At 43.2% G+C, this 137,899-nt stretch overlaps 5 protein-coding genes across 8 annotated transcripts; 2 read left to right on the top strand and 3 right to left on the bottom strand.

The window, feature by feature from the left end:
* Positions 1–6,586: 6,586 nt before the first annotated feature.
* Positions 6,587–66,017, bottom strand: LOC124028075 (serine/threonine-protein kinase WNK2-like). 2 transcript variants are annotated; one of them, XM_046340237.1, is made up of 27 exons: positions 64,420–66,017; positions 46,809–46,981; positions 46,291–46,511; positions 45,451–45,608; positions 44,465–44,553; positions 43,830–44,049; positions 41,716–41,850; positions 41,497–41,605; positions 40,140–40,333; positions 37,580–37,753; positions 36,452–36,604; positions 32,666–32,983; positions 26,588–26,640; positions 23,403–23,565; positions 23,087–23,203; positions 19,345–19,515; positions 19,023–19,065; positions 18,033–18,302; positions 16,852–17,762; positions 16,498–16,555; positions 15,215–15,288; positions 14,410–15,005; positions 14,061–14,287; positions 13,487–13,705; positions 9,818–9,862; positions 9,225–9,553; positions 6,587–7,256 (listed from the first exon to the last, which is right to left on the bottom strand). In XM_046340237.1, exons 1-27 carry the CDS (start codon positions 65,095–65,097, stop codon positions 6,924–6,926), a joined length of 6,231 nt encoding a protein of 2,076 aa, XP_046196193.1. In that variant the 5' UTR covers positions 65,098–66,017; the 3' UTR covers positions 6,587–6,923. The 2 variants fall into 2 exon arrangements, with proteins under 2 accessions (XP_046196193.1, XP_046196196.1); XM_046340240.1 differs by having other exon boundaries at positions 7,057–7,256; positions 9,205–9,553.
* A 3,613-nt stretch (positions 66,018–69,630) lies between these two features.
* Positions 69,631–80,867, top strand: LOC124018901 (ninjurin-1-like). The gene is made up of 4 exons (XM_046334226.1): positions 69,631–69,844; positions 75,458–75,701; positions 78,767–78,950; positions 80,383–80,867. Exons 1-3 carry the CDS (start codon positions 69,788–69,790, stop codon positions 78,907–78,909), a joined length of 444 nt encoding a protein of 147 aa, XP_046190182.1. The 5' UTR covers positions 69,631–69,787; the 3' UTR covers positions 78,910–78,950; positions 80,383–80,867.
* Positions 80,868–84,042: 3,175 nt separating this feature from the next.
* Positions 84,043–89,241, bottom strand: LOC124028113 (caspase recruitment domain-containing protein 19-like). Its single transcript, XM_046340263.1, has 6 exons — positions 88,128–89,241; positions 87,122–87,261; positions 86,758–86,914; positions 86,424–86,489; positions 86,230–86,295; positions 84,043–85,771 (listed from the first exon to the last, which is right to left on the bottom strand). The coding sequence occupies exons 1-6, from the start codon at positions 88,132–88,134 to the stop codon at positions 85,662–85,664; spliced, it is 546 nt and encodes a 181-aa protein (XP_046196219.1). The 5' UTR covers positions 88,135–89,241; the 3' UTR covers positions 84,043–85,661.
* Positions 89,242–90,271: 1,030 nt separating this feature from the next.
* On the bottom strand, positions 90,272–116,438 carry LOC124028096 (protein bicaudal D homolog 2-like). Of its 2 annotated transcripts, none has more exons than XM_046340254.1 (9): positions 115,920–116,438; positions 102,400–102,612; positions 101,030–101,182; positions 100,243–100,701; positions 98,562–99,584; positions 98,162–98,313; positions 96,388–96,634; positions 91,470–92,309; positions 90,272–91,361 (listed from the first exon to the last, which is right to left on the bottom strand). In XM_046340254.1, exons 1-8 carry the CDS (start codon positions 116,157–116,159, stop codon positions 92,307–92,309), a joined length of 2,490 nt encoding a protein of 829 aa, XP_046196210.1. In that variant the 5' UTR covers positions 116,160–116,438; the 3' UTR covers positions 90,272–91,361; positions 91,470–92,306. The 2 variants fall into 2 exon arrangements, with proteins under 2 accessions (XP_046196210.1, XP_046196204.1); XM_046340248.1 differs by having other exon boundaries at positions 91,434–92,309.
* A 15,221-nt stretch (positions 116,439–131,659) lies between these two features.
* On the top strand, positions 131,660–134,075 carry LOC124028138 (oocyte zinc finger protein XlCOF7.1-like). Of its 2 annotated transcripts, none has more exons than XM_046340291.1 (2): positions 131,660–131,997; positions 132,628–134,075. In XM_046340291.1, exons 1-2 carry the CDS (start codon positions 131,805–131,807, stop codon positions 133,527–133,529), a joined length of 1,095 nt encoding a protein of 364 aa, XP_046196247.1. In that variant the 5' UTR covers positions 131,660–131,804; the 3' UTR covers positions 133,530–134,075. The 2 variants fall into 2 exon arrangements, with proteins under 2 accessions (XP_046196247.1, XP_046196252.1); XM_046340296.1 differs by lacking the exon at positions 131,660–131,997 and adding an exon at positions 132,220–132,410.
* The last annotated feature ends 3,824 nt before the right edge of the window (positions 134,076–137,899 follow it).

Genomic DNA, 137,899 nt, shown 5'->3' on the forward strand with positions numbered 1-137,899 from the left:
AAGTCTCTGAATGTCGTTGTTTGGCCCAACCAGAGCCCAGACTTCAACCCAATCGAACATCTCTGGAGAGACCTGAAAATACCGTCCAACCAGTCAGAGATTCAGAGGATCTGCATAGAAGAATGGGCGAAATTCCTCAATTACAGGTGTGCCAAGCTTGTGGCGTCATACCCAAGAAGACTTGAGGCTATAATCACTGCCAAAGGTGCTTCAACAAAGTACTTAGTCTTAATACATTTGCAAAAAAATCGTAAAACATATTTTTGCTTCATCATTATAGGGTATTGTGTATAGATTGATACGGGGGGGGATTATTTGATCCATTTTAGAACATGGTTGTAACATCACAAAATGTGGAAAAAGTCAAGGAGTCTGAATGCACTGTATATATATATATATATATATATATTTTACAAACGTATGTGGACACCCTTCAAATGGAAGCGTAGCATGTAAAAAATAATCTGTCCTCTGCAATACTCACTATCGAGTTCCAAACTGCCCCTGGAAGCAACGTCAGCACAATAACTGTTAATCGAGAGCTTCATGAAATGGGTTTCCATGACCGAGCAGCCGCACACAAGTCCAAGACCACCATACGCAATGCCAAGCGTTTGCTGGAGATGTGTAAAGCTCGCCGCCTTTGGATTTTGGAGTGATAAATTACTCTTCACCATCTGGCAGTCCAACGGACAAATCTGAGTTTGTTGGATGCCAGGAGAATGCTACCTGCCCCAAAGCATAGTGCCAACTGTAAAGTTTGGTGGAAGAGGAATAATGGTCTGAGGCTGTTTTTCATGGTTCGGGCTAGGCCCCTTAGTTCCAGTGAAGCGAAACCTTAATGCTACAGCATACAATGACATTCTAGATGATTCTTTGCTTCTAACTTTGTGGCAACAGTTTGAGGAAGGCCCTTTCCTATTTCAGCATCCCAAATTCCACCATGCATAAAGCGAGGTCCATACAGAAATGGTTTGTCAAGATTGGTGTGGAAGAACTTGACTGTCCTGCACAGAGCCCTGACCTCAACCCCATCGACCACTTTTGGGATAAACTGGATCGCTGACTGTGAGCTGACCTAATCGCTGACCTAATCGCCCTAATCGCCCAACATCAGTGCCCGACCTCAATAATGCTCTTGCGTCTGAATAGTATGTCCCCACAGCAATGTTCCAACATCTCTTCCCAGAAGAGTGGAGGCTGTTATAGCAGCAAAGGGGGGACCAACTCCATATTAATGCCCATGATTTTGGAATGAGATGTTCGACGAGCAGATATCCACATACTTTTGTTAATGTAGTGTGTATATCTAAATATGGATCTGTTCTGCAGTATTCGACTAAAAAGTTATATTCAAACTGAATTGACTGAATGACTGTACAGTTACGAAAGAGTTTCAAACCATAACAAGCAAATCAGTAATATCCAAGGATTGCCAACTGGTTGGCAAAGAAAGCTTTGAGGTATCGAAAGACACTGTTTATCTCATACACAACCACAGGCTTGACAGCCTTTGCTTGGATTGTTTAGGTAATGTGATTTCTGAACTATTTTGATAGATATGACTGTATTATTGTACAAGATGATGTATGTTGTATTGGATTTAAATTATTGTGTCATGCAACACAAAACCAAACTGAAAGAAGCATTGACTTCTACACACTAGGCTGGTCTTGTTATGAATCTCAGGACTACAGAAGAACAATAGAAAAACTGCATTTAAAAGATGACTTCTCTGTCATCAACCCAGAGCACTACAGGAGTTATTGTGTCCTTACGATCCTTATGATACAGATTATCACTGATTTTACAACAATGAAGAAACTCATAACTCACTAATAATTTAACAGTATTACTTTTTCTAACCATACACAAACCCAAAAGATACAGTATGACATGTGTATCCCAATAGGTATTGTATTGTCTTTATAGTAGTCTACTTGCTTAGGTCCTGCAATAAATCACATATCATACCTGCCTCTAACATCCACATATGTCATACGTTACTGTGTACATCTAATACATTAACCCACCAAAACCATACAGAGCTCTTTAAGGTAAATGACTCAAACCTACAGTGAGGCATACTGTAGGAGAAATCACCTATAGCCTGCTTCAGTGCAGTATGAAACATCCACTGTTTATTGCACGGTGTTAATCAAATCAAATTGTATTTGTCACATGCTTTGTAAACAACAGGCGTGGACTAACAATGAAATTATTACTCAGTTAATGACAGCCAAGTAACACTAGTTATCACCCAGAGAATGCTACGGTCTGACTCTCTCTCTGACCTTTTATGCTGTGCAAGCTTCAGTGTGTATGTTCATGCAGGTTGTGGTAAGTGTTGACAAAATAAATGGTGTAGCTATTGCTTTGTACAAGCTTCAGGACAAAGGGACCAAAATAGCTTCAGGACAAAGGGACCAAAATAGCTTCAGGACAAAGGGACCAACATAGCTTCAGGACAAAGGGACCAACATAGCTTCTGGACAAAGGGACAAACATAGCTTCAGGACAAAGGGACCAACATAGCTTCAGGACAAAGGGACCAACATAGCTTCAGGACAAAGGGACCAACATAGCTTCTGGACTAAGGGACCAACATAGCTTCTGGACTAAGGGACCAACATAGCTTCAGGACAAAGGGACCAACATAGCTTCAGGACAAATGGACCAACATAGCTTCAGGACAAAGGGACCTAAATAGTTTCAGGACAAAGGGACCAACATAGCTTCTGGACAAAGGGACCAACATAGCTTCAGGACAAAGGGACAAACATAGATTCTGGACAAAGGGACCAACATAGCTTCAGGACAAAGGGACAAACATAGCTTCTGGACAAAGGGACCAACATAGCTTCAGGACAAACATAGCTTCAGGACAAAGGGACCAACATAGCTTCAGGACAAAGGGACCAACATAGCTTCAGGACAAAGGGACCAACATAGCTTCAGGACAAAGGGACCAACATAGCTTCAGGACAAAGGGACCAACATAGCTTCAGGACAAAGGGACCAACATAGCTTCAGGACAAAGGGACCAACATAGCTTCTGGACAAAGGGACCAACATAGCTTCTGGACAAAGGGACCAACATAGCTTCTGGACAAAGGGACCAACATAGCTTCTGGACAAAGGGACCAACATAGCTTCTGGACAAAGGGACCAACATAGCTTCTGGACAAAGGGACCAACATAGCTTCTGGACAAAGGGACCAACATAGCTTCTGGACAAAGGGACCAACATAGCTTCTGGACAAAGGGACCAACATAGCTTCTGGACAAAGGGACCAACATAGCTTCAGGACAAAGGGACCAACATAGCTTCAGGACAAAGGGACCAACATAGCTTCAGGACAAAGGGACCTAAATAGTTTCAGGACAAAGGGACCAACATAGCTTCTGGACAAAGGGACCAACATAGCTTCAGGACAAAGGGACCAACATAGCTTCAGGACAAAGGGACAAACATAGATTCTGGACAAAGGGACCAACATAGCTTCAGGACAAAGGGACAAACATAGCTTCTGGACAAAGGGACCAACATAGCTTCAGGACAAACATAGCTTCAGGACAAAGGGACCAACATAGCTTCAGGACTAAGGGACCAACATAGCTTCAGGACAAAGGGACCAACATAGCTTCAGGACAAAGGGACCAACATAGCTTCAGGACAAAGGGACCAACATAGCTTCAGGACAAAGGGACCAACATAGCTTCAGGACAAAGGGACCAACATAGCTTCAGGACAAAGGGACCAACATAGCTTCTGGACAAAGGGACCAACATAGCTTCTGGACAAAGGGACCAACATAGCTTCTGGACAAAGGGACCAACATAGCTTCTGGACAAAGGGACCAACATAGCTTCTGGACAAAGGGACCAACATAGCTTCTGGACAAAGGGACCAACATAGCTTCTGGACAAAGGGACCAACATAGCTTCTGGACAAAGGGACCAACATAGCTTCTGGACAAAGGACAACAAAGGGACCAACATAGCTTCAGGACAAAGGGACCAACATAGCTTCAGGACAAAGGGACCAACATAGCTTCAGGACAAAGGGACCAACATAGCTTCAGGACAAAGGGACCAACATAGCTTCAGGACAAAGGGACCAACATAGCTTCTGGACTAAGGGACCAACATAGCTTCAGGACAAAGGGACCAACATAGCTTCAGGACAAAGGGACCAACATAGCTTCAGGACAAAGGGACCAACATAGCTTCAGGACAAAGGGACCAACATAGCTTCTGGACAAAGGGACCAACATAGCTTCTGGACAAAGGGACCAACATAGCTTCTGGACAAAGGGACCAACATAGCTTCTGGACAAAGGGACCAACATAGCTTCTGGACTAAGGGACCAACATAGCTTCTGGACAAAGGGACCAACATAGCTTCTGGACAAAGGGACCAACATAGCTTCAGGACAAAGGGACCAACATAGCTTCAGGACAAAGGGACCAACATAGCTTCAGGACAAAGGGACCAACATAGCTTCAGGACAAAGGGACCAACATAGCTTCAGGACAAAGGGACCAACATAGCTTCAGGACAAAGGGACCAACATAGCTTCAGGACAAAGGGACCAACATAGCTTCTGGACAAAGGGACCAACATAGCTTCAGGACAAAGGGACAAACATAGCTTCTGGACAAAGGGACCAACATAGCTTCAGGACAAAGGGACCAACATAGCTTCAGGACAAAGGGACCAACATAGCTTCAGGACAAAGGGACCAACATAGCTTCTGGACAAAGGGACCAACATAGCTTCTGGACTAAGGGACCAACATATCTTCTGGACTAAGGGACCAACATATCTTCTGGACAAAGGCACCAACATAGCTTCTGGACTAAGGGACCAACATAGCTTCTGGACAAAGGGACCAACATAGCTTCTGGACTAAGGGACCAACATAGCTTCTGGACTAAGGGACCAACATAGCTTCTGGACTAAGGGACCAACATAGCTTCTGGACTAAGGGACCAACATAGCTTCAGTGCCCTGTGTGAATCTTACAGTGCTAAAGGAGATACTTTACCATCTGTTATTATAATATTCACAAAACAACCAATAACATGGTCGTGCTCCCAACATTCTGAATTGGCAACCTAAAACTAACGAACCAGTTTCTTTCCCTAAATACAACATTCATAAGTGAACCACAAAAATATATCTGGTACCTCTAAAGGCTAAACCATACACATAACATGACCACATTATCCTATCTTATCTCAAATGACCTCATGCTCGTCTCCAGAATTAATTGAAACTAATGTTCAAGGCACTTTAAGTTCAAGTTATTCCGCATTTCTTCAGACTATTTCAAGCACTTGTGTTGTACACATTTCAATGAAGTTTGAGGAAGTTTAAATATATTACAACATAAATAGCAGAGTAATAAAGCAGAGGGTCATGGTAACCAGATAATCCAGGCTTGTAACCAGGGGTACAAGGCTTTTAACTAGGGGCTCAGGCAGGTAACCAGGGGGACACAGCTGGTATAACCAGAGTGACCAGGCTGGTAACCAGGATGACACGGCTGATTAACAGGTTGACAAGGCTGGTAACCAGGCTGACCAGGGTGACACAGCTGGTAACCAGGGTGACACAGTTGGTAACCAGAGTGACACAGCTGGTAACCAGAGTGACAAGGCTGTTAACCAGGATGACACGGCTGGTTAACAGGGTGACAAGGCTGATAACCAGGGTGACCAGGCTGGTAACCAGGGTGACACAGATGGTAACCAGGGTGACAAGGCTGGTTAACAGGGTGACAAGGCTGGTTAACAGGGTGACAAGGCTGGTAACCAGGGTGACCAGGCTGGTAACCAGGGTGACAAGGCTTCACAGTGATGGCAAGATGGTGAATGGCTCTCTGCTGAGTTAGGACAGAGCCCTGCAGCACCTAATGTACACACGCTCACACAAAAACACACAGGGGTTACTGTATATACATACACATACTGTACACACATATGGGTGATTTACACACAAACGTGAACAATTTATGTACAAAGACATACAGTATGAATGAATAATATACAAATAGATCATGTAAATACACAAAAGCTTTATACACAAACAAACAAATGGATTATGCACAAACACCTTATTTATATACACTACAGCACATTCACACAGGTGATAAGATAGACATATGTCCCTTATGTACATAAATTTGAGGTATGTCAATTGAGGTTGATAATGTCACACACATTGATAACAGCATACGCTGAGTGTACAATACATTAAGAACGTTCCATGCTCTTTCCATTACATAGATAGATTGACCAGGGGAATCCAGGTGAAAGTTATGATCCCTTATTGATGTCACTTGTTAAATCCACTTCAATCAGTGTAGATGAAGAGGTTAAAAAATATTGTTAAGCCTTGACACAATTGAGACATGAATTGTGTATGTGTGCCATTCAGAGGGTGAATGGGCAAGACAAAATATTTAAGTGCCTTTGAATGGGATATGGTAGTATATGCCAGGTGCACCGGTCTATGTCAAGAACTGCAACGCTACTGGGTCACGCTCAACAGTTTTCCGTGTTTATCAAGAATGGTCCACCACCCAAAGGACATCCAGCCAACTTGACACAACTGTGTCAACATGGGCCAGCATCCGTGTCAACATGGGTCAGCATCCCTGTGGAACGCTTTTGACACTTTGTAGAGTCCATGCCCCAACGATTTGAGGCTGTTCTAAGGACAAAAGGTGGGGGGCAACTCAATAGTAGGAAGGTGTTCTTAATGTTTTGTACACTCAGTGTGTATTCAAATACTTATTATATACATATATGCTGGTTAAATAGAAATAGTTTACATTGTGGTAAGGGAAGACTAGAGCTCTAACTACATATAACTCATTTTGGAAACATAGTTGGAAGACATGGTGCTACAGGGGTTAGAGGTTCCTGGGTTTGGGGTCGGGTGGTTCGTAGGGTGGACCAGGGGTGGTGGTGCCAAAGGTTGGGGGCACGGCAGGTAAAGCAAACACCCCTGAACCCAAGGGGGACAGCAGCTCAGGCCAAAGGCTTACACAGAGGGGCGAGAGGGGCGAGAGCAGCAGCCCCCCAAACAGGTCTGGGCCTGAATGGGCCAGCATGTAGCCAGGATGGAACTCTGCCTGTCTCGGGGAGCTGGTCTTCATCACTGAGCACAGGGCCTGATTGTCAATCATCGGCCATGACAGGGGGAGCTGGGGGCCTTCAGAGCCAGGGGCTGTCCTGGCAGGTGCCTGAAGAGAAAGATATGGAGGTGAGCTTTCAGTCACCACAGACTTTCACCTTGACTGTACCAGACCTGACTTCAAATAGTATTTGTTTTCTTTTAAATACATTAAACATTTGATTAAGTCTGCCTGCAGTGCCAGCTGGCAGGATCTGCACTTTTAGGACTATTCCATCAGTTCTATTGTGCCAAACATGCTCGATCAAATGCAGTTAACTTCTTGGTGACAGGGGGGCAGTATTGAGTAGCTTCGATGAATAAGGTGCCCAGAGTAAATTGCCTGCTACTCTGTCCCGATGCTAATATATGCATATTAGTAGTGGTATTGGATAGAAAACACTCTGAAGTTTCTAAAACTGTTTGAATGATGTCTGTGAGTATAACAGAACTCATATGGCAGGTCCTTCTGTAGCTCAGTTGGTAGAGCATGGCGCTTGTAACGCCAGGGTGGTGGGTTCGATCCCTGGGACCACCCATACGTAGAATGTATGCACACATGACTGTAAGTCGCTTTGGATAAAAGTGTCTGCTAAATGGCATATATAGGCGAAAACCTGAGAAAAATCCAACCCGGAAGTGTGAAATCTGAGGCTTGTAGTTTTTTAACTCAGCCCCTATTGTAGATACAGTGGGATATTGGTTATGTTGCACTTCCTAAGGCTTCCACTATATGTCAACACTCTTTAGAACTTTGTTTGAGGATTCTAATGTGAAGTGGGACCGAATGAGAGAGGGATGAGCCAGGTGTCTGGCTGATTGCCACAGGCTCTGAGGCACGGTCACGAGAGAGTTAGCTCTCGTTCCATTGCTTTTCTACAGACATAGGAATTCTCTGGTTGGAACATTATTGAAGATTTATGAAAAAAACATCCTAAAGATTGATTCTATACTTAGTTTGACAAGTTTCTACCAGCTGTAATGGAACTTTTTGATTTTTTTGTCCACGTTCGCCTGGACCTGAACGCGCATTTGGATTTGTTTTTCCAAATGCCCTAACAAAAGAAGCTATTTGGACATAAATAATGGACATTATCGAAACAAAACAAACATTTATTGTGGAACTGTAATTCCTGGGAGTGCCTTTTGATGAAAATCATCAAAGGTAAGTGAATATTTATAATGCTATTTCTGACTAATGTCGACCACCCAATATGGCGGATATCTTTTTGGCTGCTTTGAGTCTGAATGCTGTACTCAGATTATTGCATGGTTTGTTTTTTACCTAAAGTTTTTTAAAACTCTGACACAGCGGTTGCATTAAGGAGAAGTATCTCTTTAATTCCATGTATAACACTTGTATTTTCATCAACATTTATAATGAGTATTTCTGTAAATAGATGTGGCTCTCTGCACAATCACTGCATGTTTTAGAACTACTGAACGTAACGTGCCAATGTAAAATTAGATGTTTTTATATAAATATGCACTTTATCGAACAAAACATCCATGCATTGTGTAACATGAAGTCCTATGAGTGTCATCCGATGAAGATCATCAAAGGTTAGTGATTAATTTTACCTCTATTTGTGCTTTTTGTGACTCCTCTATTTGGCTGGAAAAATGGCTGTGTTTTTCTGTGAGTTGGTGATGACCTAACAATCGTTTGTGGTGCTTTCGCTATAAAGAATTTTTTTAATCAGACACTGTGGCTGGATTAATGAGAATTTTATCTTTAAAATTGTGTAAAATACTTGTATGCTTGAGGAATTTTAATGAAGACATGTTTGCTGTTTTGAATTTGGCGCCCTGCACTTTCACTGGCTGTTGGAGAGGTGGGACGCTACCGTCCCAAATATCCCAGAGAGGTTAAATCATTTCATAATTTGATAGAAAACAAACACAATTTGAACCCAGGCCTAAACTATACACATGCTACCCCCACAAACACAAAACATACATTACATTTAGCTACACCACCACTAAATAATGGATAATACATAAACTCACATACATACCGTATCGAACAACTACTCACATCTGGAGCGCTGAACAGTCTGTCTCTTGTTCTGGGCCCCCCGGGGTCCTCGTTCCAAAGTGGTTGCCCTCTGAGGTTGAGGGAGCTGGTCCGCGGGCGCCGGGCGACACCCAGGGCCTCCATGGTCCAATCATCCACTATCCTGTGAAGGGAGTCTGTGAAGGACTCTGTGTAGGAGCCCATGTAGGTGCCGGTGTAGGTGCCTGTCTTGTTGTTGCTGTTGTTGGCCTGGGCTTGGGCCAGCCCTGCTACTGTCTGGTGGGGAGGAGTAGAGCTGGCTGTCTGTTGTTGGGGTGGCTGGGGGGATGCACCTGGGCCTGCTCCAGTCCCTGGGAGATGGACGTACTGTTCACATCCTGCCTCAAGTTCAAACTAGCTCTGTTGCTAAAGCATGTTACTTTAACTAAATGTAGCTACCATGAACACTAGATGGCCAATCCTGTTTATAAAATGCATTCTATCTAATAAAATGTGCTTATGAGAGCAACTTTGGGGAAGGAAAACAGGGTATAGGAGTAGCTACAATAAATACATAATACACATAGATTGCGGTTTTCTAAATGGCTAATGTCTTTGCTGCAAGTTACACTTACCCCTTCCACGATCTTTTCCAAGGCAGAGGCGTTTCAGAGTTGACCCTAGGGGACAAACAGAGTTAGGAATCCATGCAGCATGAAGACAAAAACACGCAGTGTAAGTCTACAAACATACAGACACGCTGCTGCACAGAGCTGCTCAATGGCCATACGCAACATTATCACATATACAGTACATAACACTGTGGGAAAGCATGGTTCAGTCAACTATCTGAATACTGATGGAGAAGGCCAATCATGCTGTCACTCCAGAAGTCAGCTACAGAACTGTAAGAGGTCTGAGAGAGAAAACGAGAGCGAAAGAGAGAGAGATTCTAAGCAATGGGGCACAACATAACAGTGGCTGTGTGTAGCCATGCAGACGGGGTCCACTACGTAGGACTGCAGGGGCAGAGACTGGGATACATTGAGAGGATCTGTGCTGAGCAGACAGGCAGGAGAGGAGGGTAAGAGTAAGCTGAGCACACAGTGCTGCTGCAGTGCATCACTATACTGTACATGCACTACTCATCAGCCAAGCACAACAGACAGAGAGAAACATTTAACTAGACTAAATAACTTTTTTGCCCGCTTTGAGGACAATCCATTGCCACTGACACGGCCCGCAACCAAAACCTGAGGACTCTCCTTCACTGCAGCCGACGTGAGTAAAACATTTAAACGTGTTAACCCTCGCAAGGCTGCAGGCCCAGACAGCATCCCCAGCCGCGTCCTCAGAGCATGCGCAGACCAGCTGGCTGGTGTGTTTACGGACATTTTCAATCAATCCTTATCCCAGTCTGCTGTTCCCACATGCTTAAAGAGGGCCACCATTGTCCCTGTTCCCAAGAAAGCTAAGGTAACTGAGCTAAATGACTATCGTCCCGTAGCAATTACTTCCGTCATCAAGAAGTGCTTTGAGAGACTAGTCAAGGACCACATCACCTCCACCCTACCTGACACTCCAATTTGCTTACCGCTAAAATAGGTCCACAGACGATGCAATCTCAACCACACTGCACACTGCCCTAACCCATCTGGACAAGAGGAATACCTATGTGAGAATGCTGTTCATCAACTACAGCTCAGCATTTAACACCATAGTGCCCTCCAAGCTCGTCATCAAGCCCTGGGTCTCGACCCCGCCCTGTGCAACTGGGTACCGCTGATCCTCAACACTGGGGTCCCACAAGGGTGCGTTCTGAGCACTCTCCTGTACTCCCTGTTCACCCACGACTGCGTGGCCATGCACGCCTCCAACTCAATCATCAAGTTTGCGGACGACACTACAGTGGTAGGCTTGATTACCAACAATGACGAGACGGCCTACAGGGTGGAGGTGATGGCCCTCGGAGTGTGGTGTCAGGAAAATAACCTCACACTCAACGTCAACAAAACAAAGAAGATGATTGTGGACTTCAGGAAACAACAGAGGGAGCACCCCCATATCCACATCGATGGAACAGTAGTGGAGAGGGTAGTAAGTTTTAAGTTCCTTGGCGTACACATCACAGACAAACCGAATTGGTCCACCCACACAGACAGCGTCGTGAAGAAGGCGCAGCAGCGCCTCTTCAACCTCAGGAGGCTGAAGAAATTTGGCTTGTCACCAAAAGCACTCACAAACTTCTACAGATGCACAATCGAGAGCATTCTGTCGGGCTGTATCACCTCCTGGTACGGCAACTGCTCCGCCCACAAACGTAAGGCTCTCCAGAGGGTAGTGAGGTCTGCACAATGCATCACCGGGGGCAAACTACCTGCACTCCAGGACACCTACACCACCCGATGTCACAGGAAGGCCATAAAGATCATCAAGGACAACAACCACCTGAGCCACTGCCTGTTCACCCTGCTATCATCCAGAAGGCGAGGTCAGTACAGGTGCATCAAAAGCAGAGAATGAAAAACAGCTTCTATCTCAAGGCCATCAGACTGTTAAACAGCCACCACTAACATTGAGTGGCTGTGGCCAACACACTGACTCAACTCCAGCCACTTTAATAATGGGAATTGATGGAAATTTATGTCAAATATATCACTAGCCACCTTAAACAATGCTACTTAATATAATATTTACATAGCCGAAATTAGTCATCAAATATGTATATGTATATACTGTACTCTATATCATCTACTGCATCTTTATGTAATATATGTATCACTAGCCACTTTAAACTATGCCACTTTGTTTACATACTCATCTCATATGTACATACTGTACTCGATACCATCTACTGCATCTTGCCTATGCCGTTCTGTACCATCACTCATTCATATATCTTTATGTACATATTCTTTATCCCTTTACACTTGTGTGTATAAGGTAGTAGTTTAGGAATTGTTAGGTTAGATTACTCGTTGGTTATTACTGTATTGTCAGAACTAGAAGCACAAGCTGCTAACCATGTGTATGTGACAAATAAAATGTATTTGATTTGAACTAGCTCAGAGAGACACCGAGGAGAAGGTAGGATGGGGAGAAGAGAAAAGCTAGAGGAAAAGAGATAAAATAGAGGATGAGGAGATGAAGAGATGAGGGATAGGAGTGAGACAGTGAAGAGGAGGAGATGAAGAGATGAGGGATAGGAGTGAGACAGTGAAGAGGAGGAGATGAAGAGATGAGGGATAGGAGTGAGACAGTGAAGAGGAGATGAACAGATGAGGGATAGGAGTGAGACAGTGAAGAGGAGGAGATGAAGAGATGAGGGATAGGAGTGAGACAGTGAAGCGGAGGAGATGAACAGATGAGGGATAGGAGTGAGACAGTGAAGAGGAGGAGATGAAGAGATGAGGGATAGAAGTGAGACAGTAAAGAGAAGGAGATGAAGAGATGGGGGATAGGAGTGAGACAGTAAAGAGAAGGAGAACCAATGAAGATAAAAGAAGAGGACATGAGAAGAGGAGAAAAGAGGAGGAGAGGAAGGAGAGCAGTGCAAGAGGAAAAGGAGCAGAGTGAGTGGTGGAGCCAGGGAGGAGAGGAGGAGGAGAGGAAGGAGAGAAGTGCAGGAAGACGAGGAGCAGAGTGAATGGTGGAGCGAGCGAGGAGAGGAGGAGGAGAGAAGTGCAGGAAGACGAGGAGCAGAGTGAGTGGTGGAGTGCTTGGAGGAGAGGAGGAGATACAAACAGATAGACAGAGACACAGGCCCACTGAGGAATCTAGCGCGTGGTTTGCTATTGGATTTATAGGTCACTCTCTCTGGCTGTGGAGGGTAAGACGGCCAGCCTGTGGAGAGGAGGAGAAGAGGAGGAGAGGAGGAAGAGGAGAGGAGGAGGAGAGGAAACACAAGACACTAGGGTAAGAAGAGCACACAGCTCTGGACAGAACACACATTAGAGATGAGTTCGAACAATAACCCATGTCAGAACCATAAAGGTTAAAGGCTGCAGATGCCTGATTAAGGTCGATATGACCGAAACGTTGCACCATCCTACTTCCGTTTTGATCCTCCTCTGTACCTGTGATGAGACTTTACATGTTCCATCATTTGCACCTTGCCCCAAAATTTCCAGGTTTTCTCAAAATCCTGGTTGGAATAGTTACTCAGGACGGAATAAGCAGGAAATCTGGATTCCTCCAACCAGGAGTTTTGGAAAACCTGGTAATTTTGAAAGTTACCTGAATTTTGTAGCCCTAGTGATAATGTTCTCCATTTGCATAGCTGGGATGTGTAGATTGTAGGTCACCTTGGCCTGGTGAAGCTTGTGGACATGTCCTCTCTCCGTGTAGTCCAGCTCCAGCGTAGATGTTGTCTGAAGAGAGGGAACCCTTGAGGGAGCAGGGCTGCTTGGTCTGGACAGGTTCAGAGGTGGAGGTATCCAAGTGACTGGTACCTGAACGGGCTCTTCTGTCCAACTGTACTGGAGCTTTGGCTGGAGACCCGTTCAGACTGACTGTAGTCTCACCTGCACAGACAGACCAACTTAAATATTACACACAGAAACCTGCACAGAGAGACATTATGTGCATCACAAATGGCATCCTATTCCCTATTAACTGGATTACTTTTGATCAGGGCTCATATGGGGCTCTGGTCAAAAGTAGTGCACAAAATAGGGAATATGTTGCCATTTGGACATAGACATAGAGAAATTATTACAACTTAGCCCTGCTACTTCATTCAAATCATGACAGTTACCTTGCCTGACACAAGAGGACCTGTCTGCCTTAAATCATGAAGACAAGCCTGTTTCAGTCCCTTCCAGAAGGATCTTTCAGATCATCTTTCATAAATTACTGGTTTTGGTGCCTTGTACTCACTGGTTTTGCCAGAGTCGCTGGTTTTGGTGTTGACATGCCTAAGCTGTTGTACCAGAGGACTGAGGAGTTTTTCAGCCTTCAGTTTGTGCTTGTGCTTGCTCCTCCGCTTGGGGGGAACTGAGTGAGAGAGACCCAGGGGGGGTGAGGTGGCTTTACCCAGCCTGCGGTACAGCAACTCTATCTCCCCTCTGTGGTGCGCCTGCAGCTCCGAGAGCTCCTTTAAATGTCTGGGTGGAGGAGATGGATGGAGGGGAGAGAAAGGTTTTAGATAAAGGGTAAGTTGACTTACTCAGATTATGCTCTTCTAGACTCAGACACACTCACACACACAAACACACAGCTGACTTACTTCTCCCTGAGTCTGGTCAGCTCTCTCTTCATATCCGAGTCCTCTAACTCAGAGTCATTATCACTGCTCACATAGGCCAAGCCATGCACGCCCCCCTGCCGGCTCAGCGAATCAGAGCTCTGCACACTACTACTACGGCCTGAACGGCGCAGGAAAGCCACCGCTCTCTTCATGAGGTCACTTCCTCTACGCTCCCCTGAGCGACCGTGGCGTGAGGGCGTGGCCGGGGCCAGCTTGGCCGGACTACTCTCCGCCCCCGAGTCAGAGGACAGGAAGCGCGCGTGAGCGTGGACTGTAACATCAACAGACACGGAGGTGGATGTGGAGGCGTGTGTCAACGACCCCCGTTTGGCCATGGCGGGGGGTGTATCAAGGTAGAAGTCTGGCGGGGCGGAGTAGCGGCTGTCATAGCTCCTCAGGGTGATGTCGTCCTCGGTTCTGACCACTGAGAAACGTCCGATAATGGTGGAGGCGGCCTGGGCACTGCTGCGGTAGTCTAAGAGATGGCCAGCAGGGTGCGCCGGGGAGGCAGCGCTGCTCCAACTCCTCTGCTTCCGCTCTCCTTGCGTCACCACATCAGGAAGGCCTGTGATCATCTATAGATAATAAAGTTATTATTTAAAGAGCTCTGACACGTTTATACCTACTTTGCAGAAAGGAAACAAACAGGGAATTATAATATCAATCCACAATATCACAAACTCAAATTATAAGACATTAGTCAGGCATTGTAGGTAGATGGAGTCACTAAGAGGTAGTAGTAAATAGTGGCCTTGGGGAACAAAAATGTAACACAGTAAAGTACCTTAAACTGGCCTCCGGATCCAGAGCCAGAGCAGGAGGTAGAGTGTGGTACGTTTTGTCTCCTAGACATGGGAGCTGCAGACAGAGAGAGAGAGACTGAATGCCCAGGTTCTCTAATGACTACAATAAGAGCTGTTCAATAGGTTAAAGGAAAATAACTGAAACCAATCTTGAAATTGATCACTGTCATAGACAGCTGTTTGAGGGATCACAATAATGTTGTATCCTTCATACCACACTATAGAATGTACATACCACACTATAGAATGTACATATCACACTATAGAATGTACATACCACACTATATAATGTACATACCACACTATATAATGTACATACCACACTATAAAATGTACATACCACACTATATAATGTACATACCACACTATAGAATGTACATACCACACTATAGAATGTACATACCACACTATAGAATGTACATACCACACTATAGAATGTACATACCACACTATAGAATGTACATACCACACTATAGAATGTACATACCACACTATAGAATGTACATACCACACTATAGAATGTACATACCACACTATAGAATGTACATACCACACTATAGAATGTACATACCACACTATAGAATGTACATACCACACTATATAATGTACATATCACACTATATAATGTACATACCACACTATAAAATGTACATACCACACTATAAAATGTACATACCACACTATATAATGTACATACCACACTATATAATGTACATACCACACTATATAATGTACATACCACACTATATAATGTACATACCACACTATATAATGTACATACCACACTATATAATGTACATACCACACTATAGAATGTACATACCACACTATAGAATGTACATACCACACTATAGAATGTACATACCACACTATAGAATGTACATACCACACTATATAATGTACATACCACACTATATAATGTACATACCACACTATAAAATGTACATACCACACTATAAAATGTACATACCACACTATAGAATGTACATACCACACTATATAATGTACATACCACACTATATAATGTACATACCACACTATAGAATGTACATACCACACTATAGAATGTACATACTACACTATATAATGTACATACCACACTATATAATGTACATACCACACTATAGAATGTACATACCACACTATAGAATGTACATACCACACTATAGAATGTACATACCACACTATAGAATGTACATACCACACTATAGAATGTACATACCACACTATAGAATATACATACCACACTATAGAATATACATACCACACACCGCAGAATCACTCAACGTGCTCAAACTGTCCATCCTCTCTGGAATCTGAGGCTGAAAGAAGGAGTGGGGAGGGAGGAAGGGATGAGAAAAGAGAGAAGTGAAACAGAGAAAGACAGTTGACAGGGCGAGAATAAAGAGCAGTGGGATAATGGTCAACATTTAAGGATGAATGGTGGACATAGATTACATGTACTTTACATGTAGTCTGGGGTGTGAATGAAGTTACTTTTAAGGACTAAACAAATCTCAGGACAGAAAGTATGGTTGCATCCCAAATGTATTGCACTATTTTGGGAATAATAGGGTGCCATTCTATGATTTATACGGAATAAAGGTTCTGTGTTTACCAGTTGTTCCCCTGTCCGGTAGCGCCCCTCCCCCACAGGTCGGGGAGTGTTGCTTCCTGAACCCAAGGTGGAGCTGTCTGGGCCAGGAGGGGATTGGACGTACTCCGTCCCCGAGCCTGGCGTCTCCGCAGCACTGCCTGATGGATACATGGGGGCGTACTCCTGGTACAGCAGGGTCCTCAGCTTCTCGTCCAGAGTCTTGATGGTGCTGTCCACAAAGCCTCCTCGGCCCCCCACCCCTCGCCCCTCCCCATCTGACTCACTGGGCCCCCCTGCCGTGTGCTGGTGGGGGGCAGGGCTCTGGGGCAGCGAGGGGGCCTTTGCTCCACCCATGGAGAAGGGCTGCAGGAGCACCACAGGTGGCTGGGAGCGTTCAGGGCGGGCAACGGAGGGGTAGGAAAGTTGGAGGGACTCTCTGGCTGAGGAGGTAGAGGGGTCCTGGGAGGGCAGAAGGGTGAGAGGAGCTGATTTCCCCTGGGCTCCACCACTCACATCCAGGAACATTGGCATGGCCAGTGGGCAGCAGGGCACCTCCTCCACCATGGAGGCAGCACATGCCATCTCCGCCATCTTCTGGACAGCGTGGATGGGGGAGATGGCACGAAGACGCCCTCCCCCCTGGTGCTCCTCTCCAGGCAGGGAGCTACGGAGACCTCCAGAGGGGGCTACTGGCAGAGCCAAGGCTGACTGGGTGTGATGCAGCCTGGGCAGGATAGAGCTGTGGGCCTGGCCCTCTGGAGGATGGCCTGGTTGGACAGATGGGGGGCCAGAGGGAGCTGAGACATGGGACATAGCCAGGAGGAGAGGGTCTGTGGAGGACAGGATGGGAGGGCTACAGAGGCCATAGCCCTCATAGTTGAAGCCTCCACTCCCCCCAGACACAGAGTTAGCTATGGAGGAGGACGCTGATACTGCAGGAAGAACCAAAAGAAAACACAATATAAGAGTAACATCATGTTTGTCTACAAATGTACAACAGGCCCACATCCAAAGACCTTAATTAAACAGATAATATTTCAAACTGAAGCACATATATTGAGGATGTGGTTCATTCGTTTAGCACTGGAGGACAACATGGTACCGTTACTCCACCAGGATGACATAGTACCCAAATGGTCACATGGAAACAAAGTCACCTCTGTCTGAAGCAGTCCCTGCAGTGCCACAATTGGCAGACCTACCTGGCACAGCACTTCCATCAGGCTGAGAAGTCCCATCATGTTGAGTAGCTGTAGTCCCATCGTGTTGAGTAGTTGTAGTCCCATCATGTTGAGTAGCTGTAGTCCCATCGTGTTGAGTAGCTGTAGTCCCATCGTGTTGAGTAGTTGTAGTCCCATCATGTTGAGTAGTTGTAGTCCCATCGTGTTGACTAGTTGCAGTCCCATCCTGGTTGGAGGTGGGAGTCTCCTCCACTGGGCAGATGATGAACCATCGCTTCCCTGTGTGGAGCACTGAGAGAGAAGAGAGAAGAGGAGAGAAGAGTGAGAGATAGAATGAAAGTAAGAGATAGAGAGAGAGAAAGCAATAGAGAGAAAAGGAAAGAGAGAGAGAGAGAGAGAGAAAGCAATAGAGAGAAAAGGAAAGAGAAAGAGAGAGAAAGCAATAGAGAGAAAAGGAAAGAGAGAGAGAGAGAAAGCAATAGAGAGAAAAGGAAAGAGAGAGAGAGAGAGAGAGAGAGAGAGAGAGAGAGAGAGAGAGAGAGAGAGAGAGAGAGAAAGCAATAGATAGAAAAGGAAAGAGAGAGAGAGAGAAAGCAATAGAGAGAAAAGGAAAGAGAGAGAGAGAGAGAGAGAGAGAAGAGAGAGAGAGAGAGAGAGAGAGAGAAAGCAATAGAGAGAAAAGGAAAGAGAGAGAGAGAGAGAGAGAGAGAGAGAGAGAGAGAGAAAAGAAAGAGAGAGAGAAAAGGAAACAGAGAGAGAGAGAAAAAGGAAAGAGAGAGAGAGAGAGAGAGAGAGAGAGAGAGAGAGAGAGAGAGAGAGAGAGAGAGAGAGAGAGAGAGAGAGGGGGGGGGAAGTCATCAGCTATGGCAGCCAAAACATCACTAAGTCCTCAGTACAAGCTCCTTTCAAAACCTTCCTCCACAGACATCCCAATCACAAACAGAATAGATAGAGGATAAAGGAGAGGGAGACAAAAGAAGAGAGAGAAAGACTGAGAGAATGGAGTATTACCATTCTGCTGATAAACAGGCTGGGGTACTCCAGGCTGCTGACTCTTTAGAGAGATAGACAGACAGAAAACAGACATTTGTGTGTGTGTGTGTGTGTGTGTGTGTGTGTGTGTGTGTGTGTGTGTGTGTGTGTGTGTGTGTGTGTGTGTGTGTGTGTGTGTGTGTGTGTGTGTGTGTGTGTGTGTGTGTGTGTGTGTGTGTGTGTGTGTGTGTGTGTGTGTGAGTGAGAGAGAACGTGTGTGTGTGGTTTCTTTTAATGAACGTTCATGTGAGTAGACTAGTCTCTGTGTGTTAGTGGGTTGTGTTTGGGATGTCCCCGTCACCTCTCCCCCCAGCCCCCAAGAGGTGTGTCCCAGTTGGGGACTGCCCCCCAAAGCGGAGTCCGTCTCTCCCTTCATGTCCTCGCTCAGCATGTCCTCAGCCTTGTCCACGATGTCCTTCAACTGGTCAATGAACATCGCCTTCTCTATGGGTAGGATGAAGAAATTCTCTGCCTACACACACACACACACACACACACACACACACACACACAAAACACACACAGAGACATGGACACCACACAGACACACAGAAGATGTAACCACATGTAAATAATTATGAAGATATAACACTTCAGGAACAAATAACACTTCAGGAACAATCGTAACATACAGTAATTATACAATATCAGCAATATACAATATCAGGAAAAGTCCAATGACAAAAGGAAATACTATAGATAGAGAATGACCCAACAGTACAGGCTACATTCATTTCCCACATCTTCTGCTGTAGTGCATTGAGCTTGGTGACAGAGGAGGAACCGAAGGTCCCTAGTCCTTTGAGTGTTTGCTCTAGCTTGGTGACAGAGGAGGAACCGAAGGTCCATAGTCCTTTGAGTGTTTGCTCTAGCTTGGTGACAGAGGAGGAACCAAAGGTCCATAGTCCTTTGAGCGTTTGCTCTAGCTTGGTGACAGAGGAGGAACCGAAGGTCCATAGTCCTTTGCTCTAGCTTGGTGACAGAGGGGGAACCGAAGGTCCATAGTCCTTTGAGCGTTTGCTCTAGCTTGGTGACAGAGGAACCGAAGGTCCATAGTCCTTTGCTCTAGCTTGGTGACAGAGGAGGAACCGAAGGTCCATAGTCCTTTGCTCTAGCTTGGTGACAGAGGAGGAACCGAAGGTCCATAGTCCTTTGCTCTAGCTTGGTGACAGAGGAGGAACCGAAGGTCCATAGTCCTTTGCTCTAGCTTGGTGACAGAGGAGGAACCGAAGGTCCATAGTCCTTTGCTCTAGCTTGGTGACAGAGGAGGAACCGAAGGTCCATAGTTATTTGAGCGTTTGCTCTAGCTTGCCTGGAGTGGCAGACAATCTGCTTTGCAGTTTTGAGTATATTCTAACTGGTCCATTAATCCTTAAGAGTGTATTTATGCACCATTGCATTAAATCCCAATCAAAATCCCAATCAAAATCCATCTGTTTTTACAAGTATGAATCTGTTATTCAATGTGTTTCATCAAATATGTTTTTCTATTTTTATACCTACAGGGGTAATAAAATTCCAAATCAAGTAGCAAAATGATCCATGGTACATATAGGGAAGAAACTTCAAAACCTTATTCCTTGTGATTTATATTTTGACTGTCTTTTTAATGAATGTGTTATTCAATGCAATACCAGTAAAGGCTAAATTCAATATATATATTTTTTAAATATATACATACAGTTGAAGTCAGAAGTTTACATACACTCAATTTGGAGTCATTAAAACTTGTTTTTCAACCACTCCACAAATGTCTTGCTAACAAACTACAGTTTTGGCAAGTCGGTAAGGACGGTAAGGATGACACAAGTCATTTTTCCAACAATTGTTTACAGACAAATTATTTCACTTATAATTGATTGCATCACAATTCCAATTCAGGTACACTAAGACGACTGTGCCCAAAAGCTTGGAAAATTCCAGAAAATGATGTCATGGCTTTAGAAGCTTCCGAGGAGGCTTGCAACCCGAAGAACACCATCTCAACCGTGAAGCATAGAGATGGCAGCACTGACCTAAAACAGGGATTTTTTACTAGGATTAAATGTCAGGAATTGTGAAAAACTGAGTTTAAATGTATGAGAGCATCAGCTGTTCCGGACAACTGTGTGATCACGCTTTCCGTAGCCGACGTGAGTAAGACCAGGTCAACATACACAAGGCTGATTACCAGGACATGTGCTCTGGCCATGTGCTGACCAACTGGCAGGTGTCTTCACTGACATTTTCAACATGTCACATAACACCATTATCCCAGAAACCCTAGACCCAACATAATTGCATACTGCCAAACAGATCCACAGATGATGGAATCTCAATTGCACTCCACACTGCCCTTTCCCACCTGGACAAAAGGAACACTCATGTAAGAATGCTATTCATTGACAACAGCTCAGGGTTCAACACCATAGTACCCTCAAAACTCATAACTAAGCAAAGGATCCTGGGACTAAACACCTCCCTCTGCAACTGGATCCTGGACTTCCTGACAGGCTGGCCCCAGGTGGTGAGGGTAGGTAGCAACACATCTGCCACATTGATCCTCAACACTGGAGCTCTACAGGGGTGCGTGCTCAGTCCCCTCCTGTACTCCGTGTTCACCCACGACTGCATGGCCAGGCATGACTCCAACACCATCATTAAGTTTGCTGACGACACAACAGCGTCAACGATGAGACAACGACGAGACAGCCTACAGGGAGGAGGTCAGAGACCTGGCCGTGTGGTGCCAGAATAACAACCTCTCCCTCAACGTAGTCAAGACTAAGGAGATGATTATGGACTTCAGGAAAAGGAGGACCGAGCACGACCCCATTCTCATCGACGGGGCTGTAGTGGAGCAGGTTGAGAGCTTCAAGTTCCTCGGTGTTCACATCAAAAACAAACTAGAAAGGTCCAAACACACCAAGACAGTCGTGAAGAGGGCACAACAAAGCCTATTCCCCCTTGGGAAACTAAAAAGATTTGGCATGGGTCCTGAGATCCTCAAAAGGTTCTACAGCTGCAACATCGAGAGCACTGGTTGCATAACTGCCTGGTACGGCAATTGCTTGGCCTCTGACCGCAAGGCACTACAGAGGGTAGTGCATACGGCCCAGTACATCACTGGGGTTATGCTGCCTGCCATCCAGGACCTCCACACCAGGCGGTGTCAGAGAAAGGCCCTACAAATTGTCAAAGACCCCAGCCATCCCAGTCATAGACTGTTCTCTCTACTACCGCATGACAAGCGGTACCGGAGTGCCAAGTCTAGGACCAAAAGGCTTCTCAACAGTTTTTACCCCCAAGCCATAAGACTCCTGAACAGGTAACCAAATGGCTACCTGGACTATTTGGATTGTGTGCCCCCGGCCCCAACCCCAACCCCCACAAACCCTCTTTTTACGCTGCTGCTACTCTCTCTTTATCATATGTGCATAGTCACTTTAAATATACATTCATGTACATACTACCTCAATTGGGCTGACCAACCAGTGTACCCGCACATTGGCTAAACGGGCTATCTGCATTGTGTCCTGCCACCCACCACCCGCCAACCCTTCTTTAACGCTACTGCTGCTGTCTTTTCATCATATATGCCTAGTCACTTTCACCATATCTACATATACATACTACCTCAAATCAGCCTGACTAACCGGTGTCTGTATGTAGCCTCGCTACTTTTATGGCCTCGCTACTGTATATAGCATGTCTTTTTATGGTTGTTTTATTTATTTACTTACCTATTGTTCACCTAACACCTTTTTTTGCACTGTTGGATAGAGCCTGGAAGTAAGCATTAGACTGTAAGGTCTACTACTCCTGTTGTATTTGGCGCACCTGACAAATAAACTTTGATTTGATTTGGCTAAGGTGTATGTAAACTTCTGACTTCAACTGTATATGTTTTTTGATACCTAAAGGTCTAAAGGGGTCCTACAATTCCAAATCAAATAGCTAAATGATTCATGATATGACCATCTTAAAACAATTCCATATGTTAGCGTAGTTGAACCCAACCCCCATTCGGGATGCAAACAGGTCTTCCAAGGTCATGACCTCACCATGTAAATAGCGATTTCTTCTGGAGCATCTCCGTCCAGGTCAAACTTGAAGGTTACCATTTTGTGGTTGTGGGTCTCCAGCTGGCACTCCACCATCTTATCGCCCGTGTTGCTCACCTGAGGGAGAAGGAGAAATCACTTTTAATGTGCAAGTACGAATATGCATATACTTTGAATATAGCAATATATGAATATATAATATAAATAGTCATTTCTGTTTTAAACTTTATCCTTTGGACTTACTGAATAGCTTATGAATGGCAAAAACCTTGACCACTGGTCAGTTCGGAGAGGTGGGTAGTCAGGACGGACTTACATTGAGCATGCTCAGTTTGGGCTTGTTGGTCTTCTCTTGGCGTGAGCGTGTGCGGGTCGACTTGCGGTGGTGTTTCCGGGACTTCCCGTCTCCCTTCCCGCTGCTGGCCGAGCCATCGTAACCATCACTCATCTCTTTACCCGACGCCACATCTGAGTTGAAGCTAAAGGTAGGGATATACTTATTTTCCACCATAATTTTCAAATAAATTCATAAAAAATCCTACAATGTGATTTTCTGGATTTTCTTTCTCATTTTGTCTGTCATAGTTGAAGTGTACCTATGATGAAAATTACAGGCCTCTCTCATCTTTTTAAGTGGGAGAACTTGCACAATTGGTTGCTGACTAAATACTTTTTTGCCCCACTGTACTTTTGCTAACTTCTCTGGATTAAAACCAAATTATGATTAGTGTACTATATTTCGTATTGGATCACTAAAAAATTCAACTTTTACATTACCATGTAGTTTACCAGTATAATGGTCTGACGGGGATGTGGACATACTTGGTATACAAATCCCAAAAGAAAGAAATGATCTCACTCCAATACATTTGTATAGAAAGATAGCAAAAATAGATAAGATCTTTCTAACATGGAAAGGAATATACCTGTGTATTTGTAGAAAAATCACCCTAATTAACTCTTTAGTCATATCACAGTTTACCTATTTGCTTATGGTTTTGCCTACACCTAGTGACCTGCTTTTTAAATTATATGAACCAAAAATATTAAATTTTATTTGGAATGGCGAGCCAGACAAATATATATAGCCTGTCTTTTATTATAACGAATATGAATTCGGAGGGCAGAAACGATTAAATATTAAAGCACTAGTTCTCTCACTAAAGGCATCAGTCGTACAAAATTATACTTAAATCCGAAATGGTTCTCTAGTAAATTAGTAAGAATGTCTCACCCCATGTTCAAGAATGGCCTTTTCCCTTTATTCAGATTACAACTGCTCACTTTCAGCTATTTTAAAATGAAATCATCTCCAAAAGAATATTCTTTTTTAAATATTCCTCAGAAAGTTGGTTGCAATTTCAGTTTAATCCACTTGAAAAGACAGAACAAATAATACAACAAATGCATAGTCACTTTAACCCTACATTCATGTATATACTACCTCACTTGGGTCGACCAACCAGTGCTTCCACACATTGGATAACCGGGCTATCTGCATTGTGTCCCGCCACCCGCCAGATTATTTAACTTATAGTTCACTGTATCACAATTCCAGTGGGTCAGAAGTTTACATACACTAAGTTGACTGTGCCTTTAAACAGCTTGGAAAATTCCATAAAATGATGATATGGCTTTAGAAGCTTCTGAAAGGCTAATTGACATAATTTGAGTCAATTGGAGGTGTACTTGTGGATGTATTTCAAGGCCTACCTTCAAACTCAGTGCCTCTTTGCTTGATATCATGGGAAAATCAAAAGATATCAGCCAAGACCTCAGAAAAATTAATTGTAGACCTCCACAAGTCTGGTTCATCCTTGGGAACAATTTCCAAATGACTGAAGGTACCAGGTTTATCTGTACAAACAACAGTATGCAAGTATAAACACCATGAGACCACGCAGCCGTCATACCGTTCAGGAAGGAGACGCATTCTGTCTCCTAGCGAAATAGGTACAAAAGTATACCAACTATATCCACAGTAAAACGAATCCTATATCGACATAACCTGAAAGGACGCTCAGCTAGGAAGAAACCACAGCTCCAAAACTGCCATAAAAAAAGCCAGACTACAGTTTCCAACTGCACATGGGGACAAAGATCATACTTTTTGTAGAAATGTCCTCTGGTCTGAAGAAACAAAAGTAGAATTGTTTGGCCATAACGACCATCGTTATGTTTGGAGGAAAAAGGGGGAGACTTGCAGGCCGAAGAACACCATCCCAACCGTGAAGCACGGGGGTGGCAGCATGATGTTGTGGGGGTGCTTTGCTGCAGGAGGGACTGGTGCACCTCACAAAATCCATGGCATCATGAGGTAGGAAAATTATGTGGATATAATGAAGCAACATCTCAAGACATCAGTCAGGAAGTTAAAGCTTGGTTGCAAATGGGTCTTCCAGAAGGACAATGACCCCAAGCATACTTCCAAAGGTGTGGCAAAATGGCTTAAGGACAACAAAGTCAAGGTATTGGAGTGGTCATTATTGCCACGTTCTGACCTTAGTTCCTTTGTTTTGTCTTTGTTTTAGTATGGTCAGGGCGTGAGTTGGGGTGGGCAGTCTATGTTCTTTTTTAATGATTGGGGATTTCTGTGTTTGGCCTGGTATGGTTCTCAATCAGAGGCAGCTGTCAATCGTTGTCCCTGATTGAGAACCATACTTAGGTAGCCTGGTTTCACCTTTGAGTTGTGGGTGATTATTTTCTGTTCTATGTTTTGTGTATTCACCGCATAGGACTGTTTCGTTTCGTTCGTTGCCGCTTTATTGTTTTGTTCTTTAGTGTTCTGAGTCATAATAAATATCATGAACATTTACCACACTGCGCATTGGTCCTCCAATCCTTCCTACTACTCCTCCTCCTCCTACATACACTCAAATACTAATTTAGTGTATGTAAGCTTCTGACCAACTGGGAATGTGATGAAATAAATAAAAGCTGAAATAAATAATTCTCTCTACTATTATTCTGACATTTCACATTCCATTCTTAAAATAAAGTGGTGATCCTAACTGACCTAAAACAGGGAATTTTTACTAGGATTAAATGTCAGGAATTGTGAAAAACGGAGCTTAAATGTATTTGTAAGGTGTATGTAAACTTCAACTGTATATATAGGTGTACATATATATATATATAGGTGTACATATATATATATATATAATATATATATACACATAGGTATGTATGTGTATAGATATATATATTTACCCAAACAATAGATGGGGGATTGGAAATGATGCTGACAATTACATTGATGGAAGCAACAATCTATACGCAATATTAATTCTGATCCACCCCTTAAAAAATATATTATAATAATAAAAATAAAACATTAAGGATTGACAGGGCAAGGTGTCCATTGTCACACAGTGTAGTGTTCTAGGTTTATTATTCACAGATAGTCAGGGTCACTCATTGTATCCACTAAAGCCCCTGTACTGTACATTGGGGAAAAACATCTTAACACTCTAGTCAAGTTCAGAAGGTATGGCCACACACCTGTCATAGCCTGCATAACTGTGAAACGCCATGGGTTTCTCTTGCACTGGCTCCTGGGGGAAAGACAATGGGGTTGTTGGATTCACAAAACATGTCATATGGGGTTGAGTATGCCTGTATCACAAATGGCACACTATTCCTTCCTATATAGTGCACTACATTTGACCATCGCCCATAGGGCACTATGTAGTGAATAGGTGGCCATTTGGGACATAGCTTACATTTACAATATGAGTAGTACATAGCCAACACACAAGATAAGTGTTCCCTGATACATGTAGAAGTAGTGTTCACAGTATGTGCTGTGCAGTGTGTGGGAGTTGAGTAAGAATTGTGTCTGTGATGTACTATAGGATACTGTAGGGAATTATAGGGAACTGTAGGGTAGGGAACTGTAGGGTACTGTAGGGAATTATAGGGAACTGTAGGGTAGGGAACTATAGGGTATTGTAGGGAACTGTAGGGTACTGTAGGGAACTGTAAGGAACTGTAGGGTATTGTAGGGTAGGGAACTGTCGGGTACTGTAGGTAACTGTAAGGAACTGTAGGGAACTGTAGAGTACTGTAGGGAACTATAAGGAACTGTAGAGAACTATCGGGAAGTGTAGGGTAGGGAACTGTAGGGAACTGTAGGGTACTGTAGGGAACTATATGTAACTGTAGGGTACTGTAGCGAACTGTAGGGTGCTGTAGGTAACTTTAGGGTACTGTAGAGTACTGTAGGGAACTGTAGGGTAGGGAACAGTAGGGTACTGTAGGGAACTGTAGGGTAGGGAACAGTAGGGTACTGTAGGGAACTGCAGGGTAGGGAACTGTAGGGTACTGGAGGGAACTGTAGGGAACTCTAGGGAACTGCAGGGTAGGGAACTGTAGGGAACTATAGGTAACTGTATGGTACTGTAGGGAACTGTATGGTGCTGTAGGTAACTTTTGGGTACTGTAAGGAACTGTAGGGAACTGTAGAGTACTGTAGGGAACTGTAGGGAACTATAAGGAACTGTAGAGAACTATCGGGAAGTGTAGGGTAGGGAACTGTAGGGAACTGTAGGGTACTGTAGGGAACTGTAGGGTAACTGTAGGGTACTGTAGGGTACTGTAGGGTACTGTAGGGAACTGCAGGGTAGGGAACTGTAGAGAACTGAAGGGAACTCTAGGGAACTGTAGGGTAGGACACTGTAAGGTACAGTAGGGAACTGTAGGGTACTGTAGGGAGCTTTAGGGTACAGTAGGGAACTGTAGAGTAGGGAACTGTAGTGTACTGTAGGGAACTCTAGGGAACTGTAGGGTAGGGACACTGTAGGGTACTGTAGGGAACTGTAGGATACTGTAGGGAGCTGTAGGGTACTGTAGGGAACTAGGGAACTGTAGGGTACAGTAGGGAACTGTAGGGTACTGCAGGTAACTTTAGGGTACTGTGGGGTACTGTAGGTAACTGTAGGGTACTGTAGGTAACTTTAGGATACTGTAGGTTACTGGGTAGGGAACTATATGGTAGGGAACAGTAGGGTACTGTAGGGAACTGCAGGGTAGGGAACTGTAGGGTACTGGAGGGAACTGTAGGCTACTGTAGGGAACTATAGGGTAGGGAACTGTAGGGTACTGTAGGGAACTGTAGGTAACTTAGGGTACTGTAGGTAACTTAGGGTACTGTAGGTAACTTTAGGGTACAGTAGGTTACTGTAGGGAACTGTAGTGTAGGGTACTGTAGGGTACTGTAGGGTACTGTAGGGAACTGTGGGGAACTGGGAACTGGGGAACTGTAGGGAACTGTAGGGAACTGCAGGGAACTCTAGGGAACTGTAGGGTAGGAACTGTAAGGTACAGTAGGGAACTCTAGGGAACTGTAGGGTTTAGGACACTGTAGAGGGGAACAGTGTAGGGAACTGTAGGGTAGGACACTGTAGGGTACAGCTTTAGGGTACTTTAGGGTACAGTAGGGAACTGTAGGGTACAGTAGGGAACTGTAGGGTACTGCAGGTAACTTTAGGGTACTGTGGGTAACTTTAGGGTACTGTGGGTACTGTAGGTAACTTAGGGTACTGTAGGTAACTTTAGGCTACTGTAGGTTACTGTAGGGAACTATACGGTAGGGAACAGTAGGGTACTGTAGGGAACTGCAGGGTAGGGAACTGTAGGGTACTGGAGGGAACTGGAGGAAACTCTAGGGAACTGTAGGGTAGGGAACTGTATGGTACTGTAGAGAACTGTAGTGTCCTGTAGGTGACTTTATAGTACTGTAGGGAACTCTAGGAAACTGCAGGGTAGGGAACAGTAGGGTACTGTAGGGAACTGTAGGGTGGGTAACTGTAGGGGAATGTAGGGACATGTAGGGTACTGTAGGGAACTGTAGGGTAGGGAACTGTAAGGGACTGTAGGGAACTGTAGGGTACGGTAGGTAACTTTAGGGTACTGCAGGGTAGGGAACTGGAGGGTAACTTTAGGGAACTGTAGGGTAGGGAAATGGAGGGTACTGGAGGGAACTCTAGGGAACTGCAGGGTAGGGAACTGGAGGGTACTGTAGGGAACTGTAGAGTACTGTAGGAACTGGAGGGAACTGTGGGGGAACTCTAGGGGGTACTGTAGGTAATTTTAGGGTACTGTAGGTAACTTTAGGGTACTGTAGGTAACTTTAGGGTACTGTGGGGTACTGTACTGTAGGGTAAACTGCAGGGTACTCTAGGGTACTGTGGGGTACTGTAGGGAACAGTAGGGAACTGTAGGGTACAGTAGGGAACTGTAGGGTAGGGAACTGTAGGGTACTGTAGGTAACTTAGGGTACTGTATGTAACTTTATGCTACTGTAGGTTACTGTAGGGAACTGTATTGTAGGGAACTGTGGGGTACTGTAGGGAACTGTAGGGTAGGGAACTGTAGGGTACTGGAGGGAACTGGAGGAAACTCTAGGGAACTGTAGGGTACTGGAGGGAACTGGAGGAAACTCTAGGGAACTGTAGGGTCGGGAACTGTATGGTACTGTAGAGAACTGTAGTGTCCTGTAGGTAACTCTACGAAACTGCAGGGTAGGGAACTGTAGGGTGGGTAACTGTAGGGGAATGTAGGGACATGTAGGGTACTGTAGGGGAATGTAGGGACATGTAGGGTACTGTAGGGAACTGTAGGGTAGGGAACTGTAAGGGACTGTAGGGAACTGTAGGTTACGGTAGGTAACTTTAGGGTACTGCAGTGTAGGGAACTGGAGGGTACTGTAGGGAACTGTAGGGTAGGGAACTGGAGGGTATTGGAGGGAACTCTAGGGAACTCTAGGGAACTGTAGGGAACTGTAGGGTACTGTAGGGTACTGTGGGTAACTTTAGAGTACTGTAGGGAACTGCAGGGTACTCTAGGGAACTGTGGGGTACTGTAGGGAACTGTAGGGTACTGTAGGTAACTTTAGGGTACTGTGGGGTACTGTAGGGAACTGTAGGGTACTGTAGGTAACTTTAGGGTACTGTGGGGTACTGTAGGGTACAGTAGGGAACTGTAGGGTAGGGAACTGTAGGGTATTGTAGGTAACTGTAGGGTACTGCAGGGTACTGTAGGGTACTCTAGGGAACTGCAGGGTAGGGAACTGTAGAGAAATGTAGGGAACTGTACAATGGAGGGGGAACTGTAGGGTCCTGGTACTGGAACTGTAGTGTCCTGTAGGTAACTTAGGGAAACTTTAGGCTACTGTAGGGTACTGGAGGGAACTGTAGGGTAGGGAACTGTAGGGTACTGGAGGGAACTGGAGGAAACTCTAGGGAACTGTAGGGTAGGGAACTGTATGGTACTGTAGAGAACTGTAGTGTCCTGTAGGTAACTTAGGGTACTGTAGGTAACTTTAGGCTACTGTAGGGTACTGTAGGGTACTGTAGGGAACTGCAGGGTAGGGAACAGTAGGGTACTGTAGGGAACTGCAGGGTAGGGAACTGTAGGGTACTGGAGGAAACTCTAGGGAACTGTAGGGTAGGGAACTGTATGGTACTGTAGAGAACTGTAGTGTCCTGTAGGTAACTTTATAGGGTACTGTAGGGAACTCTAGGGAACTGCAGGGTAGGGAACTGTAGGGTACTGTAAACTGTAGGGTAAACTGTACAGTAGGGAACTGTAGGGTAGGGAACTGTAGGGTACTGTAGGTAACTGTAGGGTACTGTAGGTAACTGTAGGGTACTGCAGGGTACTGTAGGGTACTGTAGGGTACTCTAGGGAACTGCAGGGTAGGGAACTGTGGAGTAGTAGGTAGGGTACTGTAGGTAACTGGGTAGGGAACTGGGTAGGGTACTGTAGGAACTGTAGGGTACTGGAGGAAACTCTAGGGAACTGTAGGGTAGGGAACTGTATGGTACTGTAGAGAACTGTAGTGTCCTGTAGGTAACTTTATAGTACTGTAGGGAACTCTAGGGAACTGCAGGGTAGGGAACTGTAGAGAAATGTAGGGAACTGTACAGTAGGGAACTGTAGGGTAGGGAACTGTAGGGTACTGTAGGGAACTGTAGGGTACTGTAGGTAACTGTAGGGTACTGTAGGTAACTTTATGCTACTGTAGGGAACTGTGGGTAGGGAACTGTGGGGTACTGTAGGGAACTGTAGGGTACTGTAGGGGGCTTTATGGTTCTGTAGGGAACTCTAGGGAGCTGCAGGGTAGGGAACTGGAGGGTACTGTAGGGAACTGTAGGGTAGGGAACTGGAGAGTATTGGAGGGAACTCTAGGGTAGGACACTGTAGGGTACAGTAGGGAACTGTAGGGTCAGGAACTGTAGGGTACTGTAGGTAACTTTAGGGTACTGTAGGTAACTTTAGGGTACTGCAGGGTAGGGAACTGGAGGGTACTGTAGGGAACTGTAGGGTAGGACACTGTAGGGTACTGTAGGGAACTGTAGGGTACTGTAGGTAACTGTAGAGTACTGCAGGGTACTGTAAGGTACTCTAGGGAACTGTAGGGTAGGGAACTGTAGAGAAATGTAGGGAACTGTACAGTAGGGAACTGTAGGGTAGGGAACTGTAGGGAACTGTAGGGTACTGTAGGTAACTGTAGGGTACTGTATGTAACTTTATGCTACTGTAGGTTACTGTAGGGAACTGTAGGGTAGGGAACTGTATGGTACTGTAGAGAACTGTAGTGTCCTGTAGGTAACTTTATAGTACTGTAGGGAACTCTAGGGAACTGCAGGGTAGGGAACAGTAGGGTACTGTAGGGAACTGCAGGGTAGGTAACTGTATGATACTGTAGGGAACTGTAGGGTGGGTAACTGTAGGGGAATGTAGGGACCTGTAGGGTACTGTAGGTAACTTTAGGGTCCTGTAGGGAACTGTAGGGAACTGTAGAGTAGGGAACTGGAGGGTATTGGAGGGACTTCTAGGGAACTCTAGGGAAGGACACTGTAGGGTACAGTAGGGAACTGGAGGGTCAGGAACTTGGGAACTGGGACCTCTAGGGAACTCTAGGGTAGGACACTGTAGGGTACAGTAGGGAACTGTAGGGTCAGGAACTGTAGGGAACTGTGGGGTACTGTAGGTAACTGTAGGGAACTGCCGGGTAGGGAACTGAGAACTGGGGAACTGGAGGGAACTCTAGGGAACTGTGGGGTACAGTAGGGAACTGTAGGGTAGGGAACTCTAGGGTACTGTAGGGAACTCTAGGGTACTGTGGGTAACTTTAGAGTACTGTAGGGAACTGCAGGGTAGGGAACTTTAGAGAACTGAAGGGAACTGCAGGGTACTCTAGGGAACTGTGGGGTACAGTAGGGAACTGTAGGGTACTGTAGGTAACTTTAGGGTACTGTGGGGTACTGTAGGGAACTGTAGGGTACAGTAGGGAACTGTAGATTAGGGAACTGTAGGGTACTGTAGGTAACTGTAGGGTACTGCAGGGTACTGTAAGGTACTCTAGTGAACTGCAGGCTAGGGAACTGTAGAGAAATGTAGGGAACTGTACAGTAGGGAACTGTAGGGGACTGTAGGGTCCTGTAGGGAACTGTAGGGAACTGTAGGGTAGGGAACTGTAGAAAACTGATGTGAACTGTAGGGAACTGTAGGGTAGGGTACTTTAGTGAACTGTAGGGAGCTGTAGGGTTGGGAACTGTCTGTGTAGCTACCTACCTCTTGGCTGGCCTCGGGTTGGGAAACGGTAGATATGGACTCAGTTTCCAGGTTCTGCTGAGTCGTGGGCAGGCTGGTACCTTTCTGGGTGCCAGCCTGCTGCAAGGCTGCAGCCAGAGCCGAGAACGGAGCCAGGGGTGGGTCCGGGGCTGGACTCTCAGGGAGTGTCTGATCAGACCTGGCTGCAGCAGCAGGGTCGGGGTCAACCATATGCCCCCTCCGGGGAGGGGACAGGACGGCAGGCTGGACGGGGTGGAGCGGGGCCAGTGGTGACACCGGAGCCTCTTCCTGGGGGTCCTGAGGGGTACTGATCCAGATCTGGAGGGAGGAATAACTTAGGTATTACAGTACCCTTTTTGCCACTACTGCTAACATTGTACAACCCATAGAAATAGACAGACAGGTCACCTGTCATATAAGTCTGTTTTCGGAACCGGTCACTAGAGGCAACAGTAAGCGCTAGGGTTTTACAAGGGTGTTGTGGAAAGGGATGGTGGATAGACGTATGCATCTCCCTCTGATTCCAAAGGTTGCACGTTCGAATCCAGCGATAGAAAGTAGTTTTAAGATTTTGGTTTTAAGCCTATCCCAAACCCTAAACCTTACCATAACCATTCACAGTTAATGCCTAACCTTAAGATTTCGGAGTTTATTCCTAAACTTCACCTTAAACACTTCAAAATTGGACCTTGCAACAAATTCTAAATTTGACATTTGAGCAATATTGATGAATGTTTAATTCAGACATGAGACTGTGAGTGCTAGTTGTAAATAGAAGGAATGGAACGGGCGTCCCCATTCAAGTCAATAATGGCATAATAGGTGGACTGGAGGCCACCGGGAGCATACCCATAGGAGGGAAGCAGGAATTAAAAGCAGAAAGTAAAAGCAGGAAGTCTACCCATAATTCTTTGAGATTTCCAGTCAAATTGCCAGGTTTAGATGTTCCAATTCTATTTCTATGGTACAACCTACTAGTTCATCCAAATGTGTGTTCTGAACTGTGCTACTGTCCATGTCTTACTGTCCACATTTCAACTTAAAGTAAAAATGCAAAGCAAACATATTTGGAAGGTTTTGTAAATCCAGTATACGTAATGTATTTGGGAGGTTTGCTGTGTTTCGGGCATCATAGTAAGCTACGGTTGTAAATTCCTGTACCTTTCCACAGATTACCAGAAACCCTGGTTAGAGGACTGTGAATGTCCTTACTCCTTCTCACCTAATTCCAGGAATCTTCCAAACGGGATTTCAGGAAAACTAGGTAATTTGGGGGAAATTTCTAGAATTTTACAACCCTACAGTGAGCATTAATTAGAATATTCACATGGAGAGGTTGCTCTGCCACGTGTTTCTCAGGGAGGTGGGCAAGGGGGGCGGTAGGGTGTACATCGGAGAGGGGCAGGTGGTAAGAGGGTTGGAGAGGGGGGAGGTCTTGCTGAGGGGTGGCAAGATGGACCGACTGGTGCCATGGCTGCTGTCAGGGCATCCTAGGGGGCAAGGTCATGGCAAGCAGGGGGATGGGTACTGCCATGCCTAACGTCTGCTGGGGTTGTTGGGCCAGGGACACTGGGATCTGGGGGGTGCCAACAGTGGTTAGGGAGGGCACAGTACAGTAACAGGGGCTGAGGGGACCAGGTACAGGGAGGGAAATCCTTGGGGGGTAGACAGGGCACAGAGCAGCCGGGGAGTAGGGGACAAACTCGCATCCGCCTGGTGTCCCCACCATGGCAGGGTAAGGCAAGGAGGGAAACTATGGAATAAAAAAAGTGAAATAAACATAATGAGAACGTAATAAACACAAAGCTTTAATCTCTCTGTTTTCCACAGGCATCAGTTTAGATTAGGAGTGAAACAACCCCTGATCTTAATTCATTAATTAAAGGCCCAATCCATAAATTCTGTGTCCCCAGTGACAACAATATAAAGTACAAACACAATCAACCTGAAACAAAAACAAACAAACAAAACAAGATGTATGATTTTCACTATGGAGAGAAGCCTGTTCCTTTTATTCATTGGTTTTGCAGTACGTGTGCACCCACAAAGACCTTCCCTCGCTGTCAGTCCTACAGGGCACTTTTTGACTAGAATTCTTACATGTTACTCTCAATACTTATTACTTATTACTTGCGATTATGCATTTACAGATCAACTCTATATGATATACAGTTGAAGTCGGAAGTTTACATACACCTTAAACTCAATTTTCACATTTAATCCTTGTAAAAACTCAGTAAGTCAGTTAGGATCACCACTTTATTTTAAGAATAAGAATGTGAAATGTCAGAATAATAGCAGAGAGAATGATTCATTTCAACTTTCATTTCTTTCATCACATTCCCAGTGGGTCAGAAGTTTACATACACTCAATTAGTATTTGGTAGCATTGGCTTTAAATTGTTGAACTTGGGTCAAATGTTTCTGGTAGCCTTCCACAAGCTTCCCACAATAAATTGGTTGAATTTTGTCCCATTCCTTCTGACAGAGCTGGTGTAACTGAGTAAGGTTTGTAGGCCTCCTTGCTCCCACACACTTTTTCAGTTTTGCCCACAAATTGTCTATAGGGTTGAGGTCAGGGCTTTGTGATGGCCACTCCAATACCAATACCTGTCCTTAAGCCATTTTGCCACACCTTTGGAAGTATGCTTGGGGTCATCGTCCATTTGTAAGACCCATTTGCAACCAAGCTTTAACTTCCTGACTGATGTCTTGAGATGTTGCTTCAAAATATCCACAAAATTTTCCTACCTCATAATGCCATGGATTTTGTGAGGTGCACCAGTCCCTCCTGCAACAAAGCACCCCCACAACATGATGCTGCCACCCCCGTGCTTCACGGTTGGGATGGTGTCTTCGGCTTGTAAGCCTCCCCCTTTTTCCTCCAAACATAACGATGGTCATTATGGCCAAACAGTTCTATATTTGTTTCATCAGTGCAGTTGCAGACAGTAGTGTGGCTTTTTTATGGCAGTTTTGGAGCAGTGGCTTCTTCCTTGCTGAGCGGCCTTTCAGGTTATGTCGATATAGGACTCGTTTTACTGTGAATATAGATACTTTTGTACCTGTTTCCTCCAGCATCTTCACAAGGTCCTTTGCTGTTGTTTTGGGATAGGTTTGCACTTTTCGCACCACAGTATGTTCATCTCTAGGAGACAGAACGCGTCTCCTTCCTGAGCGGTATGACGGCTACATAGTCCCATGGTGTTTATACTTGCGTACTATTGTTTGTACAGATGAACGTGGTACCTTCAGGCGTTTGGAAATTGCTTCCAAGGATGAACCAGACTTGTGGAGGTCTACAATTTGTTTATGAGGTCTTGACTGATTTCTTTAGATTTTCCCATGATGTCAAGCAAAGAGGCACTTTGAAGGTAGGCCTTGAAATACATCCACAAGTACACCTCCAATTGACTCAAATGATGTCAATTAGCCCATCAGAAGCTTCTAAAGCCATGATATCTTTTTAAGGAATTTTTCAAGCTGTTTAAAGGCACAGTCAACTTAGTGTATGTAAACTTCTGACCTACTGGAATTGTGACACAATTAATTATAAGTGACATAATCTGTCTGTAAACAATTGTTGGAAAAATGACTTGTGTCATGCACAAAGTAGATGTCCTAACCGACTTGCCAACACTATAGTTTGTTAACAAGAAATTTGTGGAGTGGCTGAAAAACAAGTTTTAATGACTCCAGCCTAAGTGTATGTAAATTTCCGATTTCAACTCCATCTGTGTTGCTTGAGCGTCATGAGTCTGTCAAGCGAGACTATCTACTTCCCACCTCTGTCTTGATCTGTAGTGGCTCAATAGGGGGTGTGGCCTGGGCAGGCTGCTGTAGAGGGGGAGGAGCACTGCTGGCCAGGAAGGCAGCTGATTGGACAAGACTGGTGGTGATGTCAGAGCACTGCTCAGGTAGAGGCTGACTGGTAGACAACTGTAGTAGGAGAGAGAGAGATAGAGAGAGAACAAGAGAGAGAGAGAGAGTGGGGGAGAGATGGGGAGAGAGGATAGAGGCGAGGGGAGAGAGACAGACAGGCAGGGTAAGTAAACGTCATGACAAAGTTAATTGAACATCTATATCTGTCCTGTTCCACAAACATAATCTATTGCCTCAAACACTCTGCCTGTCCTGTCACCAAGTCTGGTTGGCAAACAGCCATATCTGTCTGTTTTTTCTGTCTGACTGGTACACGTACCGCACATACACACATGTCACCGGGTCTGGTTGGCCACAAACACATATGCACACACCCACCCACACACAAACACACACCCACACACACACCCACACACAAACACACACCCACCCACACACAAAGACACACCCACCCACACACAAACACACACCCACCCACAAACACACAAACACCAAAGACACACCCACCCACACAAAGACACACCCACCCACACGCAAACACACAAACACACACCCACCCACCCACACCAAACACCCACCCAACACACAAACAAACACACATCCACACACGAACACACACCCACCCACACACAAACACACTAACAAACAAACACCCACCCACACACACACCCACAAACACACACCCACAAACAAACGCTCACCCACACACAAACACACACACACACACCCACATACAGACACCCACACAGAAACACAAGGATCCGGGCTCACACATACACACCACAGGGCTTGTCTATGTGTGAATATACTGTACTCACAGCTGAGAACAACAAACATCACAGCCACCTTCATCTCTGCTCATTGAACAGAAGCCTGGGGACAGACAGCATCTGACTGGACTGTCAATATTTTGATATTAAGAGTCCCACAAACTATCACTTCTCATAGCTACACACTCACAGGTACACACACACATGCACATACACAAACACACATTCACACCCAAGTGTTGGATTCAGAACAGACCCTTACCTCCTGGTTGGGCTGGACAGGAGCAGTAAGCTGTGCCTGTGCCTGTCCAGTGGGGACATGGGCAGCAGCTGGGAAGCTCTGTGTTGCAGCTGGTCTGCTCTTATGTACTGTAGGCCCTGGTGTGGCTGAAGCAGAGATATGCTGAGCCTGGGGCTGGGTCAATCCTGTACTGGGCTGGAACACACAGGGGAAAGGCTGGCTTTCAGCTCATGGCTAAGAGGATCTATAACACATCATATCGAACAATCATCTGGAGAAGAAAATGAACATTGAGACCAACACAAAAAAAATAATCAGCATCTTCAACTGAGAAATGTTCCTTCACAGGAGCAACACAGGAGTGAATCATTGTGAGCAGGGTTGATATTGCTGCTGGAAACTGCAGGATAAAGGAGCGAGGCTGTTGCAGTAGTAAGGGGATCTACACAGGTGATCCATCATATCATAGAATAATTAGTAATCCGAGACATTCTCTGTCTGCTGAGGAGGGAACAGAAACAGCTAGAACTGAGGCTGAGGGGGAAGTGTTGCAAAATTTCAGTAACTTTTCCAAATTACCCAGGTTTTTCAGAAATCACAAGAGGAACATTTCCAGAATCAGGTGGGAATAAACAGGAAATCTGCAATCCTCCGATTTCTGGAAGACCTGGGAAATTTGGGAAAGTTATCGGAACTTTGTAATCCTATTGGGGGTGGATTTTGGATTGGGAAGTATTGTTGCGCTTGGTCATCATGGAAGGGACAGAGGAAGCTGAGCAAAGCAGGAAGAAGAACCAGCCCCATGCCCCTGCTGCAGCTAGGTCGGGTGTCGCTATGGCATCTGATGGGCATGGACAAAGTTCAATCAAGCCTGTCGTATCCCTGACCTACCATTGTGCCACCTGGACCACCTGGTCTGCCTTCGCTGTCATGTGGCGATAGAAGCAGGGCCTTTTCCAAACTCAGGCCCAAGCCCAAGCCCTGGTCTTGATTAGAATGCTCAGGCACAGGAGATGTGGGCTGGCTTTGGCCAGGCCAGTAGGCCCTGGTGTCTGGTGGTATAGGGGAGCTGGTCCTGCGAAGCCCAGCCTTTCCATAGCTTTGGCCAGGCCAGCAGGCCCCGGTGTCTGGTGGTATAGGGGAGCTGGTCCTGCGAAGCCCAGCCTTTCCATAGCTTTGGCTGGGCCAGTACAGGGTGTCTATTGGTGTTGGGGAGCTGCTCCTGCGACTGACGATGTGTCTTAGACAGTGGTTGAGCAGGGACAGACCTCCACTAGAGGAGCGGACCAATAGGTAAGGAGGTGGGGCAAGATGTGAGGGTGTGGTCCAGAAGGGAGATGGAGGAGCAGACAGGGAGGAAGTGATTGGAGGGATATTGAGCAGTGAGAGGAGGTGGGGGAGATTGATGGGGGTGTGGACTGGTGAGCACTGGGGAGAGGGAGGGAGGGGGGCATTTGGGGGTAGCCTAGAGACTTCCCGGTCTCCATCCTGGTCCTCAGTAGAAGGTCAAAGCTCGCACAGGCTCTGCAGGAGTGGGAGTGGGAGGGAGTGGGAGTGGGGCAGGGGCAGGTCAGAGGGGCATTGTATGGGCTTTGTAACCAGGATGGCAGGATGTGGATGATTGACTGATTGACTGATTGAGTCATGGTAGGAACACTGATGATGCTGGGACAGTGGAGGGGACAGGACAGGATCCTGAGGGGAAGGGGGGAGGGAGGCTGCTGCGCACTCCTCTGAAATTTCGTCCCCTTCTCGGCTCCCACATAGGGTATTTTCTCGTTTGGGACAGAGGTGGCAGTGAGAACGACTCAGTGGCTTAGGGAGAGAGTGGGTCCTGCACATGTCAATCAAGGAGGTGCTTCCACGCCTAGTGCACTGATTGCTCCCACCACAACTCACTGTCCTCTCATTGGTCCCACAACCAGCAAACCAATATTCTGCCCTCTCAGGGGAGAGAAGAGGATTCTGAGATGCAGAGGGCTCACTGAAGTAGTGCTGCTCAGGTCGATCGGACAAAAGAAAACATATTTTAGTTCAGTTTGTCTTTACGAAGACAGAAACTACCCAAAACACAACATAAACAAGGAGCTAGAGAGACAAAGGGTATATCTGACACTTGCAGTGAGAATATGTTTTGAAATACAGTGAGGGAAAAAGTATTTGATCCCTTGCTGATTTTGTATGTTTGCCCACTGACAAAGAAATGATCAGTCTAGAATTTTAATGGTGGTTTATTTGAACAGTGAGAGACAGAATAACAACACAAAATCCAGAAAAACGCATGTCAAAAATGTTATGAATTGATTTGCATTTTAATGAGGGAAATAAGTATTTGACCCCTCTGCAAAACATGACTTAGTACTAGGTGGCAAAACCCTTGTTGGCAATTGACATGCGTTTTTCTGGATTTTTTTGTTTGTTATTCTGTCTCTCACTGTTCAAATAAACCTACCATTAAAATTGTAGACTGATCATTTCTTTGTCCGTGGGCAAACGTACAAAATCAGCAGGGGATCAAATACTTTTTTCCCCTCACTGTATGAGTTTGAGACAATGGGGTATTTTGTGTGAGAGAACTTACAGGTGGAGACTGGTTGGCCCCCTGATGAAACTGTGTGGTACTAGCATGGGAGTAGGCCACCTGCGGAGGCTGTGCAGTGGGCTGCTGGTAGGCCGCCTGGTGCAGCTGGGCCTGGGACTGCACAGGTGGGCTGTAGACCTGGGGTGTAGATATGGGCTCTGGGAGGGACTGGTAGGGGGCACTGTGCTGACTGTCTAGAATAATAGGGAACAGTGTGTGGAGAAAACATTACGCCAACCTCAGACAAGAGAGAGAGGGGGGTGGGGGTAGCCACAGAGATGCACTTTCTCCTTTACTGTGAGACATATTCCTCTACAAGTGATTCATTATTCACAGAAATGACTACATTTATTCCAAATTTTAACTTATTAAACCCAGAGAAAAAACTAAAAATACTCATGGGCGAAGTAGCAATGGCTCCTCTTGCAGCCAAATATGTATTTGCCTGCCATAGCCTGAGGGACACTGAATAATAACATCTGCATAGTGAATAGTAACTTACTAATTATTAGTATTATTGTTATTACTATTATTGTTATTTCTATTATTATTGTTGTTTATCATTCCAAATAGTAGTGGTATGGGTAGTAGGGTGATGAGAATGATAGCAGTTTAATGATGGTGGTGGTAGTAGGAGTAGTAGTAATAATGATTGTAGTTGTAGTACTGATGTAATGGTGAAGATGACAGTTATTTAGTTATAAGTTAGTTATAGTTTCATTTTCCATGTTTAGCTTGTAATATTTATTACATTTCTACTATATTGTTGTTATTTTTGTATTTACTTTTGTATTATTATTTACTACCATTTTATATTATTATTTGTTATTGTTACTTACTTTTATTACTTTTATTACAATATATATTGTATACATGGTTGCTTTGGCAATATTGACACAATGTTTTCCATGCCAATAAAGCAGCTTGAATTTGAAAGCTATAGCGTAAGAAAGAAACAGAGGGACAAAGAGATTAAGCGTCATTATAATTCAAAAGCTGGGACATGACTCTGAGCTGAGTCACTGGTGCTATTCACACCCTGCAGCAGTCTCTCTCTCTCGCTCTCGCTCTCTCTCGCTCGCTCACATACACACACTGACCTGCCTTCATGTCCCTCTATCTCTACCTGTCCTCTATAAGCCCTGTAGATATTCATCCGGATTACTTTGAACAGATCGGCCCTGCCTCAAGAGAAGGTGACACGTGTATGTATAGGTGTGTGTGTTTCAGGTACTTTAAGTGTTGGTCCGTTTTCTTGTATGCACATTCGTCTATGTGTTTGTTTCTTTATTTGTTTGTTGTTTTCCTGTGTCTCTGTCTTTGCTATTAGTTCAGAGGCTGCAGAGCAGGTTCTTACATGGGGCCGGCAGGCTGCAGAGCAGGGTAAGGGGCTGGTCACCCTCTTCCTCCTCAGACTCTGCTGGGGCCAGTGGCGCCCCCTGTGGTGGTAACCCCATGCTGGGCCACTGCAGCAGAGTTGTTCATTTGGTTAATAATAATATGATAACATTGATTCAGACAGACAAATAAAGGAACAAATTAAAAACCAACATCAACCATGACAAAAAGCACAAACCTGTAGCAGGTTCTGTGTCTGGGTGCCGACTGCAGGGACGGTCCGATCCCTCCTCCATTTGATGAGAGCCACTCGGTCCTTGATGGACTTTCCTACTATCTTCACATCGCTGTCCAGGAAGAAGCCCGACTCCACCTACAACAGAGAGGCACTAAAGGGAGTGCAATGTGACGCAGCATGGCAACGTAAATGTGATTGGTCAAGAATCCCCATGCTCCACATGTTACCCATTTCTCCATTCATCTTCTCTACTGTTTAGGGTCTTTCACTAAATTGTCTTTGCTTTCACTAAACCAGAAGAACCCAGAGTCCACCTACAGAGGACAGAACAGGACACAGAATAGTACAGGACTGGACAGTACACAGAATAGTACAGGACTGGACAGGGCAGGGGAGGATGTGGCAGGGCAATGCAGATAGGACAGGACATGACTTGGCAGGGCAATGCAGACAGGACAGGTAAGGAGGTGGCAGGGCAATGCAGACAGGATAGGACATGACTTGGCAGGGCAATGCAGACAGGACAGGGAAGGATGTGGCAGGGCAATGCAGACAGGACAGGGAAGGATGTGGCAGGGCAATGCAGACAGGACAGGGAAGGATGTGGCAGGGCAATGCAGACAGGACAGGGAAGGATGTGGCAGGGCAATGCAGACAGGACAGGGAAGGATGTGGCAGGGCAATGCAGACAGGACAGGGAAGGATGTGGCAGGGCAATGCAGACAGGACAGGACAGGGAAGGATGTGGCAGGGCAATGCAGCAGGGCAATGCAGACAGGACAGGGAAGGATGTGGCAGGGCAATGCAGACAGGACAGGGAAGGATGTGGCAGGGCAATGCAGACAGGACAGGGAAGGATGTGGCAGGGCAATGCAGACAGGACAGGGAAGGATGTGGCAGGGCAATGCAGACAGGAAATGGAAGGATGTGGCAGGGCAATGCAGACAGGAAAGGGAAGGATGTGGCAGGGCAATGCAGACAGGACATGGAAGGATGTGGCAGGGCAATGCAGACAGGACAGGGATGGATGTGGCAGGGCAATGCAGACAGGAAAGGGAAGGATGTGGCAGGGCAATGCAGACAGGACAGGGAAGGTTGTGCCAGGGCAATGCAGACAGGACAGGGAAGGATATGGCAGGGCAATGCAGACAGGACAGGACATGACTTGGCAGGGCAATGCAGACAGGACAGGACAGGAAATAGAAGGACAGGGCAGGACATATCAATGCAGAGTGGATAGGACAGGACATGGTAAGGCAATGCAGACAGGGCAGGGAAGGGCACAACAGGATAGGACAAAACAAGACAGGACAGATGTTATTACTAAGAACCCTGACTCCACCTACAACAGACAGGTTATCACTAAACAGGGTCGCATATGAACTACTGTGGGAATTAGAATTGATCCGACACCATTTTAGGGACATCAGTTGATGGTCTATCTTTGTATCACAGTCACCCAAAGATAGAAGGTTGCCCCTCCCCACCCCACCGCTCTCAGATGGGACACAGGGTCAGGCGGGGTCAACCGGAATAACTGGTTGTTGTGATCTAAATCAATACCTTCCTGGATCATACCGGCCCGTCCACGAGACCAATGACGATTTACTGATTGCATAATGGGTCATTATATCAGGAGAGTGTTGGGAGATGAGTCTGTTACTGTCTGTTACTGTCCGGGATCGGTTTGAGCAAGGCGATTTGTAGATCAGTGATTCTGTGCTGTCTGACTGGAATCTCAAAAACACTATTTCATGACTACCACCAATTGTACAACAGCCCCCAGAGGCATGTTGGCATGTTGGGAGATATAGTCTGCACAGAACAGACGAAACTAAGATCACCATAGCACAGAGAGTGACAGACACTACACTCTAGAGGACACCCCAAGTGGTTAGATCAACAAAAAAAAATAAACACTTCCCTTATCATAGAACAAAAACATATATTTTGACTCAACAAATAAAGTGTATCTATAGTTCTGTTTTTCAGTCTACATCATATATCCATATCATACTCTGCAACGGGCACTGCAAATACACCAACCGTTTCTGAACCATGATAACGTGAGCCCTAGCAGAGTTATAATCTCTACATATGGCTCGGCAACTCACCATCTCCTGGGCCACACCCTCTGGGGTCTCTTTCTCCAGGTCAAAGGTGAACTCGATGGCCCCGCTGTCCTTGTACTTCCCCTTCAGCTTCTTAGGGTCCTCCACCCACACCTTGAGGGCAATGGAATTCTTTTTCCCATCATCCTCCTCGGCCAGCTCCACCCTTACGCCTGTGTCCTCCGCAAAGAAGGCATGGTTCAAGAGGTCCTTTATGGTGTACCTGAGGACAACCCACATTCAGTACAGTATACACACGCACACGCACATTCACACACACACATAACACTGCTGCTGTGCAAAGGTTATAGTATCCGTCGGATCCAGAGATGTGAAATGTCAGTACACATAAAAACATCAACAGTAGCAGACCCAAATACGAGCACCAACTTCATACCTCAGGACAGAAACAGTGTGTGTGTGTGTGTGTGTGTGTGTGTGTGTGTGTGTGTGTGTGTGTGTGTGTGTGTGTGTGTGTGTGTGTGTGTGTGTGTGTGTGTGTGTGTGTGTGTGTGTGTGTGTGTGTGTGTGTGTGTGTGTGTGTGTGTGTGTGTGTGTGTGTGTGTGTTTTTACCATTTAATGCTTTCTATCTGCTCAGTTCTTTACTTTACAGATGGACTTGACTCTATCCACTTACCTCTCTTCCCTCCGATGGCAGATACACTCCCCGATGATCTCCTTAATCTCTGGGTCACTGATCTTATCATAACTGGCAGGCTTCACCCCCTGGAGATGCCAGACACAAATAACAACTATCTTCAGGATGACAAGTACGAAGAATATAATATGATATCTCAACCGTTCTCACACTGACACTCACACTCACATTCAGACACAAAAACAAGAACAATCTTCATGATCACAAACATGAAGAACATTTGTTTATTTTTTGGATCCCCAGTTGCGACAGTTACTCTTCCTGGAGTCCACAAATATCGGGTGATGTCTCCCTGAGTCCCAAAAACCACAACACACACAGCGTTCAACCTGCATTCTTTGTGACAAGATGGCTGACAAATGTCATACCCCATTAAGAACAGATTCCCCGCAGGGCAGTGACATGGTCAGGAAGCTCCCACTGGAAAAACATATGGGCACATGTTCCAAATATGGGTTCCAAATAGCACCCTATTCCCTATGTACTTCACTGCATAGGGAAAAGTCCATCAAAAGTAGTGCACTATGTAAGGAATAAAATACCATTTGAAACACAGACATGTTCTCCTTAAGTCTCCTTAAGTCATTTCCATGTGTTTGATACCTTTCCATTCACTACAATCCAGGCATTATTATGAGCCGTCCTCCCTCACCAGCCTCCTGTGCACTTCATTCATACTGGCATCTCTATAGTAACATTAGTGCTACTTTGATATTTCTGAGTGACTCTGTAGAAGCCTGTATCTGTGATCTTATGTATGTTTGTTTTGTTAGTACAAACAGCTTGCACCACCATGGTAAACTTTTTAACTATTCACTGTAGATCTGTATGGCTTTGCTGTTAGTGCTAGTAAGTAAACGTTGGCACTAGTAATGGTGTGGGTGGGTTGGTGCTAGTAAGAAAACATTGGTGCTAGCAATGGTGTGGGTGATAGATAAGATTGAAGATGGATTCGCTGGACTCACGCCGGTGACTTTGCGGTAGATCTGAGCAGCGTTCTGGCACTCGGAGTAGGGGTATTCTGAGGTGGCCATCTCCAACATACACATCCCGAAGGCATAGACGTCCACCGCCTCATCATAGTGCTCCTCATACATCTCAGGGGCCATGAACTCTGGGGTGCCTGGGACGACAGGGGTCAGAGAAGAGGGCAAACGTCAAAGGTCACAAGAGTTACAGGGCTCCTTCAGAAAGAAACAGAAGGTTTTTCCTTACACACTGGAACACACTTATGCTAAAATGATAAACATGCTAAGCTAATTCACATATACCTATCCAAAAGAGGCTAATTGAATTCACGAGCAGGTCTCAACAGAATTACTGTCATAATCCATGAAATGCATAGTTACAGTATAATCTATTGGTAAATAGCCCACCCATTTTCACCTACCTCATCCCCACAGTTTTTATTTATTTACTTTTCTGCTCTTTTGCACACCAATATCTCTACCTGTACATGATCATCTGATCATTTATCACTCCAGTGTTAATCTGCAATATTGTAATTATTCCCCTACCTCCTTATGCCTTTTGCACACATTGTATATAGACTCCCCTTTTTTTCTACTGCGTTATTGACTTGTTAATTGTTTACTCCATGTGTAACTCTGTGTTGTCTGTTCACACTGCTATGCTTTATCTTGGCCAGGTCGCAGTTGCAAATGAGAACTTGTTCTCAACTAGCCTACCTGGTTAAATAAAGGTGAAATAAAAAATAAATAAAATAGATTCCATACTCTTTTACAGGTGATGTATTTACTACCCTTCCAAGCAGAGCATGAAAGAGCATGATTCCTCATCCTCACCGATGACACTCTTGGCGAAGGAGGTCCTCTTCAGCGTAGCTAATCCCAGGTCTCCTATCTTGACGGAACCGGTGGGGCCGGTGATGAAGATGTTGTCACACTTCAGGTCCCTGTGGATGATGGGAGGGGTCCTGGTGTGGAGGAAGTGGAGGCCCTTCAGGATCTGTCGACACCAGCTCCTCAGAACCTTGGGCTTCATCACCTTGAAACGCTTGAGATACCTGGAAGATAAAGGGCAGACCATCATCATCAAGATTTTCATCATCAAGACCACTAACGTTACAATCCATCTGATAATGAACAACTATCACTCAACTATGAATCAAAATGTGGAGGAACTATTTCATTCCATGAAAATTGACACCAGTGGAATTTTCCCTTGTCTAAAGTTACTCTTTCTTCATTTCATAAGAACAGCTTAGGAAGGAGGTGATACCTTACCTTGTGTTTAATGTTAAGCTCAGCACTGTTGTGTGGGAGTGTGTGGGGGGGCATGCTGTTGGTTGTGTGTGTCTCACGTTTTTAGTGTCCCTGAGGTCATGAGCTCTGTCACAAGAACGATGCACTTTCTCCCTTTGACCGGTGACTCCCAGAAGTCATAGAAACGCACAATGTTGGGGTGCTGGAGACCCTTCAACATCTCTGCCTCCTCCTTAAACCTCTGACGCTCCGCTTTAGTCAGTTTACGGTCCTAAGAGAAGAAATAAGAGAGGGGAAGGTAAAGACAGAAAATAACAAGGGACACAGTTCCTTAAATTCTCTGGCATAACATCATCTCTATAATATATCCATGCTTGTGATTTTGAATATAAAGTATCAATAGAAATATTTACAAATATTGTCACTAATGATTTTATAGGGATTTGACCATGCTGCATTCAAGTTGAAAACATCCATTATTCACTATTCCATTGTCTCAGCAGTTATGTGATTGGACTACAAACCCATTAATGTAGGCTATGTTTGGAGTTAACTTCTTTGTGACAGGGGGGCAGTATTAATAAATATAATAAGATTCCCAGAGTAAACTGCTTGCTACTCTGTCCCAGATGCTAACATATGCATATTAGTATTGGATAGAAAGCACTCTGAAGGTTCTAAAATGGTTTGAATGATATCTGTGAGTATAACAGAACTCATATGGCACGCAAAAACCTGAAAAAAATCCAAACAGGAAGTGGGAAATCTGAGGCTTGTAGTTTTTTTTTTTATCTCAGCCCCTATTGGCGATACAGTGGGATGGATATTGGTTACGTAGCACAGAACAGTTTATATATATACACACACACACACACACATCAGACACAGCCTTAAAATAGATTTTGGGGGGATTTGTATCATTTGATTTACACAGCATGCCTACAATTTTGAAGATGCAAAATATTTTTTATTGTGAAACAAACAAGAAATAAGACAAAAGAAACAGAAAAATTGAATGTGCATAACTATAACTATTCACCCCCCCCCCCCCACCTTTTGCAGCAATTACAGCTGCACGTCTTTTGGGATATGTCTCCATAAGCTTGGCACATCTAGCCACTGGGATTTTTGACCATTCTTCAAGGCAAAACTGCTCCAGCTCCTTCAAGTTGGATGGGTTCCTGCTGGTGTACAGCAATCTTTAAGTCATACCACAAATTCTCAATTGGATTGAGGTCTGGGCTTTGACTAGGCCATTCCAAGACATTTAAATGTTTCCCCTTAAACCACTCGAGTGTTGCTTTAGCAGTATGCTTAGGGTCATTGTCCTGCTGGAAGGTGAACGTCCGTCCCAGTCTCAAATCTCTGTAAGACTGAAACAGGTTTCCCTCAAGAATTTACCTGTATTTAGCGCCATCCGTCATTCCTTCAATTGATGAGTTTCCCAGTCCCTGCTGATAAAAACATCCCGACAGCATGATGCTGCCACCACCATGCTTCACTGTGGGGGTGGTGTTCTCGGGGTGATGAGAGGTGTTGGGTTTGCGCCAGTCATAGCGTTTTCCTTGATGGCCAAAAAGCTCAATTTTAGTCTCATCTGACCAGAGTACCTTCTTCCATATGTTTGCGGAGTCTCCCAGATGCCTTTTGGCGAACACCAAACATGTTTGCTTATTTTTTCTTAAAGCAGTGGCTTTTTTTCTGGCCACTCTTCCGTAAAGCCCAGCTCTGTGGAGTGTGCGGCTTAAAGTGGTCCTACAGACAGATACTGCAATCTCCGCTGTGGAGCTTTGCAGCTCCTTCAGGGTTATGTTTGGTCTCTTTGTTGCCTCTCTGATTAATGCCTTCCTTGCCTGGGCTGTGAGTTTTGGTGGGCTGCTCTCTCTTGGCAGGTTTGTTGTGGTGCCAAATTCTTTCCATTTTTTAATAATGGATTTAATGGTGCTCTGTGGGATGTTCAAAGTTTCTGGTCTTTTTTTATAGCCCAACCCTGATCTGTACTTCTCTACAACTTTGACCCTGACCTGTTTGGAGAGCTCCTTGGTCTTCATAGTGCCGCTTGCTTTGTGGTGCCCCTTCCTCAGTGGTGTTGCAGACTCTGGGGCCTTTCAGAACTGGTGTATATATACTGAGATCACATGACAGATCATGTGACACTTAGATTTCACACAGGTGGACTTTATTTAATTAATTATGTAACTTCTGAAGGTAATTGGTTGCACCAGATCTAATTTAGGGGCTTCATAACAAAGGTTGTGAATACATATGCACGCACCACTTTTCAGTTTGTTTGTTTTTTTATAATTTTTGGAAACAAGTATTTTTTTTTCATTTCACTTTACCAATTTGGACTATTTTGTGTATGTCCATTACATGAAATCCAAATAAAAATATATTTAAATTACAGGTTGTAATGCAACAAAATAGGAAAAACGCCAAAGGGGGTGAATATTTTTGCAAGGCACTGTAAACAAGTTCAGGAGCAAAAATGTCACATACGTTGCATGGACTCAGTCTGTGTGCAGTAATATGATTTATGAATGACTTCCTCATCTCTGTACCCCACGCATACAGTAGAATCATCTGTAAGGTCCCTCAGTCGAGCAGTGAATTTCAAACACAGATTCAACCACAAAGAACAGGGAGGTTTTCCAATGCCTTGCAAAGAAGGGCATCTATTGGCAGATGGGTAAAAAAAAGAAAAAAAAAGAAGATATTGAATTTACCTTTTGAGCATGGTGAAGTTATTAATTACCCTATGGGTGGTGTATCAATACACCCAGACACTACAAAAATACAGGCATCGTCCCTAACTCAGTTGCCCGGAGAGGAAGAAAACCACTCAGGCATTTCACAATGAGGCCAATGGTGACTTTAAAATAGTTACAGAGTGTAATGTCTGTGATAGGAGAAAACTGAGGATGGATGAACAACATTGTAGTTACTCCACAATTCTAACCTAAATGACAAAGTGAAAAGAAGGAAGCCTGTACAGAATACAAATATTCTGAAACATAAATCCTGTTTGGAAAAGGTTCTAAAGTAATACTGCAAAAAATGTGGCAAAGCAGTTCACTTTTTGTCCTGACTACAAAGTGTTAAGTTTGGGGCAAATCCAATACAACACATTACTGAGTTCCACTCTCCATACTTTGAAGCATAGTGGTGGCTGCATCATGTTATGGGAAAGCTTGTAATCTTTAAGGATTGGGGAGTTTTTCAGGATAAAAAATTTACGGAATAGAGCTAAGCACAGACAAAATCCTAGAGTAAAACCTAGTTCAGTCTGCTTTCCACCAGACACTGGGAGATGAATTCACCTTTAGGCAGGACAATAACCTAAAGCACAAATCTACAATTGGAGTTCCTTGCCAAAAAGACAGTGAATGTTCCTGAGTGGCTGAGTTACAGTGTTGACTTAAATCTACTTGAAAATCTATGGCGTTACCTGAAAATGGTTGTCTAGCAATGATCAACAACCAATTTGACAGAGCTTAATGAATTTTGAAAATAATAATGGAAAATGTTGCACAATCCAGGTGTGGAAAGCTCTTAGAAACTTACCCAGAAAGACTCACAGCTGTAAGTAGTGCCAAAGGTGCTTCTAAAAAGTATTGACTCAGGGGTGTGAATACTTATGTAAATAAGATATTTCTGTAATTCATTTTCATTAAATATGACAGAATTTCTCAAAACATATTTTTACTTAGTTATTATGGGGCATTGTGTGTAGATGGGTGAGAAAAAAAATATTGAATCCAAGGGTGTAACACAACAAAATGTGGAATAAGTCAAGGGGTATGAATACTTTCTAAAGGCACTATAAACACACAGACACATACAAACAAACACACACACATTTTTTTTCAGGGAACCGTGTGCATAGAGTGTTACAGAGTTCCCGATTGCAGAATTAAATCATGTCCATTCACAAGCATGGATTATTGGAGGAAGGTGCCGAGTCGAATTTCACCTAAAGCCCATAACCATCTAAGCTGTCGTATATCCTAACAACTAACATATTAGTAAACAAATGCTAGCCTATTACAGATGTAGGATCTTCATTTGATCACTCCTTTGTTGCTGATAACTTTCTAGCACCATAGGAAATGCAGATGAGCTTCATGATTTACATAAATTCACTGAAAACACGCAATAACACACGGTTATATTAACAGCATTGCACATCTCATGTAGCCTAAACATTCAAATCCTGTTTCTGCAGGATTATTTTGCTGCAACAGTACTGGTCAAATTAAGATCGTACATCTGTAAACCTATCCTTAATTGCCAATACTGTATTTCCTATTTAGGATCCTATTCTGGAAGGAGGTGAATGATGGTAAGGGAGTTGCTCGGGGCTATATAAGGATCATGTGACTGTCTATGGATTTTCTCCAAGGCAGGGTGTGGCACTAACACCATCTGCTTGCCTTACTGAGCTTTGTCATCGTGATAGAAAACAGAGAAGCTAGCAGCACTAGAGTCCTGCTCTAACAGAATGGGTGAGACCCAGAATGAATGCAATTAGCTACGATTAAATACTTATGGGTTTATTGTCTCCGATACACAGCAGCCCGAGCCGATTGCTGTGTATCTTCAAATGACTTGCACAGGCGCACACTCCCCCTTTTTCCCTCTTCTCTCTCTCTGCAGTGGGGAGTGCTTGTGTGTGTGTGTGTGTGTGTGTGTGTGTGTGTGTGTGTGTGTGTGTGTGTGTGTGTGTGTGTGTGTGTGTGTGTGTGTGTGTGTGTGTGTGTGTGTGTGTGTGTGTGTGTGTGTGTGTGTGTGTGTGTGTGTGTGTGTGTGTGTGTGTGTGTGTGTGTGTGTGTGTGTGTGTGTGTGTGTGTGTGTGTGTATATATATATATAGTGGGGAGAACAAGTATTTTATTTGATACACTGCCGATTTTGCAGGTTTTCCTACTTACACATGCAAATTAATTACTTAAAAATCATACAATGTTATTTTCTGGATTTTGTTTTAGATTCCATCTCTCACAGTTGAAGTGTACCTATGATGAAAGGTACATGCTTTGTATGCATATATATATATAGATGTTCTCCCCACTGTTATCCTCAGCTGATCAGACACACTGGCAGCTGGCAGTATTTTATTCCCTGAATCATGTTGCATCATCCACTGATCCGAGACAATCAGGACCTGGTAAATCAGTCTGGCCCAGAGATAGGGACCGTGAGAGGGAAACACATCCATATGATCAGTTGATTTACTAAATAAGTATTAGTACATGTATCAAGTATTTCTGCAGAAGATGTCTTAGACAATCTCGGCTGTATCTCCTTTTTCTTTTCACTCAATTATCTCTCTCTTTTGCTATCTCTTTCATTTCCCTAATATTTCTTTATATATATTTCTTCTCTGTCTCTCTCTCACGCACACACACTTTTGATGTCCTGAGGCCCTGTATCACTGTAGCACAGGAGCACTGAAGGGCGAGGTGTTATCTCCATGGAGAGTATAATTGCTGAATTATCACTCTGCGCCCCCACACACACACACTCTTTCAGTTTATTAGAGGGAATATCTGCTCTCACAGCCTGCCTAGTTTCTGCCCTACTCCAATCACAGACGTATGCACCTTTAATCTTTCCTCTCTCATCTCATCTCTCCTCTCTATTTTCTCCTCTCTCATCTCTCCTTTCTCCTCATCTCTCCTCTCCCCTCTCTCATCTCCTCTCCCCTCTCCTTTCTCCTCCCCCCTCTCTCATCTCCTCTCCCCTCTCCTCTCCCATCTCTCCTTTCTCCTCTCCCCTCTCCTCTCCCATCTCTCCACACTCCACTCATCTCTCATCTCTCATCTCCCCTCTCATCTCCTCTCTCATATCATCTCTCCTCTCATATCATCCATCCTCTCTCATTAACCAGCAGCAGACCACCCTGCATCCCACTGCTGGCTTACTTCTGAAACTAAGCAGGGTTGGTCCTGGTCAGTCCGCTGTCTTCTGGCTGGGATGTTAAACCCATTGCACTTATCATAAGAGTAGGGGTGTTAACCCTGGTGTCCTGGTTAAATTCCCAACCCGACCCTCATACCATCATGGTCACCTAATCATCCCCAGCTTACAGTTAGCTCATTCCTCTCCCCTGTAACTATTACCCATGGTCATTTCTGTAAATGAGAATGTGTTCTCAGTCAACTTACCTGGTAAAATAAATAAAATCTCTCCTCTCCCAGCATAGAGGACCTGACAGGCTGCAGAGGAGACTAAGTCTGTGTCCCAAATGACACCCTATTCCCTTTATAGTTCACTACTTTTAGTGCACTGTATAGGGAATAGGGTGGCATTTGAGATGCACCTTGACTCCCCCTGGGGAACCTAAACAACAAGGGGGCTCCAGGCTAAAATTGTTCCTAAAAAATACCCTCTCCAATCCTGGGTCTAACACTGAAACTGCTGCATCAGCTCCATAGCAAAAACACACTTACTGACTGACTGACTGACTGACTGACTGACTGACTGACTGACTGACTGACTGACTGACTGACTGGACTGGCTTGCTTGCTTACTTGCTTCAACTGACTTTATTGTCCCCATGGGGAAATGTTGTTGCAGTGTCATGTACACATTTAAAGTTGCATTTAATACAAAACTAAATTGACAATAAAACTTTCATAACAGTTACACACCAATAAAAATAATAATAGTAAGAAATAAGAAGTAAAACATGAAATAAAAAAAGAAGAAAAGACTGGCCTGTTGGCCTTACGGAGTCAATGGGAACATTTGCCCGAGCTTTTTAGGAGGGATATGACACCTGGCACAAATGATTGTCTCGTTCTATTTTTCCTGCCGAGGGGTGCCCTATACCTGCGCCCAGAGGGGAGTAATTCAAAGTCCAGGTACAGGACCCCTCTGTGTCTGAAACTACTGAATATCACCCTCTCCCTTGGCTTAGTTCTGGAACCACAACACATATTCTGACTCACCTGCCTGTGCACTGAAACAGTGTATTTACAGGCATAGCCGAAGGGTGCATATGGTAGGCTGTGTATACTGCATGAATTGTTCAATTATGACGTCACATCCATACACAGATTTGTGAAATGTATCAGATGCTGTTCTAAACCAATGCCAGTGAACTAGTCTCTTCCTCTCTCAGCTGTCTCTGCTCTGACACTAAACTCCTCTCTCAGCTGTCTCTGCTCTGACACTAAACTCCTCTCTCAGCTGTCTCTGCTCTGACACTAAACTCCTCTCTCAGCTGTCTGCTCTGACACTAAACTCCTCTCTCAGCTGTCTGCTCTGACACTAAACTCCTCTCTCAGCTGTCTGCTCTGACACTAAACTCCTCTCTCAGCTGTCTCTGCTCTGACACTAAACTCCTCTCTCATGGGAACATTTGCTGTCTCTGCTCTGACACTGTCTCTGCTCTGACACTAAACTCCTCTCTCAGTTGTCTCTGCTCTGACACTAAACTCCTCTCTCAGTTGTCTCTGCTCTGACACTAAACTCCTCTCTCAGTTGTCTCTGCTCTGACACTAAACTCCTCTCTCAGTTGTCTCTGCTCTGACACTAAACTCCTCTCTCAGTTGTCTCTGCTCTGACACTAAACTCCTCTCTCAGCTGTCTCTGCTCTGACACTAAACTCCTCTCTCACCGGTTTCTGCTCTGACACTAAACTCCTCTCTCAGCTGTCTCTGCTCTGACACTAAACTCCTCTCTCAGCTGTCTCTGCTCTGACACTAAACTCCTCTCTCACCGGTTTCTGCTCTGACACTAAACTCCTCTCTCAGTTGTCTCTGCTCTGACACTAAACTCCTCTCTCAGTTGTCTCTGCTCTGACACTAAACTCCTCTCTCACCGGTCTGCTCTGACACTAAACTCCTCTCTCAGTTGTCTCTGCTCTGACACTAAACTCCTCTCTCAGCTGTCTCTGCTCTGACACTAAACTCCTCTCTCAGCTGTTTCTGCTCTGACACTAAACTCCTCTCTCAGCTGTTTGCTCTGACACTAAACTCCTCTCTCAGCTGTCTTCTGCTCTGACACTAAACTCCTCTCTCAGCTGTCTCTGCTCTGACACTAAACTCCTCTCTCAGCTGTCTCTGCTCTGACACTAAACTCCTCTCTCAGCTGTCTCTGCTCTGACACTAAACTCCTCTCTCAGCTGTCTCTGCTCTGACACTAAACTCCTCTCTCAGCTGTCTCTGCTCTGACACTAAACTCCTCTCTCAGCTGTCTCTGCTCTGACACTAAACTCCTCTCTCAGCTGTCTCTGCTCTGACACTAAACTCCTCTCTCAGCTGTCTCTGCTCTGACACTAAACTCCTCTCTCACCGGTTTCTGCTCTGACACTAAACTCCTCTCTCACCGGTTTCTGCTCTGACACTAAACTCCTCTCTCACCGGTCTGCTCTGACACTAAACTCCTCTCTCACCGGTTTCTGCTCTGACACTAAACTCCTCTCTCACCGGTTTCTGCTCTGACACTAAACTCCTCTCTCAGCTGTCTCTGCTCTGACACTAAACTCCTCTCTCAGCTGTCTCTGCTCTGACACTAAACTCCTCTCTCAGCTCCTGCTCTGACACTAAACTCCTCTCTCAGCTGTCTCTGCTCTGACACTAAACTCCTCTCTCAGCTGTCTCTGCTCTGACACTAAACTCCTCTCTCAGCTGTCTCTGCTCTGACACTAAACTCCTCTCTCAACTCTCAGCTCTGACACTAAACTTCTCTCTCAGCTGTCTCTGCTCTGACACTAAACTCCTCTCTCAGCTCCTCTTGTGACACTAAACTCCTGTCTCAACTCTCAGCTCTGACACTAAACTCCTCTCTCAGCTGTCTCTGCTCTGACACTAAACTCCTCTCTCAGCTCCTCTTGTGACACTAAACTCCTCTCTCCACTGTCTCTGCTCTGACACTAAACTCCTCTCTCAGTTGTCTCTGCTCTGACACTAAACTCCTCTCTCAGCTGTCTCTGCTGTGACACTAAACTCCTCTCTCAGCTCCTCTTGTGACACTAAACTCCTCTCTCCACTGTCTCTGCTCTGACACTAAACTCCTCTCTCAGCTGTCTCTGCTCTGACTCTAAACTCCTCTCTCAACTCTCTGCTCTGACACTAAACTCCTCCCTCAACTCTCTGCTCTGACAATAAACTCCTCTCTCAACTCCCTGCTCTGACACTAAACTCCTCTCTCAACTCTCTGCTCTGACACTAAACTCCTCTCTCAGCTCCTCTTGTGACACCCTAAAACGTTCTATGCAGCAGTACAGAAAATTGACTGCAAATGGACCAAACCCAGATCTGACCTACAGAAACGTGGGGGGTCATTTTTCAGTCCGGTGACAATGTAGAGAATAGAGTTGTATTAAACACAATGGTGCCAAAGACACATCAATAGGCACAATGTCACTATCATTAATGCATGGCTTTGCTTTTAGAGTAATTTGCATTAAGGGGACTGAATAGCTGAGAGCTGAGTTTTTGTTAATACACAGCCGGACATGTCAAAGCAACTGTGAAAGTAACTGTAGCTATACCCAACTATACACAGAGTCACCCAGTTAGCTGCATGGAGTCTGTATGAAGACTTTGCTTGGACTGTCCAAACGAAACCCATGATGGTAGTGATTATGACTCTACCTTGTTTGGTAAAGTAGGACACACACACAGATAGCCCTGGATAAACAGTCCCTTCCTCCTCTCTATTATGCAGTCCCTATCCCCCACCCACTCTCCAACTGAAGATAAGCCAAACAGTGGTGGCCCAAGACACGCCCTGGCCCCTGGCCATTCAGCAGCACCAGACCAGAGCACCGTGAACTGTAACTCTCCATCCATTCCCTCATCTGTCTCCCCAGTCCTCTCAGTAAAGGGTACGGCCATCCCTCAATGTGCCAGTGATTATATACACCATACATCAGACCACAGCAGCAACAGGCAACAAAGACATCCAGGGGCCTGGATTATATCACTGTTCTGAAGCAGAATTATTCAATAAAAGATTGTGAAGCTCCACAAAAGCATTTTATTATTCTACTTGCTCTGTGCTGTGGGGATTTTGTTTATTCTATGGCAACAGGCTGTCAGGGAAAGAGAGAGGAGGGAAGGATAGAGAGAGTAGGGAGGGAGAGAGTATAGAGTAGGGAAGGAGAGAGATAGTAGGGAGGGAGAGAGAGTAGGGAGGAAAGGGAGAGATAGTAGGGAGGGAGGTAGAGAGAGTAGGGAGGGAGGGAAAGAGAGTAGAGAGGGAGAGATGGGAGAGCAGGGAAGGAGGAAGAATTTGACATACATGTCACCCAAGATACTCTAAAGGAATTGCATCAAAACAATGGATCTGTATTGGTTTGTGACTACATACTCTGCAAGAACAGACCTCAATTAGTCCTGGTAGGCTGGCATACTGACTGTTCAGAGCAAGGTTATTATAGTTTTGTGATTTAATATTATTTTTTTATAACTATTCATTTTTAGATTTTTATTATAAATTCAGTTTAGTTTCAGTTAGTTTTCAGACGTGATTTACTCGTTTTTATTTAGCTTCAGTTTGATAAAAAAATATATATATATTTTGTTTTTTAATTATTTATAGTAGTTTTAGGGACTATGCGCGGGAGGCTAGGAACCATTTACAGTGCCTCCAGAAAGTATTCAGACCCCTTCACTTTTCCACATTTGGTTACAGCCTGAATTTAACATGGATTCAACTGAGATTTTGTGTCACTGCCCTACACACAATACCCCATAATGTCAAAATGGAATTATGTTTTTAGAAAAGTTTGTAATTAAAAATGAAGCTGAAATGTCTTGAGTCAATAATTAGTCAGCCCCTTTGTTATGGCAAGCCTAAATAAGTTCTGGAGTCAAAATGTGATTAACAAGTCACATAATAAGTTGCATGGAGTCACTCTCTGTGCAATAATAGTGTTTAACATGATTTTTTAATGACTTCCTCATCTCTGTACCCCACACATACAATTATCTGTAAAATCCCTCAGTCGAGCAGTAAATTTAAACCACAGATTCAACCACAAAAGAAGGAAGCCTGTACACAATACAAATATTCCAAAACATGCATCCTGTTTGCACTAAAGTAAAACCACAACAACAAAAACATGTTTAAATTACCTGAATAATGAGCGTTATGTTTGGTGCAAATCCAACACAACACATCACTGAGTACCACTCTTCATATTTTCAAGAATGTTGGTGGCTGCATCATATTATGGGTATGCTTGTCATTGGCAAGGACAAGGGAGTTTTGGGGGGGATAAAAATAAACATAATTGAGTTAAGCACAGGCAAAATCCGAGAGGAATGTCTGGTTCAGTCTGCTTTCCAACAGACACTGGGAGACAAATGCACCTTTTAGCAGGAAAATAATCTAAAACACAAGGCCAAATATACAGTTGCTTACCAAGACAACATGGAATGTTCCTGAGTGGTCTAGTTACAGTTCTGACTTAAATCGGCTTGAAAATCTATGGCAAGACTTGAACATGACTTTCTAGCAATGATCAACAACCAACTTGATAGAGCTTAAATCATTTTTAAAAAGTATAATGTGCAAATATTGTACACAGCTGTAAACACTGTCAAAGGCATCCATAGACTTGGATAGGCATAACATCTCTGTATCTGTGTCACGATGGTATCAGTGCCCCGATGGGCAGCGCCATTGAGGCCATCTCCATCTTGAAATAGTCCATTTTCTTCTTCAAAAGTAAAATTCATTTGCTGATCCCTCCTGATGACCCAGCTGTCCTGACTCTAACCTGGGTCATCAGGAGGGATCAGCCAATGAAGTTGGAAGTCCTGCCCAGCTGACTAAATCAAAATGGTTAAAAGTCCTCAATGGCCCTGCTCATGCTAACAAATGATTATTGCCACTAGAGGACTCCATACAACTCCATAGTCAGGACATAGGTTTGTTTAGGTTAAAATTATGAATCAATCCTAATGTGACTTGGATTTAAAGGATAACTCCCTAGACTGGTGCAATAAATATAGTGGAAGGAAACTCCCAGGTTTACTCCAATCCAATGCTTTATTTTACTTTAGTAGATGTACCTTTACCTTTATCTGACAGAAAGAGAGGGGAAAAATACAAATTAAGTCATGGCACATTGAATATGTTATGTTTTTGTCATTATAAACATGTATGTCTATCCAGAGAGACATCAGGGATTGTAACATACTCTGTTTCACGGAAACATGGCTCTCCCGTTATATACTGTCGGAGTCGGTCCAGCCATCTGGATTCTCAGTCCATCATGCCGACAGGAATAAACATCTCTCCGGGAAGAAGAAGGGCGGGGATGTATGTTACATGATTAACGACTCATGGTGTAATTGTAATAACATACAGGGACTCAAGTCCTTTAGTTCACCCGAACTAGAATACCTCACAATTGAATGGCAACCGTATTATCTCCCAAGAGAATTCTCTTCGGTTATTGTCACAGCCGTGTAAATCAAGCCGATACCACGATGGCCCTCAAGGAACTTCACTGGACTTCGTGCAAACTGGAAACCATGAGGCTGCATTTATTAAAGCTGGGGATTTTAACGAAGCAAATTTGAGGAAAAGGCTTCCTAAATTCTGTCAGCATATCGACTGTAGCACTCACACTGGGAAAACACTGGACCATTGCTACTCCAACTTCCGGGATGCATACAAGGCCCTCCCCCGCCATACTTTCGGAAAATCTGACCACAACTCCATTTCGCTCCTCCCTTCCAATAGGCAGAAACTCAAACAGGAAGTACCCGTGCTAAGGACTATTCAACGCTGGTCTGACCATTCGGAATCCATGCTTCAAGATTGTTTTGATCATGCGGACTGAGATATGTTCCCGAATACCTTCGGGGGAATAATATTGACGTGTACACCGAGACGGTTACTGAGTATATTAATAAGTGTATAGGAGATGTGGTACCCACTGTGACTATTAAAACCTACCCTAATCAGAAACCGTGGATAAATGGCAGCATTCGCACTTAACTGTTAGCGCAAACCACCGTGTTTAACCATGGTAAGGTGACTGGGAATATGGCAGAATAATAACAGAGTGGTCATTCCCTCCGTAAGGCAATCAAACAGAGTCGCAATTCAACAGCTCAGACATAAGATGTTTGTGGCAGGGTCTACAGTCAATCACAGACTACAAAAGGAAAACCAGCTATGCCGCAGACACTGACGCCTTTCTCCCAGACAAGCTAAACACTTCATCGACCGCTTTAACACAGTGCCACTGACGCGGCCAGCTACCAAGAACAGTGGGCTCTTCTTCTCCGTGGTTGACGTGAGTAAGACATGTAAGCGTGTTAACCCTCGCAAGGCTGCCGGCCCAGACGGCATCCCTAGCCACATCTTCAGAGCATGCGCAGACCAGCTGGCTGGTGTGTTTACGGACATATTAAATCATTCCCTATCCCAGACTGCTGTCTCAACATGCTTCAAGATGGCCACCAATGTCCCTGTTCCCAAGAATGCAAAGGTAACTGAACTAAATGACTATCGCCTAAGGATCAAATCACCTTTAAGGATCAAATCACCTCTATCTTACCTGCCACCCTAGACCCACTTCAATTTGCTTACCGCCCCAATAGGTCCACAGACGATGCAATCCCTGTCACACTGCACACTGCCCTTCCCATCTGGATATGAGGAATACCTATGTAAGAATGCTGTTCATTGACTATAGCTCAGCATTCAACACCATAGCACCCTCCAAGGTCAACATTAAGTTCAAGGCCATGGATCTGAACCCTGTCCTGTGAAATTGGGTCCTGGACTTCCTGATGGGCCGCCCCCAGGTGGTGGTAGGAAACAACACCTACACTTCACTGATCCTCAACACTGGAGCCCCACAAGGGTGCGTGCTCAGCCCCCTTCTGTATTCCCTGTTCGCCCATGACTGCATGGCCATGCACGCCTCCAACTCAATCATCAAGTTTGCAGATGACACAACAGTAGCAGGCTTGACTAACAACAACGATGAGACAACCTACAGGGAGGAGGTGAGGGCTCTGGGAGTGTGGTGTCAGGAAAATAACCTCCCACTCAACGACCACGAAACAAATGAGATGATCCTGGACTTCAGGAAACAGCAGAGGGATCACCCCCTGATCCACTTCGACGGGACACCAGTGGAGAAGGTGGAAAGTTCTTCAGTGTACACATCACAACAAACTGAAATGATCCACCCACACAGACAGTGTGGTGAAGAAGGCGCAAAAGAGTTTGGCTTGTCACCTGAAACCTTCACAAACTTTCATACATGCACAATTGAGAGCATCCTGTTGGGCTGTTGTGGCAACTGCACCGCCCACAACTGCAAAGGCTCTCCAGAGGCTGACGAGGTCTGCAAAACGCATCACTGGGGTCAATCTACCTGCCCTCCAGGACACCTACAGTACCCGATGTCACAAAAAGATCATCAAGTACAACAACCACCCAAGCCACTGCCTGTTCACCCCGCTATCATCCAGAATGCGAAGTCAGTACAGGTGCATCAAAGCTGGGACCGAGAGACTGAAAAACAGCTTATATCTCAAGGCCATAAGACTGTTAAATAGTCAACACTAGCACAGAGGCTGCAGCCTACATACACAGACTTGAAATCATTGGCCACTTTAATAAATGGAACACTTTTCACTTTAAATAATGTCACTTTAATAATGTTTACATATCTTGCATTGCTCATCTCATATGTATATACTGTATTATATACTATACTCAGTCTATGGCGCTCTGACATTTCGGTCCATATATTTATATATTCCTAATTCCATTCCTTTACTTAGATTTGTGTGTATTAGGTATTTGTTGGGAAATTGTTAGATATTACTTGTTAGATATTGCTGTACTGTCGAAACTAGAAGCACAAGCATTTCGCTACACCCACAATAACATCTGCTAAACACATGTATGTGACAAATAACATGTTATTTTATTTGAGTATGTGTGTACACATACCCCCTTTTACCTCTTCCAGGTATTTCCGCAGTCCACATGGGGCACTTAGTGCTCTGCCAGGTTGACCCTTCGGCTGGACAGTGACCCCAGACACAATCTTCGAAGCAAATAAGCTATATTTCTGAAGTACTGTGGTCAAGACCCTTGCTGGATTCATCAGTCTGGCATCTTCCTGGTGTCCTGCTGCTCCATGGCTGAACTCTCTGATTTGCTCATGTTAAAAAAGACTCTGCTTCCCTCTAGGGCTGGGACGATACCAGCATCGCGGTACTTGTTAGTAAAGTGGCAACCAGATTTTTTTTTAAACCTAATGTTGTAAACAAACAAAATGATGTTGTCATCCAGTCACATTTATTCATTTTCCAAGCTATAGTACACAATATTTTACATTCAGCAGGTTTTTGAAGGACCAAACAGTTGGTCCTGTTTTCATTTTTTGCATTGGAAAAAATATTGCGATACTGGTATTGTCACAGACTTACTTCCCTCATCAGTGGTTCCATGTCTTTTGAGCGAAGTTCCAGAGACACACTTGGATCCATCTTGGCAATCTGCTGCAAAGGTTTTGTGGAAGTTGGATGCCAAAGGATTCAGTATGCATACGAAGCACTCACGCAGCGACTTCAGGAGGACCTGTGCCAACAGTTTTGCAATAGTAGTTGACTGCAAGTGCGCTTCAAGGTTGAGAAGGCACGGCACCACATCAGACAGCGACTGGCTGTCAGTTTGAAATGCTCCATGACATTGGATTTAGGTTAAAGGTTGGCTGAAGAAAAAAAGTTCCCTAAAGTTGTTAACATTTTGCAAATCAAATCAGTTTTCCACATTGATTTAACGTCATCACATTAAATTGTTTTGTTGAAATGAAGTGGAAACAATGTTGATTCAATTTAATTTCAACAACATCTATGTGACAACGTTGGATCAACGTGGAAAACGGATTGGATTTGCAAAAAGTTATTAACATTGTTTTTTTTTGCCAACTTTGAACCTAAACCCAATGACATGGTGAAATGTTTTGTTGACTTGAAGTAGAATTCACGTTAGTTGACAACTCAACCAAACGCAGCAGCTACTCTTCCTTGGGTCCACACAAAACATGAAACATGACATAATACAGAACATCAAAAGACAACAGCTCAAGGACAGAACTAAATAATTGTTCAAAATGGCAAAAGGCACACGTAGCCTACATATCAATACATACATACAAACTATGTAGGTCAAATAGGGGAGAAGCGTTGTGCCGTGAGGTGTTTATCTAATTTTTAAAACCCGGGTTTGCTGTTCACTTGAGCAATATGAGATGGAACAGAGTTCCATGCAATAATGTCTCTATATAATACTGTATGCTTTCTTGAATTTGTTCTGGATTTGAGGATTGTGAAAAAACCCTGATGGCATGTGAAAACATTTTAGAACAGTGTTTTACCGCAAATTGCATTATGGAACACTCACGCGTAGACCTAGCGCCTTGTTCACATTGCTGCACCAAATTGTGAAGAAATAATAGTTTATCAACATTTTAAGCAAAACATTCTTATCTGTTCCATCAACTTTATTAATTGGTACATCATATACCTCCATTACACTACGTTGATATGCATTGTGGAGATTAAGAAGTGAGTATATGCAATGTACACTATAAAATAAGTGGGTATACGGTGTATACTTGCGTTTACCCTCATATTACCACCAGGCACTCTGTCAGTGACAGTCTGTACACTGACTAAAATCCCCGTACAGGAAGAGGGGAAATTGTAATCCCTGACATGCAGATTAAAAATGCATGCAACTGGAATAGCACTGGTTCAAGTGGTGGCACCGACAATAATGTCAGTGTGTCTGTGCAGTGGTAGGCTTATCATAGAAGTAAGTCTATGACTTCAATTAAATGTAATATGACAAATAACCAAAGTGTGGCAGGAACTCAACTCATCCTTGTGCGCTGACAACTATTAATAAAGGACAAATACAGTGCAAAATGGATGTCAGACATAAAATAAGGTGTTATTACCTCTTTATAAAATAGCTATAGTGTTATACATGTTGCAGTGAGGCTATCATCCGGAATACCTAGGATAGGATAAGTATCCCCCCCCCCCTTTAAGATTTAGATGCACTATTGTAAAGTGACTGTTCCACTGGATGTCATAAGGTGAATGCACCAATTTGTAAGTCGCTCTGGATAAGAGCGTCTGCTAAATGACTTAAATGTAAATGTATACAGTGGGGTCCAATAATTATTTGCACCTTTGATATTGATGAGCAAAAATAAATACAAATACTGAGCTATATTATATGTTATAAAAATGGATGTTATACTAATACAATTGCTCAGAGAAAGATATTCAGTTTAACAAGTAATAAAACAAAATCTAAAAAAGATATGGGTCAAAATGATTGTCACCCGTTTTCAGTACTTGAGACCAGCACCCACACTTGCGAGGATAACGACAGACACTGAGCCTTTTTCCAAAATGTTTTATGAGATTGGAGGGAACACACTGGGAGGGATCTTAAACCGTTCCTCCATACAGAATATTTCCAGATTCTTGATATCTTTGTCTGAGTTTATGTACTGCCCTCATCTATTCAAACCATAGGTTTTCAATAGGGTTCAAGTCCGGAGACTGAGATGGCCATTGCGAAATATTGATTTTGTGGTCAATTAAACAATTTCTTTGTGGATTTTGATGTATGCCAAAAACATGACAATGATAGGCTGAATACATTTTATTCAAATGGTAAAACAAGGTTATATTACCTGAAGTTCACACCAAGCGACTTCTACCCAGGTGTCTGTGTCCAGACCTTTGTAAACAGTCTTGAAAGACCCTCTCCCGAGTTCAGTATCGAACTTGAGAAACCGGCCCCCGGGTGAGGTGGACACGGCTTTCATCTCGTTCTCATCCTCGTTTTCATCACTCCCAGCTTTCCCAGTGGTATCAGGCGACGGTTCAGCTGCATCATCTGGTTTGGGGTCGGCCACGCTCCTCTCCTTCTCCTCATCCGCGCTCACGCTTTCAGTTGCGCTGTCCTTCTGCCCCACTTGGCTCTCGGTGCTCGAGCTCTCCTGGACCTGGAAAGCCACGCGTGGTCCAATCGCGGGGGTTCGGGTTCGGTCCACGATGGTGCGCAGGTGGACGCTGAGCACTGGAGTGCTGTTACCGCATTCTGGCGCGTCCAACGCTTGGTCGTCCGCGTCCGAAAACCACAAACTTCTGCGAATGAACCTCTGGCGGACGAGTCCCCGGTAGTCCGATAAGGGAAACGCGCTCTGGTCGCTTGCCCCACGCAGCACTGCCGTTTCAATGTTGACATTCCGCTGTCCACCGTTCTCATAGATAAGCCTATTGTCATTGATGTCAGAGTCTAAATTGGGCACCGAGGAGAATGTGGATCCAAGTGGCGGGTCCGAGCCCGAGTCGTCCCCGGAATCCATCCCCGGGAAATGTTTAGACACTTACCGGTGACATTCAGAGACGACTACTATTATTGTCCTTCCCCAGCGGCGAGGGAGTGCATACCTTCAACGTTCGCCTGTACTGACGCAGATACGAAGCTATACTATCCCTAAAATAATAATCTCACTTGAGATATCTGGCATATTTATAAAATACCAATTGATTACAAACTCTTATAACAGGTGCAATGGTGCCACTGCTTGATTTAATGCGGCTCAGCTTATGACAAATCCAGCCAGCCAGCCAATTGAAATGTTGCATTAATAAATTACAATGTAATTCATTCCTATTTTATGCAGTTTATTGCAACATTGCTTTCTTAACTGATCAAATTGGTTACAGTTTAGAAGCAGAACTCGTGGTAGGTAGAAATGCTACAATAAACACTCACGGATAGTTGTCGTGCCAGGATAGTTCCGTCTCTCTCTAATCCCTCAAAAGAACCATGTAAATGTCAGGTGCGCAGCTGTGACCGCTATAATCTTAGGCTAGCCGATCCCGTAGCTGGTTATTGAGTATTCATTACAGTTTTTTCTTGGTTTAAAAGCAGAATGAAGTCAGGGACGGCATCGTCCCCATCGCATCACTCCGTTAACTATTCGCCTCCGCTGGGGAGAAGTTCTGTTCAGCAGTGTCAGGGAGCGGAATAGAAGCGATCAGATTGTTTGCTCACTGCGGCACGGTATTCTCCCAGTGTGGATGACGTGCTCAGAGCATTTTACCGTTCGTTCGGGCTGTATTTCTGCGGTGTCTCTCTCAAATTACACTTTCCATTGCAAGGAGACAATTCAATTTAAAGACACACATCCACGCCCTTAGCAACAACACATATCCGATAAATGCACACGTTTTTATGCGGTAGCTTTCAGCCTCCGTGACAGGGGTTGTTATGGACCGACCACCACTCTCTGTATCCTCCCATCCTATGCATGACGCTGACTTCCCCTATTCTCGGCAGAAACCTGCAAATTATAGCCAATATGTGATCATTATAGAATAATTGCCTATTATTTTATATTCTACTGAATTTAACTCAACTAGAATATAATCGAATGTAATATAATTAAAAATCATGCAAATGACATTACATTTACATTTAAGTCATTTAGCAATACTGCATCTAAATCTTTTAAGGGGCATCTAAATCTTTTAAGGGGGGGGGGGTGAGAAGGTGACCACTGATTAGAAATAGCTGTCAAGCCCTGGCCTTAGTTATCTTTATTCTCTATTATTTTGGTTAGGCCAGGGTGTGACATGGGTGATTTATGTGTTTTCTTGTCTAGGGTTTTTTGTAGATTTATGGGCTTGTGTTCTTTCAGGTGTCTAGGTAAGTCTATGGTTGCCTGGATTGGTTTTCAATCAGAGGCAGGTGTTTATCGTTGTCTCTGATTGGGAGCCATATTTAGACAGCCATATTCTTTGGGTATTTTGTGGGTAATTGTTTCCTGTCTTTGTGTTTTCTGCACCAGTTAGGGCTGTTTTGGTTTCACGTTTATTGTTTTGTAGTTAGTTCATGTGTTTTGTAGTTAGTTCATGTTAAGTGTCTCTTATTAAAGAACCATGAACTATATGTAACAGAATAACTTTACGTCCGTCCACTCGCCCATACCCGGGCGCGAACCAGGGACCCTCTGCACACATCGACAACAGTCACCCTCGAAGCATCGTTACCTCATCGCTCCACAAAAGCCACGGCCCTTGCAGAGCAAGGGGAACTACTACTTCAAGGTCTCAGAGCAAGTGACGTAACCGATTGAAACGTTATTTAGCGCACACCGCTAACTAAGCTAGCCGTTTCACATCCGTTACATATAACCATGCTGCGTTTTGGTCCGCCTCTACTTTCCAGTGTCATGCCTTGGTCTTAATATTTTGTGTTTTCTTTATTTATTTGGTCAGGCGATGGTGTGGCATGGGTTATTGTGGTGTGTTTTTTGTCTTGGGGTTTTGTGGGGTGTCTAATTAGTCTATGGCTGCCTGAGGCGGTTCTCAGAGTCAGGTGATTATCGCTGTCTCTGATTGGGAGCCATATTTAGGCAGCCATATTCTGTGAGTGTTTCGTGGATGATTGTTTTTGTGTTTGCACCAGATAGGGCTGTTTCAGTTTTCGTTATTTCATTTAGTTTATTTTGTAGTTTCTGTCTGTTTAGTTTTCTTTCATTAAAATCTATCATGAATCATTATCACGCTGCATTTTGGTCCGATCCTTATTCTACCTCTTCATCAGAGGTGGAGATAGAAGAACGCCATTACGCCCAGGAAGAAAGCCGTGACAATAGCTTGTTCTTGATGGGCGAACATATATATTGTATTCATTTTAGATAAATTCAACAGAATATAATATAACAACAGAATAGATTGGAATGAAATAGAATAGTCTGCTAATTATAGCCTTAAAGTGTTCAGTGATGAGTAATTCCCAATGGGCAAACACTAGTCATTTCAATTAAATTACATTGAACCAACGTGGAATAGACGTTGAAACGACGTCTGTGCCCAGTGGGATGTATGTTCTTGATAGGCTATAATATATATTTCATTCAGTTAAGTACAGTTATTCCGTTATTATTTCTTATTGGCACCAATCTGTTGGATTTAAACATGACGAGTGCTATTTTTGCCCGTGCAGAGTGTTCCACGTGTATGGAGAGTTACAGTGCATTCGGAAAGTGTTCAGACCCGTTCACCTTTTCCTAATTTTGTTCACCTTTTCCTAATTTTGTTTTTCTCATGAATCTACACACAATACCCGATAATGACAAAGAAATAACTTCTTTTAAAAAATGATTGCAAATCTATTAAAATTAAGACAGAAACACCTTATTTACACAAGTATTCACACCCTTTGCTATGAGACTCGAAATTGAGCTGGGGTGCATCCTGTTTCCATTGATCATCCTTGAGATGTTTCTACAATTGGAGTCCACCTGTGGTAAATTCAATTGATTTGGAGAGGCACACACCTGTCTATATAAGGTGCCACAGTTGACAGTGCATGTCAGCAAAAATCAAGGCATGAGGTTGAAGGAATTGTCTGTAGCGCTCTGAGACAGGATTGTGTCGAGGCACAGATCTGGGGAAGGGAATCAAAACATTTCTGCAGCATTGAAGTTCCCCAAGAACACAGTGCCTCCATCATTCTTAAATGGAAGAAGTTTGGAACCACCAAGACTCTTCCTAGAGCTGGCCGCCCAGCCAAACTGAGTAATAGGGGGAGAAGGGCCTTGGTCAGGGAGGCGACCAAGAACCTGATGGTCACTCTGACAGAGCTCCAGAGTTCCTCTGTGGATATGGGAGAACTTTCCAGAAGGACAACCATCTCTGCAGCACTCCACCGATCAGGCCTTTATGGTAGAGTGGCCAGACGGAAACCACATGACAGCCCATTTGGAGTTTGCCAAAAGGCAACTAAATGATTCTCAGAACACGAGAAACAAGATTCTCTTGCCTGATGAAACCTGAATGCCAGCGGAAACCTGGCACCATCGTTACGGTATAGCATGGTGGTTGCAGCATCATGCTGTTGGGATGTTTTTCAGTGGCAGGGACTGGGAGACTAGTCAGGATCAAGGGAATGATGAACGGAGCAAAGTATAGAGATATCCTTGATAAAAACCTGCTTCAGCATGCTCAGGACCTCAGACTGGGTCGAAGGTTCACCTTTCCACAGGACAACGACCCTAAGCAAAGACAACACAGAAGTGACTTCAGGACAAGTCTCTGATTTTCCTTGAGTGACCCAGCCAGAGCCCGGACTTGTACCCGATCTAACATCTGAGACCTGAAAATACTGTGCAGCAACACTCTCCTTCCAACCTGAGGAAGCTTTAGAGGATCTGCAGAGAAGAATTTGAGAAACTCCCCAAATTGAGGTGTGCCAAGCTTGTAGCCAAAGGTGCTTCAACAAAGTACTGAGTAAAGGGTCTGAATAGTTATGTATATTTAATATTAACGTTTTTATTTTTAATACATTTGCTAAAATGTCTTGCTTTGTCATTATGGGTTATTGTGTGTAGATTGATGAAAGAAAAAACGATTGAACCATTTTTAGAATAAGGCTGTAACATAACAAAATATGTAAAAAGTGAAGCGGTCTGAATACTCTCCAAATGCACTGTATACTGCTGCTAGTAGTGTGCCTCTGAAAATATATACTGAAGATGTGCGCAAGATGGCACCTTCAGCATTGGAAAGTAAAGTATTATTCTGACGCATTCTGCAACCGTTACGTTATTCAAATGATGTTGAAATGGTGTTTGGGAATATTTTTCACCAAAGGCTATACATACCAGGCTTAGCCCAAAGTTAGAATCAGAGACCATTTAAATGATCAGATCAACGGTATTTACAATATTCATGAAAACCCTATATAGTATTTTAGATTTTGTGAAACTCTGTGGAATCCCTTGTGTTTCGCCCAAGTGAAAGGGGCATTCCTGAATTATCAAAACATGCAAATTCAGAGGCTTCTTTCAGTTTCTCTAGACCCCAGTGTAGAAACGCCCCTTGGGAAGCCCTGTAGTCAGTCCTCCACTTCTTCCCGTTTAGGCGTTTTTCACACAGGGACCGACCCGGCGGCCACTGGCAGAGACACAACGACACGGACTCCCACAACACATTTAGGATTTTAACCCGCTTTAGTGTAAATTAAATATTTAAGAGGCAAATATGGCAACCGAAAACATGGAAATGAACGGAGATGCAGACAGAGAGCACGGAGGAGAGGTAAGATAGGCTACGATGCAAGAAGCTGTGAGTCCGCAGTCTGCAACAGAGACCAGCCCCAATCTACGTAAAAATGTTTGGTTTTTTTTCTCAGAAAAACGGCCATAACCTATGCCGCAGTTTACTGCATCTTGTTTACATTGTAACCTAACAGTTATAGTTTACCATATAGGATACTATGTAACTATTTCTCGCTACGCGGATGTTAATCGGTAGTTATTAACATCTCACATTCTGTGCTGCAACTTTTCTTTGTGGGGCTTCAACAGGACTATACTAAATTAAGCACCAGTCTCGTCTGAATGTTTGCAAACCCAATACAATATACTTACTCGTAGTCTATAATGTGCATATTAGCATAGTTTTTGAGTATAGTTTGCGCGTAATGATTACGTAGTATGCTCGTGAAAATTAAATTCCGCAGAAATACAACACGCGCCTGTTGTCATGGGGATTATGCTCGGAACAGTGGATATTTTATGAGATTGGGACCGTAGGCAATGGGCCTGTTGGTGGCCATCAGCATCGACCAAAGGCACATAGATGTATTTTGTAACGTAAATAAAAGGTCTATACGGATAATTAAATGCCACACATTAAATGTTAAATACAGACAGAACCATATCATTCAGAATTGTGTGTATTTTATGGGAGGGTGCTTTAACCCTTTTGACTATATAGCATACACAACCCTTGATCACGTTTTAGGCCTTTTTCGAAGACCATTGTCACTAACCTTTGAACTAGTTCAGGTTTTCTATTACAGCTAATTAAGTAATCAGTTATAGTCCAAAACCCACCTGTTGAGGATTAAGTGTGAGATCATAGCCATGCTCCTGATTTAGACTACCTACACGAGGAGAATCCCTTTATCGACTATCCTTCAAATATTATGTCATGAAAAGTATCAGAGAACTTTATCTACCAAACGATTGATCCAACAATGTTTGGTAGCTAAAAGATGGCAATCAACCAAACTGTGTTGCATTAAAAATACATTACACAATTAGAAAGTAGGGGGAAGTGGTGACTTCCCACATTCATAGCAGGTTATCCAGGGGCCATGCTTGTGAATAGGTGACATATATTAAGGGGAAAGCCACATCATTTTGTTACTAACCTAGAGTAAACACCTGTTACACCACAACAATAGGTAAAAACAATGTCAAAGGCCAAAGGAAAGCAAGTAGAATTCCCCACAAGTCCCCATTGATGTATGTTGAGGTGACAGCTCTGAGTGTTCAGTGCTATGTGGTTGTTAGTATTTGTGTAATATGGCACAGAAAACAAACATTCCTTTGGGCAAAGGTAAACATCCTTCCCTACCAAGCAGTTTAAGTTTAGGCCTACTCAATGTCTGCGTCCGAAATGGCCCCCTTGCCTATTCTCTATATACTGTAATGCACTAGCTACCAGAGACCTGGTCAAAAGTAGTGCACTATATAGGAAATAGGGTGCCATTTCAGACCCATTTAGGGTTTACATTATTATGCAGGACACATTCAAATCACTCAGTATTGATTTGTCTTGTTGGTGTTCTGCCGAAAACAAAATAGTTTTACGTAGCCTCAGAGACCATGTATGCTTAGCGGTCTAATTATCTGTTTGGTTGGCAGACCAGAGTTGTCTGCAACTCTGTCATTCTCCTCAGTGGTTTATTCAAGGTTGTCTGTTGTGCGTGTTGTAGAAAACACTGCAGTTCTAATTTAAAAAATACCCTCTTTGAAGAACATATTTTGAAAGTCCAACATCCCAAGTTAATCACAATGCATTGAGCAACATAAAGGAGGTGTCCAGTCTTCACCTGCTCTGCTCTGTGAGCAAAGTGGCATAATGGCCTGGGATTCCGGAAATGATTGACATTTGACCAGTACTGTAGGTAATGGACTAGGAAACACTGTTACCACCGATAAATCCACTATAATTGAGAATTTCAATAAGCATTTCTCTACGGCTGGCCAAGCTTTCCACCTGGCTACCCCTAACTGCCCGGCACCCTCCACAGCAACCCGCCAAAGCCCACAGCATTTCTCCTTCACCAAAATCCAGATAGCTGATGTTCTGAAAGAGCTGCAAAATCTGGACCCTTACAAATCAGCGGGGCTAGACGATCTGGACTCTCTCTTTCTAAAAATTATCTGCCGAAATTGTTGCAACCCCTATTACTAGCCTGTTCAACCTATTTTTCATATCGTCTGAGATTCCCAAAGATTGGAAAGCTGACACGGTCATCTCCCTCTTCAAAGGGGGTGACACTCTAGACCCAAACTGCTACAGACCTATATCTATCCTACCCTATCTTTCTAAGGTCTTCGAAATCCAAGTTAACAAACAGATTACCGACCATAACGAATCCCACCATACCTTCTCCGCTATGCAATCTGGTTTCAGAGCTGGTCATGGGTGCACCTCAGCCACGCTCAAGGTCCTAAACGACATCATAACCGCCATCGATAAGAGACCGAATTCATCGACCTGGCCAAGGCTTTCGACTCTGTCAATCACCACATTCTTATTGGCAGACTCAACAGCCTTGGTTTCTCAAATGATTGCTTCGCCTGGTTTACCAACTACTTCTCTGATAGAGTTCAGTGTGTCAAATTGGAGGGCCTGTTGTCCGGACCTCTGGCAGTCTCTATGGGGGTGCCACAGGGTTCAATTCTCGGCCGACTCTCTTCTCTGTATACATCAATGATGTCGCTCTTGCTGCTGGTGATTGTCTGATCCACCTCTACGCAGACGACACCATTCTGTATACTTCTGGCCTCTCTTCGGACACTGTGTTAACTAACCTCCAGACGAGCTTCAATGCCATACAACTCTCCTTCCGTGGCCTCCAACTGCTCTTAAATGCAAGTAAAACTAAATGCATGCTAGTCAATCGATCACTGCCCGCACCTGCCCACCCGTCCAGCAGCATTACTCTGGACGGCTCTGACTTCGAATACGTGGGCAACTACAAATACCTAGGTGTCTGGTTAGACTGTAAACTCTCCTTCCAGACTCACATTAAGCATCTCCAATCCAAAATTAAATCTAGAATTGGTTTCCTATATCGCAACAAAGCATCCTTCACTCATGCTGCCAAACATACCCTCGTAAAACTGACCATCCTACCGATCCATCGACTTCGACGATGTCATCTATAAAATAGCCTCCAACACTACTCAACAAATTGGATGCAGTCTATTATAGTGCCATCCGTTTTGTCACCAAAGCCCCATACACTACAAACCACTGCAACCTATACGCTCTCGTTGGTTGGCCCTCGCTTCATACTCGTCGCCAAACCCACTGGCTACAGGTTATCTACAAGTCTCTGCTAGGTAAAGCCCCGTCTTATCTCAGCTCACTGATCACCATAGCAGCACCCACTCGTAGCACGCAGGTATATCTCACGGGTCACTGGTCTCACTGGTCACCCCCAAAGCCAATTCCTACTTTGGTCGCCTTTCCTTCCAGTTCTCTGCTGCCAATGACTGGAACGATCTGCAAAAATCACTGAAGCTGGAGACTCATATCTCCCTCACTAGCATTAAGCAACAGCTGACAGAGCAGCTCACAGATCACTCCACCTGTACATAGCCCATCTGCAAATAGCCCATCCAACTACCTCATCCCCATACTGTATTTATTTATTTATCTTGCTCCTTTGCACCGCAGTATCTCTACTTGCACATTCATCTTCTGCACATCTACAATTCCAGTGTTTAATTGCTACATTGTAATTACTTCGCCACCATGGCTTAGTTATTGCCTTACCTCCCTTATCCTACCTCATTTGCACTCACTTTATATATACTTTTTTTTCTACTGTATTATTGACTGTATGTTTTGTTTATTCCATGTGTTACTCTGTGTTGTGCTATGTGTCGAATTGCCATGCTTTATCTTGGCCAGGTCACAGTTGCAAATGAGAACTTGTTCTCAACTAGCCTACCTGGCTAAATAAAGATGAAAAAAAAAGATGACTATGTTACTTAGAAAAGTCCTGATCAAACTCAATGGAAAACAACTGTGCAATCATCGAGCTCTGTTAGAGTTTCTTGTTTTACCCATCGGTGTTGATCTTAAACCTGTGGATTATACTAATTGTTGAGTTTTGTTCATATAGAAGCAACGTGAAGAGCCCACACATGAATCTCACAGTAAAACAACAACAGTTGTTCAGTTGATGTACTACCAGTGTATGAACAAGGAAGGCAGAGGATGTGAAGGAAAAAGGAGAGCTGAGAAGGGCTCCCATCTCTTACATGAGCAACAACATTGACTGGTCAGCAGTGTCTGTTCAGACCCACAATGATCTGTTTGTTACTCAACAATCATGCTTAAGAAAAGTGTCTGGCATCACCAGAATACGTAATACAGTACACGTACTGTATCTCAGCCTGTTATAACACTCTGGACATAAGCAGCAGAGGTAAGTCCCTCCTTGGCCCAAGAGAGGGAGAGGGACAGATAACCAGATACTGAGAACAAGGCCATGAGAAGGTTCCCTCATTAAGTATTTCTAGAACATTGTTACATTTTGAATACAGCAGTATAGGAATCTAGGACAGAGAGATGGGCAACAAGATTGAGTGAGAAAAATGTCACCCAAAAACTGGGCCAGAGAAAGGGAGTGAAAGTCAGAGAATGGAATGAATGAAAGACAAAGAAAGATCAGTGCAGGAATTTGAGGGTTATAAGTCAGTGAAGGAAAGCAGGCTGTTTCTCAGAGAGAAGTAACTGTCCAACCATTGCCAGCCTCGGTCACAAGGACAACTTTTTCCTCTGTGGGCTGTAAGTGTTTTTAGAGGTGGTGAGAGGCATGTGGGCTTCTCTGTTTTACATTGCCAACCTGGGCACAAGGCTCTCCTTGTTTTTTGGATGGTCAGGCTGGACGGTTCCACCCAAAATAAACACTCTGTCCTCAACCCACAAAGACACCTGGGTAATGTTTGGTTTAGGAATCCCACTTTGTCAATGATGTAACAATTTAACTTCATATTTTCCAACCCGCTCTACTGCAGGGTGGTAAAGTAGAGAAGAGGCCTTCCTCCACAGGGTGAACTGTTTTCTCCTGGTTTACAGTTTCAGTATCTACATCCTGGTTGGCAAGAAACTGAAGAGAAGACATAGCACATGATCTCTTGACCTCTCTTCCTTTCTATCAGTTCTCTGTGCACGGTGCGCAGTCACCATGGACCAAGGGCATGGTCACACTTCCTGTTAAAATAGTCCCACAACACTTTCATTTCCCACAAATCCACAGCAGAGTCATTGTAGGAATCCCCAAAATGTCCACATACTTCCATTAAAACTTTATCCTAAATAAGCTGAAGGTCAGTATGACATAGTAAAAAGTTAATTGAGGACATTAACTCATCATAGTGTTCATATAATGTAGCATAGCACCAGCATCTTATATAATAATAATAATATAACTAACAGTGTGCTCTCCTACAGGTTCACTTACAATTGTAACCAGACAGTGATGTACCTGAGTTAAGTCCATAGACATGTGGATAGATAGACATATGGCTAGATATATGTTATGTTTATACTGAACATAATTGATGTCGTTGTCTAGTCTATGTTGTACTAATGTTAGTCTCTCTGTATTCATGTTAGCTTCCACACCTTAGGGGCAGGAATCACAGGGCGACGAGGGGTGCTCTGAACATGAACCACTACGCCAATAAGAAAAGTGCAGCAGAGAGCATGCTGGACGTGGCATTACTCATGGCCAACGCCTCTCAGCTGAAGGCTGTCCTGGAGCAGGGCCCAGGTTTCACCTTCTACAAACCTCTCATCACCCTCATCTCCATCTCCCTCATCCTGCAGGTCACAGTCGGCATCCTGCTCATCTTCATCGGTGGGTCTCAATTCTATTCTATTCAACTTTATTAATCCCCCCCAGGGGTAAATGAAGAAAGTAATCGACACTCTGTCTGGCTCTGGTGCTAACCAGCAACTGTTTGCTTCCCAATAATATTGCCTTTCTACTGAAGAGTGAAGTCATTCAATTACTTCCCACAAATTTAAAAGCATTAGATTGGTGGAGGCATGAGCTAAGAGTTTCCACTATATTTCTTATCCCAGTCATTCCATTTTTTCTTTCAAATCAGTGAAGGGCAGTGCACACTTTGGGAGGGAGGAGAGATATTTGGGATGTAGCCATAGATTGATGAGGCGTGGGGCCAGGAGCGTAGAAATATAATGAATAGAACGGGTTTGGAACCTCTTATCCTGACAATTGTACTGGTAAACTCCTGGGTTGCCTGGTATTGTGATGCAATCATTTCCATGGTAATATAGCATGTTAATTCAAATTATGATGTGGCTCATGCAATGGAATGTATTTTTGTAATGTCAGTTGAGTTGATTCAACAAATCACAGCACTGATTGATGGGTACACTTCCTGCTTTGCTCTTATTGGTACACTCAAAATGGCTGCAGGTCCACCCATTATGCCATCATTGACTTGAATGGGGATGCCCATTCTATTCATTTTATTTCTGTGGCCAAGAGTTTATCCTGACCATGTGACCCGACCCCCATATGACATGGTCAGGGAAAACTCCTGACATTAATGATGAGACATGAAAACTTGGATTATGGTACTATTGTTCCTCCTCAGCTCCAGGAACAGATCAACTCCCTGACCCTACTTTATGATTGAATCCCAACAAATATTATGGGCTCTATCAACGTGTTCCATGGCTTAATACAGTGTGCGTTTGTCCCAAGTTTTGTAGGTTATTGGCGGTCTTTGTGTTGTCATCAACTCCAGTTTGGCTGTGGGCACGGAATATTCACTTCCTGGTCCAATGTGGATTGATACAACAGTTTATTAATAGCATAGGCTACAATATCGAGTAATACAATAGTTTTAAAAAACCCGGTGTTAAGAGAGGTGCGGGGGGCTACCTTAATCGACGTCATCTGCGCCAGGGTAGGAGTTGTTGCTGGGGGCTAACTGCCTTGCTCAAGGAGCAAACAGCAGATTTTTCCACCTTGCCAGCTCAGGGATTCAAACCAGCAACCTTTCGGTTACTGGCCCAATACTCTTAACCGCTAGGCTACATGCCTGGATACTTGAACAAGCAAAATGAAGAATGCAAGCAGGCATATGTGCAATGTTTTAGGATGTGCAGTAAATTTTAAATTCAAGACTCTCTGACTAACAGACCATTTAAACACCTTTTATGGATAGGCTACTGTGAAAAGCCAGGATAAAAAAGGCACAACACTTTGCTGTTGAACCAGTCTTAGTAGCTTAGGCCTAGGGTAAGGGTGGACTATGGAGAGCTCGGTATGAAACAGGAAACAAACAAAAAACTGTTTGTTTTTTAAAACAACAACAATATTTCTAAATAGGATGGGGTCAGAAGCATGACATCATAAAATGCTTCTCTAGTTCCATGGCACTGTGTGCACATGTAGGCCTAAATGTCTTTAGGTATAACATTTGCACGTCTATACAAGATACTAGGCTCCTGTCAATTTTATTGTTGCCTATGTGCGAGGCATTTAATCGGACGAGAGGCGGTCTTTGAAAATAGGGATGGACAGCCTACTTGAACAAGCAAAATGAAGTATGCAGGTATGTGAATTGTGAATAATGAAAAAGCATGAGGGAAAATAACAAAGTATTTCAAAGCACTCTCGGTAGACCATTTAAAACCCTGTTATTCATACGCTACTTGGCTAATGACCAGGATAAAAAGACCCATCTATGCGATGCTGCTAAACGAGCCTTGATTAAGGGGGGGGGGGGTAGGCTATGCTTGGTTTTTTAATCAAATTAAATGAAATAGGGGAAACCAATCTTTAAAAAAAAAAATTATATGTATGAGATTTACCTGCACAAAAGGCACTCTCTCTTCTATGGGCATTGTGTGTCATGGCTGAGCTTCCGCTCCCAAAATCCATGCTATCATCAACTGTGTTACCATTAAGACCTGCGTTTTGTGGGTCTTTAACTTCCCACTAGCGCTGCATGAAATTGTCACTTTTGCACTTGTTTTTAAAGACACAACTCAAATATTGCCACCCCTCGCACTTCAGCGCAAACGGGCTGATGTTAGACAGGTAAGTTGCCAAACCTAGAACCTAGAAAATGCCAGTGTGCCAGATTTTACATGACGAAATTGCAAACTAACATGCTTTTTGACCTAGTGCCTCAACGGCAGACAAAAATAGAGCCATATGTGTGTCTGTCGGCCTGAGATTGTCTCTCTCAGCAAACACAATATTATCTGTGTACTGAGTGAAGCCTGGTCTATCACACCCCTGGCCATAATATCCTAATGTCCCCTGCCAGGGGCTCCCATTGTGTGTGTGGGAGAGTTCAGGAATGAGACCATTGGGTGTTGTGTTTCTCCTCTGAGCTGGTTCAAATTAGGATTACTCAGCTTAATGTCCTGAGGGGTAATTGCTAATGTTACAGGAGTTGTGTGTCTGCACTGAGAGCATTTGAAAAATGCTAAACTAAACTGGGCCCTAACTAACTCTCACCTCAATCTCCACAACATATTAGCCATCTCCAGTGAGGAATATAATGAATGTCCTAGATAATAATTCACCTGAGTGTAGGAAATGTCAGAGGCTGTATCTTCATATCAGATGGTTCAATAATGATTAGTAAGACAATGCTGAATAAATGATGGTTAAAAAGCCAGGCGGGCCACCATGTGGTAGAGCTGAGTTCACTTGTCCAATCTTGTCTACTTGTCCAATTTTGTCTATGCCCTCAGTGATTACTTCAAAGGGAGAGGGGAAGAATGCACTTTTAAGGAATTCAAACAGTGCCCCCAGTCTTAGAAGCAACACTTGAAAACACTGGCATAGCTCCCTCTGTTGGTTGGATTGAGGACATGCTTGGAGACAGTAATTTAATCCTCAACATATTTTGGTGTCTCTCTCTTGTTCTGTAGTAAAGTGGAACGTGAACGATGAGAGCATGCACTTCAAGCTGAACATTATGGAGAATGTCACCACAGCACTCGTCTTCATCATTGTTGTAGTCAATGTCTTCATCACAGCATTTGGCGTCCAGAAGCCCAACACCAACTCCTAACTGCCCTCACTCCTTACCCATGGTCATCAGCTAGTACACAGGTAAAGGCATTATACTAGTGTTATATGTACAATACGCACATACTTTGGTAGTGTTTGGTAATCATACATGTATGAGAGTTGCATGTCAAATTCAGGTTACATGAGCTTTATAAATACACTACATGACCAAAAGTATGTGGACAGCGGCTAGTCGAACATCTCATTCCAAAATCATGGGCATTAATATGGAGTTGGTCCCCCTTTACTGGTATAACAGCTTCCACTCTTCTGGGAGGCTTTCCACTAGATGAGGGAACTTTGCAGTGGGACTTGCTTCCATTTAGCCATAAGAGCATTAGTGAGGTTGGGCAGTTAGGCCTGGCATGCAGTCGGCATTCCAATTCATCCCAAATGTGTTCAATGGAGTTGAGGTCAGTGCTATGTGCAGGGCAGTTAGGTTCTTCCACACAGATCTCAGCAAACCATTTCTGTATGGACGTCACTTTGTGCCGTGGGGCATTGTCATGCTGAAACAGGAATGAGGCTTCATCAAACTGTTGCCACAAAGTTGGAAGCACAGAATCGTCTAGAATGTCATTTTATGCTGTAGCGTTAAGATTTCCCTTCACTGGAACTAAGGAGCCCGAACCATGAAAAACAGCCACAGACCATTATTATTCCTCCACCCAACTTTACAGTTGGCACTATGCATTGGGGCAGGAAGCATTCTCCTGGCATCCACTAAACCCAGACTCGTCCGTTGGACTGCCAGATGGTGAAGCGTGATTCATCACTCCAAAGAACGCATTTCCACTGCTCCAGAGTCTAATGGCGACGAGCTTAACACCACTCCAGCCGACGCTTGGCATTACGCATGGTGATCTTAGGCTTGTGTGCGGCTGCTCGGCCATAGAAACCCATTTCATGAAGCTCCTGACAAACAGTTGCTGACGTTGCTACCAGAGGCAATTTGGAACTCAGTAAATCAAATCAAATTTTATTTGTCACAGTGTTGAGTGTTGCAACCAAGGACAGACGATTTTTACACTCAACGCGTAAGTGGCCTACCACTTAGCAACTGAGCCGTTGTTGCTCCTAAACGTTTCCACTTCACAATAACAGCACTTACAGTTGACCGAGGCAGCTATAGCAGGGTAGAAATTTTACAAACTGACTTGTTGGAAAGGTGGCATCTTATGAAGGTGCTACATTGAAAATCACTGAGCTCTTCAGTAAGGCCATTCTACTGCCAGTGTTTGTCTGTGGAGATTGCATGACTGTGTGCTCGACATTTTACAACTATCAGCAATGTGTGGCTGAAATAGCCGAATCCACTAATTTGAAGCAGTGTCTACATACTTTTGTGTATATGTAGGTAGGCCTACTGTTACAGTACTGCCACACATAGGTGAATCTTATATTAAATGTTTGATATTGGAATTACCTACCATACCTGCAAAGCTGTACTAACCCAATTACTGCTACTTTACAGGCCAGAGAATTTCAGTGATCCAGTCTTCCATAGGCCTCAAGCCATCAGGTTCTCTGTTACGTCAAAGACAATGGATAGATCAACTCTACAGGACTCACACTGGCCTTTCATATCCACAGCCAGTCAACATTTCAGAGGCAATTACAAACTCAAGAGTTGACCATCTTTGTCTTTGGCTTTCCATATTAATTTCTCAGGATCTCAGTCAGATTCTCAGTTGCATTATCAAGATCAGAATTTGTCTTCCCCTGGTCATTTACCCTACTTCATGATGTTACGTCACACACTTCATCAGTTGCTATTTACATGCTGTGAGAACATTACATTGTTCAAATGACCAATGACGTTCCTTTATTGTCTTTTCAAATATCAAATCAAATGTATTTATATAGCCCTTCGTACATCAGCTGATATCTCAAAGTGCTGTACAGAAACCCAGCCTAAAACCCCAAACAGCAAGCAATGCAGGTGTTGAAGCACGTTGGCTAGGAAAAACTCCATAGAAAGGCCAAAACCTAGGAAGAAACCTAGAGAGGAACCAGGCTATGAGGGGTGGCCAGTCCTCTTCTGGCTGTGCTGGGTGGAGATTATAACAGAACATGGCCAAGATGTTCAAATGTTCATAAATGACCAGCATGGTCAAATAATAGGTCTGGGACAGGTAGCACGTCCGGTGAACAGGTCAGGATTCCATAGCCGCAGGCAGAACAGTTGAAACTGGAGCAGCAGCACGGCCAGGTGGACTGGGGACAGCAAGGAGTCATCATTCCAGGTAGTCCTGAGGCATGGTCCTAGGGCTCAGGTCCTCAGAGAGAGAGAAAGAAAGAATTAGAGAGAGTATACTTAAATTCACACAGGACACCAGATAAGACAGGAGAAGTACTCCAGATATAACAAACTGACCCCAGCCCCCCGACACAAAACTACTGCAGCATAAATACTGGAGGCTGAGACAGGAGGGGTCAGGAGACACTGTGGCCCAATCTGATGATACCCCCGGACAGGGCCAAACAGGAAGGATATAACTCCATCCACTTTGCCAAAGCACAACCCCCACACCACTGGAGGGATATCTTCAACCACCAACTTACCATCCTGAGACAAGGCCGAGTATAGGCCACAAAGATCTCCGCAAACGGCACAACCCAAGGGGGGGCGCCAACAGACAGGAAGATCACATCAGTGACTCAACCCACTCAAGTGACGCACCCCTCCTAGGGACGGCATGAAAGAGCACCAGTAAGCCAGTGACTCAGCTCCTGTAATAGTAGGGTTAGAGGCAAAGAATCCCAGTGGAAAGAGGGGAACCGGCCAGGCAGAGACAGCAAGGGCGGTTCGTTGCTCCAGAGCCTTCCCGTTCACCCTCACACTCCTGGGCCAGACTACACTCAATGATATGACCCACTGAAGAGATGAGTCTTCAGTAAAAACTTAAAGGTTGAGACCGAGTTTGCGTCTCTCACATGGGTAGGCAGACCATTCCATAAAAATAGAGCTCTATAGGAGAAAGCCCTACCTCCAGCTGTTTGCTTAGAAATTCTCAGGACAATTAGGAGGCCTGTGTCTTTTGACCGTAGTGTACGTGTAGGTAAGTACGGCAGGATCAAATCAGAGAGATAGGTATGAGCAAGCCCATGTAATGCTTTGTAGGTTAGCCCTTGCCAATCAGCCCTTGCCATGACAGGAAGCCACTGTAGGGAGGCTAGCACTGGAGTAATATGATCCATTTGTTTTGGTTCTAGTCAGGATTCTAGCAGCCGTATATAGCACTAACTGAAGTTTATTTAGTGCTTTATCCGGGTAGCCGGAAAGTAGAGCATTGCAGTAGTCTAACCTAAAAGTAACAAAAGCATGGATTAATTTTTCTGCATCATTTTTGGACAATGTTTCTGATTTTTTCAATGTTTCGTAGATGGAAAAAAGCTGTCCTTGAAACAGTCTCGATATGTTCGTCAAAAGAGAGATCAGTGTCCAGAGTAACGCGAGGTCCTTCAGTTTTATTTGAGACGACTGTACAACCACCCATACGTAGAATGTATGCACACATGACTAAGTCGCTTTGGATAAAAGCGTCTGCTAAATGGCATATATTATCAAGATGAATTGTCAGATTCAACAGATCTCTTTGTTTCTTGGGACCTAGAACAAGCATCTCTGTTTTGTCCGAGTTTAAAAGTAGAACGTTTGCAGCCATCCACTTCCTTATGTCCGAAACACAGGCTTCTAGCGACGGCAATTTTGGGGCTTCACCATGTTTCATTGAAATGTAAAGCTGTGTGTCATCCGCATATCAGTGAAAGTTATATGATCTACAGGGTTATTTTATACATATCCCAGAGCCGCTGTCGTGGTGACTTTGTTCTAGAAATACTTGATGTACACACCCAGCTGCTGCGCACGCATGCAAGAGTCTTCATTCTACTTTTAGCTCTGTACAAAAACAAGTATTTCTATATTTTTACCACCCTAGCTAAAACCCAAAGCACAGCTGTCTTAACTGCTGTCGTTAATGCAGTAGAGGTTTGCAGATGTTTTTGGACTTCAGCTTATCTGGGTGTGCTGTAAACGCAGTGGTGAAAAGTACTTAATAAAAAAAATACTTTAAAGTAATACTTAAATCATTTTTTGGGGTATCTGTACATTACTATTTATATTTTTGACAACTTTTACTTCACTACAATCCTAAAGAAAATAATGTACTTTTTACTCCATACATTTTCCCTGACATCCAAAAGTACTCATTATATTTTGAATGCTTAGTAGGACAGAAAATGCTTTGACCACAGCCCCATGCTAAACATGTGTACATCATTGTACAGCAGAGGAGCGGATATAATCAGAGTCCTGTATGAGCCTGGGCCTACATATGTGTGTATGTATATATATATATATATATTCAGGCAGTACTGTACAGTTTAGTCATTAAGGGTTAAGAAATTCAAATAACTATCCCAAAATAACCAGGTTTAAGTTAGACTTTTGCAACCTAACAGTCAACAAACCTCAACTTGGTATCAGAGGGGACTGTGCATGCTGCCTTATATAATCTCAGATCTGTCAGATACAGTATGTATAGTTAGAATTTAAATGTGCATGTATATACACCACAGGATGCTGCTGAGGGGAGGACAGCTCATAATAATGGCCGGAATGGAGTGAATGAAATCATACATATTTGACACCATTCCAGTCATTCTGCTCCAGCCATTACCACAAGCCCTTCCTCCCCAATTAAGGTGCCAGCAATCTCCTGTCATATACAGTACAAAATATTAAAGGACACCTTCCTAATATTTATGGAGTTCTCTCCCCCCCCCACCCACATACATGTCTCAATTGTCTCAAGACTTTAAAATTATTCTTTAACCTGTCTCCTCCCTTCATCTACACTGATTGAAGTGACATCAATAGGGGATCATAGCTTTCACCTGGTCAGTCTGTCATGGAAAGAGCAGATGTTCATAATCTTTTGTACACTCAGTGTATATATGTGTTGGAAGTGTGTATGTCATGCCTCGTTTAGCCTTGACAGTATAATAGTTTTTCTATTTTTGTAAATGAAGGACCAAATCATTTAACCCCACTTAATATACATTGTTTTATGCACTATATGTAGTAGAACACTTTACTACTCTGAAATGAAGTTTGAATAAAATACAATTTGTTCAGATATTGTTTTTTTATTGTACATGCATGGAAAGGCCAATGAAGGCACTTGAGACTAAGACAGTCTGTGGGGAGACTCCTAACTTCCACTTTTAGACATAAAAAGAGTAGATATTACTGGTGTATCACAGCTCTGTCTACACATGGATTATATCTGGTAGGTTACATGTGTATTTAACATGATGTTCCCTACTATAAAACAGTATAAGAATATAATCTACTTCCCCCATTAACAATATTGACCTTAAAAAAACTAAACATAATTACAGCAAGTTAGTGAACAAAGGCTTCATGCATGTGTAAGACAAAACATAAGACATGTTGTTTAGAGAAGGCTTTGAAAATTCTTAACATTTGAGAAAAGTGAGAAATAGACTCCGAGGTGAAACAACACAGTTGAGACCTGAAATGTATCAATTTGTATTGTTTTTTTAGTGGGCATAATAAAAAAGAACCCTTTAAAAAACAGTGACTTAGTACTATTTTCACTCAAAAAATATTTCAAGATGGAATCCGCAGTAGGGGAAACAGCGCTACTGTCCGCCACACCGCCATTGTTTTGTTGGCGAACCGGAGGTAAGGAGCCTCACAACAAAATAAAAATGCAGAATATATTCTGCTGTTCTATTACACGTCCAATGATGTCAGAGAGTAAAAACGGTGTTTGCTGTTTACAGTAACCTCTTTGTTGTGGCAAACGGACATAGCAGTTTCACCATGAAGGATTCCAGCTTTAAACATCAGGAGATAATCACTATAACGTGATAGTTCTAGTGAACATATTGCAATCTCTCTGATATCGGTAGGTCACACATTCATTAAACTGTGCCTAGATATACAAACATAGTGGACCTGGATTATGTGGTGGACATTTAGCCCAAGCCAAACACTGGGTGTATATTATAACATTGTTATTACATTTGTGTTTCTCATAATCTCCCTGACAGAGACATTATCACAAAACAAATAGCAATACATTTAGTGCTTGGTTGGTTTTTTCTTGAACAAATCATCATCTTATAAATACACCAAATAAATGTATGTTTTCTAATGTCAATCCCCTGAGTATACTGAGCAGTACAACACATACCCTGGAAAAGGTTCCGTATTTAAAGTAAGCCTGGTCTCTGGGTATTCTGTACAAACCCCTACATGTCTACTGTGTCCACGCCACACAAATTAAGATGAATGCAGACATAATCTCTGATGCTATTCAGTAACAGAGGCTTACATTTAGTGTAATAATAGTTGCTTTCACCAGAGAAGAGGCATGTCTATAACTAACCATAATTAGGACAATGAAAGTCCATAAAAACAGCTGTATGAAAAATAGTCAGCGAAAGTAAGATCCGTAAACCCAAAAGATAGATATATATATATATATATATATAGTATTTACAGAGTTGTAAAAAAACAATGACTTAAGGGCTTTAAGGCCCTACTGAGACGAATCGAATAGAGCCCAACCAAGCTGTACTAACTGTAGTTGCTGTAACTAGCAGAGTTTGGTTCAGGCTGGCACAGTAGTGTGAAAAGGGTGTAGTGTAGTGTGGATGTCCTGAAGCACCTCTGGAGTGTGTTCTGATGTGTTGGTGGTGTTGGAGACACACCCACTACTTCCTGATGGGGTCTTCAGTGTACCATATGAGAACCTCTCGGGCTCGTCGACCCAATCCAAGAGCAGCCATGCCAAGAGCCCTGCTGCCCCTTGTTACTTTGGCCTCTGCAGGACAACACATGGACGGTTCAACTTTGTTTTGTTCCCCAACAAATAATCATGATAGCATTGACAACTTCAACCTAATGAAAACTGAATAGGTGTAAAAGCACAAAACCAATGAAAAAGCTTGCCCTGTCAGATATGAGATGCAAACACTAGAGCATTTTAAATTACATAAAAAGACACTTTTTAAAATCGGTGATGTTATTGTTTTCATCTTTTGTGTTTTATGTTATTTTTCTCATTCTTTTCACTGCTTCTTCCTTGTTTGTTTCATTGTAAAGTGTCATCCGATTGCACTTTAAATAAAGTTTGATTTGTCATAACATGAAGATGCAATATTATGCTTGACTTTTCTTTTTTTAAGTCTACAGGAGTACAGACGAGCTGTAAAAAATGTATGATTTCTGGTGTTCCTAATGGTCTGTTTTCTTTGGAAAAGAAAAAAAAAATTTACTCACCGCCATAGTAATGTAGTAGAGCCACCCCAACTGCAACACTGAAACAACTCAGGAAGAACATATGACCTGGAGAGGGAAGAGAGAGCAGAAGACAGTATGTGAGAAAGAGAGGTATGTACCGTAAAGGGCATGTGTGTTTACAGTACATGTGTTGGTAAGTGACAGAGTGTGCACTTTCTGTGAGTATAGCTTACCTCTGTCGTTTAGCACATATCTCTGCTGAGTGGGTGAGGCTGCAGTCGTGAACAGGTCTATAGAATCTGGTAAAGAGATTGCAAAATGTCAGCGATAATGTCATCCTCACTCAATCAAATTTTATTTGTCACATGTGCCGAATACAACACGTGTAGACTTTACAGTGAAATGCTTACTTACAAGCCCTTAAACAACAATGCACAGTTAATAAAAATAAGTGTTAAGAGAGTATTTACTAAAATAAACTGGAGTAAAAAAAGGTATTTTGGTGTGAATAATAATGAGAGCAAATGTCAGATCTCCAGTGACTGATTGACAGTCGGAGAGACTAACCTCTGAGGCGGAGACGTGTGGGTAGGCTGAAGTACACCTCTTCCACATGCAGGTGAAGTGCCCGGTAGAACTCCCGGCAGGCCTCTTCACCTTTCCCATGCAGGTGAGCCAGGAGCTCTGCCAGTCGGACGCAGGTGGGCACATCAAGGTCCCTAAACTGGATCATCAAATCATATTCAGCATTCCAGGAATTCAGAAACACATTTTCTGTGAACGCTAGCCTATTACTCAATTTTAACATTGTGTTACAGTCTGTCTGGCGCTGGTCTGACAATTAAACAAGTAGTCATTCTCAGACTCTTAGTACCAGTGGAAGTTACCACTACCCTGGGTCCAAATTATTTTACTGGGGAGCAAGACTCACTTTGGTGGCCTCCTTGTCTGTGAGGATCTGCGGGTAGATCCTGTTGAGCTGCAGGATGACCTTATCCACTAGTTCTGTGTCCAGACGACGGTCTGCCCTAAGGAACCGACTGTCCTCCAGCAGCTGGTCATGGAAGCTGTCTGACAGTCACATTGGAATGAATCACAACATGAAAATTATAATAATAAAATGGGAAGACATGAGGATCACACAGTTCATATTTGGGCAAGGATATGGAATGATTGACTCCCTAAATGAGGATATGGGATATACAGTATAAACAAACTAGGACAGTGAAATCTCAAAAGTCAAAGTTTGAAGAGGCATTTACAGCAGAATGAAATCTAGTTACATTTTTTACATTTGGAACGTTTTGACAGAATAGGTAGACTATGCCAGGTCGACATTGATTGTCTGGACATGGCTTGTCCTAAAATAGCCAAGTACACGTAGTGACTCAAGGGTGAAATGTTAGTTAAATGCCTTGTAATAGCCTCGCTGGCTGCTCTCGGGCACATGATTTTCTTCGGTAGCCTATACTTGCCTCTTAAGAAAATGTGTTGAATTCAGCTCAGTCTGTGTGTGTCTAATGCTAGTAATGTACAGTATCTTTTTGTGTTAGAATGTGTACACGGGTAGGGTACAGCAACTTGTGATATCATGTTACATTAGTTCAAAGGCAGGCGCGAGGTTGTAGCCTACACCAGACACAATGTTGCTTAATCTGCCGGGAACACTACACGTTGTAAAGGGTTAGGCTACCAAGTGTTAGCACGATAGCAAACGTTGGAAGTGCCATGTCATTGCCATTCAAAACTCTCGAAAAGACAAGGAAGAAGCTGTCCACTTGTTGACAACCATGCTCTCCCGCCCAGACTGGTTACGTTACGTTCAAGCACAATATCATGTGGGTAAGTGTAAATGATACAATTAATTTTAAAAACATATCCATGGCATAAAAACAGAAAATACACTAGTACTATATTATAAGAAGTCTCCGCCAAACCTCCCATTGTGGAGTCGCTTCTGTTCTTTGTTAGGACCCTCCCTCGAGATCATCAACCCGTTGTTCACTAGTTACCACAGCCACGAAGTCATAATTATGGCTAAACCCGCGTATTTCTACAAATTATCTTCTTAAAATCTGGTTTTAAACCTAACCTTAAACACACTGCTAACATTATATTCAACCCTAAACATAAATTAGGGCGAATTTTCCCGCCATACATTTTACGATGACCTTCATTAGCCAACTTTGTGGCTGGGGTAACTAGTGACAACCCATCAATCAAACACAACTGCAGGGAGTGGCTATTATAACTTCCCCGGAAATGCCCAATACCACGTATCCATGACTAAATGTATCAAAGGTACACATTGAATATAAAGTAGCCTAACTTTCGGTTATTTCAGTGAGATTTAACATCCATAATGCGGGATATGTAAAAAAGTTGTAAGTGCCATGAAAATGTGTTATGATTTGATCTCGTTTGATTTACAGTAAGGCCCAATATCACGCATTTTAGGATTAAGCTATTATGGCTATATTTGTATTGACTAATGCATGTTGGAAAACTTCCTAAATTAATACACAGGTCATTTTACAGGGACACATTGAATGACTGAAGCATAAATATGATTAGATAGTGAAGATACTGTAGAATAGATCAATAAATACACACATTCACATTTGTTGTTGTTGTTTTGGCTCTGTACTCCAACACTTTGGATTTGAAAATATACAATGACTATGAGGTTAAAGTGCTTTAATTTGAGGGAATTTTCACCCATACTTTGTTGGACCAAAAGTATTAGTACAAATTCACTTGTGTGTATAAAATTAGTAAAAAGTTAAGTTTTTTGTCCCATATTCATAACGCACAATGATTACACCAAGCTTGTGACTGGTGGATGCATTTGCTGTTTGTTTTGGTTGTGTTTCAGATCATTTGGTGCAAAAATGAATGGTAAATAATGTATTGTAATTTTGGAGTCACTTATATTGTAAATAAGAATATAATATGTTTCTAAACACTCCTACATTAATATGGATGCTTCCATAATTACAGATAATCCTGAATAAATGGTGAATAATGATGAATGAGAAAGTTACAAAGGCATAAATATCATACCCCCTCAAAATTCTAACCTCACACTATTGTAATGGTGAGAGGTTAGCATGTCTTGGGGGTTTGATATTTATGTGTCTGTAACTTTCTCACTCATCATTATTCACAGGATTATCTGTGCTATGAATATGGGACCAAATAATTAACTTTTTACTATTATACACATACTGTATAAGTGAATTGTTACCCTAAAATGAGAGGACTATGTACAAAAAGTACTCTAATTTCTAAACGGTTCACTCGATATGGTTGAAAATACCCTCGAATTAAAGATGACAGTCTGCACTTTAACCTCATAGGATAACCTCATTGTATCCTTTAACATCCAAAGTTCTGGAGTACAGAGCCAAAACAACAAAACATTTGTAACTGTCCTAATACTTTTGCAGCTCACACTATATAAAATATAATCCCAACACCACATTAAGACTAAAGTGAAGTTTATTTGGCATACCTTTAGGCAGAATAAAGACTAAAGTGAGGTTTACTTGGCATACCTTTAGGCAGAATAAAGACTAAAGTGAGGTTTACTTGGCATACCTTTAGGCAGAATAAAGACTAAAGTGAGGTTTACTTGGCATACCTTTAGGCAGAATAAAGACTAAAGTGAAGTTTATTTGGCATACCTTTAGGCAGAATAAAGGTAACTATGAAACATGCACCTTGCCAGTGCAACATCATCATCATACAGGTAGGCTGTTGACTTCTATTGAGCACACATCTCACCTACCATCTCCATCCAGTCTCTTGAAGATGACATGAAAAAAAGGCATCGATATGGTATCAATATGGCAATAATCATAATCCACATTATCGACAATGCCAACATACATGACATTGTTAAAAAATAAATACAAACAAGTGAAGTTATTTAGTACAAAGATATACAACTCAATTAGGATCAAGATTGTGAGTAAGAAGTAGTAGTAAAATGTAACAATAGCATCAGCAGACAAACAGACAGAGAATGTTTATACTGTGTTTCTATATCGATTGCGTTCAAATTGCACTTGTAAAAAAAGAGAATCCCAAATGTAACTTTTATTGCATCAACAATAAATTAAATGGCACTGCAGATGTGTTCATGACTTAACTTAGTCTGTTTGTTGAAATCACAACAACACTTTTAGAGGATGTAAAAAGGGCTCATAAAATTGCATTAAAACAGACAATACAAAAAGTCTCCACCATAGTCGCCTGAACTTTGCCATACAAAGGTAGAGTATAAATACGTATTTGCATTAGTAATCTCTCCCTCAGCCATCACCGAAAACGCTCTGAACCACTATTAACTAGACAGCCAAAGTTAACAGCTGTGGTATCATTACTCTTAAAATAAGGTTTATCGATTAATAATAATCATAATAATAGCCCCTAAATTTGCAACTCTGCATGCTTGCAGGATGGCAGAATCACTTCACACAATTCACCACAGTTCCTATTATTTTCCTCAATCTGTTATTGACTGGGGTCATAACCTCTCACCACAATTCTCAAAGACATAGAAAACATTCAAATCTAAATGTGGCTTCTCTTTTGTGGACAGAACAAACTACTGGTCTAAAAAGTACCCACTGGGCACACACTGGTTGAATGTCCTGCTGGAACATCCTGCTCTCACTGGTTAACCTTTTTTAAGCACATTATCAATATGTGACAAGATTTGAAAAAAAGAGAGAAAAAACTAATTCCAATTTAAGATGTTCATCTATGTGCTTGTAGAGAATGTCTGTTAGCTTGTGAGTCCTATTGAATATTGACCCCAGAGAAAACTGGAGCAAGTTAGTTCCTATGACTTTGCTGGTTTGCTCTCCATGGAAATGTTGTTATCAATCTGACAGTTATATAATGACAAAAGCTCAAATATTTAAATGACTAATTAATGCTCCAATGACCAAACATGTAACAATTCTTAAAAGCGTATGAACACCTCACAAATTCACTGAGGTGTGAATTACAAGCAAAAAAAGAGAAATAAAAAGACATGAAAAGTGTGCAGTCATCAGGGGAAACACAGACAGAGTAATACCAGTATAGTGGTGGACAATGTGGGATGAGTGACTGAATCACAATGGGGGGTCAAACTGTTGGTCATACCCACAGAAATAGACCTAGATATCTCTATGGTCATTCCCACAGAAATAAACCTAGATATCTCTATGGTCATTCCCACAGAAATAAACCTAGATATCTCTATGGTCATTCCCACAGAAATAAACCTAGATATCTCTATGGTCATTCCCACAGAAATAAACCTAGATAGCTCTATGGTCATGCCCACAGAAATAAACCTAGATAGCTCTATGGTCATGCCCACAGAAATAGACCTAGATATCTCTATGGTCATTCCCACAGAAATAAACCTAGATATCTCTATGGTCATGCCCACAGAAATAAACCTAGATAGCTCTATGGTCATGCCCACAGAAATAGACCTAGATATCTCTATGGTCATTCCCACAGAAATAAACCTAGATATCTCTATGGTCATGCCCACAGAAATAAACCTAGATATCTCTATGGTCATACCCACAGAAATAGACCTAGATATCTCTATGGTCATGCCCACAGAAATAAACCTAGATATCTCTATGGTCATGCCCACAGAAATAGACCTAGATATCTCTATGGTCATGCCCACAGAAATAGACCTAGATATCTCTATGGTCATTCCCACAGAAATAGACCTAGATATCTCTATGGTCATCATACCCATGAGACTTTGTTGTTTCCTGCAGCCACACCAAGACACCAAACCCCTGGGGATTTCACGCGTCTGTAAAGGTCAAGAGTGTGTGTGTGTGTGTGTGTGTGTGTGTGTGTGTGTGTGTGTGTGTGTGTGTGTGTGTGTGTGTGTGTGTGTGTGTGTGTGTGTGTGTGTGTGTGTGTGTGTGTGTGTGTGTGTGTGTGTGTGTGTGTGTGTGTGTGTGTGCAGTAACAAAGTCCTCACACTACAGCAGTACGTGTCTCTGACATTTGTCTCAGGCCAGGAGGGGACACTGAAGTAATCATCGGCAAGCTGACTGTCAACCTTTGAAGGACACGGCTTGATTAAATTACTGTAAAATAGAGAGATAAGAAAATTACATTAAAATCTGAGGGTTAGATAATCATCTGGCCAGTCTTCATTTGATAAATCTTGTTTGATTAAACGGTTACCTATGTTAGTGGCAGTGGGGAGTCAATGGGGTCAAGAGGATGGTTAGTAATGTACAGTGCAGGCCTGCTGGCTGCAGGAAGCAGAGGACTCAGGTATGGTATTGTATTCACATGCAGGTTAGAGGATTGATAATGATTTAGGAGATGAGTTTTCAGATGACAGGTTAGAGAAGATGATGAGGAGGGTGGGTTGACAATTGGGTGATAGCGTTATAAGAGAACAGCAAGAGGTATATTATACAGTCCTCAGTAGAGTACATAGTCCTCATTAGAGTAGAGTATATAGTCCTCAGTATAGTATACCGTTCTCAGTAGAGTAGAGTATATAGTCCTTAGTAGAGTATAGTCCTCATTAGATTAGAGTATTTAGTCCTCATTAGAGTAGAGTATATAGTCCTCATTAGAATATTTAGTCCTCAGTAGAGTATATAGTCCTCATTAGTGCAGAGTATATAGTCCTTAGTAGAGTATAGTCCTCATTAGATTAGAGTATATAGTCCTCATTAGAGTAGAGTATATAGTCCTCAGTAGAGTAGAGTATATAGTCCTCATTAGAGAAGAGTATATAGTCAGTGGAGTAGAGTATATAGTCCTCATTAGAGTAGAGTATATAGTCCTCAGTAGAGTATATCGTCCTCATTAGAGTAGAGTATATAGTCCTCAGTAGAGTATATAGTCCTCATTAGAGTAGAGTATATAGTCCTTACTAGAGTATAGTCCTCATTAGATTAGAGTATATAGTCCTCAGTAGAGTATAGTATATAGTCCTCATTAGAGAAGAGTATATAGTCATTGGAGTAGAGTATATAGTCCTCATTAGAGTAGAGTATATAGTCCTCAGTAGAGTAGAGTATATAGTCCTCATTAGAATATTTAGTCCTCAGTAGAGTATATAGTCCTCAGTAGAGTAGAGTATATAGTCCTCATTAGATTAGAGTATATAGTCCTCAGTAGAGTATAGTATATAGTCCTCATTAGAGAAGAGTATATAGTCAGTGGAGTAGAGTATATAATCCTCATTAGAGTATATAGTCCTCATTAGAGTAGAGTATATAGTCCTCCGTAGAGTATATCGTCCTCATTAGAGAAGAGTATATAGTCAGCGGAGTAGAGTATACAGTCCTCAGTAGAGTAGAGTATATAGTCCTCAATCGAGTAGAGTATATAGTCCTCATTCGAGTAGAGTATATAGTCCTCATTCGAGTAGAGTATATAGTCATCATTAGAGTATATAGTCCTCAGTAGAGTAGAGTATATTGTCCTCAGTAGAGTATATCGTTTTCATTAGAGTAGAGTATACAGTCCTCAGTAGAGTATACAGTCCTCAGTAGAGTATACAGTCCTCAGTAGAGTATACAGTCCTCAGTAGAGTATACAGTCCTCAGTAGAGTATACAGTCCTCAGTAGAGTATAGTCCTCATTAGATTAGAGTATATAGTCCTTATTAGAGTAGAGTATATAGTCCTCATTAGAGTATATAGTCCTCAGTGGAGTCGAGTATATAGTCCTCAGTAAAGTATACAGTCCTCAGTAGATTAGAGTATATAGTCCTCATTAGAGTAGAGTATATAGTCCTCATTAGAGTAGAGTATACAGTCCTCAGTAGAGTATACAGTCCTCAGTAGAGTAGAGTATACAGTCCTCATTAGAGTAGAGTATATAGTCCTCATTAGAGTAGAGTATATAGTCCTCATTAGAGTAGAGTATATAGTCCTCAGTAGTGTATATAGTCCTCAATCGAGTAGAGTATATAGTCCTCATTAGAGTAGAGTATATAGTCCTCATTAGAGTAGAGTATATAGTCCTCATTAGAGTATATAGTATATAGTCCTCAGTAGAGTATACAGTCCTCAGTAGAGTATATAGTCCTCAGTAGAGTATACAGTCCTGAGTAGAGTATACAGTCCTCAGTAGAGTATAGTCCTCATTAGATTAGAGTATATAGTCCTTATTAGAGTAGAGTATATAGTCCTCATTAGAGTATATAGTCCTCAGTGGAGTAGAGTATATAGTCCTCAGTAAAGTATACAGTCCTCAGTAGATTAGAGTATATAGTCCTCATTAGAGTAGAGTATATAGTCCTCATTAGAGTAGAGTATATAGTCCTCAGTAGAGTATACAGTCCTCAGTAGAGTAGAGTATATAGTCCTCATTAGAGTAGAGTATATAGTCCTCAGTAGTGTATATAGTCCTCAATCGAGTAGAGTATATAGTCCTCATTAGAGTAGAGTATATAGTCCTCATTAGAGTAGAGTATATAGTCCTCATTAGAGTATATAGTATATAGTCCTCAGTAGAGTATACAGTCCTCAGTAGATTAGAGTATATAGTCCTCATTAGAGTAGAGTATACAGTCCTCAGTAGAGTATATAGTCCTCAGTAGAGTATACAGTCCTCAGTAGAGTATACAGTCCTCAGTAGATTAGAGTATATAGTCTTCATTAGAGTAGAGTATACAGTCCTCAGTAGAGTATATAGTCCTCAGTAGAGTATATAGTCCTCAGTAGAGTATATAGTCCTCAGTAGAGTATATAGTCCTCATTAGAGTAGAGTATATAATCCTCAGTAGAGTATATAGTCCTCAGTAGAGTAGAGTATATAGTCCTTAGTAGAGTATAGTCCTCATTAGATTAGAGTATATAGTCCTCAGTAGAGTAGAGTATATATTCCTCATTAGAGTAGAGTATATAGTCTTCATTAGAGTATATAGTCCTCAGTAGTAGAGTATATTTCTCATTAGAGTAGAGCATATAGTCCTCAGTAGAGTATAGTATATAGTCCTCATTAGAGAAGAGTATATAGTTCTCATAAGAGTAGAGTATATTGTCCTCATTAGAGTATATAGTCCTCAGTAGAGTAGAGTATATTGTCCTTAGTAGAGTATACAGTCCTCAGTAGAGTAGAGTATATTGTCCCCAGTAGAGTATACAGTTCTCATTAGAGTAGAGTATATTGTCCTCAGTAGAGTATACAGTCCTCAGTAGAGTAGAGTATATGGTTCTCATTAGAGTAGACTATATAGTCCTCAGTAGAGTAGAGTATATAGTCCTCAGTAGAGTAGAGTATATAGTCCTCAGTAGAGTAGAGTATATAGTCCTCAGTAGAGTATATAGTCCTCAGTAGAGTAGAGTATATGGAGTTTCTAATCCTCAGTAATGTTGTCCTGAAAACCCTCAATAAACATTTCACAACCATCCTACGCTGATAACCATTTCTTGGTTTCATTTATACAAAACTGGACCCATGTTTAAATGCTTATTCCTAACTTTAACTAAGCCTAATGTATCAATGCTCTGGTATTTCTCTTCAGAACAAACCTTGTTCGACAATCTCCATTACATAAAGTGCCACGAAAACAAACCACATCACACATAATCACTTTATGATATCAAAACACTAAAGTGCCTAAACTCACAATTTTATTTAGTAGCTACAGTACATGCAATTGCACTTCTTTAGTTATCCCTGAATGGTTTTGGACCAGACAGAAGCAGCAGGGTAGAAGCCTCTGGCAGTGAAAGGGCCTTAAGTCTGTCTGCCTGCCTGTCTTTGTCTGCCTGTCTGCAGCCGACACTGCCGCCTGTCTGACTGACGGTTATACTCTCTTACACTTTCCTCAAAATCTCTCGTCATAAGAGCTACATAACACTGTCATAATCATGGCATAACATAGTCATACAGATTATGCCATGTACACTCCTGCTCTAAAGTCATGTAATAACGCATACATGCTACACCGTTAGCCACCATTGTCATGGTTACAGCAACATCCTTGACAGAACCATGCCGGTGAAGCTCAGTAGTGCAAAGCGTGATGAGAGGTTAGAGGTTATGATGGAGGTTATAGAGTTCAAAGGTCACAGTAGATATTGTACTCCTCTCTGCAGAGGACTTGTACTCCTCTCTGCAGAGGACTATGGGGCCTCCCAGGATGCCGTGGGGCTCGGGGAGGACCCAGCAGGAGCATCTCTGACTTACGTGATGATTGGCCGAGGCCCCTTTGCCCCGCGCCGACGAGGTCTTGCCCCGACTGCTCGTCGTTGCTCCTGTAACCCCACCACGGCGCGCCTGCTCATGATCAAACTCCAGGTCCTCCAGACGCTGGGTCAGGGCAAGCTTCTGCTGGATGGCCATGCGGAGCAGGGAGTTCAGGGTCTTCTTCTCGTCCTCCGCCGCAACCAGCTGTCTCTGCATCTCGTCCAGCTGAGTTACGTACTCATCACACCTGAGAGACAGAGAGAGAGGGAGGGGGGACACAGGGAGTGAGAGAGAAAGATGGGGGAAAGAGAGAAAGAGGGGGCAGATGGAGAGAGGGAGGGGAGAGAGAAAGAAAGCAAGATATAAGAGAGAGAGTAGCATGAGTCCAACATTGAGTGCGGTTACATGCACACAATAATGTGATTTTTTTGGATAGATTAATATAAGTTAGAGTAAACCGTTTACATGCTTTGCAAGAAAAACGATTTGCCTAATAATCCTGTTTACATGGACACATCTGAAATCAGACTAGCTGATGGCACTCTGATAAACACAGAGAATCAGCAATACAAATAAATGTTCTCCCACAGCGAACACTAATTTCGAGAAGCATAATTGATTTTGAGTTTGGAAAATACTTCTAAGATGCTCGCGCTAAAGAGGGAGGCTTGCTTGGCTGGTGCTAGCACATGCGCATCTTCACATGTCCTAATAATTCAAAAGATCAGAAAACCAGGTATTTTAATCGGCGTATGCTTACTTTTATTTTGACCTTACGCCGATTTAAGATAAGCAGAGTAAGGTGTTTACATGACTATTGCATAATCTGCCTACTGCCATAATCAGTTAAATATCGAATTATTAGTGAGCATGTAAATCTACTCAATAACACAAAAGATCAATGTATAACTTTCTCCACCAGGTGGCACAAATCTTATTTTTCTGCTGCTGCCAATCGGTGCATGTTTTCTCCATTTAGACTCACAGAGCCGCATTTTCCAGATGCTGTCAGGAGGAGCCTGCCAGCGGACTCTGAGTCACTTCAGTATTACATCAGACAGTTCCCACAATGCCCTGTTTCTCCTACACACACATATGCAGACTCTGGCAGAAAGACAGCTCCTCAACTACCTAAAAGCTCACTGGTCTCTCACTTATAGCTAAAAGGGACCAATCTGTTCTGTTCTTATTGCCTTAGATTTTCTAAATAGTTCAAGAGGGAGGAGATGGATAATATGGGGGAAAAATCCCACTATAATAGATTAATAAAAATATAATATAGGGTTTAATTAGTGTTTTAATGATTTTCACCTTTGTATAACATGAACAATTCATATTTCAACTATTTATTCCAATAAATGTCAACTACTGAATACCAATAAACCTTTGAAGACCTACCCCTTGTTTGGATATGATGGGTGTGGACAACATTTACCCTCTTAGAAAAATGGGTTCAAAAAGGGTTATTCAGCTGTCCCCATAGGAGGACTCTTTTGGGTTCCATGTAGAACCCTCTGTGTAAAGGGTTCTACACAAAACTCAAAAAAGTGCTATCTAGAACCAAAAAGGGTTATTTAAAGGATTCTCTTATGGGGACAGCCGAATAACCCTTTTAGGTTCTAGATGGCACCTTTTTGAGTTTTGTGTAGAACCCTTTACACCAAGAGTGTATAGATTAATAAGGTTCCAAAGGTGACTTATTTCTTGGTGTATTAAAAGCAGACTGAGTAGGCCTACTGATAACTGCTCTTAGCGTGTATGGACTAAGCCTTGCCTTGTTGCGAACATGGCCCGTAGTGAGGAGAAGGTGGCAGCGTCTTCTTTCAGAGCCTTCAGCTCGTTGCGGAGCTTCAACATGGTATCCCTCACCATGGTCTTCTCATTGTCGTATTTACTCTTCAGGTTGGCCAGCGCCACCTCAGCCGTCTACAGAGTAGAATAGAATAAATACATGATTGTCAAGTTTATTATAATGGAGGGCTGGGGTCACAGGTTACTGGGTTATCTTGACCTTTTGCTCATTTTAACTCTGTCTGAACTCCTACACACAAAGTAAATACTCTCAACTACTGTGAATTTCATACAGTATCACCTTCACTTTTAAACAGTATCAACTGCTCATGCACACACCAACACACACTCAAGCATGCATACACTCACAAACTCCTGCTCACATGTTTGTTGGCTTTGAGCACGGTCCTCAGGGTGGCGATCTGCTCCCTCTTGGTGCTGAGGAGGGACTTGAGTTTGAGGATCTCCCCCATGCAGGCCTCGCTGTCCTTATCAGCCACGGTGCTCAGCTCCATGGTGGCCATCCTCTGGCGGGACAGCTCTGTGGTGCGGTCCACCGCCTGCTGCAGGTGACGGATCTGGTCCCTAATGATGGCCACAAGGTTATAGATGTTCATAGGCTCTGGGCGGGATTCTGGAGCTGAGACTGGGGCTGGGGCGGCTGGGTCATTAGCTTCAGGTTTACTGGGGTCAGTATCAGGGACTAGCCCGTTGGAGAGCAGAACGTGGGACAGACGTCGTCCTTTCCCCTCCCGGCCGCCCCCGCCACCTACGCTGGCCTTGCCCTCCTTGTAGTAGTCAAGCATGACGCGGTTGGGCGTCTCATTGTTGCACATGCACACGTGGTTGTAGAGGTTGGCCAGCTCCTCACTGAACACCACCAGTTCGTCCTGCGCCACATTCAGACTTCCCTGCGACTCCCCTGCCGACTCGCTCACCCGCCGCAGGTCCTTCTCCAGGCGCTCCATCTCCTCGTGCTCCACCCGGCTGCTCTTCTCCAGGGAAGCTAGCTTCTCGCTCAGCCCTGCCACGTTGCTCTCCAGGTGGGCTCGCTCCTCCTCGTACTGGCTCCGGCATGACTGGTACTCTGCTTTAAGAGTCTTAAGCTCCTGTCTGAGCTCCCCGGCCTCGGACACAGCCACTGTGTACTTACACTGCAGGATCTCAGGCCCGTTGATGTCCAGCTCGTAGTAGTCCCCGTCACCATCGTCACGGCTGTCACGCTCCTTCTCGCTGTCCATGGCCGAGTGGCGCTCCTTGCTGGCCTGGAGTTTCCTCATGGCGCTGAGGTTCTCGGTGAGACGTCCTACTATCTCCTGCTGCTCAGACAGAGTCCCGTGGGCCACCTCTAGCTGCTTCTGGGCCTCCTGCAGGGAGGAAAGTAGTGCTACCTTCTCCCGCTCAACCTGGACAACACAGACATTGGACACAGTCACACAACAGCAATGACAAATGTCTGCATCACAGTCCTATTTCAGCTTGGAGTTTATTAGTATGGATTGAGAAATTATTAGGCAATTACTGTGTATTTACCATTTTACTATACAATTTCTATGTAAATACCAGCTAAATAGCTGGCACTAGAATGAAGTGTAACCCAAAATGCCATACGAATTTAGGTTTTCACACTAGTGTGAGACACTATCACTCAAGAATTTCACAGCGTATTTATTCACCTGGATAAGAGAAGTATCCTAATCAGTCCATGTAGCCCATCAAGTCCCACATAGGGTTCCATTGATGTGTCTTTGACTCCGCCGGTCAGGTCAGTATAAGTAATCAATGTCCCTAAATGGATGACCACTGTGCTCCTCAAAGCTTAATGGACTTTCCAACCATAAGGCAAAGGACTGTTTACAGCTGGAGGGATGTAAGCCTATCTATTTTCCATGCATCACACACAAAGCTTGATAAGCTCGATTACTTTATTTCTTTACCAGGGAAGTTGACATCTTGACAGTTGACTGTGAATAAAGCAAACAGGCTAACCATTTTTAAAGTCCTTGCCTGCTGCTACTATGTGGTCATCTGAAATGTGTCATCTGTAAACAGAGTTATCCATACCTGCATGAGCTGCTGCTTGAGTTTCTGGATCTCTGAGATGTTGAGTTCACTCAGCAGGTCATCTACTAGGCTGGGGGCGGGCCGGAGCTTGGCTCTGTTATCCTCGTTGCAGTCTGCAGCCATCTTAGCCAGGCCGTTCTCATAGCCATGGAACGAGTCATCATTGTTGGGTTCGTTCGTGGCAGCAGTGGGATCCTCTCTGAACTTGAAGCCGTCCAGGGAGATGTTCAGAGGGCTGTGGTGGTACGGTAACAGGTTGTCCCCAATGGTCATGTAGTGGGACAGTTCTTTACGCAGGGCGGCCTTCTGCTCGCGCTCAGTCTTAATGGTCTCCAGAGCCTCGGTCAGCTGGTGCTCGGCGATCTCCCGCAGGCGCATGGCCTCCTCCAACTGGCTGTGGAGGCACTGGGAGTCCTCTTCCAGACGACAGATCTCATGCTTCAGACCCTCAAACTCCACCTAAGAGAGTCCGCAGCACATCCACAGCACATCACTAAGTAAATACGGAGAATCCCTTCCATTCCTCATTACAAAAGCATTGTTTTGTCTCATCCCCACCAGTTGGTTCTTGTATCAATGGCCTAATTCGTTGGTCCTGTCACTTTACCACCCAAAGTGTATTGGCCACTCTACAACCTTTACCTCTACCCATTACCCATAAAAGCCCTCATCCTGCCCTCATCTCCATACCCAACAGTGCCCATTTATTTTCCTGCCTCAGTGGAAGCCTCCTCCCTCCCAGTTCCCCTTTCCTGCCCCAGTCCTGGTCCCTTGCCCTTCCTCTCACCTGGCTCTGTCGGAGCAGGGACACCTGTTTCTGCAGGGAGATGTTCTCGTCCTCCAGCTCACTATAGTCCTGCAGCAGGCGTGCCTCTCGCACCTTATACTCTCTGATGTCATCACGCAGTTGGCTGCGCTGCAGCTCCACCAGCTCAGAACTCTACACAGCACAACAGAGGAACAAATATCAGAAAGTAGGCTGCTACTTTAAGGAAGTGTGCATATCATCAAGAAAGTTTGTTCATAAGCAAGTTTGTCTTGAATGGATATGGAACTTTCAACAGACGAGGGAAGAGAGGGGAAGAAAAGGGCGAGAGAAGAAGTGAAAAAGGAAAACATCATGTCAGAGAGTGCAATACAAGGACATGTGGATTTGATCCAGAAAGAACCCAACGGTTGTACAGTAATGTCAAAGCAGCATCTTATGTGGCTCTATGTCAGTGGAACTGTGTTGGGATGAGATCTTGGCACCGTGGCAACTTTAACCAGGGGGTAACAAAATCCAGTTTCCAAACCAGGCCATAGAGTGAGAGAGCCTAATAGTGTATCTCTCACTGACGACTATTACATCATCAGTGTGACTGGTGTCAGCTGACCAATCAACCACCCTTACAGACTCCATACCAGTTTAAACCTCTCCCAGTCCCACTTAGCTCTGACTCGCTCTCGCTCTGTCCCACTATCCCATTAGCTCTGACACGCTCTCGCTCTGTCCCACTATCCCATTAGCTCTGACACGCTCTCGCTCTGTCCCACTATCCCATTAGCTCTGACTCGCTCTCGCTCTGTCCCACTATCCCATTAGCTCTGTCCCACTATCCCATTAGCTCTGACACGCTCTCGCTCTGTCCCACTATCCCATTAGCTCTGACACGCTCTCGCTCTGTCCCACTATCCCATTAGCTCTGACACGCTCTCGCTCTGTCCCACTATCCCATTAGCTCTGACACGCTCTCGCTCTGTCCCACTATCCCATTAGCTCTGACACGCTCTCGCTCTGTCCCACTATCCCATTAGCTCTGACACGCTCTCGCTCTGTCCCACTATCCCATTAGCTCTGACACGCTCTGTCCCCACTATCCTATTAGCTCTGACAAGCTCTCGCTCTGTCCCACTATCCCATTAGCTCTGACACGCTCTCGCTCTGTCCCACTATCCCATTAGCTCTGACACTCTCTCGCTCTGTCCCACTATCCCATTAGCTCTGACACGCTTTCTCTGTCCCATTGTCACTGTTTTACTTTATCATTACAGACTGAGCGGTTTAGGTCCTCTTCGTCAGATTGGTGAGATACACAAGTCTTTGCACATTGAGATTTGACCTCTCCACATTGACCATGTTTGTGTTTTGGGCAGGTCCTCCACCCTCCAGCTCACCTCTCTCATCTCCAGGGCAACGGAGGCCAGGCGCTCATTCTCTGATTGGTTGCAGGTGAGGGCAGTCCTGGCCAACCGCAGCTCGTTCTGCAGCTCCAGGACCATCTGCTGGTATTGGGCCTCCTTACTTGCTGACTCCAGCATTAGTGACTCCTCCCTGCTCTCCCCATCTGCAGCCACCTTCCTATGGGTGGAGTAGGCCTGGCCGAATGCCTGGGGAGAGGAAGGGAGACACATACATTAGTACCAGGACTGAACACCTTCCCATGTGGGGAGTAGGCCTGGCTGGACACCTGGGGAGAAGAGAGGAGAAGCATACCCAGACATGGATTAGTACCAGGATTGAACAGTGATATGAGTACAACATTGGGGAAGAAGGACTTGTGAGCATGAACAGTTGTGAGCATCATGACAGGTTGAGAGTCATAATACCATAATAGACAGTATAGTCATAATAATAAATATGATACATGTAGGATTAAGACAGACATTTAGTATGATAAACCAGATCTCATTAACCAGTAAGGGTAAACAAAACAACAGTTTAAATGGCTTGAACAGATCAATGTGAGATTCCCACAGACAGTTGACCCCTGGGCTTATAAAACATTCAGTCTGCATCACAGGGTCTTTGTCCCAAATGGCACCCTATTCCCTATAAAACGCACTACTTTTGATGAGGGCCCATAGGGCTCTATATAGAGAATGGGGTGCCATTTGGGACATAGCCAGGAACACTCTGTGCCAACTGATGATGTAACAGGATTCTGGAGCAGAACAGTCCAAAAACCCGGGGTTCTTCTCCTGCCTCGCTTGTGTCCATCTAACCTTTAATTCTCTGCACCCTGTAATAAACCGGCATGTCAGTGTGGCTGACGCAATGACAAAATGTTGCTAGTTGGAGCACTGAGGCATTGCTACCTTCTGACAAGGCAAATGTTCCATCACTAATAGAGGCCTGGGGGGGCAGATAGGCAGTGCTGAATATGGCTGTCAGTCACAAGAGAGCACCCACCAAAATGTTTCTCTCTCTCCCCCCTTGAAGGGAAATATTTTGGTGGGTGCTCTTTCGACTGACTCAGCCAGATCTCTCTCTCTCTGACACGGTGACATGTATTATTACATTTTTATACATCACCGTTCTGTGTGCATATTCAATTCCCAACAAGGAGGAGCCCACTCAAAACCTGAGAGATCTGGACAGAGTCATAATTACAGAATGGTTCACTTAGATCAGGGCTGTTCAAAAGACTGTTACCTGACAGCTGCTTCATAAGCTGAGCAGAATCTGTAGTGGCCAACTTGTCTAACCTACAGTACAGTACACAGCAGCAGCAGGGCTGAATGACTGGGTGGTGATTCAAGAGACTAGAGTCCAGTTGCTGCTTTGCTTTTCTGGCAGCTGCCCATCTGGGTCATCTAATTAGCCACTGCACCCATAGTGACCCTGGGTCTAATATAGCACATATCAGTGGCTCTCTTGCCAGCGACCACACAGTACAGGACAGCACTACCTTCCCTCTCTGTCTGGCCAGCTGACGGTCATGTTCACAGGACTGGAGAACATTACCAAAGCAATCCCTCCTTATCCATCAATTGTACCCAGTGGTGTAAAGTACTTTATCACAAATATGTTGGGGGGTATCTGTACTTTACTATTTATATTTTTGACAACTTTTAATATACTTTTAACTCCATACATTTTCCCTGACACCCAAAAGTACTCGTTATATTTTTAATGCTTAGCAGGAAAGGACAATGGTCCAATTCACACACTTATCAAGAGAACATACCTGGTCATCCCTACTGCCTTGGTCTGGCGGACTTACTAAATACATAGGCCTTGTTTGTAAATTATGTCTGTGTTGGGTTGTGCCCCTGGCTATCTGTAAAAAAAAATGTTTTATATATATATATTGTGCTGTCAGGGTTGGTTAATATAATATAAGGAATATTACATTATTTATACTTCTATTTTTGATACATACGTATGTATAGCTTAGTAATTACATTTACTTTAGATAGTTAAGTATATTTAAAACCAAATACTTTTAGACTTTTACTCACATTTTATTTTACTGGGGTACTTTCACTTTTACTTGAGTAATTCTCTATTAAGTTATCTTTACTTTTACTCAGTTATGACAATTGGGTACTTTTCCCACCACTGATTGTACCATAATGTGGATGCAGTGCTTGCAATCAACAGCTATCTTCGAACTTCTTGATAGATAGCATGTCATTAACACCAAAAGCTCTGCCTTCACAATCTGGAGGTGACAATGCTAGTTAGCTGAAATAGTAATTCTAGCGCAATTGTTTTAGAAAACATCTTCAAAATTGAAACTAATTATGTTAGCAAATGATAGGTTGAAAGGTGAACTGCTAAGCTAGTTGTAAGTCTTATTTTTCATCCTTGAACATATAGCTTTATGCAATTCAATTAATCTATTTAGAGATTCAAATTTGCTTCCTGTTTTTGGCTGTTTTAATATGTTATGACACGGTCATAACTATGTCATAATATGTCATAACAGCTGAGATAACTTGCCATAACACTGTCATGACTAGGGCTGTGGCAGTCACAAAATTTGATTGTCAAGCAAATAACTGTCGGTCTCACGGTAATTGACCGTTAATTAACATAACACATTTTGCATCTCCTGGCTTCCCACAAGCCACTGAGGCAGACCCTTGGAACATCTACATTTGAAAAAGTCTAGTAAATCCATGTAATATAGCCTCCACCTTCACAATAAATCCATTATTTATTTTAGACAGGTCTAAAGAAGCATGATATGAAGAAAATGTAGTCTATTTCTTAAGAAAATAATAGCATACTCTGATTTGTCCTTATGCTAGGTCCTGATGTGGCTACGTAAAATGGCTACACTAGTTCATTTAGCAGACAGGATTTGCTAAGAATTCTGTGGCATTATTTAATAGTATAAAGTATAAAGAATACAAAGGATTTGAGGAGCCCGCACATGCGGCTATTCTGTGTTGAGCAGTTAACAAAATAATAGGTATTCCTATATTCTTCATTTAGAGTTATTAATGTAACTTTAATTGTTTTACGAACATTGGGCTATATGTTTTGAATTTTAATACATTCTAAGGCAGCATGATGAGACCATAATGATAATTTGAAAAAAGTTGCTTGAAAGGCATGATCTCTGATTGTTTTTTTGTGCAGGCTGTACACACTTCAATAGTTTCTCCTTCCCAATTTGACAATCACTTGATAATGCCTCGAATTTCACAGCGGCATCCCCTTTGTGGCCGTAATGCACCCTAAAAAATCCATGCCTTTTGCGGCCCGGAGTGCTGCGTTGTGCCCTTCTCCCTGAGTGCTGTGCAATCCGATACGCCTCTCACTCACATGGCTCTTGTTCACGTGATTGGGTCTTTCTCACAGGCTACAAGTGAAGACAGTCACAGAGGACGCAACTGCGTGTGGCCTTAGCCAATTCCGAGGTGCATATTGAAAATATTGGAAGGACTGTCCATAATTACTTTTCGTCAGCCAACAAGGTGTGTAGGCCTAATGAACAGCAAAAGCATTTGCCTATGTCAATTTACTATGCCCCATAGTACAGAAGTTGACCTATTCTGTGCAAGAAATAAATCAAATAAAACATTTTACACAATATGGCTGACGCAACAGATCAGAACATTTAGCTTAAAATGTTGATAAATAATTAGGCCTTTTCTTCACATTATAAACGCAGTAATGCGCACATGGCAGTAGGCTATAAGGACGAATGTTCCATTAGCAGGAAAAGTGACCACAATTGTGATTACGCATGTAATTTTATGGTGAAAATGATCTTCCTCAAACTTGAAACTCACGTGCTGCTTACAGTGCCTTCTCGGAAAGTATTCAGAACCATCGACTTTTCCCACATTTTGTTACGTTACAGCCTTTTTCTAAAATAGATTTACAAAATAAATACATCTCATCAATCTACACACAATACCCCATAATGACAAAGTGAAAACAGGTTTATGGTAGAGTGGCAAGACGGAAGCCACTCCTCAGTAAAAGGCACATAACAGCCCGCTTGAGGTTTGCCAAAAGGCACTTTGAAGACTCTCAAACCATGAGAAACAAGATTCTCTGTTCTGATGAAACCAAGATTGAACTCTTTGGCCTGAATGTCAATCGTCACATCTGGAGGAAACCTGATACCATCCCTACAGTGAAGCATGGTGGTGGCAGCAGTTGAATTCGGAAGCTTACATACACCTTAGCCAAATACCTCTAAACTTAGTTTTTCACAATTCCTGACACTTAATCCTATTAAAAAATTCCTGTCTTAGGTCAGTTAGGATCACCACTTTATTTTAAGAATGTGAAATGTCAAAATAATAGTAGAGAGAATGATTTACTTCAGCTTTTATTTCTTTCATCACATTTTCAGTGGGTCAGAAGTTTACATACACTCAATAAGTATTTGGTAGCATTGCCTTTAAATTGTTTAACTTGGGTCAAATGTTTCGGGTAGCCTTCCACAAGCTTCCCACAATAAGTTGGGTGGATTTTGGCCCATTCCTTCGGACAGAGATGGTGTAACTGAGTCAGGTTTGTAGGCCTCCTTGCTCACACACGCTTTTTCAGTTATGCTCACAAACTGTCTATGGGATTGAGGTTATTCCTTTGTGATGGCCACTCCAATACCTTGATTTTGTTGTCCTTAAGCCATTTTGCCACAACTTTGGAAGTATGCTTGGGGTCATTGTCCATTTGGAAGACCAATTTGCTGACTGATGTCTTGAGATGTTGCTTCAATATATCCACATAATTTCCCTGCCTCATGATGCCATCTATTTTGTGAAGTGCATCAGTCCCTCCTGCAGCAAAGCACCCCCACAACATGATGCTGCCACCCCCATGCATCACAGTTGGAATGGTGTTCTTCTGCTTTCAAGCCTCCCACTTTTTCCTCCAAACATAACGATGGTCATTATGGCCAAACAGTTCTATTTTTGTTTCAGCAGACCAGAGGAAATTTCTCCAAAAAGTACGATCTTTGTCCCCACGTACAGTTGCAAACAGTAGTGTGGCTTTTTTATGGCAGTTTTGGAGCAGTGCCTTCTTCCTTGCTGAGCGGCCTTTCAGGTTATGTCGATATAGGACTCGTTTTACTGTGGATATAGATACTTTTGTACCTGTTTCCTCCAGCATCTTCACAAGGTTGTTCTGGGATTGATTTGCACTTTTTGCACCAAAGTACGTTCATTACTAGGAGACAGAACACGTCTAATTCCTGAGCGGTATGACGGCTGCGTGGTCACATGGTGTGTATACTTGCGTACTATTGTTTGTACAGATGAACGTGGTACGTTCAGGCATTTGGAAATTGCTCCCAAGGATGAACCAGAGGTCTAAAAAATGTAATGTAGCTGCATGTCTGATATGACTTTGTGTGCAATTACAATGATAATTTAATATGGTCAGTTTCAGAAAATATAACAAACTTACTGTTGACAAGTAGGCTATGGTGTCATGGAATGTTCTGCCTTGTGTGGTAGGTTTTGTGGGTTTTGACACTCATGTTGGTGTCATAAACAGCCATGAAATAATGCATTATATGTCACAACAGGTCTAAATATATGTGTCATGACAGTGTTTTGACCATATTATTACAGGTTTTGACAAGTTATGTCAGCCGTTATGACATATTATGACATGGTTATGACATATTATGACATGGTTATGACAGTGTCATAACGTGTTATGACGCTGGGTGTCAAGTAAAGTGTTACCAAAGTTTCCTATATTCAACTTCTAAAATACATACAGATTCAGTTTTCAAATTGAGTTCTTTCAATTTAGATTCAAAACCAGAGACAACATCTTGGTCCTTTTCCTGACAGGAAAGGTATAGGAGAACAGATAGAATCAAACATTCACTGTGATAAACAGAAACTTCTGAAGCCAGCAGGTTTCTGAAGCCAATATTGCATGTTGAATTTATTTTCTTCCTATGAATTTGGCTCTAGCATTTGAACCGTTTTGGCTATGAGCTACTCCCTGGAGTATGGACGTGCCTTCTGTTCCCGTCTATGATGATCACAGGCTGCATTAGAAGGGAGTGTCACAAAAACAGAAAAATGCCATTTGCATTCATTTCCGTTTCAAATAATGACATACAAATTTTAATTAAATTATTCCATTTGTGAATTAAACATAAACAAATATTCTAAATTCTAATTCAATATCCTAATACAAATTAAAATTGTTCCTAAGTGGAAGGGTACCACAAAATGTACAGATCAACAGAAGAGGCCTTACTGAACAAACAGTGCTACTTTATACAGCCCCCTCTCCCTGAGGAACTGTGACAACACTGTTGTTAAACTGTAGTGAACTATAAGTCATAATTACAATACAGACTTTCACATAATTATAGGCCACATGCCTTCAGTGGACAAAATACAGACAGTAATTTTCATACAATCGCCTGCTCTTGAGAACATATCTACAGCATGTCACTCCTGTGTTGCTTTATACTTTGGACACTCTCTGACATGTCATGTGATGACTCCAGATCACATATGTGATCATTGATTAAAGAATAGGGCCTAATGGAAATACATATAAACATTAAAGGATTGTCATTGATTAGAGGACTGTTGTTGCACTGTCCCAAAGTTTCTGGTAGGGTTGCAAAAGTAACTTTCCCAAAACTCCCAGGTTTTCCAGAAATTCTGGTTGGACGAACCCTAGGCCTGTTTTTGCACTGTCTAATAGTTCCTGAAGTGTGTTTTGCGCAGTAGAGTTGAAGCGAGGCGGGAGACCTGTCGGAGACATGAGGAGCTTAGTGTTAACTACCTCCACCTGTGTCTAAGCCTCTGTCTGAGCCCATGTCCACGTACGTAACAAGCGCTCTGTGTGTGTGTGTGTGCATGTGTCTGCGTGCGTATGACGTCGGCTTCACAGGAACAGACAATCCCACACGGATGTACTGTAAGCGGTTCACGTAAAGGTCAGCAAATAAACATGTAATTACTGTGTTAACTAAGCTAAGGTTTTGCTGACCTGGGCATTCCATGAATAAGAGGGTGTTAGTGTGATAATGTGTATAACAGGAATGTGGTGAGCCTACTCGCTTGCCTTGGTTATACCTATCCCATCTGATGCCTCTCTCTCTCTCTTTCTCAAACTCCTATGTCTGTTTTTACAAACACCAAAAGTAGGGCTATCTGAATAAATACATATATTTTCATTCTAATGTAGTTTAATCAGTAGAGATATGAGTTTAATTTTTTGGCCCAATTCTCTCTGATGCTGATCCTAGCTACTGAGGAGAAAAATATATCCTTTCTCAATGATACTACTTGCCCCCCAAGTCTTAGTCCCCCCTGCTCTGAGCATAGGCATTTTTCACCTCTAGTGGGAACTAGGAAACTCTGAAATGTCCGACTTGGAAACTAGTTGAGCTCTGAGTTTTTCACTTAAATTACTAGAATGAACCAATAGGGAGCTCTACGCAAATAACTCAACTTCCAGGTTTCCGAACACGCAATACTCCTAGGTCCAGTACATAAACCTTCCTCAGAGAGAGATAGGGGTGAACCATCTTAGAACCCAGCGGGAGATTTAGACCTTTCTTAGGACTGTTTACAAAATATGATAATTTAAATCAAATTTTATTTGTCACATAACCGTGCTCAGCAGATGTTATTGCGGGTGTAGCAAAATGCTTGTGTTTCTAGCAGTTAGTTTGCCCCCAGTGATGCATTGAGCAGACCGCACCACCCTCTGGAGAGCCATGCGGTTGCAGGCGGTGCATTTGCCATACCAGGCAACTGCATCGACAGTCAGCCTGACAGGATGCTATCAGTTGTGCATCTGTAAAAGTTTGTGAGGGTTTTAGGTGCCAAGACAAATTTCTTCAGCCTCCTGAGGTTGAAGAGGCATTGTTGCACCTTCTTCACCACACTGTCTGTGCGAGTGGACCATTTCAGATCATCAGTGATGAGTACGCCAAGGAACTTGATGCTTTTCACCTAGTCCACTGTGGTCGTCGATTCAAAATAGAAGAGTGCTCCCTCTGCTGTTACCTGAAGTCCACGATCAGCTCCGTAGTTTTTTGACAATGGGTGAGAGGTTATTTTCCTGCCACCACACTCCCAGGCCCCTCACCTCCTCCCTGTAGGCTGTCTCGGCATTGTTGGTAATCAGGCCTAATACTGTTGTGTTGTCTGCAAACCTGATGATTGAGTTGGAAGCATGCATGGCCATGCAGTCATGGGTGAACATGGAGTACAGGAGGGGGCAGAGCACGCATCCTCTTGGGGCCCCAGTGTTTTGAGGATCAGCGAAGTGAAGGTTTCCTACCTTCACCACCTGGGGGCGGCACGTCAGGAAGTCCAGGACCCAGATTGACAGGGCAGGGTTCATACCCATGGCCTCAAACTTAATGATAAGCTTGGAGGGTACTATGTTGTTGAATGCTGAGCTATAGTCAATGAACAGTATTCTTACATAGGTATTCCTCTTGTCCAGATGGGATAGGGCCGTGTGCAGTGCGATCTATTGGGGCGGTAAGCAAATTGAAGTGGGTCTAGGGTGGCAGGTAAGGTAGAGGTGATCCTTGAATAGTCTCTCAAAGCACTTCATGATGACAGAAGTGAATGCTACGGGGCAATAGTCATTTCATTTAGTTACCTTTGCTTTCTTGGGTACGGGAACAATGGTGGACATCTTGAAGCATGTTGGAACAGTAGCCTGGGATAGGGAGAGGAGAGATTGAAAATATCTGTAAACACTCCGGCCAGCTGGTCTGCACATGCTCCGAGGACGCTGCCAGGGATGCCATCTGGGCCAGCAGCTTTGTGAGGGTCAAAATTCAATTCAATTCATGCTGAAATGTCTTATTCACATTGGCCATGGAGAAGGAGAGCCCATAGGCCTTGGTAGCGGCCGCGTCGGTGGCACTGTGTTATACTCAAAGCAGTCGAAGAAGGTGTTTAGCTTGTCCCGGAAACAAGACGCTGGTATCCGTGACGTCTGGTTTTCCCTTTGTAGTCCGTGATTGTCTGTTAACCCTGCCACATACGTCTCGTGTCTGAGCTGTTGAATTGCGACTCCACTTTGTCTCTATACTGACGTTTTGCCTGTTCGATTGCCTTGCGGAGGGAATAACTACACTGTATTTGGCCATATTCCCAGTCACCTTGCCATGGTTAAATATGATGGTTCGCGCTTTCAGTTTTGAGCGTTCCTGTATGTTATCACCATCACACCAGTAGTTAATCATGAAACATACACCCCCGCCCTTCTTCTTCTCTGAGAGGTATTTAATCCTGTCTGCGCAATGAATTGAGAACCCAACTGGCTGTACGGACTCAGACAGTATATCCCGAGTGAGAGCCACGTTTCCGTGAAACAGAGTATGTTACAATCCCTGATGTCTCTCTGGAAGGAAATCCTCGCCCTGAACTCATCAACTTTATTATCCAGAGACTGAACTTTTGCAAGTAATATATTCGGAAGCGGTGGGTGGTGTGCGCGCCTCCTGAGTCGGACTAGAAGACCGCTCCGAGTACCTCTTTCCACCGGTGGTGTTTTGGCTCAGCCTCTGGAATCAGATCAATTGCCCTGGGGGGTACAAACAAAGGATCCAATTCGGGAAAGTTATTTTCCTGGTTGTAATACTGGTAATGCTGGTGAGTTACCGCAGCTCTGATATCCAGAAGTTCTCTAGGGCTGAATGTAATAACACCAAACATTTTCTGGGATAATAATGTAAAAAATAACACATAAAAAAACAAACTACCGCTAAGTTTCCTAAGAGCTAGAAGCACGGCAGCCCTATCCGTCGGTTCCATACAGTTGAATGGATTACCCAAACAATAACTGAACCAAATAACGATCCAAACAATGACTCCAATCAATTAAGTGTCTCTATGAGAAATAACATAGGTGTCCTGTGGCTGTGTGTGGCTGTGTGTGGCTCTGTGTTTCAAGTTTTAATATCACATGCACATGAAATGCCTTTCTTGCCTGCTCAAAACCCAACAATACAGTAATCATCAATGTAGTACTAAAAATAACACAAGGTAGAACAAAAACACACAAGAAATAAAAATAAGAACACAAGAGCTATATTCAGGGTCAGTTCCAACACCACATTTACAACGAGCAGGGATACTGGACTGATAGAGGTTATGTGTGTGTGTGTGTGTGTGTGTGTGTGTGTGTGTGTGTGTGTGTGTGTGTGTGTGTGTGTGTGTGTGTGTGTGTGTGTGTGTGTGTGTGTGTGTGTGTGTGTGTGTGTGTGTGTGTGTGTGTGTGTGTGTAAAAGGATACAATACAATACAGTGCCTTCAGAAAGTATTCACACCCATTTACTTTTTCCACATTTTATTGTGTTACAGCCTTAGATTTTTTTATCACTGCCCTACACACAATACCCCAGAATGTCAAAGTGGAATTATGTTTTAGAAATTTTGATAAGTTAATACAATATGAAAAGCTGAAATGTCTTGAGTCAATAATTAAGTATTCAACTCCTAAGTATTCACCCCCACAGACTCACTCTGTGTGCAATAATTGTGTTTCACATGATTTGTGAATGACTACCTTATCTCTGTACCTCACACTGTAAAGCCATTTCGAGCAATGAATTTCAAAAACGGATTCAACCACAAAGACCAGGGATGTTTTCAAATGCCTCGCAAAGAAGGGCACCGATTGGTAGATGGGTAAAAAAAGAAAAAATTGGACAGTGAATATTACTTTGAGCATCGTGAAGTTATCAATTACACTTTGGATGGTACATCAATACACCCGGTCACTACAAAGATACAGGCATCCTTCCTAACTCCGTTGCTGGAGATTAAGAAAAGCACTCAGGGATTTCACCATGAGGCCAATGGTGACTTTAAAACCTTTAAAGAGGTTAATGGCTGTGATAGGAGAAAACTGAGGATGGGATGAACAACATTGTAGTCACTCCAGAATATTAGCCTAATTGACAAAGTGAAAAGAAGAAAGCCTGACAGAATTTTCTTTTTACAAAAGATGCACCCTGTTTTCAACAAGGCACTAAAGTAATACTGCAAAAAAATGTGACCGTCACGACTTCCGCCAAAGTCGGGTCCTCTCCTTGTTCAGGCGGCGCCCGGTGTCGCCGGTCTTCTAGCCATCATTGATCCACTTTTCATTTTCCATGTGTTTTGTCTTGTTTTTCCTCACATCTGGTTTCAATTCCCTCAATCATTTGTTGTGTATTTAACCCGCTATTCCCCCCATGTCTTTGTGTGGGATTGTTTATTGTAAGTCCTTGTGCACGTGTTGATTGGTGCAGAAAAGGGTTTTTGTACCCAAATGTCTTGTTATTTTTATGCCGTGGGTTTTGCTATTAAACTGCTCGGGGCTATTACCAAGTTCTGCTCTCCTGCGTCTGACTTCCCTGCCACCAGTTACGCACGCCTTACAGTGGCAAAGCAACTTTTTTCCTGAATACAAAAGTGTTGTTTGGGACAAATCCAATACAACACATTACTGAGTACAACTCTCCATATTTTCAAGCATAGTGGTGGCTGAATCGTGTTTTATTTAACTTTTATTTAACTAGGCAAGTCAGTAAAGAACAAATTATTATTTACAATGGCCTAGGAACAGTAGGTTAACTGCCTTGTTCAGGGGCAGAACGATCTAGCAATCTTTCGGTCACTCTAACCACTAGGCATGTTATGGGTATGCTTGTAATCTTTAAGAACTGGGGAGTTTGTTTATGAAAACAAATTATGGAATGGAGCTAAGCACAGGCAAAATCCTAGAGGAAACTCTGGTTCAGTCTGCTTTCCACCAGACATTGGGAGAAAAATTAATCTTTCAACAAGACAATAACCTAAAAACAAGGCCGAACGTAAACTGGAGGTGCTTACCAAGAAGACAGTGAATGTTCCTGAGTTGCTGAGTTACAGTTTTTACTTAAATCTACTTGAAAATCCATGGCCAGACCTGAACATGTTACTGAGCTTGAAGACTCACAGCTGTAATCACTGCCAAATGTGTTTCTACAAGACTCAGAGGTGTGAGTATTTACAGTATGTGAATGAGATATTTCTGTATTTAATTTTCAGTATATTAGCAAAAAATTCCAACAACATATTTTCACTTTGTCATTATGGGGTATTGTGTGTAGATGGGTGAGAATATAATATATTTAATCAATTTTGAATTCAAGGGACACAAATGCTTGATGCTTGGCCTGGGAACTCATGTCCTTTCATTCCCCCTCTTTGTCTCTCACACAATGAAGTTCAAATGTGAGGCTGAGCTCAGTGGAGTGGATTTACCATCAATATGCTTGAAATGAATGACAACAGAAACTAGCTATTCTTGATAGAGACAGAAATAATCAGGTAAACATAAACAATGCTAGTGAAGTTAGCATGATAGCCAGTTGTGTTGTGTGACTGTCATTCTGCTAGAGCACCATAGTCAGAATTCTGTGAGAATGTTCTTTCTTAGATATAAGACATAGTCTAACTGTTTACTTCAGTATACTGCAAGCGATTGAGAGGGATTCACATACTTCAGGGTAACTAAAATCCCCTTAAACGTTGTAAGGATATGGGCTGGACCTAGAAAGGCCTCTGGACTCACAAGAGGCATAATGACTCAATTTAGTTATTGAGGCAATTGAGTACAGCCCTGTTTAACAATGGGTATTAGCTCCTATGAAGCAGGGAGAACTGCAACAGTATTCTTCTGTAACACATATGTCCACAAGATAGAGGCCATTGTCTCTCTGAAGAAAGGCTACAGCATAAAGGGCAGAGCTGATCAAAAACAACAAACAACCTGGTTGCTGTTCTCTCCCATTTGAGAAGCCAGAGGGAGAGAAACCCTTATCTAGCAGAGACAGAGCCAGCATGGGCCTGACTAGCTTAAATATAGTACTTACTGCTTTCACCAGAACAATTCCCACTGTCACACCAACAGCATGTTGGGACTTGTGAGGCTGCTGCTGATAAATGTCAAGCAGAGATGATAACTTTAACAAAGATATTCAAATCGCACCCATATTTTCACACATAACATTTTGACACACATTTCACATGTATGTTTGTATACATCAGAAAACATCTGCCCTCTTGCCTAAAGTTAGTGTTCTGTCTTTTTGAACGTTGTCTTTTATCACACTAGGCCAACTTTAATGTTGTTATCAAAGTAGGCTAAGAAACTTCTAATACAACTTTGTGTTGTTTGTTAACCACTTGAGTCAACAAGCAAACGTATTCAATCGTTCAGAGAGCATTCTGGGTGGGCTTTAAAGTGTTTAGGATTAGGTTATAAGAACATCACAGCTGAATTTAATTAAAAACTTTCGAAACAAAGCAACATAGCACTGGCTGAATCGAATGAGAAACGTAAGCTACGTGCCTAATTTGCTCTTTGTTAGAAACAATGTATCCATTAACGGTTACAATACATGCGCGGTTTGACAGTAAATTGGACACATTTGCAGCAATGGAATGTTGTGACCTCACTCTACCTCCTTCAGTTGGTCGAGTTCATGCCGAACAGTCTCGAACTCGGTCTCCAACTCGTCATAACGCTGTTTGAGCTGTTGCTTCTCTTCGAGCACCGCCAGCCCGTATTCCGCCGCCTGGATCTTCTCATGAGTCGTCTCGCTCAGCTCCCGGGATAGGCGCTCTAATTCCGCCCGAAACCACTGCGGCCCGGCCTCTGCCACAAGAGTCGCCTCGGGATATTCCTGTTCTTCCACAGACATCTTGGCCAGCCGGTTCCGCCAACAACAGCGATAACGGACCCAGCCCTTGAAGGAGCACAGAAAAATATCCTATAAAAATAAATCAGTGCCTTCTGTATTTGAACTGCATGTCTGTGTTTTTGTCTGTCTCATCGGGTCCTCCACTTTTTTTGATGTGAACAAAGAGTTCAGCTATCTATCAGCCGGTACCGTTATAAGGTTGCATCTTCAGCTCGTTCCATAGTCGATCCCTATCTTCCTCCCCCACCTACGTCATGCCACTAGAGGAAATGAACTTAACGGAGATCGTCGATTTGGAATACGGTGCGTTTCAGTTCTACAATTGTGTGCCATGGGAGATGTAGTTGTTTTCCCATCATGATTGGATGAAAAACTACGCCCACTGTTTAGCATATGGACTTCAACTACCATGGTCATTCGGGAGTTGATGCGCCGTAGCGCTTAAACTCGGTCTATGGAAGAAACATATGGTAAAACCCTACTGTCAATGGTAACCCCTACAGGCCCACAGTCCCCTGAAACAAGACTGCCATCTAGGGATTTAAAAACAATGCTGCAGTACAGTTATGATCGAGTTATTACAAGTGCAATGTGGTTCATCTGTGTGAAGGTCCATCTGTGTGTGCCTGACGACTCACACTAAATGATTCTGCTGCTTACAGTACTTACTAGAGAATTACTTCTCTGTATTGTTATATCATCATCAGAACATCATAGCATTAAAGAGCTCAGTGCAAAAAAGTAAGCATGAGTAATTTCCCACAGGACATAGGGCAAGATTATGATTTTGAGATGATTTATATACTAATTAAAAATAATGATTGAGTTTGTTGTTGTGGTCGGTTACAGGGGTTCAGTATGTGGTGGTGTTCAAAAGAGTGGTGGAGTTCTGTCTGCGGTCAGTTACGGGAGTTCAGGTGACTGTAGAATGGCACTAGACAGACAGGGCCAATGAAACATAACAGCGTGTCCCCTCAGGAGTTCCATGTAGATGGACATAGACCATGGGCTCTCTTTTTGAAGGCTGCCTGAAGAGGTTGCTCTGGAACGTACAGTTATGAACATAACTACTGTTCCATGAAGGAGGAAACAAGGTATAACATACTATGGGGAGGCCATAACCAATCTTCTTCAGCTGAAGCAAACTGTAACGATGCACAAATCAAATCAAAATCAAAAATCAAATCAAATGTTATTTGTCACATACACATGGTTAGCAGATCTTAATGCGAGTGTAGCGAAATGCTTGTGCTTCTAGTTCCGACAATGCAGTGATAACCAACAAGTAATCTAACTAACAATTCCAAAACTACTGTCTTATACACAGTGTAAGGGGATAAAGAATATGTACATAAGGATATATGAATGAGTGATGGTACAGAGCAGCATACAGTAGATGGTATTGAGTACAGTATGTACATATGAGATGAGTATGTAGACAAAGTAAACAAAGTGGCATAGTTAAAGTGGCTAGTGATACATGTATTACATAAGGTTGCAGTCGATTATGTAGAGTACAGTATATACGTATGCATATGAGATGAATAATGTAGGGTAAGTAACATTATATAAGGTAGTATTGTTTAAAGTGGCTCGTGATATATTTACATCATTTCCCTTCAATTCCCATTATTAGAGTGGCTGGAGTTGGGTCAGTGTCAATGACAGTGTGTTGGCAGCAGCCACTCAATGTTAGTGGTGGCTGTTTAACAGTCTGATGGCCTTGAGATAGAAGCTGTTTTTCAGTCTCTCGGTCCCAGCTTTGATGCACCTGTACTGACCTCGCCTTCTGGATGATAGCGGGGTGAACAGGCAGTGGCTCGGGTGGTTGATGTCCTTGATGATCTTATGGCCTTCCTGTAACATCGGGTGGTGTAGGTGTCCTGGAGGGCAGGTAGTTTGCCCCCGGTGATGCGTTGTGCAGACCTCACTACCCTCTGGAGAGCCTTACGGTTGAGGGCGGAGCAGTTGCCGTACCAGGCGGTGATACAGCCCGCCAGGATGCTCTCGATTGTGCATCTGTAGAAGTTTGTGAGTGCTTTTGGTGACAAGCCAAATTTCTTCAGCCTCCTGAGGTTGAAGAGGCGCTGCTGCGCCTTCTTCACGATGCTGTCAGTGTGAGTGGACCAATTCAGTTTGTCTGTGATGTGTATGCCGAGGAACTTAAAACTTGCTACCCTCTCCACTACTGTTCCATCGATGTGGATAGGGGGGTGTTCCCTCTGCTGTTTCCTGAAGTCCACAATCATCTCCTTAGTTTTGTTGACGTTGAGTGTGAGGTTATCCCAATGGATGCAGAGCCCGCCTTCAGAAGCCCCGCCTTCCTGGTGATAATACCAGGGCTAGCATCCATTCCTCAATTCAGTACCACTATTCAGCAAGCCCAAACCCCCTGTCCGCGTGAGGCAAAAATATGTTATACTTCGTTCCCTCCTTCAGGGAACAGCAGTTATATTCATAACTGTACATTCCCTTTCAGTCGGTCACTCGGTATAACATACTATGGTGACATACAATCACGCCCCAAGCCAGCTCAGAGGGTACCAAACTAGGAGGCCCACGGCAGCCCATGCACACATAGGTTCCACCGGCTCCTAAAAGGGTTTACAGAAGCCAACTGTCAGAGCCTCATAGGGCCTGAGCCCCAAATAGGGAACCAGAACCTGCTGCAACTTGGCTAATTTCAGCTTGCTCCTTTAACCTGACACCACTGACACGATACCACTGTAACCCAAGTCTCTAGACCCCACGGTTCCAAGAACAACGCTTACCTTGAGAGACCCCAATGGTGGAACAAACTCCCTCACGACGCCAGGACAGCGGAGTCAATCACCACCTTCCGGAGACACCTGAAACCCCACCTCTTTAAGGAATACCTAGGATAGGATAAAGTAATCCTTCTCACCCCCCCCCTTAAAAGATTTAGATGCACTATTGTAAAGTGGCTGTTCCACTGGATGTCATAAGGTGAATGCACCAATTTGTAAGTCGCTCTGATAAGAGCGTCTGCTAAATGACTTAAATGTATCTTAAATGTACTGAAATGTCAGAACTAGTACAAGGAACCTCAAGTCCAAAACAACAGAACACAACCCGAGGCTCAAACACACAGGAAATCTGCAGTAACCTGGAAAATGTGTACTTGCGGGATGCCACGGCAGCTCAAGGCTCACCTCAAGCCCACAGAAAACTTTAACCAGCACAAAAATGCTACCTAACATCGATCAAAGTCCATAGAACCCTATCGGATCCAAAAAGGCTCACACTAAGACCTGAGGAGTTTGGAATGACAGAACTCACACAAGGAACCCACAGGGGAACTGTGTTAACCCAGATAAATGTGCAACCTGTATGCGATGCCTAACACCCACTTTCAGACCCAGCCATAACACTATGAGCCACACTGGGAGCAGTTACGTCCAAGCGATAAAACCCTGCAAAGGCTTGTGGAGAACCCCAACTCGCTGCAGCACAGATATCACCAATTGTTATGCCCTTGAACAATGCCCAAGAAGCTGCCACACCCCCAGTGGACTGAGTACACACAGCGCTAGGCAACTCTTGTCCTTTGCTGTCAGATGCTGACACATGCCTCCACAATCCAATGAGAAAGACCCTACTTAGAAAGCACACTATCCTCAGATAGATTAGCAAAACAGACCAAAAAAATATGGTGACTAAAATGGATATCCTTGGTCCTATCCAAATACGTGCATAAATTCCTGTAGTCCACAATCATCTCCTTTGTCTTGATCACGTTGAGGGAGAGGTTGTTGTCCTGGCACCACACAGCCAGGTCTCTAACCTCCTCCCTATAGGCTGTCCATCTGGCCATTTGGCCTTGTGAATGTTGACCTGTTAAAAGGTCTTACTTACATCATGTGCAGAGAGCGTGATCACACAGTCTTACTGAACAGCTGGTGCTCTCATGCATGTTTCAGTGTGATTTTCCTCGAAGCGAGCATAGAAGTAGTTTAGCTCGTCTGGTAGGCTCGTGTCACTGGGAAGCACTCGGCTGCGCTTCCCTTTGTAGTCTGTAATGGTTTGTAAGCCCTGCCACATCCGGACGAGCATCAGAGCCAGTGTAGTACGATTCGATCTTAGTCCTGTATTGACGCTTTGCCTTTTTTATGGTTTGTTGGAGGGCATAGCAGGATTTCTTATAAGCTTCCAGGTTAGAGTCCCTCTCCTTGATTGCGGCAGCTCTACCCTTTAGCTCAATGCGGATTTTGCCTGTAATCCATGGCTTCTGGTTGAGGTATGTACGTACGGTCACTGTGGGGACAATGTCATCGATGCACTTATTGATGAAGCCGGTGACTGATGTGGTGTACTCCTCAATGCCATTGGAGGAGACCCGGAACATATTCCAGTCTGTGCTAACAAAACAGTCCTGTAACTTAGCATCTGCTTCATCTGATCACTTTTTTGTTGATCGAGTCACTGGTGCTTCCTGCTTTAAATTTTGCTTGTAAGCAGGAATCAGGAGGATAGAATTATGGTCAGATTTGCCAAATGGAGGGCGAGGGAGAGTTTTGTTTAAGTCTCTGTGTGTGGAGTAAAGGTGGTCCAGAGTTTTATTTCCTCTGGTTGCACATTTAACATGCTGATAGAAATTTGTTTAAATGGATTTAAGTTTCCCTGCATTAAAGTCCCCGGTTTCTAGGAGCGACACCTCTGGGTGAGAGTTTCCTTGTTTGCTCATGGAGGAATACAGCTCATTCAATGCTATCTTAGTGCCAGCCTCTGACTGTGGTGGTATGTAGACAGGTACGAAAAATACAAGTGAAAACTCGTCGATCAGCCACGACTCCGTGAAGCATGACATATTACAGTTTTGAAAATCCCGTAGGTAGTTTAATCTTGCGCATAGGTCATCGATTTTATTCTCCAAAGATTGCATGCTTGCTAGCAGAATGGAAAGAAGTGGGGGTTTATTCGATCGCCTATGAATTCTCAGAAGGCAGCCTGCCCCTTTGACCATTTTTCTCTGCCTCCTCTTCATGCAAATCCCGGGGATCTGGGCCTGTTCCCGAAAAAGCAGTATATTGTTCACGTCGGGCTCGTCAGACTCATTAAAGGGAAAAAAGGATTCTGCCAGTATGTGGTGAGTAATCGCAGTCCTGTTATTTTCAGGCATAAGAGATGGTGTAGCAGCAGCATTATGTACAAAACAATTTTTTTGAAAACAAACAAAAAAAAAAAAAAAAACACAATCAGTTGGGGACAGGTTAAACGTCTGCTTTCATCTCTTGCACCATTTTATAAAGAGTGCACATTCAAGGGTAAACCCCTAGCCATCAAATTCAACCTTTCAGGGGCCAAACCCACACATCCCATATCTGAGGTCGTAGGTGACAAATTCTCCCATAACGCCTGCAACAATAAATCCCGACAACACGGAACCCCCCACGGGTCCCTGGCCAACAGTCGGATGACCTCCGGGAACCAAGGTTGTCTAGGCCGACGGGTAGCCACCAAAATCAACATCAGACCATCCTTGACGGACCCTCTCCAGGGGCCTGAATTAGGTCCCCTGGAGGATCGCATAGTGCAGGGTCTGAGACCACTGATATGCCAATGCATCCTTTCCCAACAGATCACCCAGATCCCTTATTGAGAAGAACAAATAGCAAAACATTTTTTTTTGCGATATGTAAAAGCTACATCAGCCTTGCCGAACCAGTCCCATATGTGGGCCACCACCGAGGGGTGCAGTCTCCAATCCTTACAGATAGGACCCCCCCTCCAACATACTTACCCACTGAGCACCGACATCAGATGTCAATGGACGTTGTAAAGTAGTTTACATTTGGTCAGTCCTCACTGGCCTTGATTTCAAAGTCCACAGACAACGTTTTTTTGTTATGATCCGGAGTAGCTTTAATTTCAATGTACATAGATTTTTTTGCAGGGGGTACCTGCCTTGATTTGGCCCAAACATAGACGTCCATGATTGGTTCAGATTTGGTCCAGTCCGGACCGGACCAAATCTGAACCAATCATAGATGTCTATGTTTCACAAGTTTGGAAAGAACAGTACAGTACAGTACAGTGAAGCACAGCAGAGTACAGTAGAGTACAGTACAGTACAGTGAAGCACAGCAGAGTACAGTAGAGTACAGTACAGCACAGTACAGTGAAGCACAGCAGAGTACAATAGAGTACAGTAGGAAATAGATCAGTTCATTACAGCAGAGCACACTAGATTTGAGTACAGTATAATGTACTGTAATCTACTGAACTATATTGTACTTTACTGTACTCTACTGTACTGTACTCTAATCAACTGTTCTGTGCAGTGCTGTAAAGTGCTGTACTCTACTGAGCTCTACTGCACTGTACTTTGATGTTCAAACTTACGAAACATAGACGTCTATGATTGGTTCAGATTTATGGACCAACCAAATGTGGTCTTGTTTGGGAGCAGATCTCGTTAAAATAATAGCCATTGTGTAAATACCCACATTTTCAAAGTAGGATATTGCATTTGTGTATCTTTGTGTACGTATTCAGGCTATATCACCATGAAGATAATAATGTTCATAGCCATAATTTATGCATAACTGTACAGTCCAGATAAGGGAGGGACCCATGATGAAATTCCATTACAGTAATTCTGTTACTGGGTGTAAATCCACTTCACTTACTGTAGTTCATTAACCAAAATAGATGTTTTTCAAAGTCAAGGTGTCATGTCATAGCTGACACCCCATTCTTTCTGCAGACATCATTGAATCTTAATTCAGATCAAAAATGTAACCGTTTTGAAAAATTTGGTCACATAACAAATTGAGGTAGATTGTACCGAAATCCTGTTACCAAACTTTTCATCTGCACAGTTCTTCCAGTAAATGTGTTTTTGTAAGTGTGCATTGTTAAAAGTAGAGCATAGAGTTGTATGGTTTGTGAAATCAATGTTTTTTGTTTGGCGTACATTTTAAAGTGAAAAATCTGAGTCTCAGCGTTATTCAGTAACTGTGGAATTGCCCAACAATAAAGCCACGGCCATAATGAGCTCCGATTAAAATCTGTGGGTTGCACCACGCTGCCATACCAGGCTACCTGGTAGAGTGGAGAGAAACTGGACAAACAAACAGACGTCATTCACATTACCATCCATTCAGGAATTCACGTCAGGTTGGAGGACTTGTTGTACTTTCAAGTAAGATTGCTGATAAACCACAGTCAAATGAGGTGGTAACATATTCTTGAGTTGATGTTCAAAAAGATTTAGCCTACTTCCAAAGGCCCCTTTCACTTGGCTTGAAACTGCTGTAAAAGTGCAGTCTGAGTCAGCTGTAGTTACTGCACTTTGCCTTTTGACACAGTATTTGCAGCTGGTTCAAAACTGCCTTTTTTAATATAACTAATTATACAAACCCTAAAAGAATTATATTAGTTCATGCTACAATGAACGTATTTTTCTGTACTTACATTGTTTAGTCCATTGAGACAAACTGTGTACAAAAACGTAAGTAGCCCTACCTAAACAAAACTGGTGTCACTGTCCTGGTATGGTGACACTAATAGTTTCACGGAACTGGTGACTTCTACAGTTGTGGCTAGATGGAGAATTAACGTAGCAGGTTAGGAGAATTAACGTTGCAGGTTAGGAGAATTAGAGTAGCAGGTTAGGAGAATTAGAGTAGCAGGTTAGGAGAATTAGGTTAAGGTTAGAAAAATAGTTAAGTTTAGCTAAAATGCTGTAATCCATCTAGCCACAACCTCATTGTCGACAAAATGCTTCCTCAATCTGTGACCGTTGCGTAGATATTATTTTGGGGTCTGTGAGAGCTTGTATGTTATATTTACAATCGAGTCTCAGCACCTAACCATTTTATAGAATCCTGGAGTTTTGGACCTCCAGTACAGCAGACAGCGACAGCTCCCTCCCTTACAGGCACGCAAATAGAGGAAGCGTTTGCGTTGTTTACACACAGCTAGTAATTATCGTTCTCCTGGCAGCAGGGTATTATGCTGTCAAGACGATCGCAGTTTTGTTTATCAAAATAAGAGTTCCCTTTAAAAACATGCTACATTTTGGCAGTGGTGGAAAAAGTACCCAATTGTCATACTTGAGTAAAAGTAAACATACATTCATATAAAATGACTCAAGTAAAAGTAAAAGTCACCCAGTAAAATACTACTTGAGTAAAAGTCTAAAAGTATTTGGTTTCAAAAGTAAAGTAAGTATCAAAAGTAAAAGTATAAATAATTTACTCAGTTGGGATTACTCAGTAGGGTCTGTAGAATCGCCACTGAGAATACCAAACATTAGGAACACCTTCCTAATATTAGTATGCAACATCCACCACAACCCCAAGATACTGCAATGCCAGGTATTTCTAAATCTGAAGTAATGTATCCTCAAATTCTCATGCTGGTTTAAGGAATCCATCATCTTAAAATTTAAAGTAACGCAATTACTACTACTAACTTTATGTTGCATATCTCTCAATTACTGTTCAATGTGACCTTAAGTTCACTGGCACTACCACATACTTAAAACCACAGCAGTTGATGGCCATTCTAGGGAAATTTGGCATAACCTCTTCGCTGTCATAAAACAGACTGTAATTTCTGACTCGCAAAAAACGCAGTGCACATTAACCTAATGTGTTCATTCAGATGTAACTTCAACAGATCATTGTACTCATTCATTATTCTGTCATTGCTTAATATGTTATAATCTTCTTTAGTTAGTGGAGATGGAACCCACTGGGAAACAACTAGTTGAATCAATGTTGTTTCCACATCATTTCAACCCCCAAAATCAATGTGATGACATTAAATCAATGTGGAAAACAAATTTGATTTGCAGAAAATCATCACCTAAGACAGGGGTGTCAAAGTCAAATGGACGGAGGGCCAAATAAAAAATGTAGCTACAAGCCGAGGGCCGGACTGTTCGAATGTTCATTGAAAATTTTAAATGACGATATAGTCTAGTGAACCTAATTGAACCTACTGAAAACCTAACAAATATATTCCAATATGATCAGATAAATAAAGCAATATTTTCTTATGGCTCTGTCAGTAATCTTTAATTTTCAACAGACACAAAAGACAAATTTCCTTTATATAAAAATCCCCATAACATGAACATTAAATGAAAGAAACCGGTATTCAAGGCACCATCAGTAGCCTATATTTTCTATTTTAGCAAAAGTGGGCTAAATTTACTTCAAAGAAAAAAACAATAATAGCTTTAAATGCCTTCACTGTACTGTACATATCAGAGATGACACGATCCCGACCCTGCAGCTGCAAGTTCATTGCATTCAGATGACTCGTAATGTCACACAGAAAAGCCATTTCACACAGAAACATTTCGTCTCGGAGTTGTGTTGTGTCTTTCCCTTTGCTGTCCAAGAACAGACAAATCTCCTCACGGCAAACATCTTTGAAGCACCTTTCCCTGGCTTAGCCATCGCACCTCTGTGTGATAAGGCAAATCACCATGCTCCGTTTCTAACTCCGTCAGAAATGCCTTGAACTGGCGGTGATTCAAACCTTTGGCTCTGATAAATTAACTGTGCGCGTGATGATGCTCATTACATGCTCCATTTTCAAGGCTTTACCGCAAACGCTTCCTGGTGTATGATACAATGATAAGCTGTCAGCTCACCTGTCGCATTTTCCTCTTGCATCTTTTCCCGTATCTTGGCCACCAGTCCGCTCCTGTGTCCACACATTGCAGGTGCTCCGTCGGTTGTCAAACCCACGATTTTTCCCAAGGCAGCTCCATCTCATTTACACATCTTGACACCTCTTCATACAAATCATGCCCCGTAGTTGTGCCATGCATAGGACGATTTTCAAACTCCTCTGTCACGCTTAGGCTGGAGTCCACTCCGCGGATGAAAATTGACAACTGGGCAATGTCAGAAATGTCGGTGCTCTCATCCACAGCCAAGGAATATGCAATGAAATCTTTTCCCTTTTTCACAAGCTGCTCTTTTAGATTGATGGACAACTGGTCTACTTCTCGGCAATGGTGTTTCTGCTCAGACTCACATTTAAAAAGAGTTGCCTTTTTTCTGGGCAAACTTCTTGTCATAAACTTTAATCATGCAGTTTTTGATGAAATCCCCTCCGTAAATGGCCGGGCTGATTTAGCGTCTCTTCTGCCAAAATAAAACTGGCCTTGACAGCAGCCTGGCCTTGTGATTTGGCTTTTTTGAACAGAGCCTGTCGAGATTTGAGGCCTCGTTTTAATTCCTCTGCCTTTTGTAGCCTTTGTTCCATGTCCATATTCTTGTTTTTGTCCGCATGTTTCGTTTCATAATGTTGTCTCAGATTATACTCTTTCAGTACCGCCACACTTTCTCCACAGCAGAAGACACACAGGTTTTCCAGCTACCTCCGTGAACAAATACTCCGACTCCCACCTTGTTTGAAACCCCCGGTTCTCAGACCACCTTCCGTTTTGCCATTTTTGATGGGTATCTGAAAGTTAATTTTACTGTGATGCTGACAACTGCTGTGCCAATAAATATTGAAATGAAGCAGCCTACTGATGTGCGTTGCATTGTGGGAAATGTAGTATTGGTGCGTGTAAAAGATCTGAATTGCCGGCTTGTGGGTCTGCGGGCCGGTTCTAATAACAAATCAAGATCATCCCAGGGGCCGTAAAAACCTTCTCAAAGGAAATGTGGCCCGCACCTTGACTCTGACATATGTGACCTAAGACAATTTAGTCTTTTTTTCACCCATTTCTTTCACCTACATCCAATGACATGGTGAATGGTTTTGTTGATTTCATGTTTAATTCACGGTAGTTCACAACTCAAACCAATGTAAATCAAAACTAGACATTGAACTGACGCCTGTGCCCAGTGGGAAGAGTTTTGGTTGTCTTTGCAATTTGATGTTTAGACCCAGATAGTCATTCTATGTGTATTTGTTAGAGCACAGATGACTTGTCTTTGTGAGGAAAATGTTGTATTATTTTCATATGATACCAGATAGATTTCACAAATGTGTAATTATCAGAAAATACTATGATACTAAATAATTCAAAGAGGTGTACGATAAATTCCCTACTGAGTGCTCCCAAACTCACTTTTACATCGGCACAAAAAAAGCTTTCACTATAAGACAATACTTGCCATATGGCCAATGGAATGGGTGTAGTAAAAGGCCAGCAACACTTGGCATTATTCAGCCCCACCATATATATACAGTGTCTTCAGAAAGTATTCATACTCCTTGACTTACTCCACATTTTGTTGTGTTACAGTCTGAATTCAAAATCTACACCCAATACCTAATAATGACACCGTGAAAACCTTTTAGAAAATTTTGCTAGTTCATTGAAAATGAAATACAGAAATATACATTTTTGCATACATATTCACACCCCTGAGTCCATACTTTGTAAGAAGCTGCTATGGTGGAGATTACAATGTTGAGTCATCTTGGGTATGCCTGTATCAGTTTTGCACATTTGGATTTGGGGATTTTCACCCATTCTTCCTTGCTGATTTTCTCAAGCTCTGTTAAGTTAGATGGGGAGTGGCAGTGAAAAGCAATCATCAAGTCTTTCATCGGATTTTCAATTGGATTCAAGTTTTGGCATTGGCTGGGCCACTCAAGTTCCGTCACATCCTTGTTCAGAAGCAATTCTATTGTTGCTTTTGGCTGTATGCTTGGGGTCATTGTCCTGTTGGAACGTAAATCTTTGCCCCCAGTCTAAGGTTGTTTGCTCTCTGAAGCAGGTTCTCATCAAGGATTTGCCTGTATTTGGCTCCATTCATTGTTTCCTCTATCCATACCAGTCTCCCAGCACCTGCCACTGAAAAGCATCACCATAGCATGAGGGTACCACCACCAATGTGTCACAGTAGGGATGGTGTTAGACGAGTAATGAGCTGTGCCTGGTTTTCTCCAGACATAGCACTTTACATTCAGGTCAAAGAGTAACATTTTTGTCTCCTCAGACCACAACATTTTACCTTATAATCTCATAGTCTTTTACGTGCCTTCTGACATGCACTGTCAACTGTGGGACCTTATATAGACAGATGTGCTTCATTCTAAATTATGTCCAAACAATTGAATTGGCCACAGGTGGACTCCCAATTAAATTGTAGAGACATGTCAAGGATTATCAAAGGAAATTAGACGCACCTGAGCTCAAATTGGAGTGTCGTAGCAAAAGAGTGTTAATACTTATGTACAGTAAATTAAATAATTATGTATTTCATTTCCAATAAATGTGCTCAATTTTCTACAAATATGTTATCACTTTCTCATTGTTGGTTATTGTGTGTAGATAGGTGAAAAAAACAAATCAATTAAATAAATTGAATCTGTAACAAATGTGGAATAGGTCAAGGGGTATGCAATGAATTTCTGTAGGCACTTTCTAAATGGAGTACTCCAAACCCTAATTTTACATCAGCAAAAGTAATATTTTTTTTTCACTATAAGCAGATATGTATTTCATATACAGGGATTTGTGTTGTGGCCTATGGAATGGGTGTAGTAAAAGGCCAGAAACACTGTATTACGCAGCGCCTGATGAAATGACACCATGCAGTGCATTCTGAAATTGTTTTCCTTATCAATCTACACACAATACCCCATAAAGACAAAGTGAAAACAGGTTTTTAGACATATTTGCAAATGTATAATTTTTTAAAACAGAAATGCCTTATTTACATAAGTATTCAGACGCTTTGCTGAGACTCGATATTGAGCTCAGATGCATCCTGTTTCCATTGATCATCATTGAGGTGTTTCTACAACTCGACTGGAGTCCTCCTGTGGTAAATTAAATTGATTGGGCATGATTTAGAAAGAAACACACCTGTCTATTAAGTCCCCAAGAACACAGTGGCCTTCATCATTCTTAAAGGGAAGAAGTTTAGAACAACCAAGACTCTTCCTAGAGCTGGCCACCACGCCAAACTAAACAATCAGGGCAGAATGGCCTTGGTCAGGGAGATGACCAAGAATTCAATGGTCACTCTGACAGAGCTCCAGAGTTCGTCTGAGGAGATGGGAGAACCTTCCAGAGGGACAACCATGTCTGCAGCACTCCACCAATCAGGCCTTTATGGTAGAGTGGCCAGACAGAAGCCACTCTTCAGTAAAAGGCACATAACAGCACACTTGGAGTTTGCCAAAAGGCACCTAAAGGACTCTAGGACCATGAGAAACAAGATTCTCTGATCTGATGAAACCAAGATTGAACTCTTTGACCTGAACGCCAAGCATAACATTTGGAGGGAACCTGGCAACATCCCTGCTGAGAAGCATGGTGGTGGCAGCAACATGCTGTGGGAATGTTTTTCAGTGGCAGGGACTGGGAGACTAGTCAGGATCGAGGGAAAGATGAACCGAGCAAAGTACAGAGAGATCCTTGATGAAAACCTGCTCCAGAGCCCTCAGGACCTCAGACTGGGGTGAAGGTTCACATACCAACAGGACAATGACCCTAAGCACACAGCCAAGACGACGCAGGAATGGCTTTGGGACAGGTCCCTGAATGTCCTTGAGTGGCCCAGCCAGAGTCCGGACTTGAACCCGATCGAACATCTCTGGATAGACCTGAATATAGCTGTGCAGCAACACTCCCCATCCAAGTACTGGTTAAGGGCTTCCTGAGTGGCACAGTGGTCTAAAGTCGTCCTGTTTTTGCTTTGTCATTGTGGGGTATTGTGAATAGATTGATGAGGGAATTTTTTAAAATCCATTTTAGAATAAGGCTGTAACGTAACAAAATGGGGGGAAAGTCAAGGGGTCTTGAATACATGTTGGTCCCCTGTTTCATGAGCTGAAATAAAAGATCCCAGACATTCTCCATACGCACAAAAGGCTTATTTGTGTCAAATGTTGTGCACAAAATTGTTTACATCCCTGTTAATTAGTATTTCTCCTTTGCCAATACAATCCATCCACCTCACAGGTGTGTTATATCAAAAAGCTGATTAAACAGAATGATCATTACACAGATGCACCTTGTCCTGGAGACAATAAAAGGCCACAGATGTCTCAAGTTTTGAGCGAGTGTGCAATTGCCATGCTGACTGCAGGAATGTCCACCAGAGCAGTTGCCAGAGAATTGAATGTTAATTTCTCCACCATAAGCTGCCTCCAACATGGTTTTAGAGTATTTGGCAGTACGTCCAACCGGCTTTACATCCGCATACCACATGTAACCACAGCAGCCCAGGACCTCCACATCCGGATTCTTCAGCTGCGGGATTGTCTGAGACCAGCCACACAGACAGCTGATGAAACTGTGGATTTGAACAACCGAAGAATTTCTGCACAAACTTTCTCAGGGTCGCTCATCTGCGTGCTCGTCATCCTCACCAGGGTCTTGGCCTGACTGCAGTTTGGCACTGTAACTGACTTCAGTGGGCAAATGCTCACCTTTGATGGACACTGGCACGCTGGAGAAGTGTGCTTTTCTTGGATAAATTCCAGTTTCAATTGTATTGGGCAAATTATAGACAGTGTGTATGGGAGAGCAGTTTGCTGATGTCAACATTGTGCCCCATAGTGATGGTGGGGTTATGGTATTGGTTGGCATAAGCTACTGACAACTAACACAATTGCATTTTATTGATGGCAATTAGAATAAACAGAGATACCTATACATTTTAGTCATTAAGCAGATGCTCTTATCCAGAGCCCGTGGGAGTTCAACCCACAACCCTGGCTTCGTAAGTGCCATGCTCTACTAACTGAGCCACACAGGACATTGTTGTGCCAGCCATTCACCCCCATCACATCATGTTTCAGCATGATAATGCACAGCCCCATGCAGCAAGGATCTGTACACAATTCCTGGAAGCTGAAAATGTCCCAGTTTTTCCTTGGCCTGCATTCTCACCAGATATGTCACCCAGCGTGTTTCAGTTCCCACCAATATCCAGCAACGTTGCACAGCCATTTAAGAGGAGTGGAACCAGATTCCACAGGCCACAATCATTTGCCTGATCAACTCTATTTGAAGGAGATGTGTCACTGCATGAGGCAAATGGTGGTCACACCAGATACTGACTGGTATTCTGATCCACACCCCAACCTTTTTTAAGGTATCTGACCAACAGATGCATATCTGTATTTCCAGTATTGTGAAATCCATAGACTGATTTCCTTATGTGAACTGTAAAATCTTAGAAATTGTTGCATGTTGTGTTTGTATTATTGTTCCTTGTATATTCTACAGACTCTGAGTACCGCCAACCCCACTTTTAGATCGGCACAAATAAAATAGAAATCACTATAAAGCCCAATATTTTCAACATACAAGCATGAACATTGTATTGTCAATGGTGGTCTTAAAATAATATGTTTTAAAACATTTTTCTTCATAAATTCCTTCTTGTATTTGCTTATAAGTGAAAAAAATGTAATCTACTTTTTAAATGTGATATTTGTTACGTTATCCACCTTGCAATGTTTTATTTTGAAGGTTTCCTCATTACCATATTAAACTGACGTCGTTGTTAGTGTCGCTAGCATAATAGTAGTGATGCAGGAGCTGAGCAAATATAAATGATAAAAGGCTACAGATGAAAGGGGAAAGTATCTTCAATCTTGAACCTATGGGAAATGGTTGTTGCTTGCTAACGTTCACAAGCACCGCGTTAGCAACAAAATAGCCTAAACGTTTCCTTGAAAATGTCTAAAATGCAGCTGTTGCAGGATTATCTAAACGAGCGGTTAACAGCGGTGGCTGTTGAGATATTTGGGGCAGTGGAAAATACCATAGCAGACTACCAGGCAGAAATCTCCCGTTCAAATGAGGAGATTGAACGTCTACGGAGGCTGCTGGATTTGGTTTTCCAACCCGACATAAAGCTACAGAAAGCAGGTTAGTAGTTAGCCCAATAGTGGACTAAAGGAACCTAACTTTACTCCGTAAGGAATTTACAAGTTTTGTGTAAAGGCAAATTGGCACTCGAAGCCAAAACAGTCAAATACTCCATGTAAAAATGAATCGATTCTCAATTGCGGCAGGTTCTATACACATAAATATCCTTATTTTAATATCAAAAAATAATTTAACAAATGAAAAATACACACACACTGTACACTTTTACCCGGTTTTAACAGTTGCAGCAGACATTTTCAGTGACAACATGTTTGTGGCGTCCGTCTTCCATTAACACAGGGTTTCGCAGACAGCTAATAGCACAGGTAATCTACTCTGTCTTCTGTCTGTTTTCCGTAAACGAGTGCTGTAACATGGACATATGGTCTTGTGGGAACCTAACACGATAAAAGGTGTGTAATTGAACCTTGTTTGTAGAAAATTATTTCTCGCTGATATGAAATATGTTTCCAAAATCGTACCGAAAGCGATGCGTATTAATGTTTAGAGCAAGCATCGGGGCTCTTAGCAAAACTCCCCTGGTCAGATCAGAACATACTGTCGTCAATAGGCGCTGAAGCAGTTAGTGTTTATGATTGCTACTAAAATTTTTTTATCCAATCCTCTCAGACCCCCCGCAGCTCACGCTCCTTGTCCCTGAAGAGGAGGTTCTTGCTGAGAAGCAGCACTGTGAGCAGGAGTGGAGCCCCAGTCTGGGCCAGGAGGACCCAGAGCCCACTCAGATTAAAGAGGAACAGGAGGAGTTTGGGACCAGTCAGGAGGAAGAGCAGCTTCAGGGGCTGGAGTCTGATATCAAAGAGGTCATATTCTCTCCTCAATTTTCTTCCCAGCCCTCACATCATCCCCAAACCCAAACTGTGGAGAACAGAGAGAGGGACGCTCTACCCACCAAAACAACTGAAGAGATCAAAACGGAACCGGATGGAGAGGGCTATGGAGGATCTGAAGCAAACAATGAATTACAGCCCCTCTCTCCAGTAAATTCTGACTGTTCTGCAGCTCATATTGGGAACAGTGAAAGGGACAGTATAGGGCTAATGTCAGGGTTACAGCCACTCAAATCAAAGACCACATGGACAAATAAAGTACAAAGCTCTATTAAGACCAGGGAAGCCAGTGAGTTGAAAGTTCCATTGAGGGTGGCTCACTCAGGGGAGAGACCACACAGGTGTCCCGTCTGCAGGAAATGCTTTCTGAAAATTAGCATTTTAAAAACTCATCAGAGAATTCACACTGGGGAGAAACCATATTGTTGCAATGTATGTGGCAAATGCTTCAGCCGGATGGGACACCTGACTGAGCATATGAGAACTCACACGGGGGAGAAACCATATCAGTGCAAAGAATGTAGCAAATGCTTCAGCCGGATGAGAAACCTGACCGTTCATATGAGGACTCACACAGATGAGAGACCATATAAGTGCCCCATGTGTGTAGAATGCTTCAGATCAGCAAGTCATCTAAAATGGCACCAGCGAAGACATCACACAGGAGAGAAACCACGTTGCTGACTTTGTGGTAAATGCTTCACTTGTAAGAACTGAGGAGGAGAATGAACCCAGAGGGATAAACATGACAATGCTGCTGGGGCAAAATTGTACTCTCACTTGTAGGAGGACCTTTCCATTGTAAAACACTGATGTTTCATAACCCTTCTGAGCATGGCACAAATATATATACTATAATACGTTTTTCAGAACCTAGTAGTTATTTGGCAATTCTAGCATTATTTGCACGCAAAATCACAATTTATATGTCTCACAGAATGGACAAACAAAATGTAAATTAAACTTTTGATGTGCGTGTCTATAATACCCCTTGGGGGAGTGTTTACCCCCTAAAAGTCGACTTGTAAATATTGACATGATGGGCAAATAAGAAGTGTTCTGGATGTTACACACCCTCTGTTCTGGATGTTACACACCCTCTGTTGTGGATGTTACACACCCTCTGTTGTGGATGTTACACACCCTCTGTTGTGGATGTTACACACCCTCTGTTGTGGATGTTACACACCCTCTGTTGTGGATGTTACACACCCTCTGTTGTGGATGTTACACACCGTCTGTTCTGGATGTTACAGGAAATTGAACATATTTAGCAAATGTTAGTCTGATGTTACAGGTGGATGTTACAAAACATGGTGGATTTACACACCCTCTGCCATTTTCTGGATGTTACATGAAATTGAACATATTAGCAAAAGTCTGAGTGAGGTCAAAACATTGATTGCCATTTCGATCACAAAAAAAAGTATAATTTTCAAAAGATTAACAACTTATGGATGTTACAGAATCTGAAAGTTTTATTGATCAAAATAAAAAAATACATATTTTTTGGAATGTTTTTCAAATGTCAGCAGAAGGCATAGTATCTCAGGATTACATAATTGCAGTTAGCCTAAATACCACACCCTAATAGTATATGTTTTGTCTTTAAATACACTATATATACAAAGGTATGTGGACACCATTTTAAATAAGTGGATTGGGCTATGTCAACCACGCCTGTTGCTGGTGTACATTTTTTTAGATGTTATTGCAGGTGTAGTGAAATGCTTGTGTTCATAGCTCCATCAGTGCAGTGATATCTAACAATTCATACAAATCAAAAAATTAAATGAATGGAATGAAGAAATATTAGGACGAGCAATGTCGGAGTCTGGAGTATACATATACAAAACATTAAGAACACTTGCTCTTTCCATGACTGACTAATCTGGTGAAAGCTATGATCCCTTAAATGACGTCACTTGCTAAATCCACTTCAATCAGTGTAGATGAAGGGGAGGAGACGGGTGAAAGAAGGATTTCTAAGTCTTGAGACAATTGAGACTTGGAATTATGTATGAGTGCCATTCAGAAGGTGAATGGGCAACACAGAAGATTTAAGTGCCTTTGAACAGGGTATATTAGTAGGTGCCAGGCGCACCAGTTTGTGTCAAGAACTGCAATGGTTTTTCATGCTAAACAGTTTCTGGTGTGTATCAAGAATGAACCAACACCCAAAGGACATCCAGCCAACTCGACACAACTGTGGGAAGCATTGAAGTCAACATTGGGCAGTATCCTTGTGGAACGCTTGACACCTTGTAGAGTCCATGCCCCGATGACTTGAGACTGTTCTGAGGGCAAAGGGGGGGTGTAACTCAATATTAGGAAGGTGTTCCTAATGTTTGATTGTGTGTGTGTACACACACACACAACCATTCAAAAGTTTGGGGTCACTTAGAAATGTCCTTGTTTTTGAAAAAAAAAACTAAAAAATGTTGTCCATTAAAATAACATCAAATGGATCAGAAATACAGTGTAGACATTGTTCATGTTGTAAATAACATTTGTAGCTGGAAACGTCAGATTTTTAAAATGGAATATCTACATAGGCGTACAAAGGCCCATTATGAACAACAGTGAAGAGGCGACTCTGGGAGGCTGGCCTTCTAGGCAGAGTTCCTCTGTCCAGTGTCTATGTTCTTTTACCCATCTTAATTTATTATTTTTATTGACCAGTCTGATATATGGCTTTTTCTTTGCAACTCTGCCTAGAAGGCCAGCATCCTGGAGTCGCCTCTTCACTGTTGACGTTGAGACTGATGTTTTGCGGGTACTATTTAATGAAGCTGCCAGTTGAGGACTGTTTCTCAAACTAACATAATTGCAAAAGGGTTTAAAAAAGCACAAAGCAGATAAGGCTTAATAATGTTAACTGACTGATATTATGGCATATAATAAAATACATAAGATCTCCTAAGCCTGTGTTTACCATCGACCTTGCTAACAATTGCAAAAGGGTTTTCTAATGATCAATTAGCCTTTTAAAATTATGGACTTGGATTAGCTAACACAACGTGCCATTGTAACACAGGAGTGATAGTTGCAATAATGGGCCTTGTAGATATGGAGATATTCCATTAAAAAGAAGCTGTTTCCAGCTACAAATGTAATTTACAACATTAACAATGTCTACACTGTATTCTGATCAATTTGATGTTATTTTAATGGACAAAAAATGTGCTTTCTTTCAAAACAAGGACATTTCTAAATGACCCCAAACTTTTTAACGTAGTGTATATCCTGAAAAATCTATAGAAATGCAAATTGTTGATCCCATGTTTCATGAGCTGAAATAAAATATCCCAGAAATGTTCCATACGCTCAAGATGTATTTCTCTCAAATTTAGTTTACATCCCTGTTGGGGAGCATTTCTCATTTGGCAAGATGATCCATCCACCCTACAGGTGTGGCATATCGAAAAGCTGGTTAAACAGCATGATCATTACACAGGTGCACATTGTGCTGGGGACAATAAAAGGCCACTCTAAAATGTGCACTTTTGTCACACAACACAATGCCGCAGATGCCTCAAGTTTATAGGGAGTGTGCAATTGGCATGCTGACTACAGGAATCTCCACCAGAGCTGTTGCCAGAGAATTTAATGTTAATTTCTCTACCATAAGTGGCAATGTCGTTTTAGAGAATTTGGCAGTACGTCCAACCCGCCTCACAACCGCAGACCACATGCAACCACGCCTGCCCAGGACCTGCTGATGTGAACAGTGTGCCCCATGGTGGGGTTATGGTATTGGTAGGTATAGTTGCATTTTATTGATGGCAATTTCAATAAACAGCTCAGTGATGCAAACAATGCATTCTTTATCAGAAGATTCCACCGACCACCGATATACTCTCCGAAGTGCTAAACGGGCACAGCCATAGTTTCAGTGGTGGAAAAAGTACTCAATTGTCATACTTGAGTAATAGGAAAGACACCTTAATAGAGAAGGACTCAAGTAAAAGTCACCCAGTCTAATAGCATCTGGTTTTAAATGTACTTAAGTACAATGGTGGAAAAAGTACTCAGTTGTAATACTTGAGTAAAAGTAAATGCTATACATTAAATTCCTTATTTTAAGCAAACCAGAGGCCACAATTTCTTTAATATACGTGTAAATATTTTTTACGGACAGACGTGAACACTGCAAAATTCATAAATAATTTGCAAACGCAGTATTTGTGTTTAGTGAGTCCATCAGATCAGAGGCAGTAGGGATGACAATGTGTTAAATCAAATTGTCACATGCAAATAGTCTGGGTATCCATTTGATTATCTGTCCAGGAGTCTTATGGCTTGGATGTAGAAGCTGTTAAGAAGCCTTTTGGACCTAGACTTGACGCTCTGGTACCGCTTGCTGTGCGGTAGCAGAGACAACAGTCTATGACTAGGGTGGCTGGAGTCGTAACAATTCTTAGGGCCTTCCTCTGACACCGCCTGGTATAGAGGTCTTGGACGGCAGGAAGCTTGGCCCCAGTGATGTACTGTGCCGTACACTCTACCCTCTGTAGTACCTTGTGGTCGGAGGCCGAGCAGTTGCCATACCAGGCAGTGATGCAAACATGTTCTCAATGGTGCAACTGTAGAACTTTTTGAGGATCTGAGGACCCATGCCAAATCTTTTCAGTATCCTGAGGGGGAATAGGCTTTGTTGTGTCCTCTTCACGACTGTCTTGGTGTGTTTGGATATTAAGCAAACCAGAGGCCACAATTTTTGTAAATATTTTTGGCTTCAATGTTTTTAAGGCTGCAGAGAAGCCTTTTCGTATCCTCTTGTCAAACAGCAGGTTGTCAATAAACACAATGCTGGCTTTCTTCATCAGGTTGTTATCCTGGCACCACATGGCCAGATCTCTGACCTCCTCCCTAAAGGCTGTCTCATCGTTGTCGGTGAGACACCACTGTTGTGTCGTCAGCAAACTTAATGATGGTGTTGGAGTTGTCGTATCTTATCCATCATTAAAGGTACTAAACGATATTATAACCGCCATTGATAAAAGACAGTCCTGTGTAGCCGTCTTCATCGACCTGGCCAAGGCTTTCGACTC

The sequence above is a fragment of the Oncorhynchus gorbuscha genome, linkage group LG03 (genome assembly GCF_021184085.1).
Source record: "Oncorhynchus gorbuscha isolate QuinsamMale2020 ecotype Even-year linkage group LG03, OgorEven_v1.0, whole genome shotgun sequence".
NCBI classification, from domain to species: Eukaryota; Metazoa; Chordata; class Actinopteri; order Salmoniformes; family Salmonidae; genus Oncorhynchus; species Oncorhynchus gorbuscha.

Coding starts and splice junctions, on each gene's coding strand:
- LOC124028075 (XM_046340237.1), bottom strand. CDS start 65,097: ATGGATTCCGGGGACGACTCGGGCTCGGACCCGCCACTTGGATCCACA. Junction 32,984..36,451: donor CACTACAGATCAAGACAGAG/GTGGGAAGTAGA, acceptor TCCTCCCTCCAG/ATCTGGATCAGTACCCCTCA. Junction 9,554..9,817: donor TGGAAAAGATCGTGGAAGGG/GTAAGTGTAACT, acceptor TCCATCTCCCAG/GGACTGGAGCAGGCCCAGGT.
- LOC124018901 (XM_046334226.1), top strand. CDS start 69,788: ATGGCAACCGAAAACATGGAAATGAACGGAGATGCAGACAGAGAGCAC. Junction 69,845..75,457: donor ACAGAGAGCACGGAGGAGAG/GTAAGATAGGCT, acceptor TATTCATGTTAG/CTTCCACACCTTAGGGGCAG. Junction 75,702..78,766: donor CATCCTGCTCATCTTCATCG/GTGGGTCTCAAT, acceptor CTTGTTCTGTAG/TAAAGTGGAACGTGAACGAT.
- LOC124028113 (XM_046340263.1), bottom strand. Junction 86,915..87,121: donor CAGACAAGGAGGCCACCAAA/GTGAGTCTTGCT, acceptor TTGATGATCCAG/TTTAGGGACCTTGATGTGCC. Junction 86,490..86,757: donor CACACGTCTCCGCCTCAGAG/GTTAGTCTCTCC, acceptor TCTCTTTACCAG/ATTCTATAGACCTGTTCACG.
- LOC124028096 (XM_046340254.1), bottom strand. CDS start 116,159: ATGTCTGTGGAAGAACAGGAATATCCCGAGGCGACTCTTGTGGCAGAG. Junction 100,702..101,029: donor CCCTGCTCCGACAGAGCCAG/GTGAGAGGAAGG, acceptor GGACTCTCTTAG/GTGGAGTTTGAGGGTCTGAA. Junction 96,635..98,161: donor CGGGCCATGTTCGCAACAAG/GCAAGGCTTAGT, acceptor TCTGTCTCTCAG/GTGTGATGAGTACGTAACTC.
- LOC124028138 (XM_046340291.1), top strand. CDS start 131,805: ATGTCTAAAATGCAGCTGTTGCAGGATTATCTAAACGAGCGGTTAACA. Junction 131,998..132,627: donor CATAAAGCTACAGAAAGCAG/GTTAGTAGTTAG, acceptor CAATCCTCTCAG/ACCCCCCGCAGCTCACGCTC.